Source organism: Microcaecilia unicolor, chromosome 6, assembly GCF_901765095.1.
Source record: "Microcaecilia unicolor chromosome 6, aMicUni1.1, whole genome shotgun sequence".
Lineage (NCBI taxonomy): Eukaryota > Metazoa > Chordata > Amphibia > Gymnophiona > Siphonopidae > Microcaecilia > Microcaecilia unicolor.
Window position 1 is genome coordinate 30,647,487 of NC_044036.1, and position 131,936 is coordinate 30,779,422.

Below are 131,936 nucleotides of genomic sequence, written 5' to 3' on the forward strand. Positions count from 1 at the left end.
AAATGGAGGTTTTATGGGTTATGAAACCTACATTACCAGAACTAATTTTTTTTTTTAATTTGTAGAGACTGTTTATTGTATAAACACCAATACAGTACAGCAAATAGAAAAAGTACAATGCAAAAACATAACTTGCTACACTGTGTGAATCTCAATACAGGTATCAAAAACAGATCCAGCCTCCATATTTTAATAATAAGAGTTTTAACCCCACCAGATTCCCCCTCCCCCATTCCCCAATACCACCCACCCTCCCTTCCTTCACCCACCCTATATCAAATAAACCTAAAACAAGCTCTCCTTCAAGCAGAACAAGATTTCAAAAAGGGTTCCCACACCAATTCCCATCTATGTAAAGCAGTGGCGTTCCGAGGGGCGCTGGCACCCGAGTGCAGCGCCCCCCCCCATGCAGCATGACCCCCCCAGTGAAGGGACACCCTCCTACCCCGGTGAAAGAACCCCCCCGGGTGCACGCCGCTGGGGGGGGTGCCGTGCGCCGGTCAGCGTCGTTGGTTTCCATGCTCCCTCTGCCCCGGGGCAGAGGGAGCATGGAAACCAACGACGCTGACCTGCGCGCGGCACCCCCCCCCAGCGGCGTGCACCCGGGGCGGACCGCCCCCCCCCCCTTGGTATGCCACTGATGTAAAGTCTTCCTCTTCACAGCCATCAGACATTCCATCTCACAGATAGACCACATTCTAGAAATCCAATGAACTAATGGAGGGACCACTCTCATTTTCCAGTGCTGCGCCAGATTTAAACGAGCAACACGCATGGCATGTCGCACTAACAATGACTGTTGAAGAGTAAGCCCCAGTGGCTTCCTGCCCAGCAAAAACACAGCCGGATGCCACTGTACTACTCTGCCCAACCATAACTGGAGTCGAGACTGTACCGCCCTCCAATAAACTCGAGGTTTAGGACACAGCCACCAGAACGATAATTCACACAGGGCTCCTTTTACTAAGCAGTGGTAAGCCCAATGTGGGCTTACCACTCGCTACATAGAAAGTACCGCTGGGCTACTGCAGCAGCCTGGCGGTACTTCCTGCCCCTAGTGCGCTGTCATTTCCGGTGCCTCAATGGGTGGCAATAAGGGCTCCCCTCCGCAATGGCCACGTGGCAGGTGCTTTACTTGCCGCATCTCCATTTCTTGTTGGAAAGTGAGCCTTCCATTTTACCAGCTGCGGTTAAAGGGGGCCTTGGCGCGCGCCAGCCCCCCTTTTGCCGCAGTTTGGTGAAAGGGGCCCTCAAGTCCTTCCTGTGTGGAATAATATAAAAATGTAAGTAAGGGATTATTATCAACACAGTGTTGACTTTGTAATCTCATATTACAAATGTGGTTTGATTATGTTTTGCTAAATTATGTATAATTTGTAAGCTATGTCCATATTTGTGTCCTGATGATTTAACAACAGTGGTTCCTGCCTTTTTCATGGGATAGTTGGATTACTGTATTTCATTGTATAAGTGTTTGACAAAAAAAAAAAAAAAAAGCAAATGAGATTACTATATAACATGAAAACAGCTGCATAGATATCATATCATTCTGGCCCTCAGCAGGTGAGGGTTAAGTTTAAGATGTGGAGGGGCATTTTCAATATGACATCTAAATCTGATTTTGGATGTTTTGCTGAAAATGTTCAAAAATCAAGTGGCGAACATAGTGATTTTTGAACCAGAAAAACATCTTTTTGTTTCAAAAACGGCCAATAAAGCGGGTAGACTGCTCGCCAGATATATTGCTTAAAAGACAACAAAGACATCATACATCCTCTGTACATTTAGATAATGATCACATTGCTACCACGGATAAGGACATTTCTAAAGCTTTTGTTATCTATTATCAATGTTTATTCAGTACTTCTTATGCAAGTCCTACAGATGCTGTGAGTAGCTTCCTAGAAAGCTTGCCTCATCCAGTACTTTCCCATGTACAAAAGGATTCTCTTGATGCACCAATCAACGTTGAAGAAATAACAAGGCTCTGGCTAACAACAAGACACCTGGACCAGATGGATACATTTATTTTATTGCATTTGTATCCCACATTTTCCCACCTATTTGCGGGCTCAGTGTGGCTTACAATACATTGTAAATAATGGAAATACGATTTGTTACAATTCAGTTATGGATTACATTGTGAGAATTTAAGCGAAGGCAGAGTCAAGGTATCGTTAGGGAATAGGACAAGGAAAAGAACAATGGAACAATGGACAGAGACAACGGGGAATTAATAGGGTAATAGAACCTTAGCAAATGAACATTCGGTATAACATTTTTTGTGAGTGAAGGTTTAAGTGTGATAAAATTACGGGGGATGAGAGTTCAGAAAAGAATGTATTGGTGTATTTCTGGAACAGTGAGTGTAGACTTCATGTGTATTGATCCTTACAGTAAATTTTATCAAAGAGATGAGTCTTCAGTAATTTGCGGAAGTTGGTTAGTTCGTGGATTGTTTTCAAGTTGCGTGGTAGTATATTCCAGAATTGCGTGCTTATGCAAGAAAAGGTTGATGTGTGCAGCGCCTTGTATTTTAAGCCTTTTCAATTAGGGAAGTGGAGGTTAAGGAAAGTTCGAGATGATCTTTTAGCGTTCCTGGGTGGTAGGTCTATTAAGTCAGACATGTAGGCTGGAGCTTCACCATGAATAATTTTGTGGACTAATGTGCATACTTTAAAAGTAATGCGTTCCTTACGTGGGAGCCAGTGTAGCTTCTCTCGTAAGGGTTTTGCACTTTCGTATTTTGGTTTTCCGAAGATGAGTCTGGCTGCTGTGTTCTGGGCTGTTTGAAGTCTCCTCAGTATTTGCTCTTTACAACCTGCGTACATGGCTGAATTTTGCTGTATTTTTCATGGCAATCTATCTCCCATTTTGTGCTCTTTATATAATTTATTGTGGCAAAATCCCACGTCACAAGGTCGATTTGCTGACGCACAAGTTGCTGTTTTACCCAAACCAAGAAGAGACAAAACCAAAGTTCGGAATTTTCATCCTATATCTTTACTTTATTCGGACTGTAAAATCATGGATAAAGTTTTGGCTACAAGGACCTATATTTGGTTCTCTGATCCACACTAATCAAGTTGAATTTAAATCTGGAAGATTTTTTGAAGACAATGCAAAGACATTTCATTTGCCCATCTTGAATCGACCAGATATAGTGCTTTTTTTCTTCCTTTCATCCTACTCTTGGAATATCCCTCTCTCAATTTACAGCAACCTTTCCTTCAGAACTTTAAGACCCACTTTAAAGACATGGCTTTTTAGATAGGCTTTTGGGAAGACAGTCTGATTGGAGCCACCAGCTAACCTAACTTAAATTATTGCAATGTTTTATTATTTTTCCCTCCCTTAGTCTTTCTTTCCCTTAGTTTTCTTTACTTAGTGGGCCTTTTACAAAAGTGCACTAGTGTTTTTAGCGTGTGCTAAAAATAAGCTTGTGCAAAATGCTAGAGATACCCATATATTCCTATGGGCGTCTCTAGCATTCAGCCTTTGTAAAAGACCCCCTTAACAATCTTGTGTCACTGTCTTGCTTTAGTTTTTTTAATGGCGTGACTGCCTTTTTCTGATTTTTGTAGTATGTACACCACTCTGCTCTGCCTAGTCAGTTAGAGCAGTATAGTAAGTGGTGATAAACTATAAACCAGTGGTGTAGCTTGGGGGGGCCTGGGCCCACGTAGATTTGCCCCTGGACCCGCCTGCCACCAACCCTCCCCCGCCGTCACCGTGGGCTACCTTTGCTGGCGGGGGACCCCAATCCCCGCCACCCGAGGAGGTCCTCTTCTTCCCATGAAGGCTTCGTTCTGTTTCTGACGTCCTGCACGTACAACGTGAGCATGCTCAGTTTCATTTAAAGAAACGTGCAGGATGTCAGGATTCAAGAAAGCAAAGATCAGTGAACGCGGCGCGCCAGAGACCAGCGCTGAAGAAAGCTTCAGCTGGCGGGGGTTCAGGGCTCCCGCCAGCAAAACCAGGGGCCCGGACTAAATCTGGGGGGGGGGGGGCCCAGGCCCCCATGGCCCCACCTAGCTATGCTTCTGATCTAAAGCCTATAGATCCACTGCTGTTCCTCCAATTAGAGCAGTGGTTCCAAAACCTTGGCCTGGAGGCACCCCAGCCAGTCAGGTTTTCGAGATATCCACAATGAATATACATGAGAGATATTTGCATGTACTGCCTCCACTCAGTGCCGTAGCGAGGGCAGCTGACACCCGGGGCGGGTCGCCACTGTGCACCCCCCCCCCCGGGTGCAGCACGTCGCACCCTCCCCCCTCCAGAGCGCACTCCCCCCCGGAGCGCGTACTTACATGGGAAAGCAGCGAGGGACGGGCGGGAGGGCTGAACCTCCCCGAGTGCATGTTGCTGGGAGCTGCGTCGGCTCCGCTGGTTCCCTGCTCTCTCTGTTCCGGGGCAGAGGGAGCAGGGAACCAGCGGAGCCGACAGCCCCCCAGCGGCGTGCACCCGTGGCGGACCGCCCCACCGCCCCCCCTTCCTAAGCCACTGCCTCCACTACATGCAAATCTCGCTCATGAATATTCATTGTGGATATCCCAAAAACCTGACTGCCTGGAGTGCCTACTGGATCAGGTTTGGAACCACCGAACTAGAGGGTTGTTTTTCACACATGGCCCCACTTTTCAGCCCTGTTTTCCAACCTTACTGACTTGAGTTCTCCCAATTAGTTTCTACACATGGTCCTGAGTTTTTCCTCATCCCCGACAAGCTGCTCCTGCATGTAAACCATGCTTTATAGATGGAAAATGCTTTCTAAATTTTGCCCCTCATGGGAGTCTAAGGCAACCTCTGTTATATGGTAGTATCTAGTTATTAATCATTAGCTGTTCACTTGATTGTCCACCGTGCTAATTATCGAATGATCCCTAATCAATGTTAATGTACTGTTTCTGTGGAGTTTGGAAACAGTCCTTAGGGGGCAAGTTGCTATTTTGATCATGGACGTTGTCATGAGCCATGTTTGGTATAAAACTGGTGAGCTCCAGAGCAGGGCAGGCTTAACAATTAGGTAAGACTAGGCTGCTGCCTACAGTGGCAAAAAGCATCAGCAGTCAAAGGAAACAATAGATCCTCAGCTACAAAAACTCAAACAGCCTTCAGCACATTGTTTAACTGGCAGGGAGAGTGAGCCATTTTCAAATAGCCACCTCCCCAACACAAAGAAAAAGTCATATTTAAAATGATTACATCCTATTATGCATTTTGTTGTGCGATAAAAGCGGTGTGTCGAATTTATCTATACGGCTGGATTTAAGTTATCTGGGTTCTAAACGGTGGACTTCAATTCCCAAGGACACAAGAAGCATTATAAGCTATCTTCAGAAAAGAATTAAAAACCTTCTTTTTCAAGAAATATTATGGTTAATTATATGTGTTATTGATGTTCTATACTGCTTTGTAATTGTAAAACCTACCACTAGGAAGGAAAATGTGGGGTACAAATAAAACAAATAAATAAATAAAACATTACTGTAATTTCTCCTGTTAACTCTAAGCCACATTGAACTGCAACTTGTTTTTGGATAATTGTGGGATATAAGCAATGGTGTGCTGGAGCCGGTTGCTAAATTTTTAAACATTTTGCGAGCCGGTTGTTCAGGCAGTGCGAGCCGGTTGCTGTTGTTCAGGCAGGGCTCGCTCTCCCTCTTGCTCCCTGTTGGGCTCTCCCTCCCCCGAGCCGCAGGGTCCCAGCACATACCTGATGGCAACCACCCTGGTGCTCTAGTGGATTCTCCAGGGCAGGAAAGATCCCCAATCTTTCCTGCCTGCTGCTGGCGCTGACCCTTCTGCAGCTGCATAGCTCTTTAAAAATGGCTGACAAGACTTCCAGCAGTGGCCTCGTGAGACTTCCATTGAAGTCTTGCAAGGCCGCCGTGGTAAGTCTCGGCAGACATTTTAAAGATGATGCGGCTGCAGGAGGGTCAGCGCCAGCAGCGGGCAGGAAGCACTGGGGATCTTTCCTGCCCCAAGGCTCCACTGGACCAATAGGGTGGCTTCAGGAATGTGTCAGGAGAGCACCCTGTGGCTTGGAGGACCGGGGAGGAGGTGAGCGGCAGCAGTGGGCAGCAAAGACTGGGTATCTTTCATAGTAACATAGCAGATGACAGCAGAAAAAGACCTGCACGGTCCATCTAGTCTGCCCAACAAGATAAACTCATATGTGCTACTTCTTGTGTATACCTTACCTTGATTTGTATCTGCCATTTTCAGGACACAGACCGTAGAAGTCTTGCCCAGAACCAGCCCCGCCTCCCAATCTCGGCTAAGCTTCTGAGGATCCATTCCTTCTCCACAGGATTCCTTTATGTTTATCCCACGCATGCTTGAATTCCGTTACCGTTTTCATCTCCACCACCTCCCTCGGGAGGGCATTCCAAGTATCTACCACTCTCTCCGTGAAAAAATACTTCCTGACATTTTTCTTGAGTCTGCTCCCCTTCACTCTCATATCATGTCCTCTCGTTCTACCGCCCTCCCATCTCCGGAAAAGATTCGCTTGCGGATTAATACCTTTCCTGCCCCGATGTATCCACTAGTCCACGAGGGTAGCTTCAGTTCAGGTATGGGCTGGGACCCTGCGGCTCGGGAGACCAGGGGAGTGAGAAGGAGGTCTGGAATAGTTAGGTAGGGGGGTGGGGAGGATATTATAAAAAATTGTGAATTTGTATTTAATCTCACATTTTCAAACATGCCGGCTTTTGTATATGGATGAACACAGAAGAAGTATAAGAATGGAATAACTTCATAAATAGAGTAGTAATTTGTTATAACTCGTAATTGGTGTGTCATTTGGAGGGGCTGGTTATAGGGACACCCTAGCATGTATTTCTGTATCTCTTCCATAGGAGGAGCCGCTGAGCCTGGACTGATACTAAGGCAAAGCCAGAGTCCAAGAAGCAAAGTAAAGACATCTTAGGAGCACTTTTGATTTGTCGTTTGGCGTCACACCACTTTTAGTTGACCACCACAGCGGAGCACTGCAGGGAGATAAAAGTATTCCATTAGCTATACATTGGAAAAACCAAATCTACACGACAGATCTGGGGTCATTCAGGGACAAACTGAGCCAGTCTTGCTTTTACCAGTGCGCCGGTGGAAGTAAAACCAGGACTGGCTCAACTTGGCTCTGATGACCTGGATTCGTCATCCTCCATAGGCGCTTTTCAGATTCAAACTTTGGAAGCGGCTACAGCTGAAAGTTAAGGACTACAGGGGTCACTTTAGTCCAAACAGCGAAACTTTCCAGTGGCACCACACGGTCTGTAGTGTACTGAGCAGAGATTGGTAAGTGCCACCTTAAAAAAAAGAAATGTCCTCATAGGGTTTTAAGGAAGTAGCAGTGTGTGTGTGCATGCAGCAGCCAACCGGATCCAAAGTGCAGAAGGACGAGAGGTCTATCAAGGGGCTGAAAAGTCCGAGCAGGTGGTCCTGGCGTTTCTCCTTCAGGGCGGGATGAGCGAAGCATTTCAGTAAAAGAACAAAAGTGGTGCGGATCGGTGAAGACATTAGCTGTAGGCCCAGGGAACGCTGAATCCAGAGCAGAAGCAGCCCCCCCCCCCCCCGGGGATGACATGCTGATCCGGCCCGAGCAGCTGCTGATCCACCATCTCCACCTCTTTGCCCTCTAGGTAAGGCTGCCCAGCAGTATTTTTAAATCATTTGCACATCTTCAGATCTCAAGCTAAATGTGTGTGTGTGTGTGTGTGTGGGGGGGGGGGGGATATAAACATTTTTCACTGGCTGGGAAGACACGGCGCAACTTTCTTACCCTTTCAAAATAGCACTACGAGTTCAATATATAGAGGAGAAACAAAAACTTGAAATTGAGCAGCACTAAACTTGGATGGAAGCGATTAAAGTTAGAAATGAAACTAGGTAAAGTGTTTAGGGATAGTAAGATGGAAAAAAAAATAGTAACTGTGAGGGGACATATGTGTTCGCCCTCATTTTGCCCTTACTTCTTTATTAGTGTAGGCGGTGCAAAATAAGTCATAGGCAGACCTGCCATTTTGGGTGGGCCCTCTCCCCACCCAAGCCCCACCCCTGTACATACATACAATATAGTGTTTCTAATGACCCGATGTCTGCCCGTTTAAGCAGCGCATGATGCCTATAGGAATTGCCGCCAGCAGTAACTCTGAGGTAGACCGGGGGAGGGGGGGGGGGGGGGGGTCCACAGAGCCCCGCAGCTGCCAGGCCATGAGTGGAGAAGAGGGAGAGAGAGTAGTGAGGCGTCACCACTGAAGAGTTTTGGGGGCCTCATGGGCTACTGACTGGGTGGACCTGAGGCAAGAATGGGTGGGCCAGTGCCCACCCAGGCCCACCTTTAGCTACGCCACTGCGCCTGAATTCTATAAATGTCGCTTTAAATTGCACTTTCAAATTTATGCTTGCAATTTCATTGAATAATGAGCCAATTAGCATTGATAATTTGAATTTTAGCAATCAGCTGTTGGAGCTAATTGGCTTTAATATTTACATACGTACGTTTTATGCGCAGGTCCAAAAGGGGGCTCGGCTATGGGAGGGTCATGGGTGTTCCTCTAATTAGTGTGCGTTGTTATAGAATTTGGGGGATCTGTGCCTAGTTTAAGCACAGGGATTGACACCAGGATTTCATTGGTGTAAATGACTGCGCCTAAAGGTAGTTGCAGTTCCTGGCGCTATTCTATAAATGGTGCCTAATTTTGAGTGCCATTTATAGAATAACGCTTAATACTTTTTTCAATGTCTATTTTTTTTTACTTCATAATGTACCCACACATATTTATTTATTTTATTTATTTAGATTTTGCTCACACCTTTTTCAGTACTTTTGACTCGTAACCACTCGCCTCCACCTACCCTCCTCTCCTCCTTCCTGTACACATTAATTGATTTGATTTGCTTACTTTATTTTTTTTGTCTATTAGATTGTAAGCTCTTTGAGCAGGGACTGTCTTCTATGTTTGTGCAGCGCTGTAGAAATGCTAAATAGTAGTAGTAGTAGTAGTAACTCAAGGTGAGTTACATTCAGGTACTCTGGATATTTCTCTGTCCCAGGAGGGCTCACAATCTAAGTTTGTACCTGAGGCAATGGAGGGTTAAGTGACTTGGCCAAGATCACAAGGAGCAGCAGTGGGATTTGAATCGGCCACCTCTAACCACTAGGCCACTCCTCCACTCATGTAAATTGCATGTCTGTGTAAAAATAAGCTCATGTAATGCACATTTGTTCTTAAGGGCTTTTTAGGTTTTTGCAGACATTATTAGTGCATGAAACCAGCAAAAAAAAAAAAAAAAATCTAAAAAGAAAAGGCCTTAAAAACAAATGCACAATTTTGGAATAGTTTGTAAAAACACATAATGCAGAAGAAAGCCTGCAAAGTGGGAGGACTGGTGGGGAGGGGGGGGGGCTTTTACAGAGAATAAGATAGTTTTGTCAAAGAAAAGTAACTAGGGATAAAATGAGCACCTCTGTTTTGTGGTTGGGTGGAGGAGGGGGGAGTGTGATCCTTTATTTAAAACATTTCTATAAAATACTAGAGTTTAACTAGCTGTTACTTTTGTAATACTTTGGTGCTGCTAATATTAATGTTACTCTCAATTAGTAAAGATTTCTTTTTTTATTTTTTTTTATTTGTACCCCGCACTTTTTCCCACTCATGGCAGGCTCAATGCGGCAGGCAATGGAGGGTTAAGTGATTTGCCCAGAGTCACAAGGAGCTGCCTGGGCCGGGAATCGAACTCAGTTCCTCAGGACCAAAGTCCACCACCCTAACCACTAGGCCACTCCTCCACTTTTAACTAATTAACCTCCAATTAAATATTCTTTTTTTTTTTTAAAGTGGCGGAGGTGTGAGGGAATGTAATATAATTCTCGATTTAGAACCTCCTCCTTTCAAGAACTCTGTACAGGGCAAGGACAAATAATCACGTTAGCTAAATGAGATAGCATACAACAGCTCCAAATAAAATGATTGACAATCAAATGAAAAATATTAATTGCAAAACCAGGTAACCTGATTGACCCCACAATGCCGTTTCTAGTCCTGTCAAGCCAGTGGTTCCTACACCTGGTCCTGGAGGCACCCTAGCCAGTCAGGTTTTCAGGATACCTATAATAAATATTCATGAGAGAGATCTGCATGCAAACCTCGCTCATGACTATTCATTGTGGGTATTCTGAAAACCTGAGTGGCTAGGGAACCTCCAGGACCAAGTCTAAGAACCACTGGGCTAAGCATAAGCAATGATGTCCCTTGCAGCACTCCTTACAAATTAGTCTGAAACTTCTGTCTGAAGTTGAACTCCTTATCATCCTTCACAAGCTTTGAATTTGATGGCAAGAAACAGGCCAATAGGTAGGTACTGGTCCTGAAAATGATCACTCACCATTTCACCAGTCAGGATAAGTGAGTGGTCGATAACACAAAGTTCTGCCCCTGGGGCTTGTTCACAAAGCCCCTCACTGGTCTGTAGTCATGAATCTGGACCATCAGATAGAAAGGTCCCAAAACAGTCGAGGTGAGAAAAACCAGGCAGAGTAACTCAAATTGAATTTACTTTTTCTAGAAGGAAACGATGGGATGATTTTAAAATTTGGGTGACTCTTTCCCATCTGGACCGTGGGAGCAGCCAGCTTCCAAAATGACTGACGGTGCTAAAGGCAGCCCAAATTAATAGGGCTGTAAGTTAACTGCAGTTAACTCTGAGGGTCTTTAAGGCACATTAGCGTTTTTAGAGCGCACTGATTAGCATATTTTATATGTCATTTTAAATCATGTTGGATGCATATTTAAATGTATTTATTTTATTTTTTATTTTTGTTACATTTGTACCCCGCGCTTTCCCACTCATGGCAGGCAATGGAGGGTTAAGTGACTTGCCCAGAGTCACAAGGAGCTGCCTGTGCTGGGAATTGAACTCAGTTCCTCAGGACCAAAGTCCACCACCCTAACCACTAGGCCACTCCTCCACTGTTGCTACTATTTGAGATTCTACATGGAATGTTTCAACATTCCATGTCGAAGTCGGCCCTTGCAGATCGCCAATGTGGCCGCGCAGGCTTCTGCTTCTGTGAGTCTGAGACTCACAGAAACAGAAGCCTGCGCAGCCTTCTACATGGAATGTTGCAAGTGGAATAGCAACATTCCGTGTAGAATCTCCAATAGTAGCAGCATTCCATGTAGAATCTCCAATAGTATCTATTTTATTTTTGTTACATTTATACCCCGCGCTTTCCCACTCATGGCAGGCTCAATTTGGCTTACATGGGGCAATGGAGGGTTAAGTGACTTGCCCACAGTCACAAGGAGCTGCCTGTGCCTGAAGTGGGAATCGAACTCAGTTCCTCAGGACCAAAGTCCACCACCCTAACCACTAGGCCACTCCTCCACTGTTGCTACTATTTGAGATTCTACATGGAATGTTCCAACATTCCATGTAGAACTCGGCCCTTGCAGATCACCAATGTGGCCGCGTAGGCTTCTGCTTCTGTGAGTCTGACGTCCTGCACGTACGTGCAGGACGTCAGACTCACAGAAACAGAAGCCTGCGCAGCCATGGAATGTTGCTAGTGGAATAGCAACATTCCATGTAGAATCTCCAATAGTATCTATTTTATTTTTGTTACATTTGTACCCCGCGTTTTCCCACTCATGGCAGGCTCAATGCGGCTTACATGGGGCAATGGAGGGTTAAGTGACTTGCCCAGAGTCACAAGGAGCTGCCTGTGCTGGGAATCAAACTCAGTTCCTCAGGACCAAAGTCCACCACCCTAACCTCTAGGCCACTCCTCCACTCCTAATGTATTTACATATCTTGTGTTTATATTAAATAGTGATGTTTTTCTTTTATAAAAAAATGTTTTAGACTCCTGAGGCAGGTCTGTGGCCGAAACACAGTACTGTGTCGAGTCTGTGAAATAAAGCTGTTCTTTCACCACCGTAGTCCCGTTTCCCTGGAGTCATTGGCCTACTTCCTATCAGATTGTTTCGCTTTCGCGGGAGTTAGTGTTCATCCGCCTCGGTGGATTGCCTCATCCTAAACGCTAGAGATGCCCATAGGAATATATGGGTGTCTCTAGTGTTTAGCGCATGCTTATTTTTAGCATGTGCTAAAAACGCTACTGCGCCTTAGTAAAAGGACCCCTGTGTAATTAATTTTTTTCATCACAATAATTAATACATGTTGCAGCATCGCCTGTCTCTTCCAAGCATTTCTTTTGCTCTCTTTCACTCCCAACCCCTGTCTTCGGCATGATCTGGCATCTTTCCCCCCCACCTGCGATTCAGCATCACCCCCCCCCCCCCAATGCCAGTCTGTCGGTCCCTAGCAGCAGCAGCAGCGTTGCACATATGCTGCTTGCAGCCTGCTCCAAAGCATTCCTTCTGACCCATCTTGCCTATGCAGAAACAGGAAGTGATGTCAGAGGAGGAGGGACAGTCCAGAAGGAAAGCTTTGGAGCAGGCTGCACGCAGCGTATGTGCAATGCTGCCGCGGGCCAACAGAAGACCACCTTTAATGTAGACCGGGGGTGGGACTGAGAAGGGGGGCAGATGGTTTATCATCTTTTTTTTGTGATGTGTTATGTTTTTTTCTAGGGGGCTATTTTGTTAAGGGGGTTATGTTGTGGGAGGGGCCATTTTGTCAAGGGCTATTTTGTTCTGGGCCAGTTTGTCAGGGTGACGATTTGGGCGCATATTGTGTTGGAATAGCGCCTAGCAAGATGTGCGTGCAAATTCAAATTGGTGCCAATTATTGGCACAGATTGTCTCATTAACCAACTTACTGGGGTGCAGATCTTGGATTGGCGTCCAATTTTGGGTGTCATATATGGTATCCATGTGTACCTAACAGAGTAGACCAGTTCCACGTACCTTATTCAACTGTACATATAATTTCCCTTCATTCTAGCGGCTCGTTAATTTGTCTTACCCATCTTTTCTGTCTGTCCCACCAGCTCTTCCTCTCCGATACCTAATAAGAATTTCTCCAAATGGTTTAGTTTTGTGCGTACTGTGGCAGGAATGAATCTCACTCCTAAGCCCCAGGGTATGAGGAATATGATCTCAGTCTCTCATATTTACTGTTAACGTTCGCCGTTGTCATTGCATTGTGCCAAAGCGTGTCTTTCTGGAATTCATATGATGTCATATGTATAGGCAACTTATCCAGGTGCGCGTGAAATTCTTTTTGATCAAGTCTGTGGCGCCCAAAACGATGGGAACTCTTTCTGTATTTTTCTGCCACGTTTTCTTGGTCTTGGACTGCATTTCTTGGTACTTGAGGATCTTCTCTTCTCTCTCTATGTGACTCGCAGAGAAATTGCTTAGGACCGACAAATCTATGATTAATGCCATTCTGGTGTTTTCAGTGGCGTACCAAGGGGGGGGGCGGTGGGGGCGGTCCGCCCCGGGTGCACGCCACTGGGGGGTGCCACGGCGTGCGCCTGCTGCGCGAGTTCGCTAACTTCTCTTGTTCGCTGCAGCTCCCTCTGCCCCGGAACAGGTTACTTCCTGTTCCGGGGCAGAGGGAGCTGCAGCGAATGAGCAAAGTTAGTAAACTCGCAGCAGGCGTGCGCTGCGGCACCCCCCCCCCCAGCGGCATGCACCCGGGGGGGGGCTCTTTCGCGGGGGGGGGGGCTCCTCGCTGCATTGGGGGGGTGCTGCACCCGGGGGGGCGGGGCTCCGCCCCCCCTAAGAACGCCACTGGGTGTTTTTCTCTTTTGCTGCTGTGTCCAGTTTTCTTGAATCCAGTTTATTAATCTGTCGGGATGGGGACATCCCAGGTTATCATAACCTCTTCATTTCCCACAATTCTTTTCCGGTACACTAATGTAATGCTTTACAGAGTTTCCCATTAATTTGATGTACCACCTTGTTATGCCTTTCTGTATAAAGATTTTCCACCATCGACACTTTGCAGCCCAACTACAAGATGAGTAACCATTTCCAGCTCTTTCTTACAAAATTTACAAATTTACGTTGTAACCATTTTTTCCACGTGTGTGAACTGCCTCGTCTGTAATCCACTGTCTTGGGCTACGACCAGTGGTTCCCAAACCTGGTCCTGGAGGCACCCCCAGCCAGTCAGGTTTTCAGGATCAGGGCTGCCAAGAGACCGAGCCGGGACAGGGCCACCACCACTGCTGCCCCCCCCCCCCCCAGGATCGCTTCCACTGCTGCTGCCCGCTGCTTCCTCCAATGCTGCTCTTCTTCACTCTGATGCATGGCCTGTCCTTGTGGCTGCTTTTTTTTCTCACATTGCGCATACTCGGTTTCAAAACCAAGCATGCGCGGCTTCAGGGGAAAATCTGCCTCTTGGTAGGCAAGGCAGCAGAGTGATGAAGAGAAGCGCTGGAGGAAGAGCTCTTCTGCTGGGGGGGGGCCCTCGCCAGCCAAACCAGAGGCCCTGGCCCGAAGTCCAGCCTCCAAGGGGGGCTCGGCGTCAGAGTTTTCTCTCTCCTGCTCCTGTTGGGACGCGATCATCCAGGTCCCATCAGGAGCAGGAGAGAGAGACCATGGCGCCGGGCCCCCCCTTGGAAGCCCGGGGAATTTTGCCCTCACACCCTCCCCCCCTCTCGGTGACCCTGTTCAGGATGCCCACAGTGAATATTCATGAAAGAGATTTGCATGCACTGCCTCCTCGGTATGTCAGTCTCTCTCGTGAATCGTCATTGCGGGTATCCTGAAAACCGACTGGCTGGGGTGCCTCCTGGACCAGGCTTGGGGACCACTAGTTTAAGACTATCAATCTCATCCTTAGGTTTCAGTTCTTCAATGAATGTTCTCAGATGTTGCCTTGCAAAGTGTTTCTTTTGTATTGTGCTGACATTGTATCATTTCTGTTATATAAATATTTTACCATGTTGCTTGTTAGGGTAGAATGTTCTACTGTGTTTTTGTAACACGTATATTGCTGATACTGTATCATTGCTAGTACTAGGATTTAATTTTACTATCTTCAGGTTTACCTCATTGTTTTACTGGCTGTACACTGACATTTGGTTATTAGGCATGTTTCACCCATTTGGCAGAGTCTGTTAGAGAGGCCTATCCCTGTGTCTGTCTGTTTGTCTACCCATTTGTTTGCATAGGTTTCTTTGTGCTTGTGCAAAGAAACCTATGCATTCCAGTAAAGGTACTTAACAGGCCACGGGGAAGAAAAGCAGGAAAGGAAGAAGGCCACAAAATGGTCAAAAGGAGCAGCTGCCACCAGCAGAAGAAACTAGCAAAGCTGAGCAGTGGCAAAGATTGCCGGAGCCTTGTTGTCGTTCAGTTGTACCTACACTTGCAGGTCCCGTCATGATGTCTGACATACTGATTGACAGGGCTGATACACTCAAGGTTTTAGACAGCAAACTTTCTTCCACTACACATGTCTCAAATGTTGTAAGGTCATGTTATAACCCACTCGTCACCTTTTCTCCACTCGTCGCTTAGAATTATCATTCAGTCGCTAGTTATCTCTAGGTTAGATTATTGCAATGCCCTTCTTTAAGGAGTAACAGTCCAAGATTCTGCTCACCTTCAGCTTGTACAAAATTCCTCCATACGTTTACTGACAAAATCATAGAAATTTGACCATGTTATGCCCCTTGTGACTCTGGGCAAATCACTTAACCCTCCGTTGTGCCTGGTACAAAATAAGTACCTGAATATATGTAAACCGCTTTGAATGTAGTTGCAAAAACCTCAGAAAGGCGGTATGTCAAGTACCAGTTCCCTTTCCCTATTTGAGATTCTAGATGGAATGTTGCTACTATTGAGAATCTGTTGCTACTATTTGAGATTCTACATGGAATGTTGCTATTCTACTAGCAACATTCATTCCATGTAGAAGCCTGCCCTTGCAGATCAGGAACGCGGCTGCGCAGGCTTCTGTTTCTGTGAGTCTGACGTCCTGCATGGAATGCTGCTAGTGGAGGAGTAGCCTAGTGGCTAGTACAGTGGACTTTGATCCTGGGGAACTGAGTTCAATTCCCACTGCAGCTCCTTGTGACTCTGGGCAAGTCACTTAACCCTCCTTTGCCCCTGGTACAAACAAGTACCTGTATATACTATGTAAACCGCTTTGAATGTAGTTGCAAAAACCTCAGAAAGGCAGTATATCAAGTCCCATTTCCCTTTCCTTTAGTAGGAATGGGTACTGGTTGCTAGTCACTCACTGTATCGAGCTCTGGACAGTCGCCCTGTTTATCAAGGTTAATAATACTGTGTACACAGACTAGAAGCCCTCGTTCTTCTGCTCATAATGTATTACTTGTTCCATCATTTAGGCAGATTTGTTTTGATACCACTCAATAAAAGCTATTTAGTATCAATGGCCCCAAACTTTGGAATTTGCTACTGCTTTATCTGATTAGAATGTAACCTTGACAGGTTCAAGTTGGATTTAAAGATGTTCCTTTTAAAGGATGCCTGTGGCCCTGAGGCTGTATAATTTTACTTTCCCTCATACTCGGGCAATATTGGTGCATGCTTCAGCGTTCAGTTGCTGCAGGGCAGCAATCCTTCTCCCCTCCTACCTACCAAATTGAAATGTTACTTCTCTCTCTTTCAATATCTTATCCATATTGTTCTTTTCCTGAGGAGTAGCCTAGTGGTTAGTGCAGTGGACTTTGATCCTGGGGAACTGAGTTCAATTCCCACTGCAGCTCCTTGTGACTCTGGGCAAGTCACTTAACCCTCCATTGCCCCTGGTACAAAATAAGTACCTGAATATATGTAAACCGCTTTGAATGTAGTTGCAAAAACCTCAGAAATTGCGGTATATCAAGTCCCAGTTCCCTGTCCCTATTTGTAATTCTACATGGAATGTTGCTACTATTGGAGATTCTACATGGAATGTTACTATTCCACTAGCAACATTCCATGTAGAAGCCTGCCTTTGCAGATCAGCTGCGCAGGCTTCTGTTTTGTGCAGGACGTCAGACTCACAGAAACAGAAGCCTGCGCGGCCGCATTGCTGATCTGCAAGGGCAGGCTTCTACAGGGAATGTTGCTAGTGGAGGAGTAGCCTAGTGGTTAGTGCTGTGGACTTTGATCCTGGGGAACTGGGTTCAATTCCCACTGCAGCTCCTTGTGACTCTGGGCAAGTCACTTAACCCTCCTTTGCCCCTGGTACAAAATAAGTACCTGAATATATGTAAACCACTTTGAATGTAGTTGCAAAAACCTCAGAAATTGTGGTATATCAAGTCCCATTTCCCCTTTTTGTTATATTGTATTGTGAGCCGCTCAGATGGTATATGCCTATGGTGCGGTGTATCAAGTGAAAATAAAACTTGTCAGTAAAAGAATGCAACAAAGGCGGCAGCCATAGTGAAGACTGGAAGGGGTTGCTGGCCTAAAGCCATCCCCTGCCAGAAAAAGAATTGAGCATGGCCACAGTACCTGCTGACAAGGGACGGGAGCCCCCTGGCAGGCTCCACCAATCTTCAGCGTGGTTTTACTTGATGTATGAGTGATTTAGAGGGGCATTTTAGATATGACGTCTAAGTCCAACGTTGGATGTTTTGCTAAAAATGTCCACAATTCAAGTGGGTAATGTAGCCATTTTCAAAACAGAAAAACGTCTTTTTTTTTTTTTTTTTTTTTTCCGAAAATGGCTATTTGCTAGATGTTTTTGTGCTCTGGGTGTTTATCTTTTTGGTACATTCTTGAAAAAAAAAATCCAAGTGAAAAAAACGCACAAAATCAAGCCATTGGGATGTAGGAGGAGCCATCATTCTTAGTAGATTAGCCACTTAGACATCTCAGGAAAGCAGTGGGGCACCCTAGGGGGCACTGCAGTGGACTTAGTGCTCCCAGGTACACATCTCACCATTGCTCCCTTTATTTTGACTGTTGAGCCCCCCCAAAACCCACAGCCCCCCAGGGCCGGTGCAGCTCGGTAAGTGCGGTAAGAGTGGCGGGGGGGGGGGGGGGAGTGCAGACCTCTGGAGGGCATCACAAGCCATGCTTAGCAGCAGCTACTACTACTACTATTTAACATTTCTAGAGCGCTACTAGGGTTGCGCAGCGCTGTACAATTTAACAAAGAGAGACAGTCCCTGCTCAAAGAGCTTACAATCTAATAGATAAGAGTGAGACATATAGGACAATCAAGCCATTGTGACATCACTGATGAGGCTGGCTCTCAGGCATTGGTGGAATGAGGCATTATGACATCACAATCTCAGCTCTGGTTAAATCACTGCTATATGTAATACTACTACTACTACTACTACTTAACATTTCTAGAGCGCTACTAGGGTTGCGCAGCGCTGTACAGTTTAACAAAGAAGGACAGCTCACAGTTCCAGTCGCAGCCCCCTTTTTGTTCCTGCCGCCCTGCGTTTAAATCTCATTTACCTCAAAGCTGCAGCATAAGTAAAAGAAGCAGGCTGCCTCGGGCCTTCCTTCGCTGTATCCTGCCCTCCTCTGACGTAACTTCTTGTTTCCATGAGGGCAGGCACAGTGAGGGAAAGTCCGAGGCGGCCTGCTTCTTTTACTTATGCTGCCGCTTTGAGGTAAGAGATTTAAACAGAGGGCGACAGGAATAAAAAGGGGCAGTTGCAGGAGTTGAGGCTGGAACTTGGGGCTGAAAAGGGGGGGGGGGGGGGGTCAGGTCAGTGGGGGGCTGGAACTAGCAGCAGCAGCAGCAGCTGAGAAGGGGGCTAAGGCTGGAACTTGGGGACTGAAAAGCAGGGGCAGGTGGGAGAAGGGGGCTGGGGCTGAAACTGGGGCTAAAAAGGTGGGACAGGTGAGAGAAAGGCAAGGAGGTTGGATAAAACAGGAGCCAAAGTGAACCTATTTAGTCCACTGTATGAGCTGAAGCCAGTAGGTGGATCTTGACGGTAGTAGGCGAGCTTGCTGTGGTTTTAGTACATCCAAAACACAATAGCGAAAGGTTATTAGAAATAAGGGACTGTCTATGCATGATCCATCTGTAACAGGTCTAAAGCTGTAACTGTAGTGCCTTAAAAGGTGGAGGAGAAAAGATTTCTTAAAACTTATTGGACAGCTGTTTAATTTATTTGAAAACATCCCAAATGGAGATATAAATACAATCGTATTGATAAAACCACTATCTGGAGCTTTGAGGTTCCCATTTATGTAATTGGTCATTATAGATTTCTTTATTGGAATCTCTAGTAAACCACTGGGGAGACACCCACAAACTAAATTCTCAAATTTCAAACGTCTGTGAATGGTTGAATATTTATTAATCAAGTTTGGATTTCCCTGTGTGATTATAAATACAAATATCATGAAATAACAATTGAATATTACTAAAACAGCTTCAAAAATTATTGTAGCTGGTAGAAACACAATTGTAAACTTTGCATTTTGTGCTCATTTTTCTACACTGTTCTATGCAATACAGATGGCCAAATCTTAGTGAGGATATCCTGTTTCCTGATAGGTCATCTTAACTGTTGTAATCTGCCTTGAGAAGCCTGGTGTTATAAAGATGATGGAATATATTGAAATTAAATGGAAGTAGAATTAAACTCTCCTTTCACTGGGACACATGGAATCACACCTTCATTTGTTTTGCAGAAGTTTACCTTTTAGATTATTCAGTTTTGAACATGTTTCAGGGACAAGTGGTTTTATACGTTAAAATAAAAATAAATATTTTGTTTCGTGCAGACCTCTTTTGTTTAAACGTAACTAAATGGGCTATAAGCCCCTAATTCAGTCCATTGGTTTTCTTATATTTTGTTCTTGTGATGACTTTTATACTGTGCCAAAACTGAAAACTCTTTATCAGGTTTTATCATCCTCACTTTAATATTCTCTCATCTCTTGTTTGTCCTGTTTCTGTCCTAATTAGATTGTAAGCTCTGTCGAGCAGGGACTGTCTCTTCATGTTCAAGTGTACAGCGCTGCGTACGTCTAGTAGCACTTTAGAAATGATAAGTAGTAGTAGTAGGGATTCCGGAATCTTGCTACTCTTTAGGATTCTGCATGGAATCTTACTACTATGGAATTCCGGAATCTTGCTACTCTTTAGGATTCTGCACGGAATCTTGCTACTCTTTGTCCTTATCCCTTATTTGTTCTGTTTTTCTGTCCTAATTAGATTGTAAGCTCTGTCGAGCAGGGACTGTCTCTTCATGTTCAAGTGTACAGCGCTGCGTATGTCTAGTAGCGCTTTAGAAATGATAAGTAGTAGTAGTAATAGTAGTAATAAAAGGAGCTTATTGTGAACACGATCCACCCTAAAACGGTTGTTTTGTGGCTGTACATGAGGAATTGTTATATATAAGTACATAAGTACATAAGTAGTGCCATACTGGGAAAGACCAAAGGTCCATCTAGCCCAGCATCCTGTCACCGACAGTGGCCAATCCAGGTCAAGGGCACCTGGCACGCTCCCCAAACGTAAAAACATTCCAGACAAGTTATACCTAAAAATGCGGAATTTTTCCAAGTCCATTTAATAGCGGTCTATGGACTTGTCCTTTAGGAATCTATCTAACCCCTTTTTAAACTCCGTCAAGCTAACCGCCCGTACCACGTTCTCCGGCAACGAATTCCAGAGTCTAATTACACGTTGGGTGAAGAAAAATTTTCTCCGATTCGTTTTAAATTTACCACACTGTAGCTTCAACTCATGCCCTCTAGTCCTAGTATTTTTGGATAGCGTGAACAGTCGCTTCACATCCACCCGATCCATTCCACTCATTATTTTATACACTTCTATCATATCTCCCCTCAGCCGTCTCTTCTCCAAGCTGAAAAGCCCTAGTCTTCTCAGCCTCTCTTCATAGGAAAGTCATCCCATCCCCACTATCATTTTCGTCGCCCTTCGCTGTACCTTTTCCAATTCTACTATATCTTTTTTGAGATACGGAGACCAGTACTGAACACAATACTCCAGGTGCGGTCGCACCATGGAGCGATACAACGGCATTATAACATCCGCACACCTGGACTCCATACCCTTCCTAATAACACCCAACATTCTATTCGCTTTCCTAGCCGCAGCAGCACACTGAGCAGAAGGTTTCAGCGTATCATCGACGACGACACCCAGATCCCTTTCTTGATCCGTAACTCCTAACGCGGAACCTTGCAAGACGTAGCTATAATCGGGTTCCTCTTACCCACATGCATCACTTTGCACTTGTCAACATTGAACTTCATCTGCCACTTGCACGCCCATTCTCCCAGTCTCGCAAGGTCCTCCTGTAATCGTTCACATTCCTCCTGCGACTTGACGACCCTGAATAATTTTGTGTCATCGGCGAATTTAATTACCTCACTAGTTATTCCCATCTCTAGGTCATTTATAAATACATTAAAAAGCAACGGACCCAGCACAGACCCCTGCGGGACCCCACTAACTACCCTCCTCCACTGAGAATACTGGCCACGCAATCCTACTCTCTGCTTCCTATCTTTCAACCAGTTCTTAATCCATAATAATACTCTACCTCCGATTCCATGACTCTGCAATTTCTTCAGGAGTCTTTTGTGCGGCACTTGTCAAACGCCTTCTGAAAATCCAGATATACAATATCAACCGGCTCCCCATTGTCCACATGTTTGCTTACCCCCTCAAAAAAATGCATTAGATTGGTGAGGCAAGACTTCCCTTCACTAAATCCGTGCTGACTTTGTCTCATCAGTCCATGTTTTTGTATATGCTCTGCAATTTTATTCTTAATAATAGCCTCCACCATCTTGCCCGGCACCGACGTCAGACTCGCCGGTCTATAATTTCCCGGATCTCCTCTGGAACCCTTCTTAAAAATCGGAGTAACATTGGCTACCCTCCAGTCTTCCGGTACTACACTCGATTTTAGGGACAGATTGCATATTTCTAACAGTAGCTCCGCAAGTTCATTTTTTAGTTCTATTAATACTCTGGGATGAATACCATCAGGTCCCGGTGATTTACTACTCTTCAGCTTGCTGAACTGACCCATTACATCCTCCAAGGTTACAGAGAATTTGTTTAGTTTCTCCGACTCCCCCGCTTCAAATATTCTTTCCGGCACCGGTGTCCCCCCCAAATCCTCCTCGGTGAAGACCGAAGCAAAGAATTCATTTAATTTCTCCGCTACGGCTTTGTCCTCCTTGATCGCCCCTTTAACACCATTTTCGTCCAGCGGCCCAACCGACTCTTTGGCCGGTTTCCTGCTTTTAATGTATCTAAAAAAAATTTTTACTATGTATTTTGCTTCCAACGCTAATTTCTTCTCAAAGTCCTTTTTTGCCCTCCTTATCTCCGCTTTGCATTTGGCTTGGCATTCCTTATGATCTATCCTGTTACTTTCAGTTGGTTCTCTTCTCCACTTTCTGAAGGATTGTTTTTTGGCTCTAATGATTTCCTTTATCTTACTGTTTAGCCACGCCGGCTGACGTTTAGTCTTTTTTCCCTTTTTTCTAATACGTGGAATATATTTGTCCTGAACCTCCAGGATGGTGTTTTTAAACAGCATCCACGCCTGATGCAAGTTTTTTACTCTGCAAGCTGCTCCTTTCAGTCTTTTTTTCACCATTTTTCTCATTTTGTCGTAATCACCTTTTCTATAGTTAAACGCTAGTGTACTTGATTTCCTAGTTTCACTTCCTTCAATGCCAGAAGAAGGGCAACCTTCGAAAGCTAATCAAGAAATGTATTAAGTTATGTCCAATAAAAAAGGTATCATCTTATTTTCTTTTCCATGTTTTATTTTGTTTGATTTCTATTGAATGCCAATATCAAAACCGATCATATTATGATCACTGTTATCAAGCGGCCCTCGTATCGTTACCCCCTGCACTAGATCATGAGCACCACTAAGGACTAAGTCTAGTATTTTTCCTTCTCTTGTCGGCTCCTGAACTAGCTGTTCCATGAAGCTGTCCTTGATTTCATCAAGAAATCTTATGTCCCTTGCGTGTACAGATGTTACATTAACCCAGTCTATATGCGGGTAATTGAAATCCCCCATTATTATTGTGTTGCCCAGTTTGTTTGCGTCCCTGATTTCCTTTAACATTTCCGCATCCGTCTGTTCGTCCTGGCCAGGCGGACGGTAGTACACTCCTATCACTATCCTTTTCCCCTTTGCACATGGAATTTCAATCCACAGTGATTCCAAGGAGTGTTTTGTTTCCTGCAGAATTTTCAATCTATTTGATTCAAGGCTCTCGTTAATATACAATGCTACCCCTCCACCAATCCGATTCACCCTATCACTACGATATAATTTGTACCCCGGTATGACAGTGAATAAATAAGTATATGTTTTTGTACTTAATCATGCATCCAAAGTTTATATAATCCTTCCAAGAAGTCCAGTTAATCGTTTAACTTATTAGTGGAACGTAACCACAGAGGCATGGTACAGTCACATTTTCATTATGGTAATTGACATTTCACCCATTAGATTGTAAGCTCTTTTGAGCAGGGACTGTCCTTTTTTGTTAAACTGTACAGCGCTGCGTAACCCTAGTAGTGCTCTAGAAATGTTAAGTAGTAGTAGTAATACTAGGGTCCAGCTAAGGAACAGGCTATTTAAGTCTTCACTGGACCAAACTTGCTTTCCTTGTGCCATTACCATCCAGCTGGATAGGCAGTGTCTTAAAAGGTGGAGGATAAAGGATTTTTAAAAAAGCATTTATATCCCATATTATCCCACGCAAAGTCGAGTTTAATGTGGCTTACATTTGAAAATACAGTGAGACAGAATAATAGAATTCAGTTATTCATGGAAGTAAGTGGATGAATATGTCTGAAACATTTAACAAAGTTGAGATTAGCATAGATACCCAGCAGGGCATTTAAAAGTCTAATGATGTCGCATGTTCAGAAATCATAGCCATAAGTATAGGCAGTTATTCAAAGATGATCACATGCACACACCAGAACAGGCATCCATCACATTGCAAAAGTAAACAACAACTTCTACAGAGTACATCCAAAATTAAATTTTTAATTTTCTCATTTCCATCTTCCAAAATTCCAGACTGCAGATCAGCAGGACCCAAAGCACTCCAAAACAAGTAAAATCAGAAACAACACAGTTTATACCTAATTTTTCAACCACCCTTAGGATTCACCTTTGGGTTTAAAAAGCTAAACCATGTGCATGTAAGGTCTGGATAAGCAAATTTAAAACAATCAAATTTTAAAGCAAATGCCCATAATTTGTAATACGTGGTAGCAATAATGAAACAATGATGGAATATTCACATAGCAGTCAGCCTGAGCCAACAGATTTATTTTCCATGGAACATAATTAACTTTCTATGAACTTGGTGGTTAATAGCGTGCTATACTGGACAATGTTGGCACATTTAGACTAATACTAGACAGAACTTCTGCATGAAGGAAGCCCTTTCCTCATTGTTTAATACTTCTCTGTGAAATAGTAGTAATTAAAAAAAGGCAAGTGCATTTTTATAATATACACAGTCCTCAAAACAAAAGGAGCAAGTTCCCATATGCCATTTTTTTTTCTTTTGATGTAGGCACAGGAAAAAAAACAACAACTTTTAAATGCTCCTAGGTTTCATAAGTCATAAATAAGAAAATAAAGAAATAGATAGAAACTCAAATGTTGAGATTTTAGTGGCCCTTTAACAGGAGTGTTTGGGGTGGGGTTGCAGGGGACTGGAAATACAATGGAATAAAGGATACCGCCTTTCTGTGGATACAACCAAAGTGGTTTACATATATTATGTGCAGGTACTTTATGGAGAGTTCAGCAAACACTCCCCCGCCTCTTCCATTTTCCCTCAGGGCTTGTAAAATACATTTTTATAATCTGGGAAATGGGAGGAGGTGAGCACGGCACGCACTCCACTTACTTCTAGCAGTGATTCTGCTGCTGCAGGCACCAACTTCTGATCCTGGTCTTCATCACCCCCTCCCCCTCCAAGTGGCTGGGCAGCCAATAAACCACTTGATCACTTCATTTTGGGTTGCTGTGGTGCCAGGGTATGAGCTGTGGGATCATGGTTTTTATCGCACAGCTTCAGCCTCATGGCAGCCCACGATGAAGTGCAAAATTAAAACCTCCACTGGTCCAACAGTAGGTGGTCCAAAGTTTTTTTTTGCCAGACTTGCTCAGTGGTAGCTACGCCCCTGGTTGGGCAATGCAAGGACATAACGAGGCATGGGCCTCCCTCCTCCACAGACTCTCCCTCCTACAGCACCTTCTCCTATTTGAGTGTTTACTCCTGGTCTTGCTGTATACACCTGCAGTGTAGCTTAGTGGTTAGTGCAGTGGACTTTGATCCTAGGGAACTGGGTTCAATGCCCACTGCAGCTCCTTGTGACTCTGGGCAAGTCACTTAACCCTCCATTACCCCTGGTACAAGTAAGTACCTGTATATACCATGTAAACTGCTTTGAATGTAGTTGCAAAAACCACAGAAAGGCAGTATATCGAGTCCCATTTCCCCTTCCCTTTAAATAATTAGGATTACAGGGGCCCTTTTACTAAGCTGCGCAAGCGTCTACATGCACCCAACGTGTGCCAAAATAGAGTTGCTGCCCAGCTATCGCGTGACTCTTGCGGTAATTTTATTTTTGGCGTGCATCCGATGCACGTAGGTCATTACAGCCTGGTTACCGCGTGAGTCTTTACCGCTAGGGCCAATGGCTGGCGGTAAGGTCTCAGACCCAAAATGGATGCGCGACAATTTTGATTTTGCCACACGTCCATTTTCAGCAAAATTTTTTTAAAAAGGCCTTTTTTTTTCCAGGCGCGCTGAAAAATGGATCGGCGCGCTCCCAAAACCCCCGCCTACACTACCGCAAGCCATCTCTCAGCGCACCATAGTAAAAGGAACCCACAGTTTGTAAATTGCACCTGTACATAAGTAACGCCACACTGGGAAAAGACCAAGGGTCCATCGAGCCCAGCATCCTGTCCACGACAGCGGCCAATCCAGGCCAAGGGCACCTGGCAAGCTTCCCAAACGTACAAACATTCTATACATGTTATTCCCGGAATTGTGGATTTTTCCCAAGTCCATTTAGTAGCGGTTCATGGACTTGTACTGTGACATCTAAAGGCCCCCATCAGACAACATCCTTTGCCCTGGGGCCTGTGTGAAGAGGCTGGGGTAGATTGGTAGAGCAGGTCCCTCTAGAGGTTAAATCTAGAGGAGATTTAGTCGGGTTTTAAGAGATGGGCCCTTATTTGCTTGGTCTTTCCATAAGCAAATTAATGACACTAATAAATGACTATTCAATGGGAACAATAAAATAAGAAAAAAAGTGACAAGTAGTTGACTGGAAAGCTGTATAATTAAGGCCAAGTTAATGATGGGGACTGGCTTCTTCCAAAGGAAGAGTAATCAGAGCCACATCAGATGTCTAAGCATTTGAAGTAAGCCTTTAAAAAAGTATATTTTTAACATAATGAAGACAGCAACATCATTGTATCTGTCAAGTTAAATTGCCTTCTGACGCATTTACTTATCCCCATGGAAAAGAGCATACTCCATCTGTTCAAATATTCTACTCTGAATATTCTTGAATATTTTGTCATAAACGTACAAGGCATTATTTAAAGGCTACTCCTTTCCGCAGTTTAGAACAAATAATTACTGTAGATTGCATAGGATTTCGATTTGGTTCACGTCTTTCAGCTGTAGCCCAAGGTGAGATGCATTGGGCAGGGGTGTTGGCAGAAGTCCCTTTTTGAGGGGCTGAGGATGGACTGAGGGGGGAATGCATTTTCTGTCATCTCTTCTCCCCTCAATGCCCAGCCCCCTCCCAGAAGCATTAAATCTTATCGTTGCTGGCAAGGATGCTCAAGCCACACCAGCCGAAGCAGGCCACTGTCCCAGCCTCCTCCCATGCTGCCTGAACAGCGAAGAAGTCAGCGACATGCTTCACGCTGCTGAACTGAGCGTGCATAAGAATGCCGGCTTTGGCGGCTGAAGCATGCCACCGCCGACTTTGCTGCTCAGGCGGCACAGGAGGAGGCCTGGGCACTGGACCGCTTCAGCTGGTAGGCATCCCTGCCAGCCATTCCATGAGTGCCACTGCATTCAGGTAAGCTAGGCATTTACCTGTCCCTGGAAGGCTCGCAATCTAAATTTGTACCTTAGGCAACGGAGGCGTAAGTAATTTGCCCAAGATTACAAGGAGAGCAGCAGGATTTGAACCAGGTTTCCCTGGTTGTCAGCTTGGGGCCTCTTTTACTACACTGTGCTAGCGATTCCCAGTGCGACAAATGAGGGGAAGCCCGTTCAATTCCTATGGGCTTCCTCTCATTTGCCATGTGATAATTGCTAGTGCGGCTTTATAAAAGAAGACCTTAGTGTTCTAACCACGAGGGTTTAAATCCCATTGCTGCTCGTTGTGATCAAGGACAAGTCACTTTATCCTCCATTGGTTTAGGTACAGACTGAGGAGGTAATTCTATAAATTGGTGCCAATTTTTGACTCAAAAAATGCTGCTCCAGATAAAACATCAAAATTTGGTGGTGGTTTGTCCTATTCCCGCCAAAAGATAGTATTTTACATATGACTCTACTATACAAGTTTGTATACCGGCTTTTAACCTTTGCAAGCGATTTTGTCAAAGAAAACATAACTAGAACCTTCAATCTTAATACAACATTTACAAGGAAACTGTAGGAAAAAAAGAGGCCCCCAAAGCTAATTTTGGGCCCTCAAGGCTAAAAAAAAAAAGCCTTGCACCTAACTTATGGAGATCTGGAAAAATCAGGACATATAAAAATTCAACAACCCAAAAACATGACATCTTTATAACGGAAATAAAGTCTCAAAATCCAGTTCTGATTGGGCTCAAGGACAAACATAATTATTATGTTGCAAGGGAAAGGACATTCTGCTGGGAACTTTACAGAAAGTTAGACAACTCCAAACTGTCTGTAGAAACAGCCAGAAGCTGGTTTCCAGATCTGATATAATAAGCCCTGCTAAAACAGAAAAAAACAGCACAAAGGGCCTTTAAAAACGAAGGGAACAAAATTCTTTCATTGAAAAAATAACTTTAATAGTGAACTTTGATTGAAGAAAGACCCGACACGGGCCGTGTTTCGGTGCTGCCGCACCTGCGTCAGGGGTCACACCAATGACAAGAGAGGATTCTACAGACAGTTTTCAAACGTCCTGATGTTTTCAATGATATATTCCTCCGAGTATCATACGATATGGAACTTGGTATCCTCCGAATATAATGTATAGCTAAACGCACACCATCAGTGTGAGTATCAATTAGACAAAGAGAGCGTTTCTGTAGAATCCTCTCTTGTCATTGGTGTGACCCCTGACGCAGGTGCGGCACCACCGAAACACAGCCCGTGTTGGGTCTTTCTTCAATCAAAGTTCATTATTAAAGTTATTTTTTCAATGAAAGAATTTTGTTCCCTTCGTTTTTAAAAAGGCCTTTTGTGCTGTTTTTTTCTGTTTTGACCTTTTTTGCACTTTGTTCCCTCTCTTTGTTACATTATAATAAGCCCTGCTAACACAGGCCCCACGTTTACCACAGCTTAGTAAAAGGATGCCTTGGCACAATGGCAATGCAGCTGCACGCCAACCCACCACGGCAAGTTTTGAAGACTCACACGAAATACACTAGATTTTGGCAAGTGATGAAATATAAGTGCTGGGCATTAAGGAGTTAATTTTGTCAAAAGGGCGCCTATGTGAAAAGTCTGAAAAGACATCTTATTTTTATGCAAGCAACCTAGGCACCCTATCAGCCTTATTTTTGAAAGTGATGGGCGCCCAGATTTCGACCCTAATTGGGAGATAGGCGCCCATCTCGCAAAGGCGCCCAAAACGGTATAATCGAAAGCCGATTTTGGGCGTCTTTAACTGCACTCCGTCGCGGGAACGAACAAAGTTGATGGGGCGTGTCAGAGGCGTGGTGAAGGCAGGACTGGGGTGTGTTTATCGGCTGAGGAGAAATGGGCACCTTTGGCCGATTAATCAAAAAAAGAAGTGCGTTTTTATCGCAAATTTAGGTCACTTTTTTGGACCCTTTTTTTCACGAACCAGTCCCAAAAAAGTGCCCTAAATGACCAGATGACCACCGGAGGGAATCGGGGATGACCACCCCAGTGGTCACTAACCCCCTCCCACCAAAAACCCCCCAACTTTAACAACTTTGTTTTCCAGCCTGTATGCCAGCCTCAAATGCCATACCCAGCTCCATCACAGCAGTATGCAGGTCCCTGGAGCAGTTGTTAGTGGGTGCAGTGGACTTCAGGCAGGTGGTCCCAGGCCCACCCCCCCTACCTATTACACTTGTGGTGGTAAATGGGAGCCCTCCAAACCAAACCCACTGTACCCACATAAGGGCTATGGTAATGGTGTAGAGTTGTGGGCAGTGGGTTTTGGGGGGGATTTGAGGGGCTCAGCACCCAAAGGAAGGGAGCTATGGGCTTGGGAGGTATTTGACTTTTTAAAAAATTGTTACAAGTGCCCCCTAGGGTGCCCGGTTGGTGTCCTGGCATGTGAGGGGGACCAGTGAACTACGAATCCTGGCCCCTCCCATGACCAAATGCCTTGGATTTGTTCGTTTTTGAGCTGGGCACCTTCGGTTTCCATTATCGCTGAAAAACAAAACCGCCCAGCTCAAATCCGCACAACTCTGATGCATTTGCCAGGCACAAACCGTATTATTGAAAAAAAAGATGGGCGGCCATTTTTTTTTGAAAATACGGTCTGTCTCGCCCCTTCATGTACCCGTTCTCGGACATAGATGCCCATGGAGATGGGCATTCGCGTTCGATTATGCCCCTCCACATGGCCTTTATAAAATACATTCTTGCAATGTCCCTCCTAGCACACAGATTCTCCTGTACAAATCTGCAGCTGCTCTGAAAGTGTACATGTGTTATTCAGTGTGCATCTATATCACAAAAACTACATCTCCCAGCATGCCTACAGTTAGCAAACTATTTGTGCACAATCCTTTTGGTTGCCTCTTTTATACATGTGCATACATATGAACCATTTCCCACATGTCAGGGGCGGACTGACCATTCGGGCAATCAAGCAGTGCCTGAGGGCCCAGAGGCTCTGCCCGATTGCCCGCCACCACCGCACATTATAGCCCTCCCTGGTCTTACCTTGAAGTGCCCTGGTGGTCTAGTGGCCTCTGCAGGGGCAGGAAAGAGCCCCACCCTTTCCTGCCTATCAATGCTACTCTGCATGGTGGCAACGGCGCCTCTATGTTTTAAAAATGGCTGCCAATACTTTCATATGGAAGCATCGCGAGACTACCGTGGTAAGTGTTGGCAGCCATTTTTGAAAAATGTGGCGGTAGTGCCAGCCGGGCACGGTAGCGATATCAGGCACACGTAATAATCTTTACACGTGGAAAAAGTTTTATAAAATTATTCCCCTTCTCAGAACTGCTCATCCTTCGAGGGTGATATTTTTCCATGGGTTACTTTTAAGGTGAAAAAGAAATAGTTACACAGGGAAAAACAAGCCTGATTTTCACAACAGAAACACTTTTGCCAAAAATCAAAAGTGCGGTGCTTAGGCCTGGCTCTGGTCTCTTCCCACTGCCTGCCAGGAACCAAGGATTCTGAAATGTTCTCAGCCCCAGGCCATCCCAGCCATTGTACAAAGGCTAGCTTTAGGGCACCTCTGAATGACATTCCAGAGGGAACCATGGTAGGGCCTGTTCCTGTGATGGATGGCCTGAACAGAAAATTAGGGAGGAGGAGGGGAGAAAAATGCAGAAAAAAAAGCCTAAATAATGAAAGAAGACTCCGCTGGAGCCTCAACCACAGACCTTCTCTTCATGATCAGTACTACTGGGTAAGGTTAGGGTTACCATATGTCCTCTTTTAAGAGGCCATGTCCTCTTTATGGACTTCTTCAGATATGTGCGCCAGGTTTTTTTAATTTGTAGGGAAATGTCCTCTTTTTCTTTTATGTGCCTATGACCAGGGCTGCCGAGAGCCAGATCCGGGCCCGGGACAAGGCCGCCCCCGGGCCCCCCACCCGAGGTTGCCGGGCCCCCCCTCCACCCACTACCGGGCCGGGCCCTGAACTAACCTTAAACGCCTCCTTTCACCACCTTCGCAGCAGCAGGGCAGACCTCTCCTTCCTTCTGTGCCCCGCCCTCGCGGACGTTACGTCAGGCGAGGGCAGGACACGGAAGGAAGGAGTGGCCTACCCTGTTGCTGCTTGCTGCGAAGGTGGTGAAAGGAGGCGTTTAAGGTTAGTTCCAAGTTACTTCCAGGAGCGACAGACGCAGGCGGGCCCGAACTGCGGAGGCGCTGGGCCCCCTCCGGAGGCCCGAGCCCCCTCTCGGCGGCCCTGCCTATGACCAACACACCTACCCACATAATGAGAGAAACCATCTCTGGCCTATTAGTCAGTCTGGACACATGGGGGTGCTAGAGAGAGAAAAAGGCATTGCTGATCTGTTTCCCTGCTGGTTGAATCTGTAAATGGAATCTTGTTCGTGCAGCACAACTTTAAGCCTATGTCATACAAACACTTTCACGTGTATCTCAGAAGGGGCTCTTCTGATAAGTAAGCTTCGGCTCAGACTCAGATAAACTCAAATCCAGAAATTCTTGAAAATTAGATTGTCTACTGCTGTACTGTAAGTGAGTCACTATTTGATGTGTGTTCATTAACCAAAGGCTATGATTAAATATGGACATATACTGTTTTACCTTATTTTTGTTAACCTGCTGATATGTTAGGTTTTGCTTTATTGTTTTTGGTTTAATGTTTTTATTTTAGTTTTACATTTACTACTACTACTACTCAGCAAAGCCTTTCATACGGTCCCCCACAGAAGACTCGTGAATAAGCTGAAAGGGTTGAACTTAGGACCGAAAGTGGTGAACTGGATAAGAAACTGGTTGACCGACAGGTGGCAGAGGGTGGTGGTAAAATTGAATCCGCTCGGAGGATAGGAAGGTGAGCAGTGGAGTTCCTCAGGGGTCGGTGCTGGGGCCTGTTCTGTTTAATATATTTGTGGGAGATATTGCTGATGGGTTGGAAGGAAAGGTGTGCCTTTTTGCGGATGACACGAAAATAGCCAATAGAGTGGATACCCTGGAGGGAATAGAAACGATGAGAAGGGATCTCCGAACGTTAGAAGAATGGTCGAGGGTGTGGCAGTTAAAATTTAATGATTGTAACACACACTGGGGTATAGAGTAACAGGTCGATTCCTCTCTAGGTAAATCAGTACAATAACTAGAAATCTATATCAAATATAACCCAATAACAATTTTTTTTCTTTTTTTTTTAAATATGCAAATAGTGCTCAGTAACTAGGCCACCACTCGAACTGAGTAGCAGTTGAATTGTGTGTCAAGCCCATACAGCCATCATCGCACCAGCCTCCTCCTACCCTGCTTGATGAAATCAGTAAAAGCTGTGTGATACACTACAGTTGAGACGCTTGAACAAGTTGGAAAGAAGTCACTTATCTGATGAATCGATGGCTGTGGGTATCATAGCGTTCGGTGGTAACCCCACGTGACCCGTGAATAAAATCCTGATGCAGGGGTGCTTAAAACAAAAATTCCCTTATCCATGCTTCAGTTCTCGACATGCTGACATGTTTCGCTAATTAAGTGTCCTCAGGGGAATCAGTATCTAAAAAGAACCAAAAAGATTGCTAACATTCACAGTCCACAAAAAACTGACAATTGTATAGATTTCTGCTACATAGTTGTAATGTTAATAGGATCAAAGTACCAATAATTTACAGCAAACCTGAGGTAAGAACTGCTGTCTCTCACTCCCAACCAGCAGGGAATGCCGGTGCATGCGCAGATATCCAATCAACCCCACCCCTCTATGTATAACCTCTACAGGAAGTGTGACGCAGACCACCAGTCAATCTCTTTATTCAGACCAGTGGGACTGACCGTGTGCCATTGATATATAATCTGAAATAAAACCACAAACTGAAGATCTTTATCTGTATGTTTCATTTGTGTCCAATGGGCAACCAGCGGGGCCTCCATTTTCTGATGACGTAAATTACTAAGGTGTTCTGCTATTTGGTTTTTCACCATACGCTTGGTTTGGCCAATATACCATTTCATAGACGGACACTGAATTCCATAGATTACCTGAGCAGACACACAATTGGTCCTACCACGTATTGGCAATACACACATTTGTGACATCTGTCATGCCCTCACCCCTGTATTTCAATAACTCGCCCAGATTACGCCCTCTCGTATATGCAGAGCACACATTAGAAGGCATCTTATGCCGTTGTAACAGTGACCAATGTTTATGAATAATGCTCTTGATGTTGTGTACTTGAGATGAAAATGGTAAAACACAAACCATGCGTTCCTGTTGTTTCGCCGTAGTATCGGAGGGTTTTAAAAGCCACTCCCGATGAGCATTTCTTGCCCTCTTGTGGGCTTTCTTGATCGTATGCTTGGGATAACCCCTCTGTCAATCTTGAATATAGATCTATCGCATGCTCATCAAAACTTGCAGACAAATGACAATCTTTTGAGTCTCAGGAACTGCCCCATCAGTATGCCATCTTTTTGGGACCTCGCATGGAAACTATTATAATGCAAGATAGTATTGGTGTCCGTCGGCTTGCGGTAAATTTGGGTCATTAAGCATCCATGTTGTACTTCAATCTGAACATCCAAAAAATTTATACTACCAGGATCTACTTGGGTATCAAACGAGATATTCGGATCACAGGAACTGAGATAATCAAAAAAACAGTTGCAGCAAACTCATGTCACCAGTCCAAATGAAAAACACATCGCCAATGAACCTTTTCCATAAAATAATATGAGTATTGAATCTTGATGGGTACACAAACCGTTGTTCAAAATGTGCCATATACAGGCATGCCACCGTTGGAGCTACCATCACCCCCATCGCCACCCCACATGTCTGCAGAAAAAACTTTCCATCAAATTGGAAATAATTAGTTAGAATGACCCTCTGAGCCATGGCATTTAACAACGCCACCTTCTCATTTGAAATATCCAAAGACTGAAGTTGTAAATCAATCAATCTGAGGGCCTGTCGTTGAGGTATCATTGTGTATAGAGATCGAACATCCATAGTTACCAAAATAAAGGGGGTTTTGATAGCTGATAGCTCCTGTAGACAATTAATGAGATGTGTCGAATACCTAATGTAAGACGAGATCGTTAGTATTGAAGGTTGCAAGTGAAAGTCTAGATATTGAGATAACGGCTCATTCAAAGCCCCCTTACTGGCTGTTGGCCTTCCCGGAGGGTTAACCAGTGACTTATGAATTTTGGGGGTAAAATGTATCTGAGGGATAGAGTGAGCCATATATAGATACTGGTATTCTTTTGAAGAAATGATCCCTGCCGTATTGGCTGATTGAAGGATGTGCTTTATCTCCATTTGATATTCAATTGTAGGATCCTGAAATAGAACCATATAAAAATTACTATCCCCTAATTGACGACTTGCTTCCTTCCTGTAATCCGATATATCGTGGATCACCATGCCACCCCTCTTATCCGCCTTGAGAATTATAATAGATGAATCATTTTGTAATTCCTTAAGCACTTGTTTCTGTGATCTTGTTAAATTATTGAAAAAGTATTCCCGATGCCTTTCCATACTTGCCATGTCTTGCAAGACTAGCCTCTGAAAGGTCTCCACCACTGCATCCAGGGGTCCTGGTGGCATCCAAGTAGATGGAATATGGTACTTGCTTGAAAATGACATTGTCATATCAGCTGAATTTACTACATCTGTATCATTTGTACCAAAATACACCCTCAGTTTTAATTTAATGCCAAGAAGTGTAGAGTGATGCACTTGGGGTGCAGAAACCCAAAAGAGAGATACCGGATAGGAGGGGAGAGATTAGTAAGCTCAACTCAGGAGAGAGACCTTGGGGTGTTGGTGTCTGAGGATCTAAAGGTGAAGAAACAATGCAACAAGGTGACGGTCGTGGCCAGAAGGATTCTAGGCTACGTAGAGAGGGGCATAACCAGCAGAAGAAAGGAGGTGTTGATGCCCCTCTACAAGTCGTTGGTGAGGCCCCACTTGGAGTATTGTGTTCAGTTTTGGAGGCCGTATCTTGATAAAGATGTAAAAAGACTGGAAGCAGTGCAAAGAAAAGCTACAAAAACGGTATGGGATTTGCATTGCAAGCCGTACGAGGAGAGACTTGCTGATCTGAACATATATACCTTGGAGGAAAGGAGAAACGGGCAACATGATACAGATGTTCAAATATTTGAAGGGTATTAATCCGGAAACGAACCTTTTCCGGAGACGGGAAGGCGGTAGAACTATAGGACATGAATTGAGGTTGAAGGGGGGGGGGGCAGACTCAGGACTAATGTCAGGAAGTATTTTTTCACGGAGAGGGTGGTGGATATGTGGAATGCCCTCCTGCAGGAGGTGGTAGAGATGAAAACGGTAATGGAATTCAAACATGCGTGGGATAAACACAAAGGAATCCTGTTTAGAATGAATGGTTCCGTGGAATCTTAGCGGAGATTGGGTGGCGATGCCGGTAATTGGGAAACAAAATGGGAGCTGGGCAGACTTCTACGGTCTGTGCCCTGAGAATGGCAAGGACAAATCAAACTCGGGTATACATATAAAGTATCACATACCATGTAAAATGAGTTTATCTTGTTGGGCAGACTGGATGGACCATACAGGTCTTTATCTGCTGTCATCTACTATGTTACTCATGTTACTTTGTAGCTTCATCGCATGCCCCTAGCATTTAGTTTGGCAATTTATTGGTTGTACTATATGGCGCTTGTTCACTTCTTGTAAAAATATATATTACTTTTGTATCTTTCTAAAAACTTATTAATAAAGATTATTAAAAATATAGATATATATATTTCTTAAGCAAAGGTAGCAACCATTTTTATTTTTTCTCTCCTCTTTTTCATCTCCACAAATACGGTAACCCTAGGTAAGGTTGAAGGCCTGGTTCACGTAAACCTAGAAGCAAACTGAGTGACAGTTGCCCTCTACGTTTTCGAAATCTACAGCACAAAATCCAACAGCCGCAGTGTATCAGGAACAATGCTATACAGGCGTTGTGCCAAGAAACGGAGAACATGACCACTGAAAATGCTCCTGGTTTAACCGATACCCTGGGACCCTGGAAAATATTAAGATGATGGACGGTTATTTTTAGCCTGCTCAGCTCCCACTCCAGCGCATCTACCCTCGTTAGAATCTTCGGTCTCCCTCTAAAGCTGTTGACTGATGGAGCCTTGCAGGTTGCCATGGCAACATGATCCATCGCCTTGGCGATTGTGTTCTGCGCTGTCATGCTGCTGACCTGATTCTTACAACAACAACAACAACAAAAAAGTTAGCTTGCCCTGCAGGACAGCTTCCTCCCTCTCCCTCCCTCCCTCCGGGTGGCATCAGCTGCCATGGAAAGACTTCACAGAAATAATAGTGACCGAACAGCCAACAAAATAAAGAGATTGCATGGCCTAATCTACCTCAAATCTTAGGAGAGACAACAATGACAGAACTACCCCACTAATAGTTTGCCAAGAAGCTGTCATGCAAATGATGGCCCCTGTAGGTCATTTGTGACTTTCTACTTGCATGCAGCACGTTTATCTTTACGCTTTGCATGAACACGTGTGTTTTTAAAAAATAAGATACATCTCAATTCCGCCTTGCTCCACCCAAACTACAGCCCCAGGAATGCATTTGCACATGTTCTCATTGGAGCATGTACTTTCTGTATACACATGTATACGGCCACACAGTGTTATAAAAAGCCCTTTTCCAAAAGGTAAAAGGTTTTATCTGCACAAAAATCTTTATTAAAAAAATAATCCCTTAACCCAGTGGTTCCCAAACCTGGTCCTGGAGGCACCCCGGCCAGACTTTCAGGATACTCACAATGAATATTCATGAGACAGATTTGCATGCACTGCCTCCACTGCCTGCAAATCTAAGTACATAAGTGTTGCCATACTGAGACAGACCGAAGGTCAATCAAGCCCAGCATCCTGTTTCCAACAGAGGCCAATCCAGGTTACAAGTACCCGGCAAGATCCCAAAACAGTACATTTTATGCTGCTTATCCTAGAAATACCTATGGTTCCCATTGACAACGTAGGCAACTTTGGCCACTTTAAATGCATGAAACCTCGTTGCAAAACATGCCCCACAACCATTGAAGGGACAGATTTCGTCTGCAACGGCAGGAGTTATAAATTAAAGTGCAGAACTACATGCCGATCCACGGGCATTATTTACTACATTAAATGTCCATGTGACAAATATTATATTGGGAAATCAATGAGGTCACTACATGAGAGACTGATTGAACACCGTTCACGAATTACTGCACAAAATTTTGGAGCACCTATGGTACAACATTGGACATCGCAAAATCATACCATCGAAGATCTTAAATGCATGGTGATTGAACAAGTGATTCCCTCCACTAGAGGAGGTGATTTAAACAGAAAAATTTTACAGCGTGAAACCTTTTGGATTTTTACACTGGATACTATAGAACCAAGGGGTTTGAACACTTACACACAGTGGAGTTGTTTTTTCTAACACAATATTCCCCTTTTGATATAAGAAGTGAGCTATTCAGTCCTTGTCTCTGGTTGTATGGTTTATAACAAACACGTACACTGGTATTGGAATATTTCCATATCAGTTCTAGAGTGATTAATAGGCACCAAGTTCAACATATTTTTTTCAATGTTTTTCAATTTTCTCCTTTTCCTAATATATAGAAAAATCTTTTGATATGTTAAAACTTTTGCCACAAACAAATGGTTAATCAAGGAGTGCTGGCTCGAGACATACAAGATGAATATCAACAGTGGCAGTTTTCTATACTAGTCTTAGACAGGGCTTTTATTTAGTTTGAAGACTGTGTTAAGGACTTTTATTTTGAAGCTAGCTTCACAACCAGCTGGCATGGCTGAGCACTAACAAAAAGACGCCGTGGCCATTTTTGAGAGAGACAGAGTAATGCTGCAGTTGCACTTGAGACTGTTACTTGGTAAGCTAACAGCAATTTTATTTAGAATACAAGTAATTATACAACTAATATGCCTTTAGAACTATTTTGTAAGTAACTTTGTGCTGCATCTTGTTTTTGGTTTTAGAACTGGTGACTCCCCCTTGAGAAAGTAACCACGAAACGGGGACCTGTCGGGGTTTTAAGAGCACCAACTTGTTCAAGCTAAGTGCTACATAAAATTAGATGTTAGCATATTGACAAACAGAAATATATCTTTATATATAAGATTAGCAAAGGGTGGTGGAGGTTCAGTCAATGATTAGACAATACACACAGATAATACACCCAGTCATTGGGTGAAAAATCAAATAATCTTTATCGTGTGTTACATATGAGACTACTCCACTCTCAATAAGCTGAAGAAGCAATACACTTGTATTCATGTGTGTTTAAACATTTTGTTATATCCTAGAAATAAGCAGTGGATTTTCTCCAAGTCAATTTAATAATGGTCTATGTATGGACTTTTCCTTTAGGAAGCCTTTTTTAAACCCCGCTAAGCTAACTGCTTTTATCACATTCACTGGCAACGAATTCCAGAGTTTAATTACACGTTGAGTAATTATTCATTGTGGATATCCTGAAAACCTGACTGGGTGGGGGTGGCTCCAGGGCCAGATTTGGGAACCACTGCCCTAACCCATAGTCACTAGAGACGTCTGAAAGCCCAACTGGTTTGCAGCCTGACCAGAGTTTCAGCACTGCGGTAAACTATAAAGTATCACTGATTATTGGCTTTCCAAGTTAATATCTTTAGGAAGACAGATCTGTCAGGCTGACCAACATGTGTCAAAATGAAGCAATCTGTCTGTGCAGCAGAAAAAACAAGGGCTTGAAAAATGCATCTCCACACCACGCCAGTCCCATGCATCCTCTCTGGACTAGACAAATGTGCTTGGCAGGCTTCAGACCTTTGCTGTTTGAGCAAAACTGCTCAACAGACTCCACCATCAGAATCTGGGCAAGTCACTTAACCCTCCATTGCCCCATGTAAGCCGCATTGAGCCTGCCATGAGTGGGAAAGCACAGGGTATAAATGTAACAAAAATAAAATAGATACTATTGGAGATTCTACATGGAATGTTGCTACTATTGGAGATTCTACATGGAGTGTTGCTACTATTGGAGATTCTACATGGAATGTTGCTATTCCACTAGCAACATTCCATGTAGAAGGCTGTGCAGGCTTCTGTTTCTGTGAGTCTGACGTCCTGCAGGACGTCAGACTCACAGAAGCCTGCACGGCCACATTGATGATCTGCAAGGGCCGACTTCTACATGGAATGTTGCTAGTGGAATAGCAACATTCCATGTAGAATCTCCAATAGTAGCAACACTCCATGTAGAATCTCCAATAGTAGCAACAGTGTAGGAGTGGCCTAGTGGTTAGGGTGGTGGACTTTGGTCCTGGGGAACTGAGGAACTGAGTTCAATTCCCACTTCAGGCACAGGCAGCTCCTTGTGACTCTGGGCAAGTCACTTAACCCTCTATTGCCCCATGTAAGCCGCATTGAGCCTGCCATGAGTGGGAAAGCGCGTGGTACAAATAAAAAAAAATAAATAAAAAAATAAACAGATCACCTCTTCCTATTCCTCAGAAGGCACTTTGTTCCAAAAGCACATTACAGAACATGTTGGTGCTTAGAAACTGGGCTACAGATAGAATGAGCACAGAACCAGTATAAAAAGATATGGTGGGGCCCCAAAGCCGTCTAGCAAGCTGTGCCACCTTCAGTTTCTGGCAAATTTGGGGGTCCCCTGTGGAACTTGCCTTAACTTTCCACCCTGCACGCTAGGGAAAAACCAGGTTAATAATCAACTCCATCTCAGCTACATCAACATCAATAATCAACTCTTCATCATTGGCCACCAAAAAAAAACTTCCACGATTACTGCAAAGAATTTGGCCAGAAATGATTTCCAAAAAAATCGAAAAAGAATTTTAAATGAACTAATAGTGCTGATAAGCTACTGTAGAACTAATACAAGCCAACAATACAGTAATAAGACAACTTGAGCACTAAGCTGCCAAACCGAGAAAAACCTGACACGTATCTTATCGGTAGCATTCAATCACAGCAATACATAAGTAATGCCACACTGGGAAAAGACCAAGGGTCCATCGAGCCCAGCATCCTGTCCACGACAGCGGCCAATCCAGGCCAAGGGCACCTGGCAAGCTTCCAAAACGTACAAACATTCTATACAATCAAGCCATTGTGACATCACTAATGAGGTTGGCTCTTATTGATGGAATGAGCCACTATGACATCACAATAGGTTAAATCACTGCTCTATGTAATAAAAGTGAGCCAAGTAGAGGACATAAGTACATAAGTAATGCCACACTGGGAAAAGACCAAGGGTCCATCGAGCCCAGCATCCTGTCCACGACAGCGGCCAATCCAGGCCAAGGGCACCTGGCAAGCTTCCCAAACGTACAAACATTCCACACATGTTATTCCTGGAGTTGTGGATTTTTCCCAAGTCCATTTAGTAGCGGTTTATGGACTTGTCCTTTAGGAAACCGTCTAACCCCTTTTTAAACTCTGCCAAGCTAACCGCCTTCACCACGTTCTCCAGCAACGAATTCCAGAGTTTAATTATGCGTTGGGTGAAGAAAACTTTTCTCCGATTTGTTTTAAATTTACTACACTGTAGTTTCATCGCATGCCCCCTAGTCCTAGTATTTTTGGAAAGCGTGAACAGACGCTTCACATCCACCTGTTCCACTATACCTCTATCATGTCTCCCCTCAGCCGTCTGTTCTCCAAGCTGAAAAGCCCTAGCCTCCTTAAGTCTTTCTTCATAGGGAAGTCGTCCCATCTCCGCTATCATTTCGCTCTATGGCTGCTTCAGGGTCTGGGTGACAAGGCAATTTTGGAAAAAGGCATGTGTTCTCCTCACGTAGCTTCTCTCGATGTGAGGAGAACACATGCCTTTTTCCAAAATTGCCTTGCCGCCCAGAAACGCTGGCCATCGTGGGCTTGGGGACATTTACCTATTTTGAAAGGAAGGGGGCCAGCTTCTCGACACAGCGTGATGAGATACTACTGCTGTGAATGAATGCTACCAATTTTGGAAATCATTTCTGGCCAAATTCTTTGAAGTAATCATAGTAACATAGTAGATGACGGCAGAAAAAGACCTGCATGGTCCATCCAGTCTGCCCAAGACAAACTCATATGTGTAAACCTTACCTTGAATTTGTACCTGTCCTTTTCAGGGCACAGACCATATAAGTCTGCCCAGCAGTATTTCCCGCCTCCCAACCACCACCCCCTCTTCCCCCCAACTGCTCCGCCACCCAATCGTGGAAGGTTTTTTGGTGGCCAATGATGAAGAGTTGATCGTTACGATCTATTTCAGCTCTATAGGATGTGTTAGATCCTGGAGCTCTTTGAGGCCTTTTTTTCCTTCCTGGTCTGAAATGTGGTTGTGACAACTAATTCTTTATGCTAAATACTGTATCCAGATCACCCTTCCAGGTGAGAGCCGGGGTCGACCCTGCTTAGCTTGGCTAGCTTTTTCCCGGTCCGAGCTGCAACCACCGCCTTGCTGCACTGCTTGTCCTAGTTTAACTGCTGCCCAGCTGACCTGCGCCCAGGATCAGCTCACGACTGGGACACACAAAACTCCAGCAATCTTATAGTTCTTGAAAACCACAGGTCTTTATTTTCTCAGCACCTTTTAATACAGCTTTAATCTTCAAGCAGTTTCTTCATCAAGAATAGAAATCAAACCCTCACCTATCCACACCCATCCTGTTAGAATATCAATGATATGCTTTGATGTCCCCATGCATACCTCCGACCCACCCCCCTCCTCCCACCCTGTCAGACTGTCATAGTAATGCTTGAATGTTTTCACTTATATACACTGTCAGCTAGCACATTTGCTTATTTCCGATCTGACGAAGAAGGGCGACCTTCGAAAGCTAATCAAGAAATGTATTAAGTTATCATCTTATTTTCTTTTCCATGTTTTATTTTGTTTGATTTCTATAGATTCTACATGGAATGTTGCTATTCCACTAGCAACATTCCATGTAGAAGTCGGCCCTTGCGGATCACCAATGTGGCCGCGCAGGCTTCTGCTTCTGTGAGTCTGACGTCCTGCACGTACGTGCAGGACGTCAGACTCACAGAAACAGAAGCCTGCGCAGCCTTCTACATGGAATGTTGCTAGTGGAATAGCAACATTCCACGTAGAATCTCCAATAGTAGCAACAGAATCTCAATAGTAGCAACATTCCATGTAGAATCTCCAATGGTAGCAACATTCCATGTAGAATCTCCAATGGTATCTATTTTACTGTCATAGTAATGCTTGAATGTTTTCACTTATATACACTGTCAGCTAGCACATTTGCTTATTTCCCATCTGAGGAAGAAGGGCAACCTTCGAAAGCTAATCAAGAAATGTATTAAGTTATGTCCAATAAAAAAGGTATCATCTTATTTTCTTTTCCATGTTTTATTTTGTTTGATTTCTATTGATAACCTTAAGAGTGGACTAACACGGCTACCACACCTCTCTACTTATTCATCAAGAATGCAAGAGTCAGTTCAGTTTTTCCACATTCAGCTTATTAACACAGTCCAATCTTAACTCCGAATATCCCACCCAGCAAACCTTTGTCTTGCTCCCAATTGTAGCCTCCCCTCATCAGCACTATCTTCTACCCTTAGATAGTTTATGGGTTAGCTTCTTCCACTGGATTATTTTATCCTCTCCAAGTATGCACAGCTTGGGCCACACTCCCGCCACCAGAGCCTTTACCTTTCCTGAGGAAGTTTGAGCAAGCCCTCCAACCTCCATGCAGTCCTCCTTACCTTCTCCTTCTACCTCCTCTTTATTCCATTCCATCTCCTCCTCCCCAAGCTCCAACAGCTGTTCCCCATCTCCAGGATCAGACCTCATCTCCCAATCAGTCACTCCACCCTCCCCCTCCTGGGAGTTCAGCTGACCCTGCACTGGCTTCTGGGGAGTGTAGTTTTTCTCCTGCATTACAGCTTTCCCTGGCAGTTTGATCCCAAGATGGCGCTCTGTTCTTCTAGCTGGGCTGAATGAACGGGGATGATGCCGGATGAAAGACCCACTATCCCCTTTCCCTCGCACCAGCCCTCCAGAGTGCTCACAATACATATTTTGATATTTTGTTTTGTGGAAATATTTTTGAATTTTTTAAGCAATTAAGTATTTCCACACCCACCCCTATACATTATTTAGCCAGACAGAAAAATGCAGAAGTTCTAGTGCTTTCGTAGTGGACCTTCTTTGGGGCAGGAAGGATGAGGCGATGTGAGCGTGAGGACGTGTATGGAGTGACCAAATAGGAGGGGATTCCCAGGTGTTAGGCCTTAAAAGCCAAGCACAGAATTTTTGAATTGGCTGTGAAAATGAACTGGTAGCCAATGTAAAGATTGTTATAAAATGGGTAACACGATCCTTCCTTTTAGCAAAACATAAAAATGCCAGCGACAGCCATTCTGTAAAGTCTGCAGTGTCTCTGTTGTTTAGTGATTCCTGCATAGACTGAATTGCAATTATCCAGCTGTGAAATTAAGAATGCCTGCATAAGGGTGTGCATTGCAGAAAATTTTAGATTAAGGAGGGAGCGGAGATGACAAAGGGGTAGAAAACCGGTTTGCACCACCTAGGAAATCTGTGCTTCAGAGCTGAGTTGCAAGTCAAATATTACCCCTAGGTCAGGGGTGGGCAACTCCGGTCCTCGAGGCCACAACCCAGTCGGGTTTTCAGGATTTCCCCAATGAAAATTCGTGAGATCTTTTTGCATACAATGGCAGCAATTCATACACACCCTGCCCTAGTTAGTGAAATGTATGCATGTGTATTGTCAGGGTAAAGTCTGCTTGGGTGCTGATGATCTCCTGGTTCCCCAACACAAGTTCGAAGCAGCGACTCCTTATCGATGAGCAACACAAGTTTTATGATACTGTCTCTTAGCAAAACAGTCTTATTGTAAGCCACTGAGTTAGTTCTGCAGCAGGGGCGTAGCCAGACAGCAGGTTTTGGGTGGGCCTAGTCAAGAAGTGGGTGGGCACAAAGTGTTCTCCTCACCACCCCCCTCCCCAATGCGATGAAGCCAGTATTAGCAGCTTTGGAAGCTTAGACTGCTGAAGTGGAAAGCAGTGTTTTCAGCACCATCATGGGGAGGTCTTCAGCGGGCGGAGCTTGGGATCCCCACTAGCTAGCACTAAATATGTGCTGCTGTTGAGTGGGCCTGAGCCCTAAGTGGATGGGCCCTGGCCCACCTGTGGCTATTCCACTGTTCTGCAGTATCCTAGCTGGTGCTTCCAACACTTCGCACATGTAGGTTCCTCCTCCCCATCTGTACCTTCCCACCACACAGTCTGGGAGAGCTAGTTTCTTTTCACCCTGAACCTGCGTTAATTTTTTCTAAAAACAAACACAGTCTGGGCTTCCAGAGACAGATTCTTCCTGCATTACCCAGGTTTCAAAAGGCCCCCACTGTGTTCCCCAGTCACTTATCCTCGGGTTCCCTTCTCCTAGGGACCCTCGGCCATGGGGACTTTACCCCAATAATGTTTGGGGGGGGGGGTAATCCCCCTTCTTTCCCCCTCTCTCGTGGATTAGTAGTGCTTTATACCAGTTTATACAATCCAAAATTGTCCATCTCAACAGTTCCTTAGCACTTATACAGTCCCAAAATTATTTCTCTATGCTCACACCACCCAAACTCTCGTCCACTCTCTTATTACCTCTCGCCTTGACTATTGCAACCTACTCCTCACTGGCCTCCCACTTAGCCACCTAGCCCCCCTTCAATCCATTCAGAACTCTGCTGCACGTCTTATCTTCCGCCTGGACCGATATGCTCATATCACCCCTCTCCTCAAGTCACTTCAGTGGCTTCCGATCAGGTACCGCATCCTGTTCAAGCTTCTCTTACTAACCTACAAATGCACTCAATCTGCAGCCCCTCATTACCTCTCTACCCTTATCTCCCCGTACGCTCCTACCCGAAACCTCCGCTCACAGGACAAATCCCTCCTCTCTGTCCCCTTCTCCACCATCGCCAACTCCAGGCTCCGCCCTTTCTGCCTTGCCTCACCCCATGCTTGGAACAAACTCCCTGAGCCCATACGCAGAGCCCCCTCCCTGCCCATCTTCAAATCCTTGCTCAAAGCCCACCTCTTCAATGTCGCCTTTGGCACCTAACCACCATACCTCTATTCAAGAAATCTAGACTGCCCCAACTTGTCATTTCGTCCTTTAGATTGTAAGCTCCTTTGAGCAGGGACTATCCTTTTTTGTTAAACTGTACAGCGCTGCGTAACCCTAGTAGCGCTTTAGAAATGTGTAGTAGTAGTAGTAAAATTATTTCTCTATGCTTTTCAAGCAAAAAACCACCAGCTCTGGGGCTTTTATATCACCGCCATCAGAGCTAGGGCAGCCACCTCCCTTGCAGTGTTCAGTGCACACCGTCCACAGCCCCAGCTGCCACAGGAAAAAAAAAGAAAAAGAAACCCAAAGCGCCCAGCACAGAGCTCTGCCACCCAAAAGCAATCCAATTATGCTTGTCTTCAGTGCCCATGCCGCACCTCTGCAGATAACCTTGTCAGCAAGTTCTGGAACTCCTAGGTACAGCAGTAGGACAAGGAAAATCCCTCCTTATTGAGGGGATTCCACTCTGGGTTTTCCTTCCCACCCGGAGCTCTAAAACCCCTCATTTATTTATTGGGATTTCTTAACCGCCTTTAGGAAGAGATTCACCCAAGGCAGTGCACAGCAGGAACAGTTTAACATCAAACTTACAATTTTGTTCGCAGCGTGAAAGTAGTAAAATGACCAAATAAAAATACTTGGAAATGGCAAACTGAAACCTAATAATAGGGCTAACATGAGACATTATCAGAAAGTAGTAAAAAAGCCCCGTTTCTGATGCAAATGAAACGGGGGGCTAGCAATGTTTTCTTCTGTGTGCATGTGGGAGTGTATGTGTCCCTGCCCTCTGGCCTCTCTCCCCTCCCCCCTCTGAGTCCTTCACTGTTTCAGAGCCAGCGATTTGATTTCCTGCTCTGCTGTTTTCCTTCACTGACTGTGTTACAGAGAGGGCGGGGCAGACACTCATAGGGAAACCGGATATCTCGCCCCCTTCACACTTCCGGCTGGAGGCTTCATAGAACGTTGGTGTTGCTTTTTATATAGAGAGAGATTTCGTGCTCTGCTGTTTTCCTTCACTGACTGTGTTACAGAGAGGGCGGGGCAGACATTCATAGGGAAACCGGATATCTCGCCCCCTTCACACTTCCGGCTGGAGGCTTCATAGAACGTTGGTGTTGCTTTTTATATAGAGAGATATACACATTCTACAGTGCTGCAGAACAATTATATAACAGGAATACGATAACTGTCAGTACAATAGAAATGATACTATATTAGGCCGAATGGGAGAATATATATAAATAACACATATTAACATGTTCATTGTGGATAGCTTGAAAATCCGACTGACTGTAGAGTCCCCAGGGCAGGTGTGGGAGACCCTGCAGTATACACTATGAAGTTTTTAAAGGAAAATCCTACCAACAAAGCAAAAAACACTAAGGGCCTTATTTACTAAATCATGCTGTAGGCATCAGTAGCATAGCCTGAGTTAAATTTTTAGATGGGCCTGGAGGTGGCCTGGGTGGGCACGGGCCTCGCATTTCCTCTCCACCCGCTACCACCCCCCTCGACCACCGCTGCCGCATTTCCTCTCCACCCGCTCCCCCCCCCTGCGACAGCCCCCTGCACATGGTCAGTTCTGGTCATTTTTACTGACCTGAAGCGCCGTTCTCCCTCCAGCACCGGCGAGTCCCATAGCCAGCCTTCTGCCAGCGCGCGTCGTCGGGGCCTCTTCTCAGGCACGTCCCGCCTACTCTGCAATTTCCTGCATCCCACCTTTGCGGAAAACAGGACGTTGCAGAGTAGGCGGGACGTGCCTGAGAAGAGGCCCCGACGACGCATGCTGGCAGAAGGCTGGCTATGGGAATCGCCGGTGCTGGAGGGAGAACGGCGCTTCAGGGCAGTAAAAGTGAGCAGACCACACAGACAGGGAGAGTGGGCAGAAGAGGCTGGGCGGGCCTGGAGCAAAAGTGGCTGGGCCTGGGCCCGTCCAGGGCCACCCGTGGCTACGCCCCTGGGAGGCATGCTATGGCTTCTAGTGCACGCCAATGCTAGAGGACACCATGAAGCTCCTTATATTGGATTACTGCAATGCACTCTACAATGGTCTGACTACAAAAGGCCTGCACCAGCTCCAGTTGATTCAGAATGTAGCAGCAAGACTCATAGAAGGTTGCAAGCGACGTGACCACATCACACCATTTTTGCAAAAACTTCATTGGCTACCAGTACAATACAGGGCTAAATTTAAAACTCTATGTCTGATCTTCAAGGCTCTGAAAGGAAATGGCCCAGAGTATCTGAAGAATAGGATGATCCTCCACACACCGCCAAGGACACTAAGGTCCTCCCAAGGACTTTCACTAACTACACCCTCTCCAAAAGACATTACACGATGTGATACCCGCAAGCGAGCCTTCTCTGGAGTAGCCCCCACACTCTGGAATGCACTGCCTGAAAGGCTCCGCTTAACACAAGATTATCTGTACTTCAGGAAGCAGGTGAAAGCTTGGCTCTTCAACCATGCCTTTAATGGAAGAAGTAACTAACTTGTTAGTCTCACTCACACACACAAGGATTGACTCGGGCTGCACATACTGCAGCGGGACATGTTTATCCACTCCTACCCTAGCTGAGATAATATTTAACCATCTCTCTGACCTCACGAGCAACTTTCTTCAAATCTATCTCCTTACTTTCAAGTTCTTCCCACTTTCTTACTCATATATATGTTACAACTTTGCCTCACCCTTCACTACCAGTTATAATGTTCTAGTACGTATTGTGTTGTCATTGCAAGTAGTATACCATGCCATACTTTGTATTGTTACTTGAATATTTATACTGCTGTAATTGCCTATTGCTCATGTTTGATCTATTCTTACTGTACACTGCCTTGAGTGAATTCCTTCAAAAAGGCAATAAATAAATCCAAATAAATAAATATATGAATCCAAATGGAAAGAGGGCCACACATACGTCTGGACTGTCACTTATGTATCACAGTGTGTGTGTGTGTGTGTGTGTGTGTGTGTGTGTGTGTGTATATATATATATATATATATATATATATATATATATATACACACACACACACACACTCTGCCTCACATTATCCGCACTGCCCCATCGCCCTATATTAAAATGCTTCACCTGCACACGCTCCCTCCCCGACATACACAAGCCCCTGCTTCAACCCCTCAGACATCTGACCTACAGCATAGACACACCACACACCCTTACTCTCTTAGGTATTTCCCTACACACACCGCCCCATCCCCCCCCCCCAGATTCTATATAGGGCGACCAATTTTCCATGCCCAAATCTGGGCGTGATCCTGAGATGCGTGTGCATATCAATTGATTTAACGATAATAATTATTGGATGTTAATTGGCGTGGATTGGGATTTTCACGTGCATCTGGCAGTGCCCTATTCTATAACACTGCACCCAAAACCCATAGCGCACAGCCCAAAAGGGGGCGTGGTCAGGGGGTGTGCTCACAAGATGGTGCACAGTGTTACAGAATTCGGGGGTTCCACTCCCAACTTGCGTGCCAGGATTTATATTGGGTTTCAGTTGGTGTAAGTCTTCGCACGCAAAGCTGGGCACAGAATCTGAGCTAAGCGCAATTCTATAAAGGGCAAGTGCCTTTTATAGAATCACGGTACGGATTTTTTACAGTGCCCAAATTTCAATGCCATTTAATGAATCCGGCCCTCCATGTGCACCTCCCTTGCACAAGACTCCTCTCCTACCCTTGATATCCCCCCCAATGGTCTTTACCATACCTCAATATCACCTTGTTCATACCGGAATCGGCTAACGCCGTTTACGGTACTATGTAAGCCACATTGAGCCTGCAAAAAGATGGGAAAATGTGGAATACAAATGTAACAAATAAATAAATATCCACCTGTACACACTGTACTCCAGGTACGCCTCAGTTTCCATGATTAACATCCCCCCCCCCACCCCCACCACTCTTTGCTGAGCTCTGAATGAAGGGGTATCCATCTTTTCCTACTACCTCAGAGAGATGATGTCAGTGGTGGCCCTACCATTAGGCCAACTGAGGTGGGGGCCTCAGGCGGCACTCTTCAGGGAGCGGCCTACCTCCCCATACTGGCTGCTGTCTGTCTTCTTCCCCCTTCCTTCTTCAACCCCCTTCCCTGAGCCTACCTTTATTTATTATTTATTTATTTAGATTTTGCTCACACCGTTCTCAGTAGTAGCTCAAGGTGAGTTACATTCAGGTACTCTGGATGTTTCTCTGTCCCAGGAGGGCTCACAATCTAAGTTTGTACCTGAGGCAATGGAGGGTTAAGTGACTTGCCCAAGATCACAAGGAGCAGCAGTGGGATTTGAACTGGCCACTTCTGGATTACAAGACTGGTGTTCTAACCACTAGGCCACTCCTCCACTAGTAGCAACATTCCATGTAGAATCTCCACTAGTAGCAACATTCTATGTTCCACTGCACTAACCACTAGGCCACTCAGCAACGTTCCATGTAGAATCACCAATAGTAGCAACATTCCATGTAGAATCTTCAATATTTATTTAGATTTTGCTCACACCTTTTTCAGTAGTAGCTCAAGGTGAGTTACATTCAGGTACTCTGGATAGTTCTCTGTCCCAGGAGGGCTCACAATCTAAGTTTGTACCTGAGGCAATGGAGGGTTAAGTGACTTGCCCAAGATCACAAGGAGCAGCAGTGGGATTTGAACTGGCCACCTCTGGACTGCAAGACTGGTGCTCTAACCACTAGGCCACTCCTCCACTCCACTCTAGTCATTGTCTGCAGCGACTCCCATAGGCCTGCCTTGTCACCGGCACTGGCCTCGTCTCTCTGATGTAACTTCCTGTTTTCTGTAGTAGAGAGAAGAGGCCGGTACCGGCGGCAGGGCAGTCTATGGGAATCGCTGCCATCACCTTTTGAGAAACAAAGGTAGGCTCGGAGAAGGGGGTTGAAGAAGGAAGGGGGACCAGCATCTCAGCCTTCGCCTGAGGCGGCAGATTGCCTTGGGCCGTCTTTGGATGGTGTATTAACTCTGCAACTGTACCCAGTGGTCATGGTTTAAGGATGCAGTGGGGCAGGGGTTGACATCGCTGACACTATTATTTAACACTGTTTCTGTCTGCTGTTTTGGACTCCTACATCACTTGGAACTGTCATATATTAGCACTTTCATAGACTATCTGTTCTTCCCGCTTTTGTATAAGCCCAGCCATCTCAGTGAATCTCCTTAGCTAGAGGTCACAGGCCTGGTACGTGTTTTCTCTGAACCCTGGTTGTTAACTTTAAGGCTGGCCGTGACAATTTTTTTAAATTTTTTTTTAATTTAGTATCGACTTGGGACCTGGTTTGGCTACTGTTGGAAACAGGATAGTGAGCTTGATGGACCTTCAGTCTGCACCAGTACTGCAATGTTTATGTACTTAGGAGGGAGTGGCAGAGACATTCCCTTTCTCTCCCCTCATTATCTGCCCTGAACTTGGGGGTAAGGGGTAAATCTGCCACAGCCCCTTTAGAGCCTGATTTACAAGTACTAATGCTGTTTTCTTATTACATGTCTAAGAGAAATTAAGCTAATAACTCAGGCCCTTAATAAACCACTGAAGGCCACTCTTTCCCACACCCTGTCATCACTGGTGCACAGGAGAAGGCTTTTTGTTTGAGCCCGCTTTTTTGCGCGTTGCAGCGGATATGTTGAACAACACTTTAATGTGTTGAGGCATTTGACCTACATTATTTACACACTGCAGAATCAATATTCTGACCATTGAGGCAGGCGTCATTTGGCGCCGAAACACAGCCCATATCGGGTCACCTGCTAATAAAGTACTCCTGTTGTCCTAGTCTTGAAGGCCCAGTGTTGCTTTTTTGTCTGTAAGAGAAATTAAGCTAATAACTCAGGCCCTTAATAAACCACTGAAGGCCACTCTTCCCCACACCCTGTCATCACCCGGGCCCATGAGGCTCATTTTCAAAGCACTTAGACTTACAAAGTTCTATAGGTTACTATGGAACTTTGTAAGTCTAAGTGCTTTGAAAATACACCTCCCAGGTGATCAAAAGCCCAGCTCTGTTCCAAACAGTGCTCTCAAAATAGTGCTGGAACAGTGCGGGGGGGGGGGGGGGGGGCTTTACCGCCCCTATGATCAGAGATAAAAGCATGCAAATCTATGCGCGCTATTATCTCTGATCATAGGGTAAAGTGTGGGAGGATTGTGCCTCCTTCCGCACTTGTTTGACAGATCTGGGCTGTCAGAAGCCCAGACCTGTCAACCACAGGGGCTGGAGGATCTGTGGGACCACCAGACCCCAAACAGCATGGCCCTGGTGGCCTAGTGCCCCCAATGAATCCTCACCCCGAGCCAGGGACACAGGGGCTGGAGGTCTGGCGGACCTCAGTCTCCCCGACCTCCCAGACACAAGTTCGGGGGAGAGGGGGTGGAGATCCAGTGGGTCTCCAATCCTCCTAACCCACCTAGCATTCCCTCTAGAAAAGCCCTGGTGACCCAGCGGGCTGCAAATCAAGCCACCTCCCTCCCCTCCCCCTGACCTGGTGGTCTAGTGGCCCTCCCATAGCTTTGCTGGAGGAGGTAGACTCCCTCCTCTTCCAGCAGCGCTGCCTCGGGGTCTCTGATCATGGAGTGGTAGCAAACGCAGGCGCTAGTATGACGCTATTAGCCTCTAGTGCCTGCGTTTGCTTCTGATCATCGGCCCACCAGTCTCTCTGTCCCCATCCCATCCTGTGTTCTCCCAGCCTCTTTATCCCCCCCACCTTATCTTCACTCAGGCCCCAATGATCAAAGGTAAATGCAAGTGCTAGAGGCATGCCGGTGGGAGGAGGGCATCTCCACGGTTCTGGGGAACCTCCTGTTTGACAGGTCCATGTTTTTTTTTTTTTTGTTTTTTACAGCCTGGACCTGTCAAACTACTTGTGCAGGAGGATTATGCCTTGAGTACATGCCCAGGCACAATCCTCCTGCAGAACTCTCCCCATGATCAAAACTAATAGCGTACATAAAGGTGCATGCTGTTAGTTTTGATCATGAGGGCCTTTAATCCCCCGCGCTGTTCGGTGCTGATTTTCCAGCGCTGTTCAGAACAGCGTGTGGGATTTGATCATTGGGATCTAAGTCTATAAAATAATGAGTGGAGTTGAACGGGTAGATGTGAAGCGTCTGTTTACGCTTTCCAAAAATACTAGGACTAGGGGGCATGCGATGAAGCTACAATGTAGTAAATTTAAAACGAATTGGTGAAAATGTTTCTTCACTCAACGTGTAATTAAACTCTGGAATTCATTGCCAGAGAATGTGGTAAAGGCGGTTAGCTTAGCGGAGTTTAAAAAAGTTTTGGACAGCTTCCTAAAGGAAAAGTCCATAGACCGTTATTAAATGGACTTGGGGAAAATCCACTATTTCTGGGATAAGCAGTATAAAATGTTTTGTACTTTTTTGGGATCTTGCCAGTTATTTGTGACCTGGATTGGCCTCTGTTGGAGACAGGATGCTGACTTGATGGACCTTTGGTCTGTCCCAGTATGGCAATACTTATGTACTTATGTAGTCTTTCTCTTTCTTGCTTTCCCAGCCTATATTCTCCCCCACACCCTATCACCCAGTCTTTAATTCTCTCTCTCTCTCTGTCTTTCTTTAATCGTTTTCCTCCCTTCCATTGATCAGCCATCATCACCCATCAAGTCCATCCCACTTAGACATTTCTCTTCCTCTATCCAGTACCAGTTGGCCAACCTATGAAATCAACTCCCTTTTGGTTTAAGATCATTATTTTAAGTTCAGAAAGAATCAGAAAGCTTTTCTATTTTGTAAAGATGGTTTCTCTAGTACTTGATTAATTGGATTTGTTGAATGTTGAAATATTTTTCTGTAATTGCCAGACAAACTGGTCTGGTTCTTGCTCTATGGAATCCGTCCTTAAACTGTATAGGTGGAATACAAGAACTGTTGTAATACAACATAACTGTGATCTCACTTTGCACCAAGGCTCTGGATGAGTTTCAGATGCATGAGGTAGGAACGCACACTGCGCTTGCAAGACCCCCAAGACCAGTGCAAGACTTCCTGGAATGCACAGCTCAAACTCAAGAGCCGCCCAGTGCGGACAGGAGGTGGCTCCTGCCACAGTGGAACAAAATTCCCAGGCACTAGAGGGAATTTGTTGAGCCCTGGATTAGGAGTCTGGGACTGATCTGTAGAGGTGTCTAATTCATACGTTGAAATATCTTTGAATGGGTAACTCAATGATCTATACAGCAGCAACATTTTTTTTTGTTTTTGTTACATTTTGTACCCCGCGCTTTCCCACTCATGGCAGGCTCAATGCGACTTACATGGGGCAATGGAGGGTTAAGTGACTTGCCCAGAGTCACAAGGAGCTGCCTGTGCCTGAAGTGGGAATCGAACTCAGTTCCTCAGTTCCCCAGGACCAAAGTCCACCACCCTAACCACTAGGCCACTCCTCCACTGTTGCTACTATTTGAGATTCTACATGGAATGTTGCTATTCCACTAGCAACATTCCATGTAGAGGTCGGCCCTTGCAGATCACCAATGTGGCCGCGCAGGCTTCTACATGGAATGTTGCTAGTGGAATAGCAACATTCCATGTAGAACCTCCAATAGTAGCAACATTCCATGTAGAATCTCCAATAGTATCTATTTTATTTTTGTTACATTTGTACCCTGCGCTTTCCCACTCATGGCAGGCTCAATGCAGCTTACATGGGGCAATGGAGGGTTAAGTGACTTTGCCCAGAGTCACAAGGAGCTGCCTGTGCCTGAAGTGGGAATCGAACTCAGTTCCTCAGTTCCCCAGGACCAAAGTCCACCACCCTAACCAGTAGGCCACTCCTCCACTCCATTGCATAGAAAAACCAACATTACCAAAATGACAGACAATTAACATAGTAATGTATACCAGAGTTTGATTTGTCCTTGCCATTCTCAGGGCACAGACCATAGAAGTCTGCCCAGCACTCTTCTTGTACTAAAAGTTCTGAAGCTAATGTCGAAGCTCCTTAAAATTTACACTCAAGCCCATCCATGTCTATTCAGTCACGATCAAGGCATAGACCGTACAAGTCTGCCCAGCACCGGTTTTGCTTCCGAATTACTGGCGTTGCCACCCAATGTCTGCTAAGATTCCATAGATCCATTCCTTCTAAACAGGATTCCTTTGTGTTTATCCCAATCATGTTTGAATTCCATTACCGTATTGAACTATCCCTATCTCTACTAACCTTACCCCCCCCCCACACACACACTTCTACTCCCCCACCTGGGTAATACCCCTATGAACTCTACCCCCCATCTCCACCCCTCCCCCCTCCCCAACCCTTCCCCTGCCTCTTCCTATAAATAACCTCAAGTGACTAGATGACAGCAATTGCAACAGAGTAATGATATCGCACTATCCCTATCTCTACCAACCTCCCCCCCCCCACATACACATACACTTCTACTCCCCCCTGGGTAATTCCCCTACCAACTCTATCCCCCATCTCCACCCCTCCCTCTCCCCAACCCTCCTCCTATTCCTATAAATAACCTCAAGTGACTGGTGATACAACTCGAGAAACAAAAATTTTGCATCACTGTAATCAGAAATCTAAGTCATTTAATAGGGCAGAACGAACCCGGACTGCTAGGGCATCCAGAACTGAGGTGCTTAGTTTAAGAAATCCCCTTTTTAAAAGGAAGTCCCCGAAATTCCACTGAAAGTGTCTCCATCCTTAGAGGTGTCTAATTCTTAAAAGGTTCACCAGATAGAGAGAGTGGGTGAAATGTGCTGTGTGAACCAGAGTGAGAACCTTGAGTTTGAGACAGGAGGTAATGGGAGTCAATGTTTATCAGTAGAAGAGAAATGTGATCATAGCAATGAGTGGAACAGAGGAGCTTCACATTGTACTAACTGTAGCTGTTTGACCAAAATAAAAGATGGTAAACCGGCTGTGACAAGTGATTTAAAAAAATTCTGACAAGTGAAATCAAAAGAAGGAACAACTACTTTAAGACAGAGAGCAAAGGAAGGAGAACAGACAACTGTCAGTTTGTGGTTTGAAAGAACGTTTGGAATCAAAGATGATGTCAAGGATACACAGGGATTTGGAAGACTTAAGGGACAGTCATTAGTCAAAGGAGGGAAGGAACGAGCTGATCAAGGTTTCGCATTTTGTATGATTAAGAAACAACTAATATTCCTTAAGCCAGGATGCAACACATAAGAAGGTAGTAGTTATGAGGAAGATGAGAGAAAAATGAGCAGAATTTGGATGTCATCTGTGTAACGGGAGCTGGATCAGTAGGAGAAGAGGGGACAGTAAGATAGTAAAAGGAATAGGGGCTAAGATGGAATCATGGGGGCACCCCACAGTTGGCGGGGAAAATTTAAAGAGTACGAATAAGCGCCATTCATTTGCAAGGACCGATTGGAGAGTTAAGATGTGAAGCAGTCAAGAATTGTATTGTACGTATCCAGGTCTTGGAGGGAGTGAAGGAGTACTACTGCTACTATTTAGCATTTCTATAGCGCTACAAGGCGTACGCAGCGCTGCACAAACATAGAAGAAAGACAGTCCCTGCTCAAAGAGCTTACAATCTAATAGACAAAAAATAAAGTAAGCAAATCAAATCAATTAATGTGAACGGGAAGGAAGAGAGGCGGGTAGGTGGAGGCGAGTGGTTACAAGTGGTTACGAGTCAAAAGCAATGTTAAAGAGGTGGGCTTTCAGTCTAGATTTAAAGGTGACCAAGGATGGGGCAAGACGTAGGGGCTCAGGAAGTTTATTCCAGGCCTAGGGTGCAGCGAGACAGAAGGCGCGAAGTCTGGAGTTGGCAGTAGTGGAGAAGGGAACAGATAAGAAGGATTTATCCATGGAGCGGAGTGCACGGGAAGGGGTGTAGGGAAGGACGAGTGTGGAGAGATACTGGGGAGCAGCAGAGTGAGTACATTTATAGGTTAGTAGAAGAAGTTTGAACAGGATGCGAAAACGGATAGGGAGCCAGTGAAGGTTCTTGAGGAGAGGGGTAGTATGAGTAAAGCGACCCTGGCGGAAGACGAGACTAGCAGCAGAGTTTTGAACCGATTGGAGAGGGGAGAGGTGACTAAGTGGGAGGCCAGCAAGAAGCAGATGGCTGTTTTCGCCCCCCCCCCCCCCCTTTAGGCCTACGATTACCTGCAAGCGGACATTATTCCCTGTTTGGCTAGTGAATAGGTGTGCTAGAAATAGTTTTGAAGGAAGTTTTTTGGGGCTATCATTAGGTAAATGATATTCTGTTTTTTTGTCTTTTAGGATGGTTTGTCTCCTTATTCTCACAGTGCCCTTGACAATTGAGAATTTCAATTGTATTTTAATGTACCCTAATACATTTGCTGAAACATTGGGTGTTGTAAAACAGTGTTTCCCCAAGTCGGTCCTGAAAACCCTCCCTCCCTTTGGCAGTCATGGTTTTCAGTTTATCCACCATGAATATGCATGAAAGAGATTTGCATATAATAGAGGCAGTGTATGCAAATCAATGTCATGCATATTCATTGTGGATATCCTGAAAACTTGACTGCCAAGTTGGGGGGGGGGGGGGGTTACTCCAGGACCGACTTGGGAAACACTGTTGTAAAAGATTAATCTCTATGATGTTTTTATGAAGTCTCTATGTATTAAAGAAATAAATGCAATGTTTACATTATTTTATAATTTTGTGTGCTTTTGGCCTATAGGCCCACCACTTTTGCAAAAGCGGAAATTGTGTTGGACTGAACTCCTCAATGTCCTGTATTGGCTGGGGCTTGACCGCTCTCCTCCATCCAAGGGTGCCCAACAGAGGCGTAGCCAGACCTTGGAGGGAGGGGGGTCCAGAGCCCAAGGTGGGGGGGGCACATTTTAGCCCACCTCCCCCAGCCACCGCCGCAAGATACCTTTGCTGGCGGGGCTCCCCAACCCCCGCCAGCCTTAGTCTTCTTCAGCACTGGTCTCCGGCGCGTTCGCTGATCTGTGAGTCCTGACACAGCACAGCACAGATCAGCGAACGCGACGGAGACCGGCGCTGAAGAAGACTAAGGCTGGCGGGGGTTGGGGACCCCCGCCAGCAAAGGTACCTTGCGGTGGCAGGGGGGGGTCAAAAGTAGAGGGGGCCAGGACTAAATCTGTGGGGGCCCATGCCCCCATCTAGCTACGCCCCTGGTGCCCAGGCCTCACTGACCACTAAACATGAGCCTCTTACCATGGAGACCAATGGCTGAACCATGGCTGGCCCCCACTGAACACTTATTGCCTTTTGGATGCTAAAAGGATTTTCATGCCTTTCATTATTACCGGAGCCAAATGGACAGATCTGTAAACTTTTTGCAGAATTACAGATCACTTCAATTAGTTATGCACAGAAGGTCAACCCCTTCCCCTTCCAGGACCCTAACACCACAGACCACATGGTTCTTTCTTCCCCCCCCCCCCCCCTCCGTGGAAATTCCACCAGAGGCAGGCCATCTCATTTCTTCCCATGACCTTTGCTACTGATTTAGGCCAGAAACCATATAACGAATAATTGAACTTTTTAGGACAATGATTTCTTTTGTAACTAATAATCTGTTCCACCGAAGGACGGCTGCAGAACTCCTGGCAGCCCGTGGAATGCTTGTGCCACGATGTATGTTATCTGATACACGTGCATGGTGTGGAGTGTGGATCAAGGAATATTTGGTCTGCTGGTCTGAACAACAGAAATGCACCTTTTCATTGGCAGTAGGGCATTTCTTCACATCCTTAATGCTTCTTTGTAATTGGATGAAATGTTTTGGAGGATTTAGGTGCTCCTCTGCTCTTTCAAACCCCCCCCCCCCCCTTCACAACCTGTATATGAATTTTACTAAACATTTTTCCCCATAGATGCAAAATGGAAGAAAGTCTGGTCCTGAAGTTGGGAAGTGTGGATTTGCAGATTTGAATTTGCTATTTGGTCTCTGCTTGGCAGTGATCGTGGCTCATCCATAGGCGCACAGTGGTACAGAAGGCTCGGAAAACTAAAAACTAGGGGCCCTTGTACTCAGTTGTGTGCTTATGTAGGAAAAACTAGACGCGTAAGTTGTTTTGTATTTAAAGTTGCATATCACGGCAGGCATGCAGATTTATTTCATACGTATTCAGTGTGTCTATCCTGAGAAAACAAATACTGTAGGAATGAGCTCACTCTCAATAGGTCAAATTTTAAAGCTGCCTGAGGCATCCATTTCTGTGTGTCTGGCACATAGTGCAGCCAGGATAACTAACACTTTTCCTCAAATAGAAACAGCTGGCTGCCTCTGGGGCGGTGAGATCCATTATTACTCCCCCTCTCCTTTCATTTCTCATGTACGGTCAGTGCAAGAGTATGGGGCACCCTAGACAAACCTTCAGCCTTATTCTCCCCCTCCCCGGGGAAAATCATTCTTTAAAATATGAAACTTTACCCAGGTAAGTTTGCTGTTTGATCATTGTCCACTGTTCCTGCAGCAAAAAGTTACACACTGATGATTATTTGAGTTCGGGTGTCTGAATCTATTGCTTTGATTGCTCTTTGCTGCCCTAGGCTACCGCCTACTTGCCTAATGCCTGGGGTCTGTGGCCACCTCATCGAACCTCCCATCCTCCTGCCTTCCTTTTACCCCTTAGTCTCTATTTCTGGCAAGAGTCAAAAGCATTAGTAACAATGTGGCGACAGGGAACAGCAAAAGGCCGGGTGCTGGAAGCTGGCCGGTGCAAGAATTTGGGCGTGAATCGGCGCAGCCTATGAAGTCTGAGCGCTGCAGAAACTTCACTGATCAAACAGGGCTTTTCTCTCTTTTACCCCCCCCCCCCCCCCCCCCAAGGACCTCAGTGAGAAGATGAGTGTAGGGGGCCGTCAGCAGCTCTGTGTCTGCAGGTACCGGGGCTTCGATCTGCCCTTAACCGCGAGATCTGCCCGGGAGGGAGCCCAGCGCCGCCCTGTCACGGTCTCTGCCTAGGACGGACGGATCCCCTGCTAAAAACACCCCTCTCTGTGCTCTTTCTGCAGGTGTGGCGAGATGACCTCCCCAGAGTCCGGCCGCTCGCCCACGGGCAACCGCAACCCCACCGAGGTGAAGATGAGCCAAATGGTGCTGCCCTGCCACGCCAACTACCGTGGCGAGCTCAGCGTGGGCCAGCTGCTCAAGTGGATCGACACGGCCGCCTGCCTGGCCGGTGAGTGCCCTGGGGGGGGGAGGGGTTCTTGTGCACACTCGGGCGCCCGCGGCCCAGTCGTGCTTTTAAGGTGGACCGGAGTCAGACCGTGCAGTGGCCCAGCAGAGAGAGATCGAGCTGTTGCTTTCCTGACTCCGGGACGGAGGGGAGCCAGCGGGCCGCGGAATGCACAAAGCAAGCGTGCCGATCGCTGGCAGAGTTGCGGCTAAATAGGGAAACTGTGGCAGAGTAAGCAGAATCCGGATCTAGGGAGAGTGAGCAAGTGCTTGGCTGCAAAAAATCAATGGGGAGGGAGGGGGGAGTTGGAGTTTATCATTAGAAGTGCAGAAATCCAATAGGGAAGTTTTCCAGTTCCTGGCCTGTCAGTTTGAATATTGAATTCCAAAGCAGTGTGGGATTTGTAGACAGTCTGGGGTCCTTTTACTAATTTGCGCCGGAAAATGGCCTGCGGTAGTGTAGACACGTGTTTTGGGTGCGCGCAGAATTATTTTTCAGCGCACCTACAAAAAAAAATGCCCTTTAAAAACTTTTGCCGAAAATGGATATGCGGCAAAATGAAAATTGCCGTGTGTTCATTTTTGGGTTCGAGACCTTACCGCAAGCCATTGACCTAGCGGTAAGGTCTCACGCGGTAAATATTTTTCGGACGTGCGTAGTGGATACGCGACAAAATTGAAATTACCGCAAGGGCCACGCGGTAACCGGGCAGTAACTCCTGTTTGGTTGCGCATTGATTACTTAGTAAAAGGGTCCCTTCTCTGTCTCTGTTTCTCTCTCTGTTCAAACAATTTTTATTGAACTTTCAAATAAGGAACCCAGTGGCTGAATTAGCCCAATACAATCAGAACGATAGCAAATAATTACCATCCTGGAAATAACAATTAACCATGTGAATTCAATCATGATATGTGGTGAACCATGAGCATGAAGAATGACATGATTAGAAAAGTAAAAAGTAGAGGGAGGGCGAACTTAAGCGGATAAGGGGATGGGAAAGACTTCAGTGAATGATCGAGAGAGCCTAGAGAGCTCCGTGACATATTCCAGGGAGGGGAGTGGGGGAGGGAAGGGGGGTGGGGTTGAGGGGGAGGGAATGGAGGGCAATCCCATCACCTATGGTAGGCATGAGAGTAACTAGTAGGGGGATACCATGGGGGGGAATATGGTGGGAGGGAAATGTTTAAAGAAACTAGTCGAGAATAAATGGGTTGGTCGTAGGGAATTGTTTAATGAAACCAGTTGAGAAGAATTGGGTGATGTTACTGTTTTGCAATATCAGGTATGTTGAGACAAAGTCATGTGATGGATACAAAACAAATTGTTGTATATTTATTGGTTTGATGGTTACAATTGTAAACATGATGAAAATGCAATAAAAATTTAAAGTAAAAAAAGAAAAGAAAAGAAAAGTAAAAAGTAAACCAAATGGAAAAAAAATAGTGAAGAGTAAAGTGATGACCATGGCAAAAAAATCCCAGGGATGGAATATTCATACTCTGGTTTCTAAATATTGTTCCAGAGGTTTCCATATAGATGTTATCTTACGGATCCTGTTTTTTTTTTCTGACTCTTTAAGGGCGTCTTTTACTAAGGCGCGCTCACGTTTTTAGCGTGCGCTAAAATTGCGGGTGCGCTAAACGTTAGAGATGCTCGTAGGAATGCATGGGTGTCCTTAACGTTTAGCGCACCCACAGTTTTAGCGTGCGCCAAAAAACGTGAGCGCGCCTTAGTAAAAGAGCCTCTTAGTTTGTATTTGTATGCAAGGCATACAAGATGCCACCAAAAAGTTTCATTTAAAGTGGTAGTATTTTTCCATGATCCTAAAATCATTGGAAGAACAATTGAAAGAATTGCATTCAGTATTGTGATTTATTTATTTACTAGTAAAAAAGGCCCGTTTCCAAAACAAATGAAACGGGCGCTAGCATGTGTTTTGTTTTGTTTTTGTTTTCTTTTTCTGTTTGATATTAAGGGATATATTTTTTTTTAAAAAGGAAAAGAGTTTTTTTTTTAAAGTTGTAAAGTCTGTATGAGTGTTTGTGGTTTTGAGGGGGGTTGTGGGTGTCTGTGGGTGTGTGTGCCATTTTGTGGGGGGGTGTTTGTGGGGTAGGGTGGTTCTGTATGAGTGTTTGTGGGTTTTTTTTGGGGGGGGGGATTATGGGAGTCTGTGGGTGTTTGTAAGAGAGAGATGTAGGTTTTTACTGTTTCAGTTTTTGTATTAAGGGGGTTGGGGGAGGGAATGTGTGTGTATGAGTGTGAAAGCAAGATGTTGTCTGTCCATGGCAGTGTGTGGCATTTTGGGTGGTGGGCAGTTTGGTTGTATGTATGTGTGTTAGTGAATGATGCTGATTGTCCATATTAGATGTGGGGGTTTTTTGTGGCTGGTAGGGGGTGATTCTCTGCGTGTGAGTGTGATACAGTAATCTTAATTCAGCAGGGCACTCTGATGTGGTATTTGTAGGCACTTGTATTTTTGTTGAAACCAGAGGGATCCGTTGCAGGCAGGCAGTAGGAGTAGATATGGGTTTTTTTCGAGTGTGGAATGTGGGTGGTGTTCTGTAGGGGGGGACGGGGCTGAGGGCGCATGTGTCTGGAGGTCTCCTTGTAGGCACTGATTTCAGCTGGGCACTCAGGTGGGCTATTATCCGTTTTTTTAGGGGGGGGTGGGCGCCGGAGGTTTCCGTTTGGGTGGTTTGTTTGGGGGGGGGTTGGTTTGGTTTTAGTGTGGAATGTGGGTGGCGTTCTGTAGGGGGGGCGGGGCTGAGGGCGCATGTGTTTGGAAGTCTCTGTTGTAGGCACTGAACGCCGGCTTGGAGACTCACCGCATGAACAGCTTGCAGAGTAAGGTCCGCGATGTAGTGGTTGTTTAGTGGCGTTCTTCGTCCGCGCTTTCCTCGCGGTTGGTCCCCGTGCTGGTAGCTACCCCCTCCTCAGGAAGGGGCGGGACTCGTGTGTGTTTGTTTTTTTTTTTCCTGAACACCGCTGCATTTTCTTCACTGTCCCACTCCTGCTCCTCTGCAGCACCAGTCCCATTCAAAGGCTTGGTGGTTTCTAAGTCCATGTGAGTGTTTGGGAGGTGGAACCGTACTTTGTGTGCATCACCTGAGGCACAGCCAATCAGCAGCGCGTGGGCGGAGCAAACACTGATGTTCAAAAAGTGGTCTCTGCCGCCTCACTTTAGAATGTTGGGAAAGTGAGGCTTAATTAGAATGTTGGAGGTGCGTTTTATATAGAGAGATTTGCTGCATTTGTACCCCACATTATCCCACCTATTTGCAGGCTCAATGTGGCTTACATTATATTGCAAAAGATGTAATTATGAACAGAGTAAGAGGTTTGTTCTAATTTAACATATTACTATGTAAGAAATAAGGAAGATATGTCTGTAGAAAGATTTACATAACACATAATAAAAAGCAGTAAAATATAATGACCAATAATGATAATATGATTAATATAATCAATTCAGAGGGATCAGTAAGTGGTTGGTTTAGATACAGAATAATCAAATCGTTAAGGAGGATTCTTATGGTAAGTAAGTTAAGATCAGGATGCAGTGATCGAAGAATTATTACAGAAAATGAGATTCAGAATCGTTGGTATAGTTTTCCAACTAGAGCACCAAAAGCCATGTATGATATAATACATTTGTAAAACCTATATTGTAAATTTCCAACTGAAGATTTACAATGCCAGCAAAGATTATTAACATGTAATTTTGCTCTATATTTCTGTTCTGGAGTCCATAAAGCTCTATGAGAGAGAGAAGTACATAGATTGGAGGAAGCCGGCTGATTGTGTTGGTCTGGAAATTCTGTTCCAAAAGTGTTCCCATGGTATTGAATATGTTGTTAAATTCAGTCCAACGGGAAATCAATCTATCGTCTAAATTGAATATAGAATGGCTTATCAGTTTGTAGATAGATAAGATGGTTGTTCCTTCAGTCGTCATCTTTGTACTAAGTACACGTATAGAAGATGTGTCACGTGTTGTATGTTTATTTCTATTGAGCTTCTTTTGATCATCTGGTGAGTCACAACCAGTTGAAATATTGCAAAGAAAGCAACTTGTATTTTAGAGACAAACTTGTATTTTAGACTTACAAAGTTTACGCTCAATTTCAAAGCACTTAGCAGCCCTTTAGTAGCTGCATAAGCATCTGTGTGTGCCCAGCGCATACCAGAATGGAGTTACTGCCCGGCTACCGTGTGGCTCTTGCAGGAATTTCATTTTTGCTGTGCATCCAAAAAATTATTTTTGGATGGCCAAGTGGCGTTTGACGAGCGTAGGTCATTACCGGCCAGTTACCACAAGAGACTTTACTGCTAGGTCAATGGCTGGCGGTAAGGTCTCAGACCCAAAATGGACGTACGGCAATTTTCATTTTGCTGCATGTCCATTTTCGGCAAAACTTTTAAAAAGGCATTTTTTGCAGGCGCACTGAAAAATGATTCTGCACGCGCCCAGGCAATTTTTCAGCGCGCCTTTGTAAAAGAGCCCCTTAGATCTTCAGAGTTCCATAGGTTACTATGGGGCTTATTTTGGAAAGAGAAAAACGTCTGAAAAGTGGCATAAAGCAGCATTTGGGCGTTTTTCTCACAAAAACGTCCAAATCAGTGTTTTCAAAACCTATTTTTAGATGTTTTTGTATGAAGCCCGTCAGAAGTGCGTTTCATTCACAAGGGGGCATGTTGGGGGTGTTTCGAAGGCGTGCCTAACACTTGGAACAAAATTTTAAAACGTCCAGGACTAAAACCAAGATATTTTGGTCTAGACCTATTTTCAGAACGAATAAGGCACATAAAGGTGCCCTAAATGACCAGATGACCACTGGAGGGAATCAGGGGTGATCCCCCAATACCCCCCAGTGGTTACCGACCCCTTCCATCCCTCAAAAATGTGAATAAAAATATGATTTTACCAGCCTCTATGACAGCTGCAGATGTTAAAAAGTCAGGTCTATTAGAGCAAAATGCAGGTCCCTGAAGTAGTGTAGTGGTGGGTGCAGTGCACAGTGGGGGACCCAGGTCCCTATCCCTCTCTACCTGTCACATTTGTGCTGGAAACTGTGACCCCTCCCAAGGTCATCAAAACCCTACTGTGACCACATATAGTTGCCCCCTTCACCCATAAGGGCTATTGTAGTGGGGGACAGTGGATTTTGGGTGGGTTTTGGAGGGCTCAGGGGACAAGATAAGGGAGCAAAGGTGAGATGTGTACCTGGGAGCATTTTTATGAAGTGCACAGAAGTGCCCTCTAGGGTGCTCCATTGCTCTCCTGAGATGTCTGGGGGGGGGGGGGGGGGGGGACCATTCTACTAAAAATGCTGGCTCTTCTTACATCCCAATGGCATGAATCTCTACGTTTTGTACCTATTCTTTTTTTTTTTTTTTTAAATGGACCAAAAAAACAAAACGTCCAAATCACAAAACCTTGTTCAAGACAGTATTTTCGAAGAAAAATATAGACATTTTTCTTTTTGGAAAATGACCTTCTTTCCTATTCGGATTTTGGACGTTTTGTGGAAAATGTCCAAAATTGGACTTCAGCGTCATATCGAAAATGTCCCTTCACGTAACTTTGTAAGTCTAAATGCTTTGAAAATACGTCTCTTAGTAACCAGAGGCTTATTTTCAAAGCACTTAGCCTCCCAAAGTTCCATAGAAACATATGGAACTTAGCCTCCCAAAGTGCTTTGAAAATATGCCTCTATGGCACTTTGTAAGTCTAAGTGCTTGTGTCTCTCTTTAGAACAAAGACCTGGAAGCATCATCTAAACATAATTGCTTTGAGGTGTCAGTACCATTTTAATAGTATCTAATCTGCCCCACCAAGAAATAAATAAATAAAGGGAACCATTTAGTTATTGCTTGACCTATTGTAGAAGGCCATTATTGAATCTCTATTAAGATTTCCTGGATAAGTCTACCTAGATGCAATGTCAAAGATACAGCAGCATGATCAGAAATCAGGACTGCAAAAATTGTACAGGCAGGTCACATCCAGTCTCAAAGTTTTGGATAAGAAAAAGAAATCTATTCTGGTATATGAATCATGAGAAGCAGAGTAAAATGTATAGTCTCTACCAGTGGGATTAAATATCCTCCATGGGTCAACGAGATTTAGGCTCCTGTTTACAAAGCCATGCAGCAATTCCGACACAGCCCGTTCAAAGTGGATGGGCTGTGTCGGCATTAGCACACCGCCAACCAGTAGAGCGGCATTGTAAATGGAGGGGTTAGATTGAAAATGAGGTTATGTGGCTCTCTCCATGAACGAGATTTTCCACATTTTGAAGAAGACTGGCTGCCTAAATTTTAAATCTAAAGGGAGATTGAAATCACCAGCTACAATAAAACAGCGATCATTATTTTTAAGCAAAAATTGGGACAGTTCTCTGAAAAATCAGGTTTGTCGATATTAGGAGCATAAACGCTCAAAAATAGGTTATATTAATAACTAGGAAAAAATGCCCGTTTCTGAGGGCAATGAAACGGGCGCTAGCAAGGGGCCCCCTCCCTCCGAGCTACTTGCCTTGTTAGTTCGCTGTGGCGTTTCGGTTTCGGGCCTCGAGTGTCATAGGTCCGCCCTCGACGTCATGACGTTTTGACGCGAGGGCGGTGCAGACACTCCAGGGGACACCGGATATCTCGGGCGCCTCAACTTCCGTGGAGGCTTCAGAACGTTGGGGTTGCCTTTTATATAGAGAGATGTCAAATACCTATTACAGTTATCCATCTACCATCTATTGACGCTTTTTGAGATTCAAGTAAAAAAAGGAAATGTTTTGCTATATAGAAACACCTGCTTCCTTATGAAGAGCATAAGCATGAGTAGAGAGCAAAGAAACTTGTATTTTAGGACATTCTGATGCAGGTAAATATAAGGGTTTTGTTTTTTGATATAAGTAAACATTTTCTTCCTTTTCACTGGGTGGTTTAAACTGTTGACATTCAAAGATATAATGTTAGCATTAGCCATAATTAAAGGAATCTAAAAATAAAAATGAATTCATCATTGGGTATAAAATAATCTTGAAAGAGTCTCTAGGAAGGTAAGAGAAAGTTATACCATAGGAACAATCAAATAAGTTGTAAACCTACATCATCGGATGTGGAATGCACAGCGGGTGAGAGAGACATGATATGAAGAGGTGTAGAGGGAGACCTCAACCATTAAACGAATTCAAGTGCCAAAAACAATCAAAAGAAAAATATATAAACATGGATCATATAATAAACAGCAGATCTGGATATATCATGCCACGTTAAAGAAGACTTATAATAACATATTTAAAGAAAATTAAGTAGATCCATACATCAATTTAAACATAAATCATCAAAACACCTTACCATGTTAGAAAATGATTATGTATTTTAAACTATGAAATAAAGAAAGGCATATACTCCCTAATTCTGTAAATGTCGACAAGAATTGTGCATGCAAATTTGGGCACACACCCAATTTGCACACAATTTAATTAAATAACAAGCTAATTTGTGCCAATAATTGGCTTTTTAACAAGCATTATTAGCATTAATTAAATGTAATTGAACTTTACACATGTAAATTTAGATGCTGAAATGGGAGAGTAATGGGTAGAATGAGGGCATCCTTAAAATTAATGTGTGCTGTTTATTTAGATTTTGCTCACACCTTTTTCAGTAGTAGCTCAAGGTGAGTTATATTCAGGTACTCTGGATATTTCTCTGTCCCAGGAGGGCTCACAATCTAAGTTTGTACTTGAGGCAATGGAGGGTTAAGTGACTTGCCCAAGATCACCAGGAGCAGCAGTGGGATTTGAACCGGCCACCTCTGGATTGCAAGACCGGTGCTCTAACCACTAGGCCACTCCTCCACTCAGCAACATATCATGTAGAATCACCAATAATAGCAACATTCCATGTAGAATCTCGTAGCAAGTTCAATGTTCCACTGCACTAACCACTAGGCCACTCCTCCACTAGCAACATTCCATGTAGAATCTCAAATAGTAGCAACATTCCATGTAGAAATTATTTATTTATTTAGATTTTGCTCACACCTTCAGGGTTTTTAACGAAGCCGATTTTAGAGCGGATAGTTCAAAAATTAACATAAGTAATTATGACTGACACATAACGAAACAGAAAGAACTACTGTGCATAGTCTTGAATACTAGTTTAATGCTATCAGCGCAATGTTATGTATGTGTTCAGTAGTTAAAGGTGAATGAAAGCGCTTACCTCCGCATATTCTGCAAAAAATACTCATACGATACAGAGCTAGTGCTCACTTTCGGTATTGGTGTCCGGTAGACGAAAAGAGTACATTTTACAGAACCCGCCTCGGAGGAAACAGGAAGTTACATCAAGAAGCGGGCTTCAGTGGGGAGACGAGGCCATTGCCGGCAGCAGGACAGTCTATGGGAATCACTGCCACCTATAGGAAAAGAAAAAAAATAAGGTAAACGTGGGGAAGGGGGTTGAGGTGGGAAGGGGAGAGTGCCGCCCGAAGCCCCTCACCTCAGTTGCCCTAATGGTAGGGCCGCCCAGTGGCGTTCCTAGGGGGGCTGACACCCAGGGCTTATCGCCGATGCGCCCCGCCCCCCGGGTGCAGCGCCCCCCCCCGGAACAGCGCGACGCCCCCCCCGGCGAAAGACCCCCCGATCCCCCGGCAAAAGACCCCCCCCGGGTGCACACCGCAGGGGGGGGTGCTGTGCGCCTGTTCCGGGGCAAAGGAAGCATGAAAACGAAAAGCCGACAGGCATGCGGCACCTCCCCAGCGGCATGCACCCAGGGCGGACCGCCCCCACCGCCCCCCCCCCCCTTGGTACGCCACTGGGGCCGCCACTGCCTTATTGCCATATAGAATTAGGGGGTATGGTTCTATAGGGCTGGATTCAGTAAATGGAGCCCAGAGTTAGGGGCTGTCAAGGCGCACGTCAAGCGTCCTTTATAGAACATTCCTTAGAGCGGATTCATCACCCAGCTTTGGGCGCAAGGATTTGCGCCTGCTGAAACCTGGTGTAAATCCTCGTGCCCACCTAATAGTAGTTGGACACACAAATCCAAGTAATCCTAATTTCTGGGAACATCCTGCCCCTCCCGTGGCCACGCCCCCTTTAGAGTTACACGTTATGAAATTTGAGTGGCTGTTATAGGGTGTAGGGCAGATTCACAAATCCAAACTGGTTCCAGTTAAGTGCCATTTAGCGTCAGTAATTGATTGTTGGCACCTAATTGACTAATTTATGTTTCAATAATTTTTATTAGGGAGATCACAATAAACATATCGAAACAGTGCTTAACTTCCACTCTGTCTTATAATATAGTTAACATATCTTCGCTCGCAGGCATATTGGTGACATCTATGGATCCACTTATCTCTCCAGTAACTTTTACATTTTCATCCCCTTCCCTGCCTTCTCCTCCCTCTCCCCCCTTCCCCCCCTACCCATTATCTATCACAGTCTCTTATTTCGTAGATCCCATACTCTGAGTGCTCTAAAGCAATAGTCACATGTTCATTATTTGCCCCTTGGCCTGGGATGTCAGCGTAAGCCAAAACGGGGTCCAACAGGCCCAAAACATCCGCACAACAGGGGGTCGTTGAGTTCTCAATCTCGTTCTCTCAGTGCGCAGCAAGTGGATCATCTGTCCTCTCCACTGAGCTACTGTGGGGCCCTCCTCCGACAGCCATGTCCTCAAGATTGTTTTCTTAGCCACCATTACTGTGCGCAGTACAAACCTAATTGACTAATTTATTGTTTTCAAGTTTACCTCATTTATTGTATTTATATTTATTCTTGGTTATTTTATTTTATTTTTATTTTTTTATTTTGTTTTATGCATAAACAATTATTTCAAGGAGTTTACACTTGAATAGAAAGTATTGGCTTAAAGTAAACAATATAAAACAAATGAATAAAAAAGTACAAAGTACTTTAACAGTCTTCAACACTCAAGTACATATTATAATGGGAGAGAATTTCAATAAACACGAGGATTTCAAAGTAAAAGTTAAAGGAAATAATAGCATCTAGGAGAAAATGAAGCAAGGTTTTCTAATTACACTCTTTCAGATCTCTTAGAGGACACAAATGTAGTTAATTGAGATGGTTCCATGAAAACATATTTTGCGCTTCCACCTTTTCCTACATTAGCGCACAACTGTGGAATGGTCTACCTAAATTTGTGAAAATCACCCCTGATCATCCGACCTGTAAAAAATACCTTAAGACCTTCTTATTCGGGAAAGCTTATGCTCCTGACCCGCCCCGCACCGCTGTCTATTGAATTCCATTTCTCTTTCCACATTTCCCCACCTCTGCTATTACTTACTAGCCTCTTTCACTACAATGCCATTGACTGTTTGTTGTAGACTCTATGTGTGCTTTCTGTAAATTCCTGTAAGCCACATTGGGCCTGCCCTTGGATGGGAATATGTGGGATATAAACGCTATAAATAAATAAATTATGCATTTACAAGGAAACATTCTTGGTTATTTTATGATTGTTATGCTGTTAGCAAAATTGTAAATTTTATGTTAAACTACCTTGGGTGAATCTCTTCATAAAGGCGGTTAATAAATCACAATAAATAAATAAATAATTTGTTTACACGCAGATCTGGGATCTAGGCCCAAATTTTGTCGACCTGTATAGAATCCGGGGGTTTGTGTGCACTCTTTAAGAAAAGCACAGACAAGGTGCTAACGGTGCGCTAACAGTGCACACTTTTACCAGTGAAGGACATTCATTTCAAACGACTGCCCCTCCTCGCTGCACGTTAAGGGAATGTCATGTGCTCTTACCTGTTTTCTCTTTCAGCTGAAAGGCACGCCGGCTGCCCTTGTGTCACTGCCTCCATGGACGATATGTATTTTGAGCACACTATCAGGTAGTTATTTTCCTCTTTGCTTGTTGAATAAATGTGTTTAATTAAGACAGAAAGTATCTTGTAGATTTTAGCCCGTTTAACCTTGATAAGAAGGTTAGATGCAGAATCACAAATTTCTGATGTACCCTATGTAGGTTGTGCTCCTTCATGCCTGTCTGTCAATTACTACAAAGCTCAGCACTCTCTCAATACTTCTGAAAGGCACATTTGTCATGCTTTCCTGCCCATGTTTTTTTCACCTCAAGCTGAAGTGTGAATAAGGGGAAAGGGAATGGGACTGTGGTTTTTGCAACTACTACATTCAAAGCGGTTTACATAGTATATACAGGTACTTATTTGTACCTGGGGCAATGGAGGGTTAAGTGACTTGCCCAGAGTCACAAGGAGCCGCAGTGGGAATCAACCTAGTTCACCAGGATCAAAGTCCACTGCACTAACCACTAGGCTATTCCTCCCCTCCCCTCCGCTCCAGAATGAGGAGGAACACTGGACTCGTGATACGTATCTACCTCCCGTGTCTTCACCAGTGTAGCATGTGTGATCTGAACACTTTGTCCTTAGCATGTAACGACTTCTCTGTTCTGAATATGTACAAGTCAACCTTTGGTGGAAAACTATGTATGACTGTGTGTGTTTACTGATTTTTCAAAATGTGCTAGACAGGAGGGTGGGCCCTCTGGAGAATTTTGGGGATATACAGTCCATTGGTTGAAGAACGAGAGGAAAGATTTTCCCCTGCACCTGTGATCATCAATTAATTTGGGATGTTCTTGTTATTTAAAAAAGCCCATCCTGATTTCAGCTGTACGATATTACAGGTTCTGATAGATCTGTGCAGACCAGTAAGATACTGTACTTGCTGGAAGTGACTTAGGAAGTGCAGGTGAGGGATCTGTACAACTTGACTCGGGGGGATATACTCTGCTTGAAATGCATTGAGCAACGGATCTCTGAAGAAGCTTCCTAGTAAAATGCAGTTTGCCATCCTAGATTTGTAATACCAAAAAAAGAATGTTTTTGGAGGCCGTATCTTGCTAAAGATGTAAAAAGACTGGAAGCGGTGCAAAGAAAAGCTACAAAAATGGTATGGGATTTGCATTGCAAACCGAACGAGGAGAGACTTGCCGACCTGAACATGTATACCCTGGAGGAAAGGAGAAACAGGGGTGATATGTTACAGACGTTTAGATATTTGAAAGGTATTAATCCACAAACAAATCTTTTCCGGAGACGGGAAGGCGGTAGAACTAGAGGACATGAATTGAGGTTGAAGGAGGGCAGACTGAGGAGTAATGTCAAGAAGTATTTTTTCACGGAGAGGGTGGTGGATATGTGGAATGCCCTCCTGCGGGAGGTGGTGGAGATGAAAACGGTAATGGAATTCAAACTTGCGTGGGATAAACACAAAGGAATCCTGTTTAGAAGGAATGGATCCATGGAATCTTAGCAGAGATTAGGTGGCGACGCCGGTAATTGGGAAACAAAACAGGAGCTGGGCAGACTTCTACGGTCTACGCCCTGATCGTGACTGAGTAGATATGGATGGGGTGGAGTGTAAATTTTAAGGGGCTTTGACATTAGATTCAGAACTTCTAGTACAAGAACAGTGCTGGGCAGACTTCTACGGTCTGTGTCCTGAGAATGGCAAGGACAAATCAAACTCGGGTATACATATAAAGTATCACATACCATGTAAAATGAGTTTATCTTGTTGGGCGGCCTGGATGAACCGTACAGGTCTTTATCTGCCGTCATTTACTATGTTACTATGTAAACTGAAAAAAAGCTGAGTTGTATTTGGTAAAGCACATTCAGTTTGTTAGCATATCTTAAATTTAGCGAGTGCCAAATCAGTTTAAGATGCATTAACTTCCAAATTAACACGTTACATTTTTTTATTAATACATCTGTGTGAAAAAAAATGTCTGAAATTCAGGGAAAAAAGTATGAAAATGACCCAGAATAGTTTTCTGTGCACATCCCTGGTGTTAAAGGTAAATCATTTCGTTGGAATTTTTGGCTGGAAGGGGACCCTGAATGAATGATCTTCCTTTTACTAAAGGTTTTTGTGTGGTAACCTTTCTGATGATTAGAAATGACATGAATCTTTTTTTTTTTTTTTTTTTTGCTTCTAAATCTTTTTTATTCAGTTTTTAACAGGTACAGCTCTCCGAGTCGAGAATATGACATGGCATTAACAGTAAATAGAACAGAAAAAGAATTCATATTTAAAAGGAAAGAAGGCACAAATCAAATCCAAAACAAGAGCTATATATTTGTGTTCCAAAGCAGAAAGGGATTCCAGTTCTCATCAAAGTTTACCTTATGATTTTTCAGTTCAGATGTTACTTGGCATGGAGGAGTAGCCTAGTGGTTAGTGCAGCGGACTTTGATCCTGGGGAACTGGGTTCAATTCCCACTGCAGGCACAGGGACTTGTGACTCGGGGCAAGTCACTTAACCCTCCAATGCCCCAGGTACAAATAAGTACTTGTATATAATATGTAAGCCGCATTGAACCTGCTATGAGTGGGAAAGTGCAGGGTACAAATGTAACAACAACAAAAATTATCCATTTTGTAAATCATCCAAACTTTTATCATCATAAGTACATAGGTATTGCCACACTGGGGCAGACCAAAGGTCCATTCAGCCCAGCATCCTGTTTCTAACAGTGGCCAATCTAGGTCACAAATACCTGGCAAGATCCCGAAAAATTTCAACACATTTTATTCTGCTTATCCAAGAAATAAGCAGTGGATTTTCCCCAAGTCAATTTAATAATGGTCTATGGACTTTTCCTTTAGAAGGCCAACCAGACCTTTTTTAAACCCCACTAAGCTAACCACCTTTACCATTCTACGATAGATGGCGGGGAAGAACATCTCCATGCCCTGACTATAACAAATCAGCAGGTAACAATAGACCATTTATCATAAGTCTGTATATAAAAGGAAAAGTAGTCTGAATATTAACCCCTAGTAACATAAGGCTCAAATTAAATGGTACAGGGATTCCTGTAATCTGTTTTAAAAAAGGACTGAATTAGCTTCCAAAAATTCTGAATTGAAAGACATTCCCGCTATGAATCTTGATGTTATGAACTTAATTCTGATGATGAAGTATCTTAAAGGGGCAGTTTTATACCTGGGATCCTGCGTGTACATGCCCCTTACCCCCTGATTCTATAAAGGTTGCCAAAAATTGCACATGCAAATTTTGGCGTGTTCCTGTTTTTGCGTGCACAATTTAATTGAATAACAAGCCAGTTAGTACTTCTACTTCTACTTACTACTTATCATTTCTAAAGCGCTACTAGACGTATGCAGCGCTGTACACTTGAACATGAAGAGACAGTCCCTGCTCGACAGAGTTTACAATCTAATTAGGCCAGACAAACAGGACAAACAAGAGATAAGGGAATATTAAAGTGAGGATGATAAAATAAGAGTTCTGAACAAGTGAATAAGGGTTAGGGATTAAAAGCAGCATCAAAAAGGTGGGCTTTTAGCTTAGATTTGAAGACGGCCAGAGATAGAGCTTGACGTACTGGCTCAGGAAGTCTATTCCAGGCATATAGTGCAGCAAGATAAAAGGAACAGAGTCTGGAGTTAGCAGTCGAGGAGAAGGGTGCAGATAAGAGAGATTTACCCAGTGAACGGAGTTCCCAGGGAGGAATGTAGGGAGAGATGAGAGTGGAGAGGTACTGAGGAGCTGCAGAGTGAATGCACTTATAGGTCAATAAGAGGAGTTTGAACTGTATGCGGAAACGGATAGGAAGCCAGTGAAGTTAGTGCCAATAACTGGCATTTTAAGAAGCAATTATCGGCACTAATTAGATTTAATTGGAACCAATGCACTTAAAGTTAGGTGTGGGATCTGCAAGAAGACATTAAACAATGTTGGTGACAATGGAGACCCAGGTGGGATGCCACAGGGGCTACTCTAAGAGTTAGAATAATCTGATTTTTGTTTAATCCTGTAAGATCTTGATAGAAGGAAACCTCTAAACCAACTAAGCACTCTACCACCTAAACCTATTTTCTCCTATTCCAACAACATAAGCTCATAGTCCACTAAATCAAAGGCTCTCGAAAGGATGAACTGCAGAATCAAAGCTTTATGATTATTTTGAAGTAAAGATCTTGCCTTGTCCAGTAAGGAACCCAAAACAGTTTCTGTGCTGTAGCCTGCTTGAAAACCTGACTGAGACAGGTGTAGAATATTTTGATTCCATGTTTAATTGGATACAGACTAAACATCCCCAAATCTTGACGAACATTGGTATGGATGCAACCGGTCCATACTTTGAAACTTGTTGGATGGAATCCTTCAAATATTTCAATATTGGGGTAATAATACTTCCTAGGTTTTCTGGAAAAAGACCATTAGAGAGCAAAGATTGCATCCACTCCAAAGTCAACAATCTATATTTAATAGGAGCAGCTGATATTAGATAAGTTGGACAGATGTCTAGTTGACACTGTGATTTAGAGTACCATAAAAATAAAGAATTAAAGGTCTTCCAATCAACAGGGGAAAATCAACCCAGAATCTATTACCAGGGGTGCCCTTTACAGCAATACTTACATTAAACTCCATTAGCTGATTTGAAAGTATAGATCTTATCATCTGAATTTTAGATTGAAAAAAAAAAATAGCCAATTGTGAAGCTGTAGGAGGTATATCCAAATTAGACGGTTGGTAATGAGACATCAGTTAACATACTGACTAACTGAAAAAGATATTTAGTACCAGATACGTCTAATCTAATTTTCTTGAGTAAAAAGCACATCTTTTGGATATAAGCATGATTGTATAAGTGCAAACAGCTGATCTCCAATTAGATCTATTTCTAAAGTCACACTTTTAATCCATTTACGCTCTGTCTACATCTTCTGTTAAAACTAGAGCGATCTTCTTCAAACCAATCATTACTCTGTCTACTAAGTTTAGTTTTCATATGGATTGGAGCAATGTCATCTAGAATGATCTCCAGCCCCCCATGAACTTGGGTAGGGGGGAACTGGAGGTCCGCTCGACCTCCAGCCCCCATTTTGCTGGCTTGGGGTGGGGGTTCGGTGAGGGCACTAGTAGGCCACCAGGGTCTTGCTGTTCGGGGTCTGTTGGTCCCATGGAACTCCAGCCCCTGTGTTTGGCAGGTCTGGGCTTTTGACAGCCTGGACCTGTCAAACACTTTACCCTATGATCAGAGATAATAGCACACTTAAATTTGCATGATATTATCTGTAATCAGAAGGGCGGCAAAGCCCCGTGCTGTTCCCGCACATTTTTAGAGCGCTCTTTGGAACAGCGCAGGGCTTATGATCATCTGGGCATAAGCGCATACCTGAGACAATGGAGGGTTAAGTGACTTGCCCAAGATCACAAGGTGCCGCAGTGGGATTTGAACTGGGCACCTTTGGATGTGAAGACCGATACTCTAACCACTAGGCCTTTCCTCCACTAACAATATGATATAACAAGCAACTGAATATAATAATATCTTGTAACAGTACAACATGTTATGCATAATTTTTTTTCCTCCCCCCATTTACCTCCCAATTCAACTATACAAGAGTCCACAAGGAAGTGGTGTAGGGTTCCTCACACCCCCTCCGATACTATTCTGGGCAAAATGAATTTCCCCCCCCTTTACATAACTGCCAATTATTGGTGCTTCTGACCCCATAAGTCAGCAGCGTACCAAGGGCGGGGTGGTGGGGGCAGTCCGCCCCGGGTGCACGCTGCTGGGGGGGGGGGGGGTGCAGAGAGCAGCCGCGCGCCTGTCGGCTCCGCTGATTCCCTGCTCCTTCTGCCCCGGAACAGGTTACTTCTTGTTCCGGGGCAGAGGGGAGCCAGCGGAGCCGAGAGCCGCGCGGCTGCTCCCAGCAGCTACAAAATGCACCCGGGGGGGGGGGGGGGGTGTCGTGCTGCATCTGGGGGGGTGCGCATCGGCGATCCAACGCGGGTGGCAGCTGACCTAGGATCGTCACTGCCATAAGTGCTATTAATTCTACAGCATACACACGCACTTAGGGTCCTTTTTACAAAGGCATGCTGAAAAATGGCCTGCAGTAGTGTAGACATGTGTTTTGGGTGCGCACAGAATCATTTTTCAGCGCACCTGTAAAAATGCCTTTTAAATACTTTTGCCGAAAATGGACGTACGGCAAAATGAAAATTGCCGCGTTTCCATTTTGGGTCTGAGACCTTACCTCCAGCCATTGACCTAGTGGTAAAGACTCACGTGGTAATAACCTACGCGCGTCCGAAAATAAAAAAATATTTTTGGACGCATGTATCGGAGGTGCGCCAAAAATGAAATTACCGCAAGAGCCATGCAGTAGCCAGGCAGTAACTCCATTTTGGCGTGCGTTGGGCGCATGTAGATGCTTACATAGCTTAGTAAAAGGGCCCCTTAGCTCCTAATTTTAGGTACTGTCCCCTACCAGCCTTGGGAACAGAGAACTGAGTCAGGGATGGAACCCGTTCCTCCACACAGTAATGTACAGCAGTGAGTTTATCTGCTCGGATTCTGCAATATAAGGAACCCAAAGAATCCATTATCAGTCTAACAACAATTTATCCCCCACAAAAGTTAATAATAGCAAGCCAAAAAGAATTGTGGGAAACAAAACGAATTGTTTATATTTTTCAACAGATTCATACGAAATTCTCTCTCATGTGTAAATAGCAGAGAGCTCAAAATAAAATCAGAATAATCACAAATAGGTTTGCTGTACTCTCATCATTGCTCCCTGCAGTTATTAACCCTAAATATAAAAATAAAACATTTTTTGACTTACGTGAAAAATTCCTGTTCCAAACACGGTCACCGGTAAGTACTGGAGTTATGTAACAGTGATCTTCATCTTGCTGTACTAGTCCATATTTTCAGTAGTTTTGCAGAGGTCCCTTGTGTTCATGCCATGCTATCAACCAGCTCTCATAATCTGTTTATATGCTGCAACTTTGAAGCCCTGTCTTGCACCTGTAAGGAGCCCAGGACCAGAGTCTAGTGCTAGGGCGCTCTTCTTCTCATTCAGTGCGCTGATGCTATGCTTTTTTTCTTGATTTTAGTGTTGGACAAGTGGTAAATATAAAAGCCAAGGTGAACCGAGCCTTTATTTCCAGCATGGAGGTTTGTATGTGACAAGACGTCAGTTTTTCAGTGTATGTGATCTGTCCCTGCTCCCTCCTGGGTTATGCCTCGCTCTCTTGTGCTGCCGCTTGGCCTTTGTCCTGGGGTGGGAGGCCCTATGAATCGTGCTTCACCGCACATGTCGCTGCGTGTCCAGTAGGGGAGGTCAGAGGTCCTCTTGTTTGACTATTTAAACATTCTACAGCACCTAAAATACTCTACAGCAGTTGGGCGGAGTTTAAGAGGTAATTCTCTAAATCGGTGCCTGGATGTAAATGTCGCTTAATGGCGGCAAATGTGTAATAATTGGTAGTTATGCGTAAATGTGCACTAGATGTAATTATATAAAGTGACACTTAAATGTTATAGCACGTAACGTATATGTGGGCAGAACATGGGTGGGCCTCAAGTGCCGCATGTAACTTACAGAATCTGCTACCCCCTTCCCCCCGTAACTTATAAAGTATTATCAGTTGCGTATGTCCCATGGCGCATGCAGGCGTGCCTGTTTACACCTGCTGTTGACACGGTGTAACTGGTTGTGTCTAAACTGAAGCTCTTCCATACCGACTTACGATAATATAAAATAACAAAAAGGAGGAAAACACAACTCCCTTTCCAATGAATACCATGAACAACAAGAAAAGGAGAAAATGCAAAGGAAGTGCGTGGTACCAACAATATTTTTCTAAAACGTTTTTACAAAAACAAGAAGACGGACGTCATAAAATACGAGCAGTGTAGCCTTAGGACCTATTATAGCGTGCAGCTATTCCAAGTCCGAGGCTTCAGGGCAAATTATAATCATTTGTCAGATCTCCACCTCCCTCAGACTTGGAATAGCTGTGCGCTAATAGTAACATAGTAGATGACGGCAGAAAAAGACCTGCACGGTCCGTCTAGTCTGCCCAACAAGAAAAACTCATGTGTGCTACTTTATATTTATTTATTGCATTTGTATCCCACATTTTCCCACCTCTTTGCAGGCTCAATGTATACCTGACCTATATATTTTACTGGATTCTGCACAAAAAGTAATTATATATATAATTTGAGTAATGAGAGAAATAATTTTTGTTTAAAAGTTTTCATGAAGATTTCTGTTATATTTACCAATTTTGTAATTTGAAACCGTTTCTTATAGAATACCCAGAATTACGTTTGGTATTCTTGATTTGTATCTGCCATTTTCAGGGCACAGACCGTAGAAGTCTGCCCAGCACTAGCCCCGCCTCCCAACCACTAGCCCCGCCTCCCACCACCGGCTCTGCCACCCAATCTCGGCTAAGCTTCTGAGGAGGTCCTAAGGCTAAACTACTTATATTTATGATGTCAGCCCTCTGTTTTTGTAAAAAGGTTTTAGAAAAATATTGTTGGTACCACGCACTTCCTTTGCATTTTCTCCTTTTTTGTTATTTATGGACTTATGATAATATTCCATAACAACATCCGGGTGCACAGATGCCATTATAGCGTCGGCGCCCTGCGAATGGCATTGGTGCGTCTAGATGGAGGTGGCAGTTTGTAGAACTGCCTCCTTTTCATTTTTAAAACAGATAAGTCCTGGTCGTCTTGGTAATTTTGGAGAGGGCCTCTATCAAAGACCAAGTCTCCTGTCCAAAACTGTTCCATGTACAATAGGAACTCGCAAGCCAATATCAAAAAAAAAAAATGTGTATTCGCCAAGGAGGAAGAGGACGAAAGCATAATTTATATAATCTTGCATTTAAAAAAGTTATACGGATAGTATTGGGTCATTTAAATTGATGTTTCCTCCAAGTCCAGTCCTGGAGTATTTTTATTACATTTGTACCCCGCGCTTGCCCACTCATGGCAGGCTCAATGCGGCTTACATGGGGCAATGGAGGGTTAAGTGACTTGCCCAGAGTCACAAGGAGCTGCCTGTGCCTGAAGTGGGAATTGAACTCAGTTCCCCAGGACCAAAGTTCACCACCCTAACCACTAGGCTACTCCTCCACTATTGCTACTATTTGAGATTCTACATGGAATGTTGCTATTCCACTAGCAACATTCCATGTAGAAGTCGGCCCTTGCAGATCACCAATGTGGCCGCGCAGGCTTCTACATGGAATGTTGCTAGTGGAATAGCAACATTCCATGTAGAATCTCCAATAGTATCTATTTTATTTTTGTTACATTCGTACCCTGCGCTTTCCCACTCATGGCAGGCTCAATGCGGCTTACGTGGGGCAATGAAGGGTTAAGTGACTTGCCCAGAGTCACAAGGAACTGCCTGTGCCTGAAGTGGGAATCGGGAATCGAACTCAGTTCCTCAGTTCCCCAGGACCAAAGTCCACTAGGCCACTTCCTTGCCAGTCAGGTTTTCAGCATATCCACAACAAATATGCATGAAAGAGATAATGTAATGGAGGCAGTGCATGCAAGTCAAGTTCATGCATATTCATTGTAGATATTCTGAAAACCTGATTGGCAAGGGAATACTCCAGGACTCAACTTGAGGAAACACTGATTTAAATCACTAAAAGTCCTGGTGCTCTCTGTATAAATTGGACCAGGCTAGGGGAGGAATGAGAATTATCTGGATAGCAACAGTATCCAGTGGCCCAGACAGATGTTCAGCACTGATACTGGTGTTGAACACAGTAAATGATGGCAGATAAAGACCAGTACGGTCCATCCAGTCTACCCAAGGTGGCCAGAGCTACACCCACCACTCTGTGCAGGTTATAAGTCATTCATGCTTAAACACCAGTGGGCAATTTGCCATCAGAGCATACCGATCCTGTTAAACGCAGCCAGTGTTTCACTTAATCTGGGGATCATAGCAGCTGTATACTTACCTCATAGTAAATGATAGCAGAAAAAAGCCTTCCGGCTCCCCCTATCCGCCCAGCTATCTGCACAGCTGGATACATCCTAGCTCCTAACCATAGATGGGACCTGCAAAATTTTGGCTTGTCCAGGACAGTCTTGTGAGGGCTGTACTGACTTTCCACTTTATTTTCATACTAGCACTATGTACTAACAGTTTACGTAGATGTCGCCTGTTTGAATGCTCAGTAATGCCCCCTGCTGTCATTTTCAGGTCGGTATCCAGGTCAGTTATGAAGACCTGTGCAGTGGGACGCAGTGGAATGTGTCCAATGCCTATGCGACCTTCGTAGCGCAGAGCCAAGGATCTGAAAAGGTGCAGTACACTCATGTGTCCTTTGCTAAGAGGGTGTTATCCTTTGTAAAGATAAATTTGCTGTGCTGATGGCCCGTGACAAATTGAACAATTGGCTGCCGTTTTTTATTTTTGTTACATTTGTACCCCACGCTTTCCCACTCATGGCAGGCTCAATGCAGCTTACATGGGGCAATGGAGGGTTAAGTGACTTGTCCAGAGTCACAAGGAGCTGCCTGTGCCTCAAGTGGGAATCAAACTCAGTTCCTCAGGACCAAAGTCCACCACCCTAACCACTAGGCCACTCCTCCACTGTTGCTACTATTTGAGATTCTACATGGAATGTTGCTATTCCACTAGCAACATTCCATGTAGAAGTCGGCCCTTGCAGATGACCAATGTGGCCGCGCAGGCTTCTGCTTCTGTGAGTCTGACGTCCTGCACGTACGTGCAGGACGTCAGACTCACAGAAACAGAAGCCTGTGCAGCCTTCTACATGGAATGTTGCTAATGGAATAGCAACATTCCATGTAGAATCTCAAATAGTAGCAACATTCCATGTAGAATCTCCAATAGTATCTATTTTATTTTTGTTACATTTGTACCCTGCGCTTTCCCACTCATGGCAGGCTCAATGCGGCTTACATGGGGCAATGGAGGATTAAGTGGGAATTGAACTCAGTTTCTCAAAGTCCACCTCCCTAACCACTAGGCCACTCCTCCAAGGGGCTGCGATAGGTCTTCCTCTGTGCTGCCGTTTTCTCGTTGTTTTCATAAAGCAATTTAAAGAAATTGCACACGGCAACAAAATCTGCTCTCCTACCCTTCGAAGTTCCTGAAAAGTTCACCTGCTGTCTTCATTTAGAGCCCGGATGGTATCTGGTGCATATTTCTCCGTTACTGCACCGTGGGAGGTTTGGGGATCATTGCCGCCTTTCTACGGTACGTGTTTACTGTAGACATTTTGATATCCGTCTCATCAGCTGAATCAGGCACTTGCAGCTCTAAGTATTGAATTATAGAAAAGATTTAATACTGTTATTCACCTGGACTTTGGATGCTCAGCGCTGTAAGTCCCTGCGTGCAGTGGGAGAAAACCAGGACCAGCTCAGCCACTCCAGAGCCATTTAACCCTGTGTCCGTGGAACAAAGTATATCATGCAAAAGGTTCTGTTACACGTGTGCCTGCTGCATTTAGGGACCTCCACTTACTCCAGCTCTATCTTGGTTGGTGTAACAGTGGGTGCTTAAATGTTAGGCTGACCGATACTGAGTTACACGTCTATTGTATAATGGAACCTGTGTCCCCAAGTTCTCTTATAGAATAGGCTCCTCCCATGTGGTCTTGGGGTGCCTATATGGAGCCGGTCTAACTCGCAGTACTTATCACGAGCTGCTGTGAGAGGTCGCAGTAGACCTTTTAGAGAAGCACCACAAGGGACAGGCGCAAGGGGGCTGTGCTCCTGCCCCCAACGAGTCAGGGATGCAGGTAGGCCCGGGGGAATCTTCTGTTGGGGGATGTGTCTTGACGTGGGCTGGGAGGAGGAGGAAAGAGAGGACATTAGTTGGGGGGGGGGGGGTTGAGAGGGCTCTGGGGATTTAAAAGAAAAAAAAAGTTATGAGGGCCGAGGTGGACTGATAATTAGCTGGTGCCGCATAACTTATGCGGCCCTGGCTGAATATTGACCGGGCCCGCATGAGTGCCAGCCCAAATTATCCCCTGATATTCAGAGCTAGTGCTTGGACATAGCCTGGCATTGAATTTTGGGGGATACTTTAGCTGGCGACGATCAGCATTTAAAAAAAAACACCGACCGCCGCCGGCTGAATATCGAGGGTGGGGGAGGGGTTTATTCTTTTCAAATCTGGCCTCAAGGTGAGTTACATATTTAGGTGCACACAGTTATTTCTCAGTCCAAATGGATTCATAATTTAAGCTGTACCTGAGACAATAGAGAGAAAAGGGACTTGCCCAAGATCACAAAAAGACTCGGTGGGGAGAAACGGGATTTGAACTCTGGCTTTTCTAGTTCATAGCCCCCCTCTGCTGTAACTACAAGCTTACTTTCCCATCCCCAGGTCAAACTGAAGCCCCTGGTACCCCAGACAGAGGAGGAGCACACAGAGTACAGCATTGCCGCAGAGCGTCGCCGTATGAGATTAGTTCATACAGACACAATCAAGGACCTCCTGACCAAAAGCACCATTCGGGACGGTAATGTTCACAGACTGCACTCTCTAATAAGGTGGTAGGCGGGGGGGGGGGGGGGGTGTTGTTTCTGTATGCACAGCTATTTTATTTGGGCATGTATAGTACTCCTGACAGGATCCAGTGGGAGCCAAGAAACATGAGATTCAATTTTCATCACTTTATACAATTTAGAATGAGTTTAGCATCTAGCTCTTGACCAGTGGCGTACCTAGGGGGGCTGACACCCAGGGTGGATCGCCGCAGCGCCCCCCCCCCCCCCGGTGCCGCGCAACCCCCCCCCCCCCTGGCAAAAGGACACCCCCCCCCACCCCGGCGAAAGAACCCCCTCCCCGGGTGCATGCCGCTGGGGGGGGGGGGGGGTGCCGCACGCCGGTCAGCTTCGTTCGTTTCCATGCTCCCTCTGCCCCGGAACAGGTTACTTCCTGGGCCCTGTAGATTTGGCCCTGGACCCCCCTGCCGACGACCCTCTCGACCCCCCCTCCCGCTGTCAACCCACCATCGCTTACCTTTGCTGGCAGGGGACCCTAACCCCCGCCAGCCGAGGTCCTCTCCTTCCTTCGTTCTGTTTCTGAGTCTGACGTCCTGCACGTACGTCACAGAAACAGAAGCCTGCGCGGCCGCATTGCTGATCTGCAAGGGCAGGCTTCTACATGGAATGTTGCTAGTGGAGGAGTAGCCTAGTGGTTAGTGCAGTGGACTTTGATCCTGGGGAACTGAGTTCAATTCCCACTGCAGCTCCTTGTGACTCTGGGCAAGTCACTTAACCCTCCATTGCCCCTGGTACAAAATAAGTACCTGAATATATGTAAACCGCTTTGAATGTAGTTGCAAAAACCTCAGAAATTGCGGTATATCAAGTCCCAGTTCCCTTTCCCTATTTGAGATTCTACATGGAATGTTGCTACTATTGGAGATTCTAGATGGAATGTTACTATTCCACTAGCAACATTCCATGTAGAAGCCTGCCTTTGCAGATCAGCTGCGCAGGCTTCTGTTTCTGTGAGTCTGACGTCCTGCACGAATGTGCAGGACGTCAGACTCACAGAAACAGAAGCCTGCGCGGCAAGGGCAGGCTTCTACATGGAATGTTGCTAGTGGAGGAGTAGCCTAGTGGTTAGTGCAGTGGACTTTGATCCTGGGGAACTGGGTTCAATTCCCACTGCAGCTCCTTGTGACTGAGCAAGTCACTTAACCCTTCATTGCCTCAGGCGCAAAAAATAAGTACTTGTATATAATATGTAAACCGCTTTGAATGTAGTTGCAAAAAAACTAGAGAAAGGCAGTATATCAAGTCCCATTCCCACCCCCTTCTCATTTTCTATTGTTTATTTATTTGTTGCATTTGTATCCTACATTTTCCCACCTATTTGCGGGCTCAGTGTGGCTTACAATACATTGTGAATGATGGAAATACAATTTGTTGCAGTACGATTATGGGTTACATTGTGAAGAGTTATAGCCTGTACATGCTCTATTCTGCCCATCAACTAAAGTGGTATAGAAAGTTTTGCAAATAAATAAATTAAAAATATAAAAAAATCCAATACAATTGAGGAAAAGAACACCATAACATTAAAGGTCGGAACCCATGCAATCTATTCACACAAAAGACAGAATCATACAGGCATATAAGCTTCCATAAGTCATTTGTAAACAATTAAAACAAATAAGATATATTTAGAAACAAATGAAAAGCAAACTAAAATATGCATATTCATTGTGGATAGCCTGAAAATCTGACTGGCTAGCTGGGTCCTGAGGGACGAGGGTGCGAACCCTCGCTCTAGATTGGATGAGCCGGGGGAAAAGGTGTCAGTTTCACCTGCCTGTTACTGCACAGCTGGTTTCTGTGCCTGGTGCACAGGTTCTATACCAGTGATGGCGAACCTATGGCACGCGTGCCAGAGAGGGCACGCACAGCCCTCTCTGTTGGCACACGCGCCGTCGCCTCAGCCAGAGTTGTACTGCCGCTATGAACTGCTGGCGCGATCGCGCTAGCAGTTCAAAGTTGTGTCGGAGCGGAGGAGAGACCCACCGGAAATTCGTTCACCCACCGGAAGTTCGTTCCCTCCTCCCTTCGAGTTCTAGGCTCCCTCCCTCCGAATTTTAAAAGTCATCTATTTTACCTTGTCGGGGTTAGGGCGGCAGCATGTAGGCTCGGCTCGGTGCTTAGTTCAGTTTTCCCTTCTCTCTCTCTCTGAGCTCTGGTCCCGCCCTTGCGGAAACAGGAAATGAGGGCGGGACCAGAGCTCAGAGAGAGAGAGAGAAGGGAAAACTGAACTAAGCACCAAGCCGAGCCTGCATGCTTTTTACCGCTGCTGCTGCCCTAAGCCCGACGAGGTAAGATAGATGACTTTTAAAATTTGGAGGGAGGGGGCCTGGAACTCGAAGAGAGAGAGGGAGGGGGGACCCTGGAACTCGGAGGGAAGTTAAATTGCCCTGTTGGCACTTTGTGATAAATAATTAGATTTTGGGTTGCTGTTTGGGCCCTCGGTCTCTGAAAGGTTCACCATCACTGTTCTATACTATACACGCACCCTCTGTTCCTAGATCCCTGGTGGAGGCCTGTGTGTGTGTGGTGTGTAGGATGTGTGTTGCGGGGGTGCTCTCACGTGACGGCGTGTTCATTGTTTTCCTGGCAGAGCGGGAGAGTGATGACGGTAATGGGGAGGTGCCAGCAGAGAGGACGCGGGTGGAGAGTGTGGAGCTGGTGCTGCCACCGCATGCCAACCATCAAGGAAACACTTTTGGAGGGCAAATCATGGCATGGATGGAAAATGTTGCCACAATAGCAGCGAGGTACGTGAAAAGTTCAAAACAAACGCCAGATTGAAAGGCCAAGTTTTACCAGTGGTGTAGCCAGGATGAATTTTTGGGTGGGACCCGAGGTTAATCTGGGTGGGCACCGAGTAGTGGAAATGTAGATAAAACCTCTAGTTTTCTATTGTTGACCTGTGCTCTTGCCACTGACTGGGTGGACCTGAATCAAAGTGGAGGGACCACAACCCACCCGGAACAGCACATGGCTGCACCTCTGCGTTTTACAGGTCTGATCATAGGGGAAGATGATCAGCATAAATATTCATGAATTATTGAACCAGAAAGTGTTCAAAACCCCCCCCCAAATCCCACTCTGCTGAGGTTTAACTAATTCTCTTCTCTTTAATTCCCAGCCGACTGTGCCATGCTCATCCGACCATGAAGACTATTGAAATGTTCCATTTCAGGGGACCCTCTCAAGTTGGGGACCGTCTCCTCTTGAGGGCTATTGTCAACAATGCCTTCAAGAACAGGTATGTTCCTTCCTGGGCCTGCGTAGCTGTGACCATGACACCACTCTCGTTTCTGAACCCATGGTCAGAGTGCTGAAGTTTAGTGGATGACAGGGATGCCTCCAGAGTCAAAGTTTCTCAAAAATTCCAGTCAGTATGATTAAGAAAATCTTTGGGAGCACATAAGTCACAAAACATTAGGAGACAGCAGAGGATAAATATTAATGAGAGCGGGAGAGGTCTGTGTGGAAGGGAGATGAATGGTGAAGAGAAGATGTGGGGTAAGAGGGGTTTATAAGGAAATAGCCTGGAGGGGTACGCTGAAATCCAAGCAGTTGAGACAAGGGAGGGGTGTGCTTCTTAGCAGATTTACTAGAACTTGAGCATTGCCATAGTAGCACAGACCGAAGGAAACAGAATACTGGGCTTGATGGACCAACAGTGGCCAATCCAGATCACAAGTACCTGGAAGATCTAAGAACAGTAAAGCAGATGTTATGCTGCTTATCCTGGAAATAAAGAGTGGATTTTCCCAAGGCCATTTAAATAATGGACTTTTCTTTTAGGAAATTATCCAAACCTTTTTTTAAAGCCTGCTAAGCTAACTGCTTTTACCAGGTTCTCTGGTAACAAATTCCAGAGTTTAATTACATGCTCAGTGAAGAAATAGTTTCTTCAGTTTTTTAAAATTTACTTAGTAGCCTCATCGCTTGTCCCCTAGCCCTTGTATTTTTGGAAAGAGTAAATAAGCAATTCATGTCTACCCATTCCACTCCACTTACTACTACTATTTAGCATTTCTATAGCGCTACAAGGCGTACGGAGCGCTGCACAAACATAGAAGAAAGACAGTCAGTATTTTATAGACCTCTATCATATCTCTCCTCAGCCGTCTCTTCTCCAAGCAGAAGAGCCCTAGCCACTTTAGCCTTACCTCATAGGGAAGTCGTCCCATCCCCTTTATCATTTTCGTTGCCCTTCTCTGTACCTTTTCTAATTCCGCTATATCTTTTTTTGAGATGCGGTGACCAGAATTGCACACAGTACTCTAGGTGTATTCACACCATGGAGCGATACAAAGGCTTTATAGCATTCTCATTTTTGTTTTCCATTCCCTTCCTAATAATTCCTAACATTCTATTTGCTTTATTAGCCACTGCTGCACACTGAGCAGAGGTTTCAATGATTCATCAACGATGACATCTAGATTCTTTTCCCGGTTGGTGATTCCTAATGTGGAACCTTGCATCACGTAGCTATAGCTTGGGTTCTTCTTTCCCACATGCATCCCAAGTGCGGGAGGAGTGGGTCTGAAGATGTGCTCAGGCACAATCCTCCTGTTTGATAGGTCCGGGCTGTCAAAAGCCCGGACCTGTTAAACACAGGGGCTGGAGATTCGTGGGACCCCCGGTCACCCCCCCCCCCCTTCAACTGCAAGGCCCTGGTGGCCTAGTGCCTCCACACCATCCCCGGGACAGTGACACGGGGGCTAGGGGTCCAGCGGACATCCAGCTCCCCGACCCCCACCAGAGGTAAGGGCTTGGGGGGGCTAGAGTTCCAGTGGATCTCCAGCCCCCCAACCCCCCTCGCACCCAAAAAGAAACCCTGGGAGTGTAGGGAGAGACAAGAGTGGAGAGGTATTGGGGTGCGGCAGAGTGAATGCACTTATAGGTCAATAAGAGAAGTTTGAATTGAATGCGGAAACGGATAGGGAGCCAGTGAAGTGACTTGAGGAGAGGGCTAATGTGAGCATAGCGACTTTGGCGGAAAATGAGTCACGAAGCAGAGTTTTGGACTGATTGAAGAGGAGAGAGATGGCTAAGAGGGAGGCCGGTGAGAAGCTGGTTACAATAATCAAGACGAGAGGTGATAAGAGTGTGGATAAGGGTTCTGGTAGAGTGCTCAGAGATGAAGGGACGGATTTTGCTAATGTTGTAGAGAAAGAAACGACAGGTTTGGGCAATCTGCTGAACGTGAGCAGAGAAGGAGAGAGAGGAGTCAAAGATGACCCCAAGGTTACGAGCCCATGAGACAGGGAGAATGATAGTGTCATCCACAGAAATAGAGAAAGGGGGGGAAAGGAGAGGTAGGTTTAGGGGGAAAAATTGAGAAGCTCGGTTTCTCCCTTTGTCTTTTTGCAGATTTCAATCAGATGCCTCTAGAATCCTTCCCATGATATAGTGTCTGCAAATTTTGGCAAAAGTAAAGCAGATGGAGTTTGGGGGGGAGGGGCAAAGAATAATATAATCCAGTTAAATGGGGAGGGGGCCACTGTATAGACAATAATGTGATTTGATGTAAAGCTGTGTAAAGTAGGCCTGGTGGGAGCCTCCAGCTTGAATCATTTGCACCCTGTGAGTTGTGAATGGGCGGCACTGAGATGGGGGATTGTTAGATGCGCCAAGGCTGTGCTTCAGCAGCGTCTCCTGGCCCACAGAATCTCGTTTTTTTTTCAGCATGGAGGTTGGAGTGTGTGTGGAAGCTTACGGCCAGGAAGGGGAAGTCAGCCGAAGACACATCAACAGCGCCTTTATGACCTTTGTGGTTTTAGATGAGAAGAACCGGCCCTGTATCTTGCCCCGTATAAAGCCTGAAGCTGGGGTAAGCATCATTATTGCTAGGTGGGCGGTTTTACCGCGCAATTGGGCGGGTTTTCACCAGCGGCGGCGGGAAATTTTCGCCGGCCGTGGAATGCGTTTTTTTGGGCGGTTTTCCCGTCGCCGCTGTGCGAGTTCGGCGGTTTTTTCCGGGGCTTCTATTGGTCCAATTCGGTCCAATAGAAGCTTTTCCGGGGCTTCTATTGGTCCAAATTGGACCAATAGAAGCCTTGCAGGGGCGGGATTGACATCAGGGATGACGTAGGGGGCAGGGTTAGTGACGTGGGAGGCGGGGGTAGTGACGCGGGGGTGGGGTTAGTGACGCAGGGGGCGGGAGTCGGTGACGCGGGAGACGGGGATTGGCTGCGGGCGGTTTTTGGGCGGGTTTACGGCTCGTTTTGGGCTGGGAAAATTTTTCCCAGCTGGCAACCTTGGTAAGCATTGGGAGATGTCCTCACAGCCTTCTGGAAGAGGTTGAGTATGTCATGGCGACTGAGTCACCCTGCAGCATAGCGATCTGGAGTGGTCCCAGCACTGACGTCTTTATCCTGCACACTGGATACTGAAGAGAATTTTAAAAATTGAGAAGGGAATATTGAATGTGCTTTAAATATTCCTTCCTTTTTCCTTGTCCCCCCTTGTTACTTTTATGTCAGCATGCCACCCCCATCCCTGTGAGAAGTGACTAAAGGAAGGGAGTGGATAGATTGTAAATATTCATTTTTTTATTATCTATCTGTCTATATAATATAAAATATCAAAATATTTATTATGCACAAATAATATCATACCTAACACATTCATATGGCCCATTCACACTACTAGCCACTTAGCGTAATGGTTATACTGGAAAAAAATGTTTTCTATAAATAATAATAAATCCACAAACATCAGCTGCCAAGAATGTTGAACCTTAAAGAAGAAATAGTTCCAAGAGCGTTCGCCTCCTGTGAAATTCTCCCAGATATGATGTCATCAATCAGTCAATGAACAAATCATTCCTTAAACCACCCAAGTACACCAAACAACACCTCTCACACGACCTTACCTAACACCTTTCCATCTAAATCCTCTTTCACCTTTGCTTATGAAGAAAGAGTAAGGAGGTTAGGGCTATTCAGCTTGGAAGAGAGATGTCTGAGGGGAGACATGATAGAGGTATATAAAATAATGAGTGGAGTGGAACAGGTGGATGTGAAGCGTCTGTTCACGCTTTCCAAAAATACTAGGACTAGGGGGCATGCGATGAAACTACAGTGTAGTAAATTTAAAACAAATCGGAGAAAATTTTTCTTCACCCAACGTATAATTAAACTCTGGAATTCGTTGCCGGAGACAGTGGTGAAGGCGGTTAGCTTAGCAGAGTTTAAAAAGGGGTTGGACGGTTTCCTAAAGGACAAGTCCATAAACCGCTACTAAATGGACTTGGGAAAAATCCAGAATTCCAGGAATAACATGTATAGAATGTATGTACGTTTGGGAAGCTTGCCAGGTGCCCTTGGCCTGGATTGGCCGCTGTCGTGGACAGGATGCTGGGCTCAATGGACCCTTGGTCTTTTCCCAGTATGGCATTACTTATGTACTTATGATCGACTGTTTTTTTAAATCATGTAACGACGTTATCATATCTATACTCTGTAAGCCACATTGAGCCTGCAAAAAGGGGGGAAAATGTGGGGTACAAATACAATAAATAAATAAGTTATCACTCCCGCGATGTAAAAGTGAACTGCTGAATGCTGTTAACTTTCAATACATTCTCCAACCCGACCATAAATCTTCAGATCCACCGTAGCGGATTTATGGTCGGGCCGGAGAATAGATTAACAGCGTTCTTCAGTTTGCTTTTACATCTTGGGAATCATAGTTCATTGATTGATTGATGACATCATATATGGGAGAATTTCACAGGAGGTTAACGCTCCTGAGGACGTCAGGATGACTCACACAGAAGAAACAGATTCCTAGGCTTCCACATCAGCTGCAGCAACGCTCCGGCCCGGAGACCGGCTGAGGAGGACTTCGGCTGGCAGGGGTTAGGGACCCACACCAGCACAGGTAGGTACCCGATGGTGGTGGCAGGAAGGGGGGGGGGGGTCAAAAGGGTCGGCGGGGGCCAGAGCCAAATCTGGCGGGGCCCAGGTCCCCGTGGCCCCATGTATCTACCCCCCTGGCGCGTAGAGTGCAAACTTAATAACAGCAGTTTCACATGTAACCTTAGGCGCGAGTACTTATGCCATGTTAAAGGCTGGTGTAACTGCTTGTGCCTAGCTTTTGACAGTTAAAGGTGTAACCCCTAACAGTGGCGTACCAAGGAGGGGACTGTCCGCCCCGGGTGCACGCCGCTGGAGGGGTGCAGAGAGCAGCCGCGTGCCTGTTGGCTCCCTCTGCCCCGGAACAGGCTACTTCCTGTTCTGGGGCAGAGGGAGCTGAGAGCCGCGCGGCTGCTCCCAGCAGCTAAGAATGCGCCCGGGGGGGGGGGGGGGGGGGGGGAGGGGGTGTCGTGCTGCACCCGGGGGGGGGGGTGTGCATCGGCGATCTGCCACGGGTGGCAGCCAACCTAGGATCGTCACTGACCCCTAATATTCAATAACCTGCAGACGTAACACATAGGCACGCCCCTGACCCTGCCCATGCCCCTCCCACAGCCACACCCCCTAGAAGTTGTATGAGAGAAATTGTGTTCACAGCTTCTAGAATATAGACTAAGGTCAGTTGTGCATGTGCCAGTTAACACAAATTTAAGCCAATAATTGCCTGTTAATTCCAGTTAATAGCCACTTATTAAATTGCACACACAGCTGACGTTCTATTAATTGGGCACCCACCTTTGGACGTTAAGCATAAATTTTACAGAATTGGGGGGGGGGGGGGGGATAATGCTTACAGCAGTGGAAACATGTCCTGAACTAGGCAGATGCCTGCTGTCTAGGAAGGGCTAGTGTGGCTTATTTTGATTTTATCTCCCTTTCCCTTTGTTATTATGTATGCTGCCCTCCAGGGGTGGCCCAAGACAATCTGTCACCTGAGGCAGGGATGAGATGCCGCCTGCGCCCCAGTCTGGCATCGTCCTGCTTCCCTCCTCAACCTTATTTTTTTCTTTTCCAGGCAGCGGCAGTGATTCCCGTAGGCTGCCCTGCTGTGGTGCTGCCGGCACCGGCCTTTTCGCTTTACTGCGTCTCGGCTCTGTGAGGAAAGAGGACGGTACATCAAGAAGCGGGCCGCAGTAGGGAGAGGAGGCCGGGGCCGGCGGCAGGGCAGCCTATGGGAGTCGCTACTGCTGACACTGCTGCCTTTTGGAAAAGAAAAAAAAAAATAAGGTAAACCTGGGGAAGGGGAGAGTGGTGCTCCTGGAGTGTGCCACCTGAGACTCCCGCCTCAGTTGGTCTAATGGTAGGGCCGCTAGTCCTCTCCTCAGCTGTCACTCACGGTCGACTCAGAAATCTGTGGCTGCTGAAAGTTGTGGAGGGGGGATTGGGGGTTTATAGGGGGAGGCATGTTCCTTAAAGACACTAGCTGTGTGCCAGTGGGTGGCCAGCAAGGCTGTCAGTTCCCTCTCTTCCAGGGTGGCACAGACTGCTGTGCGCTGCTTATGACTCTGGTGGCCCCTCTCTGCCTACTGCTTTTATCTCATCCACAATGCTGATACGAAGCAAGTTGTAATTTCATAAAAAGAGCTCTTAGAGGGGCTGATCACGATTCTGGGTTTTGTTTTTCAAATGCATTTTAACAGGATGGAGAAAGAAGACACAAAGAAGCAAACGCAAGGAAAAAGATTAGGCTGGACAGGTGAGTGCTGAGGGCATGAGGCAGTGGCGTAGCCAAGGGTGGGCCCAGGCCCACCCACTTTGGGCTCAGGCCCACCCAGTCGCAGCACACCTATGAAGTGTCTGGCAGGGATCCCCAAGCCCCACCAGCTGAAAATTCCCAACAACTGTCCTTCCTGCATACCAGCCTAATGTATTCCCGCCTATGCGGAAACAGGAAGTTGCATCAGAGGGAAGGCTGTGGGGCCAACATGAGCAGTGTATATTAGTTGCTGTTCGCTGCCAGTGAAAATCTGCTATTTAAAAGGTATGCGGGGGAGGGGGATGTTTGAGAGACCATATGGCATGCAGGCGAGAGAGGGAGAGACCAAATCACTTGTGGGACAGGGCAGAGTTCTGCCCACCCATCTTGGGCCCAGGCCCACCCAAAATTGGATGTCTGGCTACGCCCCTTGCGTGAGGAGAATGCTAGGATTATTTAGCGCATCGTTTTTCAGCCTCTATGCCACGGCACGTTGTGCCATGGGAGTTGGGCCAGCTTTTGTGCTGGAATGGAGTAAGTTTCACAGTCGGCAGCAGCAAGCAGCAATTCACACAGCCTGCTTGTGCCAACCCCGGAGCCTTCTGATGTAACTTCCTTAGGCAGGAAGTGTCAAAGAGAAGGCTCTGGGGTTAATGCAAGCAGGCTGTATCAGTCATTGCTTGCTGCTGCCGACTGCTAGAGACAAGAAAACTTTGAAAAGGTACGGAGGGTGGGGGGTCAAGAGAGACAAGGGGAGATGCCAGATTGCTGGCTGGAGAGAAGATGGACCATTTGTGAGGGAGGGGGGAAGAGACGGTAAATGCTGGACTATTTCTGGGAGAGAAGATAAATTCCTGGCTAGGGGGGGGGGGAGGAAGAAGTTGAAATGCTGTACGATGTGTGGGTGTGAGTGTGGGAGTGGGGGGGAGAGAAGGTAAAATGTGTGGGGATGGGGGTGGGTGGGGCTGGGAGAGAAGGTAAAATGCTGGACCATGTGTATGGATGTGCCTCGACAATTTTAGCACCATGTAAGTGTGCCATGAGATGAAAATAGTTGAAAATCTCTGATTTAGGAAGTTAAGAGTTAATTCTGTAACTGCTCTGAAAGTTAAATCTTCTCTCTGTTATATATATAATCATTTAATGGTAGATTGACCCCATATATTCCCTAAAGGGTTCTTTGATAATCCATACTCCGCCCCACATGACAGTTTTGGAAAGCTCCCGGAGCAGATATCCTAGAGTTTGTGTTAGATATTCTGTATTGCGATATTTATTTTATTTTTATTACATTTGTACCCCGCACTTTCCCACTCATGGCAGGCTCAATGCGGCTTACTGATGATATCGTTCACCTTGTGCCTCTTGGAGGGTGTATAGGAAGCAGGGGTTCCTTTTATAATAGGGGTTCTCACAACAGTTTCTCAGCCTGTGGCTGCCTTGATAGATTTTTCCAAAATTACTCAGTTCATATTATCAGATTCGGCCACAAAAAAAAAGCAGCTTGCAGTTGCATTTGAGAAATACGATTACGATACTGTCTCCTTCAAATAAGCAGAACATCCGACAGACTGGACGAGCATTTCTCTGATGCGTAGCGCTGCGCATGCCTGAGCTACAGTATGCTGTGATCTGTATTACCCGTGTGTGGCGTCCTGTGCGCAAGCTGAAGTGATGGTCTTGTCATTCCCCTAGGAAATATGTTATCTCTTGCAAACAGTCGGAAGTACCGTTATCTGTGCCTTGGGATCCAAGTAACCAGGTAAGAGTGGCGCTGCCACACTGTGCCTTATGCGGAAAGGGGGAGGTGCCTACTCTAGGGGGCTCCAGTTTACCTTGTTCATCCACTTTTTATTATTCAGTTTTAGTTACTTTAAGAATTTCTCATCGTCTATAATTCTAACTGAGGTACAACAAAACATACACATTTAAAACAATAACCAAACCAATAAGTAGAATAATAAGAAGACCACAATTAAAAATAAACTAAAAATGTATAAAATATGATGTCAAAATGCATGTGCCAAGGATATAGAGGGCACTTTTCCAAAGCCTTTTGCCACAGTATTTTTAACGTTCTTGAGAAGAGGTGTTCCCAGGGACTGGGTTGGGAAACAGCACATAGATTAGATTTTCATTTGATTTCATTTCAATTTTCTGGCCTGCCCTTTTCCAAAAATAGATCCAGAGATTATGTCATATAAAATATTCAAAAATGCAACATGAGTAACATGAAAAAAATATATATATTCTCTAGCTCTACTCCAGGAACCAGAGACCAAAACTAATGTTCAACCAGCCTATAATATTTCTAATGTACTATAATCATACACTATTATATGTTAATCATAAATAACAATGACGTATACTATATACTGATCATCATAAACCAACAAATCATAAGTACATAAGTATTGCCATACTGGGACAGACCAAAGGTCCATCAAGCCCAGCATCCTGTTTCCAACAGTGGCCAATCCAGGTCACAAATACCTGGCAAGATCCCCAAAGAGTAGCAACATTCCATGTAGAACCCCAAAGAGTAGCAAGATTCCATTCAGAATCCCAAGTACATAAGTATTGCCACACTGGGGCAGACCAAAGGTCCATCAAGCCCAGCATCCTGTTTCCAATAGTGGCCAATCCAGGTCACAAATACCTGGCAAAATCCCCAAAAAAGTACAAAACATTTTATGCTGCTTATCCCAGAAATAATGGATTTTCCCCAAGTCCAATTTAATATTGGTCTATGGACTTTTCCTTTAGGAAGCCGTCCAAACCTTTTTAAAACTCTGCTAAGCTAACCGCCTTTACCACATTCTCTGGCAACGAATTCCACAGTTTAATTACATGTTGAGTGAAGAAACATTTTCTCCAATTCGTTTTAAATTTACTATATTGTAGCTTCATTGCATGCCCCCTAGTCCTAGTATTTTTGGAAAGCGTAAACAGACACTTCACATCTACCCGTTCAACTCCACTCATTATTTTATAGACCTCTATCATATCTCCCCTCAGCTGCCTTTTCTCCAAGCTGAAGAGCCCCAGCCTCTTTAGCCTTTCCTCATAGGGAAGTCATCCCATCCCCTTTATCATTTTCATCGCCCTTCTCTGCACCTTTTCTAATTCCAATATATCTTTTTTGAGATGCGGCGACCAGAATTGAACACAATATTCGAGGTGCGGTCGCACCATGGAGCGATACAAAGGCATTATAATGTCCTTTGCCCTCTACTTCCTAGACCAGTGATGGCGAACCTATGACACGCGTGTCAGTACTGACACGCGTAGCCATTTTCGGTGACACGCGGAGAAGCAGCGGAGTTCCTTGAGCGCGACCTCCCTCCCCCGGTGAAATCACCCCCTCCCCCCGGTGCATGTTTACCCGCTGGAGGGGGGTGCCGTGTGCGCTCCTATTGGCTCCCTCCCTGCTGCTCCCTCTGCCCCGGCTCCTGCACGGCCGTTAGGGGATCTTTGATCTCACTTCCGGCCGGCGGAGCAGAGAGCAGCGGAATGCCGTGGGGGACGCATCTCTGAGGGCCCTGTGATCACCATTACCAGCAACCATCATCCAATCTACTGTTCTGGGGTGTCGTGGATTTGTAATTGACCATCATTACTGAGATAGGTGAGGGGGAGGCTGGGAGAGGCGAGGGCATGTGCTATGGGTGCCGTTTCCCGCCATTAGAAATAGCGGCAGCCGTCTTAATTTACATAAGGTGGTCAGTTAGGCTAGTTAACCCCTAATTGCCTGCAGGGCTAACAGGCTATCTATAATTCTATCTTCTGTCACTGCCCCCCTGATGGAGAACCCAAAAAATAAAAAACCAAGGTTAAGTAAAGGAAGTGGTAGTAGCAGTAGCCGACCCTTTCAAGAGACATGGACCGAGATGTATGGCATTATAGAAAAAAATGGCAGATCATTTTGCGTTCTATGTACTGAAACGATAGTAAGCAGAACGTGGAATATAAATAGACATTTTGAAACTAATCATTCCCAGCTCTTGAAAAAAAGTGAGGATGAAAGGAAGGAATACATTTCCAGGCAGCTACACTTTTATAAGAGCCAATCTAATTCCATCCTTAAATTTGTAAAAGGTTCTACAAATTTAACATCTGCAAGTTTGAGCATTGCTCACTCCATAGCTCAGCATGGAAAAGCACTCAGTGAGGGAGGATTTATTAAAGAAACTCTCCTAAGATGTGCACCAGTTCTATTTCACGATATGCAGAATAAAGATGCAATTATTAAGAGAATATCTGAGTTACCAGGAAATTTGGAGTGCCTGGATCCGATTACCAGACACTTTTAGCACCCTGAAAAATATAGCAATGGCTTTACTCACAATTTTTCCCTCTACATACTTTTGTGAAACCTTATTCTCAACGTTAAATAATATCAAAACCAACAAAAAAAACAGATTGAAAGATGAAGTTAGTAGCGCTTGCTTGGGCTTGAAGTGTACAAAATACCAACCTTCAATTGAAGATTTAGCCTATGAAATTCAGCAACAAAAAAAGTCACTAATAGGCAGATTAGTTAAAGAATTCCCCCTCCCCCTCACTTATCTTAGTTCACGGCACCCCACACAAGTTAAATAATATCAAGACCAACAAAAGAAACCGACTGACAGATGAACAAAGAAGTCACTAAGCAGGTAAGTTAAATAATTAGGTTTTGGTTTATTAAATACAGTTATATATTACAATTATACATTTTTGTTATTTAAACTATAAATATCGCGAAATTATGGTTTTTTTCTCGAAGTGACACACCACCCGAGTTATGCTCGGTTTTTTGGCGAATTTTGACACACCAAGCTCAAAAGGTTGCCCATCACTGTCCTAGACCCTTCTGCACTCAGCAAAGCTGCTTCCAAAAGTTAAGATAAAGCACAAAAGAACCTGGAAAGATTATAAAATCATTGGCATGCTAGGAGGGGCACATCAAAGGGGCAAATCCCTTAGGGTCACCCCTTAGGTAGGCCAGTGGTAATTCAGCCTACTTGGTGATGTCAGTGGGACAGAGTGCCCTCGTGCTTGGCTCCCCAGCTGGAACAGGAGCACAAAGCACAAAGGCTGCAGCAGCAGGCAGGTGGGAAATTATAGTCTATTAGTCTGACTTTGAGAGAAAGTTAATGGTGATTCTCTTTCCTTGTAGTAAAGAGAGCTGCTGTCTTGCTGTGAATTATCTGGCATCTCTGAGTAGATTTTGCCGTGATAAAGACAGAAGTCCATGCTCATTGCTTTTCTAGCAAATTTTTGCCCATGCAAAAACCAATTTCAAAGTCTGTTGGTACTTTGTATCCATGGATAAGTGCACACATTGTTTCCCTTTAAAAATTAGCTACAAGTCTTTGGTTAAAACTGCTTTGCAGTTTCTGAACAGAACTTGCCGTATCTGAAAGCCTTGAGTGGATCATGCAGTACTTTGAGCGTCCTACTCCTTTGGCTCCAGACCAAGGACTCTGGAAACTATTATGAAGAATAAAATTATGGAACAGTCAGCATGGATTCAGCCAAGAGGAAGTCTTAAGTACATAAGTATTGCCATACTGGGAAAGACCAAAGGTCCATCAAGCCCAGCATCCTGTTTCCAACAGTGGCCAATCCAGATCACAAGTACCTTGCAGAAACCCAAAGAGTAGCAACATTCCATGTACAACTGCAACGAATAGCAAGATTCTAGAATTCTAAAGAATAACAAGATTCCATGCAGACTTTCAAAGAGTAGCAAGATTCCATTCAGAATCCAAGTACATAAGTACATAAGCATTGCCATACTGGGAAAGACCAAAGGTCCATCAAGCCCAGCATCCTGTTTCCAACAGTGGCCAATCCAGATCACAAGTACCTTGCAGAAACCCAAAGAGTAGCAACATTCCATGTACAACAGCAAAGAATAGCAAGATTCTAGAATTCTAAAGAATAACAAGATTCCATGCAGACTTTCAAAGAGTAGCAAGATTCCATTCAGAATCCCAAGTACATAAGTACATAAGCATTGCCATACTGGGAAAGACCAAAGGTCCATCAAGCCCAGCATCCTGTTTCCAACAGTGGCCAATCCAGATCACAAGTACCTTGCAGAAACCCAAAGAGTAGCAACATTCCATGTACAACAGCAAAGAATAGCAAGATTCTAGAATTCTAAAGAATAACAAGATTCCATGCAGACTTTCAAAGAGTAGCAAGATTCCATTCAGAATCCCAAGTACATAAGTACATAAGCATTGCCATACTGGGAAAGACCAAAGGTCCATCAAGCCCAGCATCCTGTCTTGCTTCACCAATTTGCTTCATTTCCTTGAAAGCGTGAACAAACATGTCGATAAAGGTGAGCTGGTTGATGCAGTGTTTCTAGATTTTCAGAAAGCTTTTGACAAAGTTCCTCATGAGAGACTCCTGAGAAAATTAAAAAGTCGTGGGATAGGAGGCAATATTCTGGTGTAGATTAGGAATTGGTTATTGGACAGAAAACAGAGGGTAGGGTTAAATGGCTATTTCTCTCAGTGAAGGAGGGTGAATAGTGGAGTGCCGCAGGGATCTGTATTGGGACTGGTGCTGCTTAACATATTTATAAATGATCTGGAAATCTGAGTGACAAGTGAGGTGATTAAATTTGCAGGTGACACAAAACTATTCAAGGTTGTTAAAACACATGCGGTCTGTGAAAAAGTGCAGAAAGACCTTTTGTTGGGCAGACTGGATGGACCGTGCAGGTCTTTTTCTGCCGTCATCTACTATGTTACTATGTAAATTGGAAGACTGGGCATCCAAATGGCAGATGAAATTTAATGTGGACAATTGCAGAGTGATGCGCATTGGGAAGAATAATCCAAATCATAGTTACCTGATGCTAGGGTCCACCTTGGGGGTCAGCACCCAAGAAAAAGATCTAGGTGTCATAGACAGTACGCTGAAATCTTCTGCCCATTGTGCAGCGACAGCCAAAAAAAGCAAACAGGATGCTAGGAAGGAAGGGGATGGTAAATAAGACCAAGAATATTGTGTCTTTAAAAAATATGTAGTGGAATTAGAAAAGGTTCAAAGAAGATCGACTAAAATGATAAAGGGGGATGGAACTCCTCTCGTATGAGGAAAGGCTAAAGAGGTTAGGGCTCTTCCGCTTGGAAAAGAGAGGGCTAAGGGGAGATACAATTGAGGTCTACAAAAATCCTGAGAGGTGTAGAACAAATAGAAGTGAATCAATATTTTACTCGTTCAAAAAGTACAAAGACCTGGGGACACTCAATGAAGTTGCATGGAAATGCTTTTAAAACAAATAGGAGGAAATATTTTTTTTCACTCGGCAAATAACGAAGCTCTGGAACTTGTTGTTGGAGGATGTAGTAACAGCAGTTAGCGTATCTGGGTTTAATAAAAGGTTTGGACAAGTTCCTGGAGGAAAAGTCCATAGTCTGCTATTAAGACAGCCATGGGGAAGCCACTGCTTGCCCTGGAATTGGTATCGTGGAATCTTGCTACTATATGGGTTGCTGTCAGGTACTTGTGACCTGGATTGGCCACCTTTGGAAACAGGATGCTGGGTTAGATGAACCATTGGTCTTGACCCATTATGGCTATTCTTATGTTCATTCACAGGACTTCCCTGCGAGCAGGAGTGTTCATGCTATGTGACATTAGAGGCCCTTGTCTAGCAGAGGAAATCCTTTTTTACCTTGCTGCAGAATTAAACCCCTTGGGAAAGACCTTTGTTTGTCTGACATCTAATGTCTTCTAGTGTCTCTTTTTTTTTTGTTTGTTACATTTGTACCCCGCGCTTTCCCACTCATGGCAGGCTCAATGCAGCTTACATTGGGCAATGGAGGGTTAAGTGACTTACCCAGAGTCACAAGGAGCTGCCTGTGCCTGAAGTGGGAATCGAACTCAGTTCCTCAGGACCAGAGTCCACCACCCTAACCACTAGGCCACTCCTCCACTCTTGCTACTATTTGAGATTCTACATGGAATGTTGCTGCTATTCCACTAGCAACATTCCATGTAGAAGTCAGCCCTTGCAGATCCCCAATGTGGCCGCGCAAGCTTCTGCGTCTGTGAGTCTGTTAGACTCACAGAAACAGAAGCCTGCGCAGCGAAACAGAAGCCTGCGCAGCCTTCTACATGGAATGTTGCTAGTGGAATAGCAACATTCCATATAGAATCTCCAATAGTAGCAACATTCCATGTAGAATCTCCAATAGTATCTAGTTTATTTTTGTTACATTTGTACCCTGGGCTTTCCCTCTCACGGCAGGCTCAATGCGGCTTACATGGGCCAATGGAGGGTTAAGTGACTTGCCCAGAGTCTCACAAGGAGCTGCCTGTGCCTGAAGTGGGAATCGAACTCAGTTCCTCAGGACCAGAGTCCACCACCCTAACCAGTAGGCCACTCCTCCACTCTCGTTTGAATAAATTGTTCTGCAGTCATTATGACTATGACTGCTTTACCACCTTGGATACAGAGAAACTGAATAGAGGTGATGCAGACTGATGGAGGGACCAGCTGACTATCATCTCCTGAATATTTGTCTTAACTATGCTCATTTCTGAGTGCGTTACACCTAAGACATTAGAAACAATATTAACATACACTAGAAACAGCAACATAAAACTGTAAACATAAAACATGACTTTAGAGTAAAACACTATGAAAAGTCAAATTCCGTGAACTTTTTATGGAGCTGAATAATGTTGTACTCTGACCTTACTTCATTGGGAAGAAAGTTCTATGATTCAGGACCAGAAACAGCCTTGATGTGGACCTCCAAACCTCTGAAATGAATGGGTACCTGAAATAAAAAGGATACTCAGCATCGGTACCTAGGAACGCAAACGTCTTGCAAATATTTAGGGCCAGTCCCAGAAAGTGCCTTGTGAATCATGACCCCAGTTACAATGGGCTACCGGTGAAATAAGCTGTGATGTGCCCTAATGTAGACTTACCAATAATCAATTGGGTGTCTGTAACATAGTAACATAGTAAATGACGGCAGAAAAAGACCTGCATGGTCCATCCAGTCTGCCCAACAAGATAAACTCATATGTGCTACTTTTTGTGTATACCTTACGTTGATTTGTACCTGTCCTTTTCAGGGCACAGACCGTGTAAATCTGCCCAGCACTATCCCTGCCTCCCAACCACCAGCCCCGCCACCGGCTCTGCCACCCACTCTGACCGTATAAGTCTGAGCTTTGAATTACCTGTAGGACCTTGGTTGTAGAAGCAGGCAAGCCAAAAGAGACAGCATTTACAATATTCTGGAGGAGGGGTGGGTGACATACCCTTGACTGTCGAAGTAGGATGGGTGGCACCCCCCCCCCTAACTTCTAGATGGAGGGAGGATATGAGAGGTAATCGTCAGAGCATCTCTTTTTTCCAGAAACTAACTCCAGTGGAATTATAATGTTTCTTTTTGCCGAGTGCTCTTAATGATCATTCAAGTTAGTTTCTCTTTACTGCTCTGTGCTGGTTCTACCAAATTATCAGTCTGCTGTGTAATGGAAGAAACGTTTTACAGAATGTTGGGTTTGTTGGTGTGTCTGTGGGATGTAACTTATTTTCTGTGTATTCTTAGGTTTATCTGAGCTATAATAATGTCTCTGCACTGAAGATGCTGGTGGCAAAAACCAACTGGGTCCTGGCAACAGAAATCAGTAAGGTACTGGGCTTGGCGTTGTGATGAGAAGAGACTCCAGATTCACGCTGCTGTCTGTGTGTGTACTGTGTTGCTTGTGTGTGCTTGGCAAGAGCCTTTGTTCTGTAGATGTGTGAATTTCCATCCATGACATTCTGGTGTTGCACTAGGTCCGGCTCTACACACTCGAGGAGGATCCGTTTCTGTCCTTTCGGGTAGAGATGACCGTCGCCATTGATGTGAAACAGGCCTTCCTCCTCCTGTCAGACTTATGCCGCAGGCATGAATGGGACCATTACTACAGGTACCGTAGTGGGGGGTGAGGGGGAGATTTTTGCATGTCATGTATGTGATTTAAGCTCTAGCTGTTGTTTCCAAGTAGTTTACCCCATTCAGGGTGGTATTTGTTTGGGGGGGGGGTGGAGGCTGAAAATTCAAATATAAGGTGTGGCATGAGGTTTGTTGAAGATATTTTGAGGGTTAATTTACCCTTCCACTGCTAAGAGTAGTGTGGAAAGGTATCAATAGAGTGGTGTCCATGTCTGCTGTAGCTCCCGCATTTCCCACCTTTCTTTAAGGTGCATCAGTGTGGCTGACTCGCATCATCACCCTTTGGAGGCCCATTGCTCTTGTGTACTTGAAGCTTAAGAATGCAAAGCAGTCCTCTCAATCTGGTGATCTCAACCCATCTCCCCTCCTGCTCTCTAAAAGAAGTAACTTTAAAGCAAAACTGAATGATCAACAGAAGATAGGAGCATGGGGAAGAAAATATTTCAAAATAGGGCAGTCATTCCCAAACAAGGGTTCCTCAAGAAATTAGATTTTAGAATCTGCTTGTATGAACCATTTATGTGTTTATGTAAATTGAGGATTCCTTGGTGTATGAAAACATACCGTATTTTTTGGACTATAAGACGCACTTTTTCCCCCCAAATTTGGGAGGAAAATGGGGGGTGCGTCTTATAGTCCGAAGGTAGCGATTTCCCTCCCTCCCGCCCTCCCCCCGAGTTCGGGATCGCCCTCCCTCCCCCCGAGTTCGGGATCGCCCTCCCCCCGGCCCTGTCACCACTTCTCCCTACTCACGTCACGCGATCTTCCCTGGTGGTCTAGTGACGTCGGGGCAGGAAAGAGCCCCCTCTTTCCTGCCCAGCGCGCTGCTCTCCGTCCTCCTGTATGCAGCCTGACGGTCTCGGCGAGATTCAAAATGGCCGCAGAGACTTCAATTCTCGGCGGCCATTTTGAATCTCGCCGAGACCGTCAGGCAGCATACAGGAGGACGGAGAGCAGCGCGCTGGGCAGGAAAGAGGGGGCTCTTTCCTGCCCCGACGTCACTAGACCACCAGGGAAGATCGCGTGACGTGAGTAGGGAGAAGTGGTGACAGGGCCGGGGGGAGGGCGATCCCGAACTCGGACAAGACGCACCGGAGCACCTAGGTTTTAGAGGAGGGAAAAAGGAAATTTTTTTTTTCCTATTTCCCTCCTCTAAAACCTAGGTGCGTCTTATGGTCCTGTGCGTCTTATAGTCCGAAAAATACGGTATTTTCAATAGGACCATTTCAACACATGGAAGTATCTGTTGAAATGGTGGATAGATACTTCTATGAGATACTGCTTATTCCACCAGAGAATGTTCGATTCTCGTAAGAACTCAATATTTGACTCTTGGAGGAAACCCTGGAAGTTCGAGTTTGGTTGAAGTGAAGGGGGATGCCCCAGTTGACCTTGAATTAACAACCTTTTGTAGAGCTCACTGGAGGTTATAGCAACTCTCTTATAAGCAGATGATCGAAAGCCCCATGCTGTTCCAAACAGCGCTCTAAAATAGCACCGGAACATTGCAGGGCTTTACCACACCGATGATCAGAGATAATTGCATGCAAATTTAAGCACGCAATTATCTCTACCTCCCTCCTCCGACCCACAAGGTGGGGAGAGGGGGTGGGTAGGCAGGGAGAGGGGGAGCGGATTGATCACTGGACCACCAGGGACCCTTTGCTGGGGAGTTGGGGGGGCTGGAAACCCACTGGATCTCCAGCCCTCCCTGAACCTAGGGGGGGGATCGTCGTGGGGGACTGGCGGTCCAGCGGACCTCCAGCCCCCCTGTCGCTGGGGGGGGGGGGGTGGTCGCCCACTGGGCCACCAGGGACTTGGTGCACATGTTGACGGGAGTTAGGGGGGGCTGGAGACCCACCAGATCTCCAGCCCTCCCTGAACTTAGGGGGGGGATCATTGGTTTGCTTTGTTGGGGGGAATGGAGGCCTGCCAGCATACAAATGCATGCTGGACAGGGCTCACCATTCCTCCCCAATGATCTGCAAACCTTAACGCCATCTCGGAGCTGGCGTAGGGTTTGCCGTGACCAACGACCCAATCTTTGGCGCACTGGTCGCTGATCATTGGGGATGAATATGTTTAGCCCTGTTTAGCATGCATTTGCATGCTAGTTGCGTTCAGAGCCCTTGAGTGTGTTGTTTCATGCTCTCGAGGGCTCTGATCATGGGGCAGTAGCAAACGCCAGCGCTAACAGCCTCTAGCGCCGGCGTTTTCTTCTGATCATCCCCCCTATTAGTGACTTTAGCTTTGGAACACGATAGGGATTGTGTTTTGAAATTATATTTCCGTCATATTAATGAGCAGTTCTTGAGCTCAAATGTACGTATATTTCCTGATTTGTCTGAAGCAACACAAAAACTCAAGAAAGAGTTCTTGGCTCTTTGGTCAAACGTCGTGCTACATTTATTTTGAAGTTTCCTGTGAAATGTATTACTTATCAGGGGGAAATTGCTCTGTTTTTTGAACCCAAACAGCTGATTGAATTTATTGTGGCCAGGGAAGAAATTGGTGTTGTCATTAGCCCTAAGGTTTTGCCTGGAGAATGACGCGTTCTGGGCATAGGCTATTATAGCTCTTTGCTGCTCCCTTGGTGATATGTTAATTTTTCTATTTCTTTTTTTTGTTTCTCTTTCTTGGAGGAGTGGCCTAGTGGTTAGGGTGGTGGACTTTGGTCCTGGGGAACTGAGGAACTGAGTTTGATTCCCACTTCAGGCACAGGCAGCTCCTTGTGACTCTGGGCAAGTAACTTAACCCTCCATTGCCCCATGTAAGCCGCATTGAGCCTGTCATGAGTGGGAAAGCGCGGGGTACAAATATAACAAAAATAAAATAGATACTATTGGAGATTCTACATGGAATGTTGCTACTATTGGAGATTCTACACGGAATGTTGCTATTCCACTAGCAACATTCTATGTAGAAGGCTGCGCAGGCTTCTGTTTCTGTGAGTCTGACGTCCTGCACGTATGCAGGACTTCAGACTCACAGAAGCAGAAGCCTGCGCGGCCACATTGGTGATCTGCAAGGGCCGACTTCTACATGGAATGTTGGAACATTCCATGTAGAATCTCAAATAGTAGCAACAGTGGAGGAGTGGCCTAGTGGTTAGGGTGGTGGACTTTGGTCCTGGGAAACTGAGGAACTGAGTTCAATTCCCACTTCAGGCACAGGCAGCTCCTTGTGACTCTGGGCAAGTCACTTAACCCTCCATTGCCCCATGTAAGCCACATTGAGCCTGCCATGAGTGGGAAAGTGCGGGGTACAAATGTAACAAAAAAAATAAATATATAAACGACTAAACAATGAGATTATTTCCTTATGGCTCTGTTTACTAAGGTGCGCTACCCAGTGGCATACCAAGGGGGGGGGCGGACCGCCCCAGGTGCACGCCGCTGGGGGGGGGGATGCTGCACGCCGGCCAGCTTCGTTCGTTTCCATGCTCCCTCTGCCCCGGAACAGGAAGTAACCTGTTCAGGGGCAGAGGGAACATGGAAACGAACGAAGCTGACCGGCGCGCGGCACCCCCCCCCCCCCCAGCGGCGTGCACCCGGGGGGGGGGGGTTGCGATGCACCGGGGGGCAGGGCACATCGGCGATCCGCCCCTAGGAACGCCACTGGTGCTACCATTATTAGCGCATGCTAAAAGTTAGCGCTTGCTAACGCTAGACACCCATATATTCCTATGGGTGTCTTTAGCGTTAGCACGTACTAAAAACAGTAGGTCGCCTATAGCGCGGCTTAGTAAACAGCGCCTTTAGTTTTGGTTTATATTGCCTTATGGATAATTGTATAGTTGATTGTTTTGATAAAAGCATAAATTAAAAAATATATATATTTTAGAGGTTCCACCATAGTAAAAAGTTTGGGAATCAAAATAAGGTTTACCCATAAAAAAAAGCCAATACCTTTTATAAATTAAAGGGAGAAGAAAATCTATGTAGGACAACATAGAGGGGTACTTGGAAGTCCATAATCCGTAGTTAACCCCTGCGCTCAGAAGCTGGCAAGTTTTGTGAATGTTGCGGTCAGGGAGATGGTGTGAGACCTACAGCCTTTCCTCAGTGTGCCTCCCTTCTTTCCAGGAAATGTGAGCTGCTGCAGAAGGTGGACGAGGACGACGCCATTTACCACGTCATCAGCATGATGCGGAGCACGGAGGACAAGCTGCAGGACTTTGTCATCCTAGCGTCAAGGAGGAAACCTTGTGATACTGGGTAGGTGTGCGTGTGTTACCTTTTGCAGTGTTTTTTTAAAGAGGCGCATTCTATGGCCCATCCTGGTTGAAGGGCCTGCAGGCCGTTTTGCAGGTCTCTGACTTCTTAAGAGCTTGCGTCACCAGGAGTAAAGAGGCTTTGAGAAGCTTCGCCCAGTGCATTGTTGCGTTTGCCCTCTGTATCCAGTGGTGGGTATAAATCAGGGGTGGGCTTTTTGATCTGAGGGCCAATTTGGAAACGACTTTGATTTCATGTATAAAGCAATATATATATATAACGTTGGAAATATAAATAAATATATAAAGAAATGACTGGGTTATGGGGGCCATGGGGGGTGGGGGGGCAGAGGCTCGAGATAAGGAGAAGCAGATGTCTAAAGAGTTAATAATAGTAATATCACTTTAAATACCTCCATAATACTCAGTTATCTATTTTTGTTACATTTGTACCCGCGCTTTCCCACTCATGGCAGGCTCAATGCAGCGGGCAATGGAGGGTTAAGTGACTTGCCCAGAGTCACAAGGAGCTGCCTGTGCCGGGAATCAAACTCAGTTCCCCAGGACCAAAGTCCACCACCCTAACCACTAGGCCACTCCTCCACTGTTGCTGCTATTTGAGATTCTACATGGAATGTTGCTATTCCACTAGCAACATTCCATGTAGATGTCGGCCCTTGCAGATCACCAATGTCCTCCACCCTAACCACTAGGCCACTCCTCCTCCTCTCTCCTCCACTCCTCTATCTGCTATTAAATTAAAACCAAGAAGTTATTAAAATAAATGCATACATACATACATACATAAAAAGAGGCAAAGGGTCATGAATTTGATATACCACTTTCTGTGTTACACCATTATTGATGAACTTGCCGTAGCTCAGCAGAGTGCACTTGTGTTCCTCCTGCATCTCAGGTTGATCTTCAGGCCATTAGTAGAGGTTGGATACTGCAGCAGCTTGGGTTCAAGTTCTGGCCGGCATGGCAGTGGTGAGAACCCCCCTGATGGCTGGGTTGATAGCAATCAATATTTGCGCCAATATTCTGTAACTCCACCCCTAACGCTACAGTTGCTCTTGGAATGTCATTAATGAATATTTAAAATATCCGCCTTTTCATGACAACATAAACATGTGTTCAAGCAAGCCTATCCTAATGACCCAAACTAATTCTATGAATCCTACTACCCATCACATATCCAGGAGACAACGACAATGACCTTGAATGTCTTTCCAACCAATATTCCATTTGATTACCCTGTAACCCATCCCCCTCCTGCCTCTTCTACCCTTGCTTGAGTGGAGGAGTAGCCTAGTGGTTAGTGCAGTGGACTTTGATCCTGGGGAACTGAGTTCAATTCCCACTGCAGCTCCTTGTGACTCTGGACAAGTCACTTAGCCCTCCATTGCCCCTGGTACAAAATAAGTACCTGAATATATGTAAACCGCTTTGAATGTAGTTGCAAAAACCTCAGAAAGGCGGCATGTCAAGTCCCAGTTCCCTTTCCCTATTTGAGATTCTACATGGAATGTTGAAACTTACATGGAATGTTGCTACTATTGGAGATTCTAGATGGAATGTTGCTACTATTGGAGATTCTGTTGCTACTATTGGAGATTCTACATGGAATGTTGCTACTATTTGAGATTCTACATGGAATGTTGCTATTCCACTAGCAACATTCCATGTAGAAGCCTGCCCTTGCAGATCAGCAATGCGGCCGCACAGGCTTCTGTTTTTGTGAGTCTGACGTCACGTACGTGCAGGATGTCAGACTCACAGAAACAGAAGCCTGCGCGGCCGTGTTGCTAATCTGCAAGGGCAGGCTTCTACATGGAATGTTGCTAGTGGAGGAGGAGCCTAGTGGTTAGTGCAGCGGACTCTGATCCTGGGGAACTGAGCTCAATTCCCACTGCAGCTCCTTGTGACTCTGGGCAAGTCACTTAACCCTCCATTGCCCCTGGTACAAAATAAGTAACTGAATGTATGTAAACCGCTTTGAATGTAGTTGCAAAAACCTCAGAAAGGTGGTATATCAAGTACCATTTCCCTTTCCTCCCCCTCTCCTACTCCTTCACCCCTGTCCTTCTCTACCTACTTATCCACTTTTGTTATTCTGTTATTTTTAACTTTTATTTTCTTATCAATATCCTGCAATCCCTATTACTATGTAAGCCGCATTGAACCTGCTTTGAGTGGGAAAGCGCGGGATACAAATGTAATAATAATAATAATAATTTTGGGCTTTTGAACGATAATGTTGCAAGAACAGCTGCAGAGATAGTGACAGTGGGGCAGAAGCATTGCAGTTTTCCCAATGTTAAGCAGGCCAATAAAAGTAAGACATTTGGCCAGTTTTAGTGCACGGACTCTAGTTTGCTTACCCCTGGTGTATATAAAACGTTGATGTGTGCACTAGAAATTTTATTTTATTTTATTTTTTTACAGTAATGCAGCTTTTATCCTTTTGTTAAGACTCCTAGAAATGGACTCTTTTCCTGATTGTCACACCAACTGTAGTACCTCCCTGGTGTACCTGATTCTTTCCTCCTCTCCCTGTGGCAGGGGCGTAGCCAGACAACAGATTTTGAGTGGGCCTAGGCAAGAAGTGGGTGGGCACCAAGTGTTCTCTCTCCCCCCTCAGCTGGTGAGAAAACGCTTCTTTCCATCTTGGCAGTCTGCAGCAGACATGCACTGAAAACTGAGGATGCGCAGGTGCCGTTATCGTGGAGAGTAGCGTTTTCCTTACCATCAGGGGGAAGTCTTCAGCTCGCGGAGCTTGGGATCCCCACCAGCTACCACTAAACGTGTGCTACTGTTGGGCGGGCCTGAGCCCCTAAATGGGTTGGCTCTGGCCCACCCAGGCCCACCTGTGGCTACGCCACTGCCCTGTGGTGCCTGGTTGTTCTGTCCTCCTCTCCCTGCTGTATCTGGTTCTTCTGTTTTCCTCTCCCTGTGGTGTCAGGCTCTTCTTTCCTCCTTTCCCTGCAGTGTATGGCCCTGGCCTCCTTTCCCTGTGGCATATGGCTCTTCTGTCCTCCACCTCTCCCTGCAACATCCAGTTCTTCTGGCCTCCTCCCTGTGGAGTTCATTTCCTTCAAGTTCAGGTCCTTTCTCTCCCCTGATCAGCTGCTCCTCATGCTAGGCGACAGGTGGCGCTTGTGTACTGGAACGCTCATGACCAGATTCCTATAACCTGCTCTCTTCCTGTCTTCCTGCTGCTAATGGGTTGTGTCAAATGGCTAATAAAAATCATTGAACTAAAAGGGAAATGTTGGCTTTGGATAGAATTATTCATTCCTGTCAGCTTAGCTGACCATAGGGCTGGAGGAGAATGGCAAAATTCCATCTATTCTCCACCTTTGTGCAGAATCGTGACTTTTTGTGTCTACAGTTTGTCTTGTATCTTCTGTCTCTGTTTATTCTTGGTCTTCTCTTATGCTTCCAGCTTTCTTTCATTTCTCTTTACTCTGTGTTTGACTCTCCATAGCCTGCATCTCTACATAAGTGCATAAGTAATGCCACACTGGGAAAAGACCAAGGGTCCATCGAGCCCAGCATCCTGTCCACGGCAGCGGCCAATCCAGGCCAAGGGCACCTGGCAAGCTTCCCAAACGTACAAACATTCTATACATGTTATTCCTGGAATTGTGGATTTTTCCCAAGTCCATTTAGTAGCGGTTTATGGACTTGTCTGTTAGGAAACCGTCTAACCCCTTTTTAAACTCTGCCAAGCTAACCGCCTTCACCACGTTCTCAGGCAACGAATTCCAGAGTTTAATTATGCATTGGGTGAAGAAATATTTTCTCACTTTCTTCTAGTGACACCCCCCTCATGCTACATCTTACCCATGCCATGTTCATGTCTCTTCCTTCCATCATCTCCTCTTTTCCCAACCCCACACAGATACATTCCATTTCTTTCAAGTCTTCTTTCTCTTGTATCTTGTGTCCCCCTCTACCTGCTTCTATTTATTTCTCCCAAATCTTGTCTCTTTCTCCCAGCTCCCTTCCCCCTTCACAGTCCATGCTCTCTCCCTCACAGCCTGTTTCTTCTCCAGTCACACAGCTATACTCACAGGTACTGTCCCCATTACCCAGTCTCTCTTCCCCTTACAACTACTTTCTGTCTCTTCCAGTACTTCACAGCAGAATTATCTCTCCCTGCCAGTAACTCCTTTCAGTTCTCTTTACCCCTTCTAGCCCCCTCTAATCCTCTCTCTACAGTTCCACCACCAGCACTTGACCCGATCAGCCAGTTCTACTGCTGTTTACGGCTCTTTTCTGTTTCTTTCAGCCTTTCGTGTAAAAAAAAGTGGGAGAGCGACCAAGGATACCAGAAACTTGAGGATGTTCGATAATATACAATTTATTAATAATTTGAAGACTCGACACAACGTCGTGTTTCGGCCGTCAGGCCTGCATCAGGAGTCTATAAAAACATACATTTATATATAAAAAAAGTGGGAAAAAAACAAAATATGGTACACGCAAATAAATTAAAACGATAAATATGTAAATTAAATAAACTTATAAACTTTGAAAGTTTTATGTGTATCGATATAGTCAAACAATTTTTAAAAAAAATACACACAAATACAAGTTAAAAACAAAAATATACTATATGTAAAATGGCGATGTAATAAATGTATTTTGAAAGCAAAAACATCACAAAAACACACAAATTTAAGCAACAATAACGAAGAAATATGAAACACATATATATTGATTAGGGGAACGAATGGTTAAAGGCCTTGATGTCATGACATAAAAACTTAGGTGCCATTATGTATACAGCATTAAAATGACATACATATTAAAACTATTCAATGTAAAATGACATGTGATGTCACCAGTATAAATAAGTAAATGACAAGATGCAAAATTAATGGATAAAATTATATAGAAAAAATGGCAAATTTAGATATCTAAGATAAGGATAACATCAGACAATGGAAGCTAAAATAACAAGAGAGAAACTCCGATATTCTGTTTGAAATAACACTGACCTGCTTTGTACAGTACTGCGTAGCAATGGTGACGACAAACCTTTTAAAGTTTTACAGCTAACTGTCAGGAGATATGAAGCATTGAATGAAAGGGTTAATGATACCTGATAAATTGTAATAAAGATTGTGTAATATATTGAAAGACACTGACCTCTAGGGCAAAATATTGCAAAGTAACGTTGAAGATGATCCTTCAGACGTAACGTTGTAGTCTGTTGAAAAAAATTTTGGAAAATATGTACACAACTAAATGTGCTTGAAAAACAAAGATAATGCAAAAAAATTGAAAGCCAGGGAGCTCAAACACTACCAGAAATCTAAGGGAACGGGGGCAGTGGTGAAAATAAACATGGAACAAAAGAAAAAATGTGCGCAACTAAAACAAGGGGAACAGGAGCATGTTTTATTTCAAAACATGGAAGGATTAAATTGTGAAAGTAGTTGCGATACTAACCTTTAAAAAGACTGTGTTTGGGAAAAAGATGCCGTCAGAAGCGCTGCTCGCGCTTTCCTGGCGGATTTTCCCTCTTTCAGCCTTTCACAATAGCATTCTCTCTCCCAGGTACTAACCCCCTTCCTAGTCCTCTCCCTAAAGCTCCACTTTCAGCCTGTTCCCATCACCCAGCCCCTCTTCCCCATACTGCTCATTTCTGTCTCTCTTCACAGCAGAATTCCATCTCCCTGACAGGAACCTCTTTCAATCTCCTCCATCTCTTCCTAGACGTCTCTATTCCTTTCCCCACAGCTCCACACCCAGCCACGTATCTCCATCACCCAGTCTCTCTTCTCCTCAATAAGTCTAGACATCCTACAAGCGGTGGAGGCCTTTGTGTTAAGGTACAGATCTAGGGTAGTTTTCTGCACATGCTCCTTGAATCTGTTGGATGTATCTTAGCACAGGCGCTCTGCAACATGTGTGGGTATATGATGCATGCAGTCTGTACTCAACCCAACCTTTCTCTTTCAGTGATCCTTATGTCGTTGCATTCCGGTCAGTAACTCTACCTACATATCCAGAAAACCCAGAGTATACTCGAGGTGAAACTCTGTGTGCTGGCTTTTGCATCTGGAAGCATGACGACCAGCAAACAAGGGTGAGATTTCGACTTCTCTTTAGATTGATTGAAAGAGTTGGGTCCTTCTTGAATCATTGTCTTGGGCTGCAGTGGTGATGTTGGGCACAGGACTGGTGTTAGGGGAGGACAACTGCCCTGGGTCCCCATTACTACTACTACTATTTAGTCACAAGAGGCCCTAAGCCTTCTTCAAGCTGAAGGAGGCATAGCCTGCAGGCAGCCTTCAGGGCCCCCTCCCCTCCCCAGACTCTGCCCAAGGCCTCTGCAAGTTTACCACCAGTCCTGGTCGGGCTGCTCCTGTGCCTTGCCTTGAATGTGTGTCCAGTTTCTGCTTTTTCCGGTCTTAATCCTTGAATCAGGGGGAACTATCTTGGGGGGAGGCAGGGTTGGCCCAGGACAGGGGTCAAAGGGATGTAGAGCCATTTGCAGAGACCTATTGCAAGGCCTCATTTGCATGAGCCAATTGTAGCTGAAAAGCAGAGTCCTTTGTGAAAAACAGTTGCCCAGAGGTAAGACTGGTCCCGGGAAGAAGGGTGCACATTTTCATGCTTAATAGTCACAATTTCAGGCACAGGTTATAGAATACTGCCAATTATGTGCATAAGTTAATTGGCAAACTAGTCACTATTTGGCGCAAACAACAAATAATGACTGATAATTGGAGTTAATTGGCAGTAAGTTGCAGTTACATGGGTAAACTATACATGGTCACTGTTCTGCAGCCCTCTGGGGCCATAGTAGGTAACAGGGTAAATGAAATACGCAAATAATATGTCATCCTATAGAAAATGTATTCACTGGGCAAATCGTGAAACCTAGGCCTGTTCAGGAGTGGGGGAGCCGGGAGAAGGAAAAATTGTACCAAGCTATAGGTGTGCCGTGTCTGACTATTTGCTCTTCGTTGAGACGAGTCTGCGCTTCGCAGCGCAGTTGTTTTCTGAAGGTACAAACGCCAACCTTGTTCTCTTAACAGCCTCTTGTTTCGATAGTAAGTACGCTCGAGGCTGTATGTTTACGGACACCTGATGCAGGCGGAAACAGCGAAACATGGCACCGTGTTGAGTCTTAGAGGTGCATTCACCACAACAAGGTGTCTACTACATTGAACGTGATGTTTCCCTGTATCTGTGTTGGAAGTACTTCCTTGTATTCCCCCCCCCCCCCCCGCTGCACCCACTTCACCACCACTAATGAGAGGGGTTGGTATTGCTGTCAGCAGTTTTCACACCCCTCTGTATTTGTGGCTGCACCCCTCTCCCAGCCCTTGGTACCAGTGGCGTAGCTACGGAGGACCTGGGCCCCCCCTTAAAGCGGCTCTGTGCCCCTGGTTTGGCTGGCGGGGGTCCCCAACCCCCATCAGCTGAAGCGTTTGTCCAGCGCTGGTATTCAGCGCCGCCACATTGCCTGCCCTGCTCTCTCTTCCCCTCACATCTGGCACGAGGGGAAGAGAAAGCAGGACAGGCAATGTGGCAACGCTGGAGACCGGCGCTGGACAAACACTTCAGCTGACGGAGGTTGGGGACCCCCGCCAGCCAAAGTATGTGCAGCAGCAGTGGTGCTTCAGCTAGCGGGGGTTGGGGACCCCTACCAGCCAAGGTATGTGCAGTGGGTGGGGAGGCGGACCAAAATGTGGCCCCTCCCGCTTTGGGCTCTGGCCCCCTCCCACCTCGAGGTCTGGCTACGCCACTGCTTGGTACAGTTCTAAAAATGGACTCCAGGGCCAGAGCTGGGAATTAGTTATAGGCAGAAGTGCTAGTAACAGAAGGGGAAGCTGTTTATTGACTTATTCTTTCTGGCCAAACTCTTGCAGCATGTGTTGAGATCCCCAGAGACAGTGTCTTTCTGAGAGGGGCCCAGTGTGGCAGTGTGTAGAGTTGTGCTACAGTCTGACAGAATCTGCCATCTGCCATGGTTAAGATACACAATAAATACTACAAACATCAAAACAAACTAAAATAGACAAACTTTAACTACAATAAACACAAAAACAGCTTATAAAGAAAAAAAAATCTTTTGCACAGAATTAAAACACACCACAAGCCAAAATAATGCCTAATTGCAATAAACCAGACTAAAAAATAATTTTCTAAAACGTAAAACAGAATCAATGCTATGAAGCTCATGTTCCAGAACTAACACATTATTAATATATGTGTGACTTCAGTTTTTTTATGCATTATTAATGCGTGGGTGACTTCAGTTGTTTTTTGTGTTTGTGTGTGTGGTTTCCAGGTATCCTACTACAATCAGTTCACGTCAGGATTTATCTCGTACCTTACCACAAACATTGCTGGGCTCTCCTCGGATTTCTACACTATCTTTCAGGCCTGTGAAAAGTTTCTGGAACAGAACAAAGACGATGTGGCCATTCGCATCCAAAATCTTTAACAGCAACTGCCAACAGAATGAGATCTGTTGTAAATACAATGAAATTGGTGGTACTTCTAATGAGTAGAATCGAGGGCGATGAAGAGGACCTACTTTTCTGAATGGATTTAGAACAATTTAAGGGCATTTCTGGAACCTCTGCCTCTGTCTTGCACTTTGTACTCTCCCCACCCTTGAAAAACATATCATAAGTGGGTGTTTTCATGGGGGCAGTTTAGTGGGTTAATGGATTTGGGGTCTGTACTAGGTTTGCCTAATACTGTAGAAAGTTCTCGAAACTCCTTTGTGGTAATCTAAGAGTAGAGAGGTATCTTGGAGGACTTCTGTAGATTTTACCTCCAGCTTCTGCTTCAGAATAGGCCGTTGAATTGGAAGCACTAAGAACTGATGGAAGACGACAACCCATCGTCACAGTTATCTCCCTGGAGGCGATTGTCAACCTAAGGAGCCCGAGTCACCTTGTGACTAGCACAGACTATGACAGCTCTGGAGAGAAAAGCCTTGTGAAGCTGGTCCCAGATGGAAAGAGAATTGGAATCTTTTACACTAATACCGCATTAATCACTTGTTTGGGTTTTTTTTTAATTAGTTTCTATAACCACAGATGACAGTGATTACAATGATTCAGTCCTGAACATATGAAGTGTGCACAAGGATAGTTATTTGTTCACCGGAGACTTCAAAGCCTCTCCGGTACTATGTAAGCCACATTGAGCCTGCAAATAGGTGGGAAAATGTGGGATACAAAAATAAATAAATTTTTAAAAAAAGTACATACAGGTGCTAATTTTCAAAACACACAGACTTACAAAGTTGCATAGAAATCTATGGAACTTTGTAAGTCTAAATGCTTTGAAAATATGTGTGTTTTTTTGACAGTCTTGTGCCGTGTCAGATCTTCCATCATAGTTGACTGGTTTAATTGAGAATATTTGTGTATGTTATTTGATTATTCCAAGCTAACAATCTTTTAAAATGCAATGAAAATGTGACTAGTTGAATGAATTCTGTCACCCTGGGTAAAAGCTGGACTGAGAAACCCCAGGGTCTTGTCATTGGAATCTGTGTCTCCCCTCAGATGCTGTGGACCAGATTCACTAGGTGGCACCCAAAGTTAGGTGTTGTTAAGATCCACACTATAATAGGTGGGAGGGGGCCAAAGCCCAAAGTAGGGGGGGGCACATTTTCATCCACCTCCCCGTGCCCCCCTGCCATGCCCCACCCACTGCCACCGCTGCAAATATCTTGGCTGCTGGGGGGGGGGGGTCCCCAACCCCCGCCAGCTGAAGCATCGCCGCTGCCGCACATACCTTGACTGCCAGGGGACCCCAATCTCCGCCAGCTGAAACGCTTGTCCAGCGCTGGTCACCGTCACATTGCCTGCCCTGCTCTCTTTTCTCCTCACGTCCTGCACGCTCATGTTAATGAAATGAGATGGAGACTAGCGCTGGACAAATGATTCAGCTGGCGCGGGTCTACCAGGGGCCTAGAGCCAATTCAGGGGGGTCCAGGCCCCCGTGGCCCCCCCCCCCCCCGATAGCTACACCACTGGCGCAGAGCATTCCTTTGGAAAACACTAGTGTAGCAAGCTTCCCACGCTTAACTGTGAGCGTGAGAACTTGTACCTGCCAGAAGCTGGTGTAAATCCTCGTGCCCAAGTGATGGCAGTTAAGTGCATATATCCACATATTCTATAACATTGCGCCTAATTTTTTGGGAACACCTCTGACCCATGTCTCTCCTGCAGCCAGGGCCGGTCTTAGGCAGGGGCGACAGGGGTGGTCGCACAGGGCCCCGCATCTCAGGCACATCTGTCCTCCTGACTCGGAACACCTCCCTGCTCCGTACCTTAATGTGCATCCAGATCTCAGTAGAGACCATCAGGCAGTGGCAGCGATTTTCATATCCCGTCAGTCGCCGAGCTCAGAGCCTCCTCACTGCTGCGTCCTGCCCCCTTTTGATGACACTTCCTGCTTCCGCAAGGGCAGGATACAGCAGCGAGGAGGCTCTGGGCTCGGCAGCTGGCGGGATATGAAAATTGCTGCCGCTGTCTGACGCTTTCTACTGAAATGTGGTGGATGGGGTGAGGTGGGGTTCCGAGAGCTCTAAACCTCCTTTTAAACTGATAAAGTATGGCTTATGGTTGCAGGTGCAGGTGGGCATGGGGTGGGTGGGCGCAGACAGGGGGCCCACTGCACTGGTCTGCACAGGACCCCGCAATTGGTAAGACCGGCCCTGCCCGCAGCCACGCCTCCTTATGAGTTACATGTATGAAATTTAGGCTCACATGTTATAGAATAGTGTGTAGGACAGATGTGTGTAACTCCAAAGCGGTGCCAAATAAAACTAATTAATGTTAAAGTCTCAGTCATTTACCTGCGTATCTGCAATCCACCCCCCAAATTTGAGTGACCTATATAGAATCCAGGGGTTTGTAATGTGTGTTCATTCATCCACCCTTTCGATGATTCTAAGAGACAACTGGTTTCTTAAAAAAAAACACAATTGTTGTATTAAAGTTATTTTGTTGTAAGTGAGCACAGTGAGGCCTTGTTTTCTGCATGTAAGAGCCTGTTTTAAAAAGTTGTCTGAGCCGCTTTCACTCTGTGCCTTTCAATGTAATAAAGTTTGGCTATGAGAGACTGGTTTGTAGGTGACGGAGTGACAGAATGTCTGCCCCCTGCCCCCCATCTATCATTACTGTGTGTGAGGGAGGCAGTGGGGGTAGGGGAACAGAACAACAGATTAATCGGTTGCAAAGGTGGATACTTACTGTATGCAGGGCCGCTGAGGGGGAGGGCAGGGGGGACAAAATTCCCCAGGCCTCCAAGAGGGGCCTGGCGCCGGGGTCAGGCCGCCGGCGCTGCAGTTCCCAGTCTCACCTGCCTGCCTCCTCAGCTCCCGGATCCTGCATTCGATGCAGCAGTCACAGATCGCTTCCCTTTGGGCCTTCCCTCCCTGTGTCCCGCCCTCGCGGAAACCAGAAGTTACATCAGATGAGGGTGGGACACAGGGAAGGAAGGCCCAAAGGGAAGCGATCTGTGACTGCCCCTTCGAATGCAGGGTCCCGGAGCCGTGGAGGCAAGCAGGTAAGACCGTGGACTGCAGCGGTGGGGGGAGAGCGATGGGGGCGGCAGCAGCAGGGGGAGCGACGGGGGTGGCAGGGGGGGGGAGGTGGGGCAGCCTTGCCCCGGGCCCGACCTAGTCTCTCGGCGGCCCTGACTGTATGAGCTCTCTCTCAGGGCCCGATGATCAGTAGCCCCATGCTGTTCCAAATAGCGCAGGGCAATAACACTCCATGCTATTAGCTCTGATCAGAAGGTAAAAGTGTGGGAAGATTTCAGGCACAATCCTCCTGCACTTGTTTGATAGGTCAAAAGCCCAGACCTGCCAAATGCAGGAGATGGAGGTCCATTAGAGCCCCAGACCACCCCCATTGATGAGGCCCTGGTAGCCTAATGCCCCCCCAGCCCCTCCCAGACAGTGACATGGGAGCTGGAGGTCATCCGGACATCCAGTCCCCCCCGACACCAGGGCATGGGGGGCTGTAGATCCAGTGGATCTCCAGCCCCCTAACCCCCCCACACCCAAAAAATCAATGGTGGCCCAGTGGTCTGCAAACCCAACCCCCCTCATCCACCCTGGTGGTCTAGTGACCCCCCTTCACCTCTGTGATGGACTCCCTCTTGCAGTGTTGCCTTCAAAATGGCAGCGCCCTGCCCAGAGCATCCTGGGATGTGCTGGTGGGGTTTCCCTACCTCTCTGATCCTATGTCAGAAGGTAAATGTGGATGGTAGTCTGGTGCTATTGGCCTCCAGTGCACCACATTTGCCTTTGATCATCAGGGCACTGTGTTCAAATAGGCTAATTTTACACAAGTGTAAAAAAAAAAAAATCAGAAAATGCAAATATATAGAGGGGCAAGGAAAAGCTTGACTAATAAACATAATTTAATAGTCAGAATGGGGCCAGTATTCAGACCGTGGGAGTTAGCCTGCCTGACTCCTGCAGTCAGTGCTTAGGCTGGATATTCCATGCCAGGTCGTTTCTGGTGGCCATAATTGAATATCCAGTTTATTTTTCGCCAGTGTCAACTTATCCGGCCAAGTCAATATTCAGCGCTGGCTGTCAAAACCAGCCAAAGATCGGCCTGCTATTTGAGTGGCCCTGTTTGGCCGCTAAACTTAGTGATGATGCACTGAATATCGCGCAATATAATCAGTTATCCACTAATTGCTAACCGACAATATTCAGCAGGAGATAAACCGGCTATCTCCAATTAAATATCGTCAGATATTCGGTTAAGTGCTATTTAACTGGCCAAGAACCTTTCCTGGCCGGTTAAATGGTTTTAACTATCGGGGGGATTGAGTGGGATGTTGACAGTAATAGGGCCGGAATGAGCCAAGCACTTTTTCTCACTATCCTTTTTATAATATATATTTCATTTGATGTTTTACGGTGTTTGAACACAGCAAACAATTGTTTTCTTTTGCACGCAAATATCATTAATTTCCAGGGGCCAGGCTGTCCAAACTCATATCTTGGTATTTCTTTTTTATTTTATTTATAAGAATTTAAATTTACAAGCAATAAAATAACTTGCCAGAAATACAGAGAAAGTAATACACAAGAATTACTTCAATCATGTAATTCTATACTCTTCCTTAGACCACAAAATAGGGAGAGTGAAACAAGACAAGGAGATCAATTAAACAACAGTAAACAGAAAAAACGTGGTATTAACCTGATTATCCCCAGTTATTATTTATCTGAATCATTGTTCCACATTGATCGTCTGGTTGGCTTCTTCAAACCCAAAATGGTGTATATTCAATTTTATTTCGTTGGAAACATACTTATTGTCCAATATTAGTAGGAATAATACACCTAATTTCACTATTTCTCTTTTAAAACCAGAAATTGTTTAACAATGCGAACACTTGAGTCTCTAATCCAATTCCCACTGATTAAGGTAATCCCAGTTTCACAGGCTTCACTCCTTTTGAATTAATATTACTAAGTAATAATTTATATTACTAAGAGGAATCATTACAAAAGAAAATAACAAAAATTTCAGGAAATACTTCTGAGGAAATCTTTAGGAGTCATACCCGGAACTCTGGGAAAACAACAATCTCAATATTAATCATCTTTAATAATATTCATTTTGTTCAAATTTCTGGTCAATTATCATTTTCAAAATCTTAACCATTTCCTACTCCTGTAGAACTTCATTTGCTGTATCAAAGGGTTCGATTAGGTTATCCATGTAGCTCACTAATAAGATTATATCTGAAGCAAAGTTATTTACTACCACTGTTAGGTCCTGGAGCGCCTTCCAGATGATATTCAATGTAACCTCCATGGGAGCCAAAAACTGCAAGCTGATAGCTCTTAAGGGGTTTAGGAGTGGCACCACCGACTCGGGTTCAGCTGTAAACAACTTCTGTTTCAGCATGGACTCCTAACTCACTCCTCCACTCCTTTGGACATGGTGGTTAAATGATTTGAGAGCGATGAAGTTGTTTCCATGTCCAAGAGCGTCGACGCTCCTTCGCCGGCGCTAATCAAAGGACTCACCAACCCAGTCATCTGTGGGCAGCTCGTCACGCAGTGGTCCCACACTTGCTACACAGGAGACAAAACTCTGGCCATCGGCGGCTGACCCCCGATGGTCCCCTTCCTCTCAGTTACGGTAACTGCAGTTGCAGAGAGGAAATTTCAAGTAAACAATGACAAAACTTCAGAGGACAGCTGGGCCGTTGAGCATACGAGCTTCAGGTCGCCATCTTTCCACTCTCCCTAGTTTGGGACACTGGTTTCTCCTCAGAGGCCTGTCTGATATGGGTAACCCTTCACCATAGCCCTCTGAGTCATTGAAACACAGAAGCCCCTCCACCACTGCAAGGTGGTGTCCCTTGGAGGGATCTTGGTATTTCTTATATTACGGTGTGCTCAGCCTGAACAGTTCTCTTAATTGCAGATTAGCCTACATGGGTTTAGTGCCAAACCACACCCGGTGTAGGTCCCAGTAAAGGCTTATCTGTTCTCAAACTGTTGACAAATTCTGGTAGCAAAGTGTTCCATCCAGGGGTGTAACCAGCAGCCCATTCCTCTCTCTTCCACCCTCCCCCCATTAAAAAAGTTTTACCTTTCACTGGTGTGGATGGCCAGGCCCCACCTGCCGAAGAACTCCATAGCCCAAACCTCCCCCGGTGCGAAGCAGTTGGGGGGGGGGAGGGGGTGCTTTCTAGTCACCAATGCTGGCACTCCTCGCACATGAACTGAGCCTACATGAGGATTGCGGTGTTGGTGGCTAGAAAACAGGCCGCTGGCTTCCTTACATCAGGGGATGCTCAGGCTGCAGGTTCGGCCTGCCAGCCATTCAGGATACTGCAGTTTGGGGAGGGGGCGGGGGGTGGTTCCATCATCTGAAGCAATTTTTTCAATCCACTCCTCTTTCAATGGGAAGGTACCTCCTTCCACCATGCTGTGGTGCACATTCTTTCTGCTAAGAAAAGAGGCGACAGACCACAGTTCCTTCGGAGCAGCCTAACGGGATCAACGTGCAGTCCATATGAATTTCATCTTTGGTTGCATTGCTGTTGTCCTTGGGCACATCTTCTCGGAAGGGTTTCAGCTTAGAGCAATCCCATGCCATACGTTTATGTTTAATCATTTTTATTGAAGATCATACAAACATTATATAACACATTTACATCATCATGGCAGATACTCCAAAACATTCCAAAGTGCTAACGACCATTGTATGCAGACCATATTAAACTTTATTCCCCCCCCTTCCCCCCCTTTCCCATCCCTCCCCCCCCTCCCAGTCCTCCCTTCCCCTTCCTACCCTCCCACCCTGGTATCTTCGTTACGCTTACCTCCCCTCAACCGGCACCAACCTATCATGTGAGTGAGTTAACCAATAAGTTACGAGCTCTACCCGAGAGCGCCTGCACGTACGGTTCCCAAATCTCCCAAAAGCGACGTCTACTTCTAGGACTACTGTGTACACTACGTGCCTCCGGGCCCCTCTCTCACATCCTCTCCAACAGGTATATGGGTATGCCCTGTACTCACGTATTCGAGCCGGGATTGTATATATCCTGAAAAGAATTTTATATTGAAAATCTAAATGGGATTGATAGAAACTTTCCCAAAAATCCATCCACTGTTTCTCCGATCACTCCCTTTGTAGATACGGTGCCATTTCTGATGAAAATCATAAGAACGTAAGTGTTTGCCATACTGGGACAGATTGAAGGCCCATCAAGCTCAGCAACCTGTTTCCAACAGTGGCCAATCCACATTACAAGAACCTGGCAAGATCCCCAAACAGTACAATACATTTTATGCTGCTTATCCAAGAAATAAGCAGTGGATTTTCCTCAAGTACTACTACTACTACTATTTAGCATTTCTATAGCGCTACAAGGCATACGCAGCGCTGCACAAACATAGAAGACAGTCCCTGCTCAAAGAGCTTACAATCTAATAGACAAAAAATAAATAAAGTAAGCAAATCAAATCAATTAATGTGAACAGGAAGGAAGAGAGGAGGGTAGGTGGAGGCGGGTGGTTGCAAGTGGTTACGAGTCAAAAGCAATGTTAAAGAGGTGGGCTTTCAGTCTAGATTTAAAGGTGGCCAAGGATGGGGCAAGACGTAGGGGCTCAGGAAGTTTATTCCAGGCGTAGGGTGCAGCGAGACAGAAGGCGCGAAGTCTGGAGTTGGCAGTAGTGGATAAGGGAACAGATAAGAAGGATTTATCCATGGAGCGGAGTGCACGGGAAGGGGTGTAGGGATGGACGAGTGTGGAGAGATACTGGGGAGCAGCAGAGTGAGTACATTTATAGGTTAGTAGAAGAAGTTTGAACAGGATGCGAAAACGGATAGGGAGCCAGTGAAGGGTCTTGAGGAGAGGGGTAGTATGAGTAAAGCGACCCTGGCAGAAGATGAGACGGGCAGCAGAGTTTTGAACCGACTGGAGAGGGGAGAGATGACTAAGTGGGAGGCCAGCAAGAAGCAGATTGCAGTAGTCTAAACAAGAGGTGACAAGGGTGTGGATGAGGGTTTTGGTAGAGTGCTTTAAAAGAAAGGGGCGGATTTTACGGATGTTGTAAAGAAAGAAACGACAGGTCTTGGCGGTCTGCTGGATATGAGCAGAGAAGGAGAGAGAAGAGTCAAAGATGACCCCAAGGTTTCGAGCTGAGGAGACAGGGAGAATGAGAGAGCCATCAACAGAAATAGAAAATGGGGGGAGCGGGGAGGTGGGTTTGGGGGGGGAAATGAGAAGCTCGGTTTTGGTCATATTTAATTTCAGGTGGCGTTGAGACATCCAGGCAGCAATGTCAGACAAGCACGCTGAAACTTTGGTTTGGATGCAAGGTGAGATATCAGGGGTAGAAAGGTAGATTTGGGAGTCATCAGCATAGAGATGGTAGGAAAAGCCATGGGATGAGATTAATAAACCAAGGGAAGAAGTGTAGATAGAAAAGAGGAGGGGACCAAGAACAGAACCCTGAGGTACGCCGACAGGCAGAGGGATAGAAGTAGAAGAGGATCCACCAGAGTGAACACTAAGGTGCGGAGGGAGAGGTAGGAAGAGAACCAGGAAAGGACAGAGCCCTGGAATCCAAGTGAGGACAGGGTATCGAGAAGTATGCTGTGATCGACAGTGTCAAAAGCAGCGGAAAGATCAAGAAGAATGAGGATGGAATATTGACCTCTGGATTTAGCCAGTAATAGGTCAGATTTAGCCATTTTAATAATGGCTTATGGACTTTTCTTTTAGGAAGTTATCCAAACCTTTTTTTTTTTAAACCCACTAAGCTAACTACTTTTACTACATTCTCTGGCAACAAATTCCAGAGTTTAATTACACGCCGAGTGAAGAAATATTTTCTCCAATTTGTTTTAAATTTATTACTTTGTAGCTTCATTGTGTGCCCCCTAATCCTAGTATTTTTGGAAAGAGTAAACAAACAATTCACGTCTACCCATTCCACTCCACTCATTATTTTATAGACCTTTATCATATCTCCCTTCAGTCATCTTTTCTCCAAGCTGAAGAGCCCTAGCCGCTTTAGCTTTTCCTCATAAGGAAGTCGTCCCATCCCTTTTATCATTTTCATAGACCTTCTCTGTATCTTTTCCAATTCCACTATATCTTTTTTGAGATACGTTGGCCAGAATTGCACATAGTATTTGAGGTGCGGTCACACCATGGAGAAATACAAAGGCATTATGATGTCCTCATTCTTATAACGTCCTTATTTTTGTTTTCCATTCCATTCCTAATAATATCTAGCATTCTATTTGCTTTCTTAGCCGCCGCCGCATACTGGACAGAGGGTTTCAACATATCGTCAATGATGGTACCTAGATCCTTTCCTGGTCAGTGACTCCTAATGTGGAACCTTGTATCACGTAGCTATAGTTTGGGTTCCTCTTTCCCACATGCATCACTTTGCACTTGCTCACATTAAACCGTCATTTGCCATTTGGATGCCCAGTCTTCCAGTTTCATAAGGTCCTTTCTAATTTTTCTTACGATTTAACAACTTTGAATAACTTTGTGTTGTCAGCAAATTTAATTACCTCACTAGTTACTTCCATCTCTAGGTCATTTATAAATATGTTAAAAAGCAGTGGTCCTAGCACAGACCCTTGGGGAACTCCACTATCCACCATTCTCCATTTAACTCTTACTAGTAGTCAAAATCTTAGTAGTGTGCGGTGACATTTGCAATAGGGAATTCAGCAAATGTGTTGAACAACAAGAGGGAGTCCAATGACACCAGTATAGCATCTCCCATTGCCACAGAAACAGCAAGAGGGGCTCAGCAGCCCCACGCTATATCTTTCACGCCAGCAAGAATATCAAGAGGAGCTTGGTGAGCCCAATCTAACACCTCCCACACCGATGAAACACAAAACAGGCTCGACAGCCCCAGCATAACAGTTCACACCTCCAGTGGGACTCAACTCTAACAAAACTCTTTCCATCCCTTCCCAATCTTCTTTCCCCCTGTAAACTGTACCCAACAGCTTCTTCCTCTCCCCTACCCCTTGTATTTCCTCTCACTCTTGTCTCCCATCCCTTCACCCATAATCCCCTGTCTCTTATCCTGCTGGCCACGTACCTTCTCACTCTTCCCCCTACCCTCTCACCGCCTTACTATCTCTTCCCCTCCTGTCATACCCTATCTTGACCCCACTCCACACTCCCTTCTCTGCCTCATCCTTTCATGCTTCTCTTGTGCTCTGACCTTCCACCACTCTGCCCAGCACCCCTTCTTCCCTTCCTTTTACCTCACACTCCCATCTTCCTTTCCATCTTGCCCTGACCCTGACCCCATCCCTTCTTGCCACCCTAAAGCATCCTGTACCCCTTTTCACCCGTTTCTTTTTTTTTTATTACATTTGTACCCCGCGCTTTCCCCACTCATGGCAGGCTCAATGCAGCTTACCTATTATATACAGGTACTTATTTGTACCTGGGGCAATGGAGGGTTAAGTGACTTTGCCCAGAGTCACAAGGAGCTACCTGTGCCTGAAGTGGGAATCGCACTCAGTTCCTCAGGACCAAAGTCCACCACCCTAACCACTAGACCACTCCTCCACTGTTGCTACTATTTGAGATTCTACATGGAATGTTGCTATTCCACTAGCAACATTCCATGAAGAAGTCAGCCCTTGCAGATCACCAATGTGGCCGCGCAGGCTTCTGCTTCTGTGAGTCTGACGTCCTGCACGTACGTGCAGGACGTCAGACTCACAGAAGCAGAAGCCTGCGCAGCCTTCTACATGGAATGTTGCTAGTGGAATAGCAACATTCCATGTAGAATCTCCAATAGTATCTATTTTATTTTTGTTACATTTGTACCCCGCACTTTCCCACTCATGGCAGGCTCAATGCAGCTTCCATATTATATACAGGTACTTATTTGTACCTGGGGCAATGGAGGGTTAAGTGACTTTGCCCAGAGTCACAAGGAGCTGCCTGTGCCTGCAGTGGGAATCGAACCCAGTTCCCCAGGACCAAAGTCCACCACTCTAACCACTAGGCCACTCCACTCCACTCCTCCCCTCCTCTCTTTTTATTCAAAAACCCAAACCATCCTGCACGTGCCTGTTTTAATCCCACTGCCCCCACACCTTCTCTCTTTCCCCTCTCCTTCCCTAAGCTCCCCGCTCTCTGCCTCCCATATGTATAGGCCAAAAATAATAGAAAAGGCTACAAACAAGTCTCTCAAAACTTAGAGCAAATCTACCAATGCCAGCACTAACTTTTAAAACGAGAATTCTATCTTTGAAAAGGCAGCGCCAGAATATCGCTAAATAAGGAGTGGAGGAGCAGCCTAGTCAGCCAGCAAGGCCTTGTTCAACTCCTGCTGCTGCCCCATGTGATGTCAGGCAAGTCACTTAACCCCTCCATTGCCTCAGACACAAACTTAGATTCTCAGCTCTCCAGAAAAGGCTCAAAGAAGAGCGACCAAAACGATAAGGGGGATGGAACTCCGCTCGTAACGAGGAAAGGCTAAAGCGGTTAGGGCTCTTCAGCTTGGAAAGGAGACGGATGAGGAGAGACATGATTGAGGGCTACAAAATCCCGAGTGGGGTAGAAAGAGCAGAAAGAAGTAAATCAATGTTCTACTCATTCCAAAAGTACAAAGACTAGGGGAGACTCGAGGCAGTTACATGGAATTACTTTTAAAACAAATAGGAGGAAATACTTTTTTTTTTCACTCAATGAATAATTAATAATTAAACACTAACAGTGTTTAGTGTAATTGGGTTCAAAAAAGGTTTGGAGGAAAAATCCATAGTCTGCTATTGAGATAGACTTGAGGAAGTCACTGCTTGCCCTGGGATTGGTACAGCGGCGTACCAAGGGCGGGGCGGTCCGGCCCGGGTGCACGCTACTACTACTACTATTTAGCATTTCTATAGCGCTACAAGGCGTACGCAGCGCTGCACAAACATAGAAGAAAGACAGTCCTTGCTCAAAGAGCTTACAATCTAATAGACAAAAAATAAAGTAAGCAAATCAAATCAATTAATGTGTACAGGAAGGAGGAGAGGAGGTTACAAGTGGTTACGAGTCAAAAGCAATGTTAAAGAGGTGGGCTTTCAGTCTAGATTTAAAGGTGGCCAAGGATGGGGCAAGACGTAGGGGCTCAGGAAGTTTATTCCAGGCGTAGGGTGCAGCGAGACAGAAGGCGCAAAGTCTGGAGTTGGCAGTAGTGGAGAAGGGAACAGATAAGAAGGATTTATCCATGGAGCGGAGTGCACGGGAAGGGGTGTAGGGAAGGACGAGTGTGGAGAGATACTGGGGAGCAGCAGAGTGAGTACATTTATAGGTTAGTAGAAGAAGTTTGAACAGGATGCGAAAACGGATAGGGAGCCAGTGAATGGTCTTGAGGAGAGGGGTAGTATGAGTAAAACGACCCTGGCGGAAGACGAGACGGGCAGCAGAGTTTTGAACCGACTGGAGAGGGGAGAGGTGACTAAGTGGGAGGCCAGCAAGAAGCAGATTGCAGTAGTCTAAACGAGAGGTGACAAGGGTGTGGATGAGGGTTTTGGTAGAGTGCTCGGAAAGAAAGGGGCGGATTTTACGGATGTTGTAAAGAAAGAAACGACAGGTCTTGGCAATCTGCTGGATATGAGCAGAGAAGGAGAGAGAAGAGTCAAAGATGACCCCAAGGTTTCGAGCTGAGGAGATAGGGAGAATGAGAGAGCCATCAACAGAAATAGAAAACGGGGGGGAGCGGGGAGGTGGGTTTGGGGGGGAAAATGAGAAGCTCGGTTTTGGTCATATTTAATTTCAGGTGGCGTTGAGACATCCAGACATCCAGACAGCAATGTCAGACAAGCACGCTGCTGGAGGGGTGCAGAGAACAGCCCCGCCTGTCGGCTCCGCTGGTTCCCTGCTCCCTCTGCCCCAGAACAGGTTACTTCCTGTTCCGGGGCAGAGGGAACAGGGAGCCAGCGGAGCAGAGAGCCGCGCGGCTACTCCCAGCAGCTAAAAATGCACCCGGGGGGGGGGGGGATGTCATTATGCCAGGGGGGGGGGTGTCATGCTGCACCCGGGGGGGGGGGGGGTGCACATCGGCGATCCGCCCCGGATGTTAGCCAACCTAGGATCGTCACTGGATTGGTAGCATGGAATGTTGCTACTATTTGAAATTCTGCATGGAATCTTGTTATTCTTTAGAATTCTAGAATCTTGCTATTCTTTGGGGTTCTGCATGGAATGTTGCTACTATTGGGTACTTGTGACCTGGATTGGTCACTGTTGGAAACAGGATACTGGACTAGATGGACCATTGGTCTGACCCAGTATAGGTACTCAGCGTATCTCTGTTATTTGAATTTCAGTGCTGTTAAATATGAATATTTCTGATTTGTCCTATTATTAGGTTTCAGTTTGCCGTTTTCAAGTTTTCCTCTTTTATTGTGTTTATGTTTGGTTATTTTACTATTGTTCTGCTGTTAACAAAATTGTAAATTTGATGTTAAGCTGTACTTGCTGTACACAGCCTTGGGTGAATCTCTTCATAAAGGCGATTAATAAATCCCAAAAAATTAATAACTGTGTTTTCCAGAATCTACAGATGTCTGTCATACCAGTTTTTTCTATGCTTGTTCTGTTAGTGAACACCTTTTATTAAGCAGTCCTAGACTAACGGATTGTGCTGCTTTTATGTTATAGTGGCCCTGAATATAAGTATTAATTTAAACACTTTTTTGAAGAGCGCATCAAAGAGATTTACACTATGATTACTGTGCTGACAAAATGTTGGGCCCTATGTTATGCGAACAGCATTGGACAGAAGAAAAATCCCAATTATGTTACCACTGCATTGAGCTTTCAGATTGATCAGTCAAATCAGTAGTTTCATTTATATTAATCGAAGATAAAACATGCCAGAACAATACAAACTCCTGCCTAAAAAAAAAAACTTCATTTTTAAAATTTTACACATTGAAATAAAAGAAAATCACAAGTCAGTTGTCAAACTGAATAATCACTTTTTATGTTTGTATTTATAATAGAGAGGCCACCCAAATCCGTGTTGGTACTCTGTGCACATAAGACTTTCTGTGTAGAAAAATGATATTCTGACAAAATTCATAGCTGGACAGACCCACTGCCAGGGCCATCCTGAGGGCGGTGCGAGCGATACGGCCGCAGATGGCACAAGGGAGGTGCGGGGGTGAAAAATTGTTCCCTGAATGTAACAAAAAAAAAAATGTCCTATATGAGATTAGGAAATATGGCCATTTTCAAAAAAAAAACCCGCAAAACATCATTTTAAAAGTAGCACATATGAGTTTATCTTGTTGGGCAGACTGGATGGACCGTGCAGGTCTTTTTCTGCTGTCATCTACTATGTCCACTGTTTCTCTTACTTGGCCGCACAGGACACTCTTGCCCCCTGCTAGTCCATGTCACTTTGAGGTGAATTCCTTTTTAAAGAGCAAAATATGTGAAAAATCAACAAGGAATAAACAGGTGTGCCTAAATTACAATCATAAGGTAAGATGTTAAGATCCTTGATGCGTTACTGAGATTGTTTTTACTGTCTACAGAAGTCGCTTTATTGTGATAGTGGGCTATAGTCCCACTGTACCACATACTGCTTGGTATACATATGTTTAGTTGGTACTCAACATCACATCATATCATAAGACTCCTGAAGAAGGCACCGAAACACAGCTGTGTAGAGTCATTTCTTGATGTTTAGCCAATAAACTGTCTTCTCATTTATACGTCTCTCTCTCACTGATTGGAAAGAGCCTACCTTCCCCATTCCTTCTCCGCCTAAATTACAGTCTACATCAGGAATTCACAAAGGAACATTTACAATTAGTAACAGTGTGTTTGTTCTATAAATGGTGCCTAACTTGGAGCACCCTTTTTTTTTTTCAAAATATTTGATTAGTTTTCAAAATGTAACAATAACAAGGAACAATGAAGGAAGGGATGGGGAATGGTGTCTGATATGTAAGTCCTTTGTGTTGGGCTAAATTTATGTCTGAATAGATTGGAGGTAGTTTTCCAAAGAAGACCAGACTTTTTTTGTGGAGATTCTCGTCCGAAACTTCTCTCCCATGGCAAACTCAAATTTCTGATGTTGTAGAACTGTATTCCACCAAAAGTGAACATTCAATAATTGCGCAGATTGCCAGTGGGAGGCAGGGCTGGTAGTTAGGAGGTGGGGATAGTGCTGGGCAGACTTATACGGTCTGTGCCAGAGCCGGTGGTGGGAGGCAGGGCTGGTGGTTGGGAGGCGGGGATAGTGCTGGGCAGACTTATACGGTCTGTGCCAGAGCCGGTGGTGGGAGGCAGGGCTGGTGGTTGGGAGCCAGGGATAGTGCTGGGCAGACTTATACGGTCTGTGCCAGAGCCGGTGGTGGGAGGCAGGGCTGGTGGTTGGGAGGCGGGGGTAGTGCTGGGCAGACTTATACGGTCTGTGCCAGAGCCGGTGATGGGAGGCAGGGCTGGTGGTTGGGAGGCGGGGGTAGTGCTGGGCAGACTTATACGGTCCGTGCCAGAGCCGGTGGTGGGAGGCGGGGCTGGTGGTTGGGAGGCGGGGATAGTGCTGGGCAGACTTATACGGTCTGTGCCAGAGCCGGTGGTGGGAGGCAGGGCTGGTGGTTGGGAGGCGGGGGTAGTGCTGGGCAGACTTATACGGTCCGTGCCAGAGCCGGTGGTGGGAGGCGGGGCTGGTGGTTGGGAGGCGGGGATAGTGCTGGGCAGACTTATACGGTCTGTGCCAGAGCCGGTGGTGGGAGGCAGGGCTGGTGGTTGGGAGGCGGGGGTAGTGCTGGGCAGACTTATACGGTCCGTGCCAGAGCCGGTGATGGGAGGCGGGGCAGGTGGTTGGGGGCGGGGATAGTGCTGGGCAGACTTATAAAGTCTGTGCCCTGAAAAAGATAGGTACAAACCAAGGTAAGGTATACACAAAAAGTGGCACATGTGAGTTTATCTTGTTGGGCAGACTGGATGGACCGTGCAGGTTTTTTTCTGCCGTCATCTACTATATGTTCTAGCAAAAACGGTGCCGGTATTCAAATGCCTGGCCACCCTTCAGGGGTGGGATGATCACTGAGGGACATACCCCACAATAGCCAGGCCCCCTGCAACCAGTCACAGAATCTATGACCAGGCACAATTGGTGTGTAGAGCATGAACTTTTTCATTAAAACTCGGGGACCATGGGTCAATTTTAGCAGACAATGGAAAAGGTGTTGGTACGCAGTACCATCAAGTTACCCCCTCAAAAAAAGCCCTGATTATGAATATTCTTTTGCAAAACGTAAATACAAGCAAGCAATACTTAGTTCTCAATATAAAGAAAAAAATTTACTATCCACAAGGAAACAGAACCCCCCCCCCCCCCCCAAATTATAACCCACATTATACAGGAGGAGAAGCAAAACCAAATAAGACAATGGGGCTGATATTCAGACCAGGGGAGTTAACTGGGCTGACTCCCACAGTCGGAGCTGAGCCCTGATCTTCAATGCCGGGCTCTTTCCAGTGACCACCATTGAATATCCTGTTTATTTTTTGGCTGGTGTAAACTTAACCCACCAAATCAATATTCAGCACTGGCCAGTTAAGTTTAAACTGGCTAAAGATAGGCCTGCTATTTCGGTGGCCCAGTTTGGCTACCAAACTTAACCAGTGATGCGCGGAATCATTAATAAGTACATAAGTAAGCCATACTGGGAAAAGACCAAAGGCACATCAAGCCCAGCATCCTGTCCACGACAACAGCCAATCCAGGTCAAGGGCACCTGGCAGCTTCCCAAACGTACAAACATTCTATACATGTTATTCCCGAAACTGTGGATTTTTC

At 45.3% G+C, this 131,936-nt stretch overlaps 1 protein-coding gene across 3 annotated transcripts; it reads left to right on the plus strand.

Annotated features, from left to right (window-relative positions):
* Nucleotides 1–7,257: 7,257 nt before the first annotated feature.
* ACOT11 (acyl-CoA thioesterase 11) lies at nucleotides 7,258–115,771 on the plus strand. Of its 3 annotated transcripts, none has more exons than XM_030207136.1 (16): nucleotides 7,258–7,305; nucleotides 59,192–59,358; nucleotides 70,171–70,240; nucleotides 77,323–77,383; nucleotides 80,451–80,552; nucleotides 82,611–82,746; nucleotides 85,386–85,542; nucleotides 85,917–86,036; nucleotides 88,472–88,616; nucleotides 92,346–92,401; nucleotides 94,097–94,163; nucleotides 101,980–102,063; nucleotides 102,210–102,343; nucleotides 106,455–106,586; nucleotides 112,559–112,685; nucleotides 114,900–115,771. In XM_030207136.1, the coding sequence occupies exons 2-16, from the start codon at nucleotides 59,202–59,204 to the stop codon at nucleotides 115,053–115,055; spliced, it is 1,704 nt and encodes a 567-aa protein (XP_030062996.1). In that variant the 5' UTR covers nucleotides 7,258–7,305; nucleotides 59,192–59,201; the 3' UTR covers nucleotides 115,056–115,771. The 3 variants fall into 3 exon arrangements, with proteins under 3 accessions (XP_030062996.1, XP_030062994.1, XP_030062993.1); XM_030207134.1 differs by lacking the exon at nucleotides 7,258–7,305 and adding an exon at nucleotides 7,380–7,649; XM_030207133.1 differs by lacking the exon at nucleotides 7,258–7,305 and adding an exon at nucleotides 59,010–59,059.
* The last annotated feature ends 16,165 nt before the right edge of the window (nucleotides 115,772–131,936 follow it).

What these genes read in the sequence shown, in the direction of transcription:
- ACOT11 (XM_030207133.1), top strand. Translation starts at nt 59,022, where the DNA reads ATGAGTGTAGGGGGCCGTCAGCAGCTCTGTGTCTGCAG. An exon ending in AAAAAGATTAGGCTGGACAG is followed by an intron (nt 92,402 to 94,096) that starts GTGAGTGCTGAG and finishes TCATTCCCCTAG; the next exon opens with GAAATATGTTATCTCTTGCA. An exon ending in ATGACGACCAGCAAACAAGG is followed by an intron (nt 112,686 to 114,899) that starts GTGAGATTTCGA and finishes TGTGGTTTCCAG; the next exon opens with GTATCCTACTACAATCAGTT.